Source organism: Neofelis nebulosa, chromosome 1 (genome assembly GCF_028018385.1).
Source record: "Neofelis nebulosa isolate mNeoNeb1 chromosome 1, mNeoNeb1.pri, whole genome shotgun sequence".
Taxonomy (NCBI): Eukaryota; Metazoa; Chordata; class Mammalia; order Carnivora; family Felidae; genus Neofelis; species Neofelis nebulosa.
The window spans coordinates 28,940,343-29,084,521 of NC_080782.1; the positions used below are offsets into that span (position 1 = coordinate 28,940,343).

Here is a 144,179-nt window from a genome sequence, read left to right on the forward strand (position 1 = left end):
TGTGATTACTGGCCATTTGCATATCTTCTTTTGTGAAGTGCCTGCTCAAATTTTTGTCCATGTTAGTACTGGTTATAAGATTTGTTTGGATATCCTAGATACAAGTTATGATAATGCAAAACCAAATATGAGCATATAGTCATTTGAAAGTAAAATATATTATAAAAGAACCTACCAGAGAGGGAGCCTGGTGTCTAGTAAAGGATCTAAGAGTCAAAAAGAAGGAGGGGAGTGAGAGCTACAGACAATAGGATGGAGCCACCACACCAACCCTTATCAAAGAAACAAACAGCAAACAAAACAAAACAAAAAAAACCCCCGTGTTTAAGGCACACTTTCCCCGTGTATGTTGCTAGGAATTGAATGTAATTCCTATACACTGAGGGTTACTTTCTATTTCTGCCACATTAGGATGGCAGAAAGATGTTCCTAAATCAACAAAGTCCAGGGAGCTGCCATACTCACTGGACCTGAGGCCCCAGAGCCTTGTGCAGAGGTCTGGGATCTGACATGAGGTCACCATGACTACATTTTTTTAAGAGTGGGAAACATAAGAAGGGAATTTTAAGACGTGAAAACCACAGCATCAGCTGTGGCCCAAAAACAGGCTCCAGGCCTGACCAGCAAAGAGTGCTCTTTGCAGGGGAGGAGTCAGCACAGAGACCACGGGTGGAGTACTGGGAGGGCCACCCCTGCCTAACTGCAGGACAGAGGCCAGGCTTCCTGAGCTTGAGGTGAGGTGAGAAGGAGACACAAGAGGAAGACCCAAAATGGAAACTGGCCAATATCCTTTGTCATATCATAAAAAGTGAGGATGGAGAAAGGTCAGAACGCATGAGAAGTGTCCAGACAGCAAGGATGAAGTAAGCAGGGCCCTGTGTCTAGGGACAGGAAGTGCAGAGGAAGGCAGGGCTGTGTGCTGAAGGTCTGGGTCTGAGTGAGGAGTCTATTGATGAGGGGCAAGTCAAGAAGCCAAGATAAAATTCACAGACACAAAAAGTAGAACAGGGACTGAGATTGTGGTGTGAGATGTGGGGGCAGGGATATGAGGAATCACTGATCAGCATGAAGTTTTAATTTGGGTTGATGACAGCAGTTCTGAAATGAGTGACAGTGATGTTTGCACAATGATGTCAATGTGCTTAATGCCACTGACTGTACACTTAATGGTTAGAATGGCAAATTTTATAGAATATATTTTTTACCACAACTTGAAAAAAGAATCCCAAGATTACATCATAAGAATTTCTAAACAGATGCAGTAAATGGTGAGGAAATATTTGTGTGCCACCCTCAGGTGCCAATATGGGGAAGACACCAGGGCTGCCCTGTGCTGGGGAAAGCCTTCTAGAACCAGTGGCTCCCCAAACACCCATCAAGGCTGCACCCCCATCAGGCCTTCTTCAGCTTCCTAGCCCCACACAGCCACCTGGCCACCATGCCCAGCAGCTTCCCGCAGAGCCACAGGGTGCCCAGGATGACCACCAGCAGGAACAAGAAGACGTCCAGCAGGTACTGCTCATGCCACGGCTGCTGCAGGGCATGGGGCTTGAGGTGGGCTGTACCCCCTGTCTGGAGGATGTGGTCGATCCAGCCCACCAGCCTCTGGGCAGGGGTCAGGGGGTGGGAGCGCCTGATGATGCTGGCGGCCACCGCTGCTGACTTGTACCTGTTGGCAGACCCAGAGGTGGGCGTTACTCATGTGGTCCCAGAAGTCTTAGAGACCTTGTATCACACACACTCTTCCCTCCACACACAGAAGACTCATTTTCAAGGAAAAGTTGTTGGCCTGGTCTTGCCATAGTCTAACTGGTTCCACGGAAAGGTTTAAACTGGTCCCTCCACGAAAAGTTCCTTGCCTAGTGCTAAAGGTGCTAAACTATAAAACAGTGACCAAGCTGCAAGGAAAAGTCTCTACCCAGGAGGCTTAAGGTCGCTAAAGGAAAAAATATATATGAATATATGGGATGTAACATACCCACGACTCAGGGTAGATGTCCCTGAAATCCTAATAAGTTATTCAGTTAATCCTGGTTATCAGATCATTGTGCTGGATGGGAATTTACCTAAGACATCATGGGCCCTTTTACTGACTCAACAGAAATTCATCCCAACTTACTGTGTGGCAGGCCCTGTGTTAGTCCCTGGGGATGCAGGGGAAAGCAAGAGACACACTGGGCCATCCAGGGGAGCTTCCTCTCTACTTTCTAGTGTGAGGGACGCACAACAAATTAAAACGAAAGAAATGGGGTAGTTACTGATCCTGAGAACTGTTAAGAAGGAAAAATGAATTATGATTGAAGGGGGTGAGAGAGAAGTGCATTTAGGACTGTCAGACAAAGATCACCTATCTGAGGAAAGGACATTGGACATGAGCCTGACTGCCATGAAGGAGCCAGTCCTGAGAGGAGAAGGAAGGATGTTCTAGGAAGCAGCACTGACAAAGCGCCTGAGGCAGGAAACAATTTGGCATATTAGAGGGCAGAAAGGCAACCTCTGCCTCAGTGCAATTCTACTATAAGCAGCCCCAAAATCCCCTCAGAATCTTCACAACCCTTTTGGTAGAAAATTGTTCTTGGCATATAACCTAAATGCGTAGTCTTGCTCTCAGAGGAAATAGGTTAGCTGTTAGTATCATACTAATATCATTCTGTGTCCTGGAAGTTTCACTTGTATTGCAAAAATGTGCCACACAGGGCCCTTCGTATTTCATATCTTCATTCAGCCTAAATGACGACAAGTTCAGAGACCTCCATACCACTTGTCTTCCATGACTTTCTTCATCTTCAGAGCAAATGTCTTTGCCTTTATCTGCATAATCTGGATAGAGACACCAAACTTTTAGCTTCCACTCAGACCAAGTTTTCAGGCTGATCTCCAAGGATGGGAATCCCCACCATGGGCATACCATGTTGGATGGCCTCCATTATGCTATTCATCCCACCATGGGTGACAAAAAAAAAAGGATGCGTGGGTGAGCTGTTGTAAATCAGGAACAGATCAGAATATGTCAGGCTGAAATCTTTCAGAACACCAGGGAAAGCATCTCAACAATAAACATTAAAATAATAAAATTAAATAAGGCTAAATAAAATAAGATAAAAGGACACAAATAAATGGAATAAAGCCCAGGCTTACTGGGCTCTAAGACTTAATACTTTAAAGATGTCATTACTATCCAAAATGATCTCAGATACCATGCAATCTCTATCAATAGTGAATAACATTTTGTTGCAGAAATAAATAACCTACTCTAAAATTCATATGAAACTTCAAAAGAACCTGAGTACACAAAACATCATTGACAAAAAGAAGAGTTGAAGGTCACACATTTCCAGATATCAAAATGTAATACAAAGCAACAATAATCAAAATAATGTGGTATTGGCATAAAGATAGATATATACATACGTGAATAAAAAACAAGATGTATATTTGGTCAAATAACTTATGACAGGGGCACCTGGATAACTCAGTTGGTTAAGCATCTCACTCTTGATTTCGGTGCAGGTCATGATCTCACAGTCGTGAAATTGAGCCCCATGACGGACTCCACACTGGGCATGGAGCCTGCTTAAGATTTTCTCTCTCCTTCTACCTCTCCCCCTCCCTCACTCACACTCTCTGTAGATGATAGATAGATAGATAGATAGATAGATAGATAGATAGAAAGATAGATGATAGATTGATAAATAACTTATGACAAATGTGCCAAGACCATTCATAAAATAAAAGACAGTGTTTTCAATAAATGGTGTTGGAACACTGGATATCCACATACTAAAGATTGAGTTTGAACCAGTTTTATTATACCATACTCTAAATCAACATAAAATGGACTAGAGATCTAAAGGTATGAGTTAATAGTATAAAACTCTTACCAAAAATTTTGGGAGAAATCTTCATGTCATTATATTTGGTAGTGATTTCTTCGATAAGACACCAATAGCACAGTCAACAAAATAAAAAATAGTGAAATTGTATTTCATAAAAAATAAAAACTTTATGAATCAAAGGACACTATCAACATAGTAAAAGGGCAACCAAGGAAGTGGGAGAAATATTTGCAAGTCATATATCTGATAAAGGATTGATATCCAGATTAAATTAAGAACTATAACTCTCTCCAACCTCCCCATCAAAATCCAAAAATTGGCAAAGACTTGAACAGATATTTTTTCAAAGAAGATATATAAATGTCTAATAAGTTTATGAAATGGTAAAATTCACTAATCAGGGAAATTTTAATCTAACCATAATGCGACACCAATTCCCACCCATTAGGATGGCGAATAACAAAACTAAAACGCACACATGCACACACACACACACACACACAAACAGAAAATGACAAGTGTTTGTGAAAGTATGGATAAATTGGAATCCTTGTGCGTTGTTGGTGGAAATGTAAATATGTGCAGCCACTGTGAAAGACTATATGGCAGTTCCTCAAAAAAAATTAAATATTACAATTATATGCCTCAGAAACTCCATTTCTCAGTATATTCCCAAAAGAATTAAAAGCAGGGACTCAAACAAATATTTGTACGCTACTTTTCATAGCAACGTTATTCACAATAGCCAAAATTGGAAGTAACCCAAGTGTCTATCAACAGATGAATAGATAAACAAATGTGGCATATACATACAATGAAATATTACTCAGCCTTAAAAAATAAAGAAATTTGGACATGTGCTACAATATACATGAATCTTGAAGACATTATGCAAAGTGAAACAAGCCATCACAGAAGAGCATCTATTGTATGGTTCCACCTGCATAAGACACCTAGAATTGTCAAATTCATACAGAAAAAAGGAGAATAGTAGTTGCCAAGGTCTGGATGCAGAGAGGAAACGAGGAGTCACTGTTGAGTGCGTATGAAGTTTCAGTTTGGGAAGAGAAAAATGTTCTAGAGATGGAGGCAGGTAATGGTTGTACAACAATATGAAAGTTCTTAATGCCCCTGAACTGTACCCTTCAAAATGGCTAAAGTGGTAAAATTTATACTATGTCTGTTTGGCCACAACAGAAAACTTGGGAAATAAGAGAAGAAAAACTGTACAAAGCCAAAATCTGTTATCTCAAAGTTTATACACCTTCACTTCCATTATTCTCTTCTTTAATAACTCCTGTCTCACTTCCAAGACTTGACCTACCATCATGTCAGGTAAGATCTGTGTTTTGGCCTAGTCTTATTTATGCAATTGAATCGTCCACTCTGTGGTCTGGCCAGTGTCACCAAAGGAACCCAGCCTCATGGCCATCTTCCTTATATCTCCACACATGGGGCCCCCTGTTCTCTCAACTTGGTGTGTCTTCCTTCCCAGTTCTGTTTCTTCAGATTCACAGAGTGTAAAATATACAGCCCTTAATTTATTTTTCAGGGTTTCCAATAGACATTTCTTACTGACCCAAGGGTTAAATTCTCTATAACTCCATCTTAATATAATGTTGAAGAGTTTTTGCCAATTTATTCAACATTTATCACTTACTGTTAAGGGTCTACTTTGCTGTAGGTACAGTATTAAGTAGTGAATATTCAGCAGTAAGAAAATAGATATGGATCCTTCTCACATAGAGCAATCCAGCATTTAAACCAAAGTAAACATAAATATAAAATTTTTTTTAAATGTCACCATGAACCAAAGTCCATTTTGCCCATGGACTATTCCCCCAACTTTTTCTGTTCACTCAGTGCAAGATCAGTAGGGAAAGAATAGAGACTTTAGTGCCTAGAAAGTCCAGGCCAGATATGGGCTTTTGCTGCCCTGAGATGAATGGTGTTGGAATATTATGTACATCACCTGAACATCTGTCCTCTCATTTATAAAACTGGAGATCATGACAGTTCTCCCAAGGTGGCACAATATATAATATATGAGATAATGTCCATATAATAGTAACCCAGTACCTACCTGCAGGCAACAGGCAACCACTAAACTTAGCTCTACTTCATTTTTATAACTATTAGAGCAGTGGTTATGAGTTCAGGCTCTGCATTCAGACCATGTGGGTAACATTTAAAACTTACAATACCTAGACCCACTCCCAGACCAATCAAATCAGAAAATCTAAGCTGAGTCAGGAACCAGGCCTCTATAAGAAGGAGACATTGGAGATAATGCCCACAGTTCTTGCTTTGAGTCGAAACAGTCCTAACCCGGTTATACTATGTCTTATTTTTTTAATATATCACATGGGTAACTTATCTCCACAAAAATTCATTCATGTGGTAGCCTCACACTCCATGATTATTTACTGTGATAATAAAAAATGAAAATTAAAATATTGACTTATTGATGGGGTGCCTGGGTGGCTCAGTTTGTTAAGTGTCTGACTTCAGCTCAGGTCATGATCTCATGGTTTGTGAATTCAAGCCCTGCATTGGGCTGTGCTGATAGCTTGGAGCCTGGAGCCTGCCTCGGATTCTGTGTTTCCCTCTTTCTGCCCCTCCCCTGCTTGTGCTCTCTCTCTCTCTTTCTCTCTCTCTCCCTCTCTCTTTCTCTCCTCTCTCTCCCTCTCTCTCTCTCTCAAAAATGAATAAACATTAAAAAATGATAGATGATAGATAGATAGATAGATAGATAGATAGATAGATTTATTGAAGCATTTTTACCACCAAGGCTGGGTCTATGGTAAGGCATAACAAGAGACCTGGGTATCATTATTTAAGAAGACCCTCAATCTCAGGGTCATGTGGGACCTAACAGTACTTCCATGACCATTGCAGGAAGTGTTTCCTTAAAAGTGGACCCTGGAATCAGCAAGATGGCAGAGTAGGAAGCCCTGGATGCTCCTTCCCCCTACAAACATGCCAGTTTAGCAACATTTCATGTTCAAATTTCCCTTGTAAGAAATCCAGAAACCAAATGAAAAGGTACTGCACCCAAGGAAAATGTTAACCAAACTCATGAGAGCTGGCAGATAGTTTTGAAAATACCCTATCACGAGAATCCCAGCATATGGCTATCCACATGAACAAGAATAAAATTGGACATTTACCTTACAGCATACAAAAAACTCAAAATGGATTAGAGAATTAAACATAATACCTGAACTACAAAGCTCTTAGAAGAAAACACAGGCGGGAAAACTTTATGGTATTGGTCTCCGCAATGATTTCAATGATATAGGACCACGAACAGGCATGCATAAATAAATAAATAAATAAACAAACAAATAAATCAAACCAAAAAGCTTTACACAGCTAAAGGAACAATCAACAGACTAAAACACCCTAGAGAATGGAAAATATTAAAAACCATATCCTGAAAAGAGGTTAATCTCCAAAGTATACAGCATGGTCCACAAATCAACAGCAAAAGTGTAAAAAAATCCTAATAAACCTATTAAAAAATGGGCTAAGTACTTGAATACACATTTATCCAAAGATAAAGTACAAATGACCAAAAGATATATGAAAAAATCCTCAACCTAGTCATCAGGGAAATGCAAATCAAAACCACAATGAAGTGTCACTTCACACTTGTGGGTATGACTATTATCAAAAAAGCATACAGACAAGTGTTGAGGATATGGAGAAATTGTGGACTTTATACATTGTTGTTGGAAATGTAAAATGGTGCAGCCATTATGGAAAACAGTGTGGACATTCCTCAAAAATTTAGAAATAAAACTACCTTATTTATGATTTATCAAACTGATTTCTGTGTATATATTCGTGAAAACAAAATCAGGATCTCAAAGAGATATCTGCACTCCCACATTCATTGTAGCACTATTTGTGATAGCTAAGATGAGAAAACCACCAAAATATCCATCAAAAGATGAATAAAGAAATTGTGGTGTGCGCACACACACACACAAAATGGAATACTATTTAATTTTTAAAAAGGAGGAAATTTTTCAGTATGTGAAAACATGGATGAACCTTTATCACTTTATGCTAAGTGATGTAAGCCAGAAAACAAACATTGCATGATTTCAATTATATAAGACATCTAAAAGTCAAATTCATAGAATTAAAAGTAGTCTTTCATTTCCAGGGGTTGGGGGAAGGGGTAATGACTAGTTACTACTCAAAGGAAAAAGAGTTACAGGTAAGTGAGATGAATAAGATCTAGAGATCTGAGGTAAATATGGTACCTACAGTCAATAATTCTGTGTTGTATGGGGCTCCTGGGTGGATCAGTCAGTTGAGTGTCTGACTCTTCATTTTGGCTCATGTCATGACCTCATGGTTTGTGGGATTGAGCTCTGTGCCCAGCTCTGAACTGATAGCACAGAGCCTGCTTAGGATTCTCTCTTTCCCTCTCTTTCTACCCCTCCCCCATTCGCAAGCTTGCACCCACTCTCTTTTTCTCAAAGTAAATGGATAAACCTAAAATAATAATAATTATAGTTAAATGTTGGGCTGTTAGAAATTTGTTCAGAGGGTAGATCTCATATTACCTATTTTGATCACAGTAAAATAAAAGATAATAGAATAGAAAAAATAAAAATAATAATTAAATTAAATTAAATTAGTATATCTTAGGTGTTTTGCTTGTCTCACTCTATTTCACTCTCAGTTCCCACTGGGAAGGGAACCACCAACTCTGCACTGAAGAGTTTTGCAAGAGGTCCACATTAAGAGCTAATGTTTCATTTACTTGTGGTACTTGTAACAGGTCTAGCCACTAAGCCTCCAACATACACAGTGTTGGGAAGCAGGGGCCTAGCAAATTCAAGGGCAAAGTCAGAGTTAACAAATCACAGCTCTGATTTCTTTAGAAGATGAGACAAAACCAGCCTAGAGCCTTCCAGAAATGTTCCTTGATGGTGTTGTCAAACATAGTCTGGATTCGCCATTGTCTCATGAAGAAATCAAAGAACATCAGAAAATTCCTCACTCTGCCCCAGAAGTCCATGTGATCGGTTAGCAAGGAATGGAACACTAGAACATAAGACACAAACAAGGCTTTGTAGCCCATGGTCCACACTTCCAAACGGTGTGGGAAGAATTGACACAAATGGCTTCCCAAGCATCTCAGCAACCAGGAAAGAACAGAAGTCAAATGCTTCAACAAATACCAGATCAAAGTTCTCATTTGTTTAAGGAACCCATGATATTGCCTCTCCTTAGCAATCACTGCATCGAATTTCCAGTTGTTCCATTAACTTTACAAAGCCGTCAAGTGCTTCTCTGTAAGGAAAAAAAATAATGATGACAAATATTCACTGGAGATGTTAATTTCACAATACTTAGGAGAATCTTTGACTCAAAGAAAATACTCCAGTTATGTCAGACCACATCTGGCAGCTGCCCACCTATGTTACCAGTGTCCAATGAGTACTCTACTCTGGTCACTCTGCTCCAAGTGTTTCTGCTTCCTAAAATGTTTTCCCTTTTCCTCCTCCCCCTTCTCCAGCCAATCATTCGCACCCACCATCCAGCCAATTCAAGAGCCTTCTGCTTTGGAAGTCATCTCTGACTGTAGCAGACCTCACAGTTCCATATCTACCTGACACATTCTGTGATGCTCTCTTTAATTTTCATCTGTATACTGACTGTTTATGAGTGACTGTCTTGTTTCCCAGCCTAACTGTGGAAGTAACTTGGCAGTAGAGTCTGTCAATGTTGATAATATAGCCCTTTTTTGTTCTTTAAATTTTGTACAGTCTACATTTGAAAGATTGCTTCACACAAGGAACTTTGTGATGATAATATTAGAATCACAATTCTAAGCTGAATACAAGGTTTCTATCTTTCTAGCCTATGAGGTAAACAATTTAAAACAATAAATAAATAAATACATACATACATACATACATACATACATACCTATTTGAAGCTTATCATTAACCTTTCTATTTCATGCTTGCTGGAGTAGTCAAAGTAGTTAATGCTAAAATTTTACTGATACCTAAATAAGATGCTGTCTATGGCCCTATTCTCCTTCAATGCTTTTGCAGCAGTGCCTCCAAAGAAAATGACCCTTTTCGCACAACAAATGAGCAAAGAAAATGACCCTTTTTGTACAACATTTGAACAAGTAGATGAGAATTCTCCTGACCAGAGTTTACAGGTACAGGTGATTTGGAAACCCATGGGCCTCCTACTTGAATGAAGGACTGAGAGAATCAATGGCCCAGCAAACCTGTTACCTGTACAACACTGTACCAAGTCAGCTCACTTAAGGAAGGCCCTTAGGTGAGAACTCATTAGCAATATGCAGATGTCTACCTGGGGATTCAAATCAACTTCATGTGACAACAGATGATTAGCTGAAATTATTCTCTATTATATTTTTAAAATATTTTACATAATGAATGATTGCTACATATTGAGGATAAATTCAAAATATAAAGTACAAATTCCTCAAAGTAGAGCATTAATCTCATTTGAAATTAAATTAATAAATTTAACAAAATATAGGAAAGCACTTTTCTCAGTGTATTGCACCATTTTTAACAAGAATGTACAGCCAGTCTTTGAAGTATCAAGCTGGGGAGCAGAGGCAAGACATACTTAAAAATTATGAATAACACAAGATGACAAAGACAAAGTTTCAAATGAATATTTTAGATCAGATCCCTTATAAACGAGAGAATTGGGTCTTCTAGTAAGTAATAAAAAGTAAGGAAAAAGACTTTATGGAAAATGCCGAATATTAGAACCACCTTGACAATTGAATACAATTTTAAGGAAACAGGGGAGATAGGGTTAGGCTACTATAATTAATCAAAAAAGCATACATTTGTTTGCTCTAATGTCAAAGAGGAAGAACTTTCTATAGATCCCAGGCAATGATAACAACTCTCAGGCTAACCTCTCATTGTATATCATCAAGGTATTTGGTTTTTTAAATGAGCTTAAAAGACAATGGCTCAAGGTATAAAAAATCAGTGCTTATAAGATTTTTCCATTCTTGAATTTATGTAAGAAGAAGAGAAGAAAAGTAAGTAAAAAAAATGGTGGCTCTGATTTGCCTACCAACAATGGAAAATGAAGTTGTCTACCCCAACTTCTCCATTGGGGAGATTATATACACAAAGGCTATATAGGTGAAGTGTTGCCAAGAAGATCCAGAAGGAAGAATCCCCCATGCTATACAGAAATACCTCCATGCTTTCAGTGGAAGAGGCACAGTACACAGACTGAATGAGTGGGAGTGCAAAACTCATCTACTTCATCCAATCACTGCCATCCATCATTGATCTCCCCATCTATCCACTCATACATTCATGCATCTATTTCTTCTCTTAAATTCACTCCAAGTGTCCATGCATTCAACCATTCATTTGTTTCATTAAAATGTCAAGTCCTTCTTTCAGAGAATAAAAGAAATTACCTGCTATGCAAAGCTTCTGTCATAAAAAAAGTTAAAACTTTTCTTTATTTCTTTTTCATAATCTTCAGTGGGAGGCCAACTGATAACTTGGTATGGTTTTTCATTCTTTTCTTTAAAAATGTAAAAACGATAGGGAAAGATATAATTATCTCACACACCCCAGATTAATATTAGCATGATACCACAGTATTTTTATTCTAAAAGGTTTATATATACTTGAATGTTTGCTTTTTGAAGTATTTTTGTTGCTGTTGTTCTTTTGCTTGCCTTCTCATTTCTTCAATCATAGGACCTGATAATAATTATTGAGAAATTTACAATGATTCCATCATTTTTATTCAATTTAAGGTACTGGAAGTTTCTATTTAAAACTTTCACTTAAAGGTATAACTATTCTTCATTTTACAAGTGAGAAAACAAAGATGAATGGAGTGTCAAATAATTTATCAAGATTGAACATATAGTGAATGGTATATTTTTTACTTAAATACAGATCTTTTATGGGGTGCCTGGGTGGCTAGTCGGTTAAGGATCCGACTTAGGCTCAGGTCATGATCTCATGGTTTGTGGGTTCAAGCTCTGCACCAGGTTCTGTGCTGACAGCTCAGACCCTGGAGCCTGCTTCATATTCTGTGTCCCCCTCTCTCTGCCCTTCCCCTGCTTGCACTCTCCCTCTTTCTCTCTCTCTCAAAAATAGATAAACATCAAAAAAATTAAATGCAGATCTTTTATTATCTTAGCTCCCCAGTCCTTTCTTTTTTAGAAAAAAAACAGTATTTCTTAAAGGTGTGAACATGCAAAGGTTTTTATTCTGCCAAAAAAAATGCCAAGGCTGAGTTAAAAATACTGGTCCTGTGGCTAGCTCAGAGCCTGGAGCTTGCTTCAGATTCTGTGTCTCCCTCTCTCTCTCTGCCCCTCCCTGACTTGTGCTCTATCTCTCTGTCTCTAAAAAATAAATAAAAACATTACAAAAAAAATTTTTTTAAATGTGGTCCTGTGCAGCCCTACTTAACATCCTGGAATTTCCCCTATAATTCATACATAACAGACTCTGACCATTTTTCAGGTTGGACTGCTGACAACTTTCAAATTATACCTTCTTAATCTTCTCAACTGGGCAAACTGAGAAGAAAGCCTCAATATGCCCTCCCTTGTGTTAACAAGATTTTCAAGCCAAGCAAGCCAGACCCAAGTAGGGGAATCCTCAGCTCCATCCCACTCAAAAACTTCCATAAATGACATTTAGAGAGAAAAGAATGAATTTAGCCTTTAAGTGGCCCTGGTCATGTGTGTCACATAAACCTGTTTTTTGTGTTAGATTGGATTGTATTTCTGGATTCCAGCATGAACTGTGATTGACACTAGGCTAGGTGGAACCCTGTGACCAATGGTTGTGTGTCTAAGTCAGGCACTGCCCCTATTAGAAACAGTCCCCCGGTGTAGGACTGATTCCAATTTACAAGCCTACTGAATGGTATGAAGAAGAGTAGCCACCATGTGGTATGATGAGATTCACACCCATAAAAGTAGATGGTGTACTAGAACCCTAGAAAATGCCTTTGCTACTGCTGCTGATTATATCTATGTAGCTAAAAGCAAAACTTGATTAACACAGTAATGGGGAGGGGGGGACGCCTGGGTGGCTCAGTCGGTGGAGCATCAAACTCTTGATTTTGGCTCAGGTCATGATCTCACAGTTCATGAGATCAAGCCCCACATCCAGCTCTGTGCTGGCCATAGGGAGCCTGCTTGGGATTCTCTTTTCTCTCTCTGTACCTCCCTGCTTATGCTGTCTCTCAAAATAAATAAATAAACTTAAAAAAAAAAAAAAACAGTAATAGGGCAAAACACTGATGACACCCCCATGGAGTTAATTCAAGGGGTTAATTCAAACTCATCTTAATCTCACATGTCTCAAAATCATCACTGAGGAGGCCCCTAGCCTTGATAATACTAATTGGGACATTCTGAAGAAGAAACTTACAAATATGAGCAAGTTAGAATGGACACCCTCCCCCCCCCCCCAAATACATTTAACAACAACCAAAAGAAAGAGGTAACAGAGGAGAAAGGCAGGGTGGGAGAGTGAGGAAAGAAATTAAAGCAGAGGTCTCACTTTTGACACATGTGGAATCTAACATTACTTAAAAAAAAAACAAAAAAACTATAACAGAAAAAAGGTACACATTGTCTTTTGCACCTCTACATCAGAGCTTCTGAATTACTTTTTTTTTTTTTTTTTTTTGGGGGGACAGAGAGAGACAGAGCATGAACGGGGAAGGGGCAGAGAGAGAGGGAGACACACAGAATTGGAAACAGGCTCCAGGCTCCGAGCCATCAGCCCAGAGCCCGACGCGGGGCTCGAACTCACAGACCGCGAGATCGTGACCCGGCCGAAGCCGGACGCCCAACCGACTGCGCCACCCAGGCGCCCCCTGAATTACTTTCAACATTGCATGAGATACACCAATGACAAACCTCAATGTTCGTAATCAATACTGGGGCAACAATAACACATACACCAAAATAGCCATCTGCATTCATCAAGGTAATTCCTTGGGATTACTTTTAAGAGTCTGTAACTCTTAAGAGTTACAAAATATTAGGTAGAATACAAATATCATGCCCTGTCTTAACACATGAAATTAAATATCCCATAGTTAGAAAACCCATTTGTTAAATGACCTCAATGTAGGCATGGAAGTTCTCATCTAACAAGTCATAATTTAAAATAAAATGAAGATTTTGGCATTTACAGCCAGTGTAACAAAAGGGTACACTTTGGATCTGCTCAACACATTAAAACTGTTAATAAACCCATTTCATATTAAAGAGGTTCCTTTAAGGATTAAATCCTATTTAGCGAAGGAGTGATTACTCCCAGTGGTTCTCCATTTAAATGCCTAATTTGGACTGCTCTTAAACCTGGAAAGAATGAATGGTGCCTTGCAGTGCACTACTATAAACTTTAATGCCAAGCCCCATCTATTAGGGTGCCCATCTCCAATGTTACTGAAATTGCTATTTCTAAGTATGTACTAATAAATACCATCTCACAATCACACATCTGGCACATATGTTCTGCTCAACTCCTATCTCAACAAGCTCTCAGCCGCCATTTCTCTTCATCTTTGAAGGATACAAATCACTTGTAACTGGATTCTCATGGACTACCTCAACAGCCCTCACGATAAGCTCCCTCACAATAAGCTTTGTGAACAAGATCTTAACCACATTTAACTTTCTCCGGGAGCACATGTATGACACTGCATTGAAAACAAACTTATTTTGCAGATTCACTGAGACTACTCGTTCAAGACACATTCACATAGGAGCTCACAAAAAGGTAGATGCTACAGCCTTACATAGAGCATACACCAAGGCACTTCAGTTGGATTTCTGAGGAGAAGTACTTGTTCATTTGAAGGTCTTTCCAACCCTGACTATCAAGGATGCATCACAGTATTACAAGCTTTCCAAAACACATTTTCCCACAGAAGTATATATGTATGTGAGGAAAATTCTGGGATGATGTTGGAGCACCAGGAATATGTCTCCTGACCTAGACAACAAGTCCACTGGCAAAATCTGTCTAAGATAACTATTTTTGAACTCTGCAGTCAATTGACGGCTTTTAACACCCAGGGGAAGTCTTTAACTGTAAATTGCAGATAATTTCATCTCTTATCACAAAACAGGCTACCCATTCCACCAACCCTCAGTCTCGAAGCAGGCAGCTATACATGTGTTCATAAAGCAGTTTGCACACACGTTTCAGGAGCCAGAAAGGGCAAAAAGGACCTTCTCTTCCAAATATCAAGTATCTGTGTTCTGATACTTCTGATCAAAGAGGTGCAGACAAATAAGTCAGTAACAATAATTTTCCATCAGTGCCCCATTGTTGCAAGCACCTCCTCCTGTGGTTGAATGGACATGGACCCCCGGGGATTTAAAAGGGTGATAGCCTTTTTTCCTTGTTTTTCTTATTTTTCCCTTTTGAGAGAACACATTAAAGGCTAGGAAATTGGAGGGGCGCCTGGGTGGCTCAGTCAGTTAGGCATCTGACTTCAGCTCAGGCCATGATCTCATGGTTCATGAGTTCGAACCCCCCTCGGTTCCCTGTTCTCAGCACAGAGCTGTCTTTGGTTCCTCTGTCCCTTCCCTCCTCATGCTCTCTCTGTCTCTCTGTCTCTCTGTCTCTCTCAAAAATAAATAAACATTAAAAAATTTTTAAATGTTAGGACATTGGAAAACAACTATATATACCAGGAACATTAGAAAGCGTCCATTTATGACCAGGACAAGGCTCATTAAAGACCTGAGAATAGTGAAATTTACACTTCAGGTTGATCCTCACCACAAAGGCAGGATAAAAAATTTTTTAAAAACCATCAAAAACAATAAACAAAATTAATAACAAAAATCTCACATCCTGGAGAAGGGAGGAAAGTCTCATCTCCAGATTTAACACACCATTAGATTCAATTTTTCAGTTTTCAACAAAAATCACAAGATACTCCAAGAAACTGGACGCTAAGTCTTATTGAGAGGAAAATAATAAATCAACAGAAACTGTCCCAGAGAAAGACCTGATGGCAGATATACTAGACAATGGCTTTAAAATAACTGCCTTAAAGACTCTCAGATAACTAAAGCAAGATGTGGATAAAGTCAAGGGAAAAGTGTGTGCAAAATAAAAATGTCAATAAAAGGATAGAAAATCTAAATGGAAACCAAAAACAAATTTTAGAACTGAAAAATACAATAAATGAAATGAAAATTTCACTTGAGGGATTCAAAGGCAGATTCGAGCAAGCGAAAGAAATTATCAGTGAACCTGAAAAGAAAACAATGGAAATGATACAGGCTGAAGAAGAGAAAGTTAAAAGATTTAAGAAAAGAGAACATAGCCTAAGAGTCCAACATATACATTGTGGATGTTCAGAAGGAGAAGAGAGAAAGAAAGGGATAGAGAGAACATTTTAAGTAATAATGGTTGAAAGCCTCCCATATTGGATGAAGATATGAATATAAACATCCAGGAAGCTCAACAAACTCCAAGCAAAATGAACTCAGACACTCACATCAAGACACATTATGATCAAAATTTAGAAAGATAAAGAGAGAATATTAAAAGCAGCAAGAGGAAATTGACTCATCACATACAAGTGATTATCAGTAAGATTATCAATAGATTGCTTTTTAAAAATTTTTTTTACATTTATTATTTTTGAGAGACAGAGACAGACCACTAGTCAGGGAGGGATAGAAAGAGAGGGAGACACAGAATCCGAAGCAGTCTCCAGGCTCTGAGCCATCAGCACAGAACCTGACGCGGGGCTCAAACTCACAAACCGTGAGATCATGACCTAAGCTGAAGTCAGACGCTTAACTGACTGAGCCACCCAGGTGCCCCTCAATAGATTTCTAATAAGAAATCAGAAATTAGAGGGCAGTGGGACAACATATTCAAATCACTAAAATCAAGACACATTATGGATCAAAATTTAGAAAGATAAAGAGAGAATATTAAAAGCAGCAAGAGGAAATTGACTCATCACATACAAGTGATTATCAATGAGATTATCAATAGATTTCTAATCAGAAATCAGAAGTCAGAAGGCAGTGGGCCAACATATTCAAAGCACTAAGAGAAAAGAATGCATCTGGCATGTTGAATGCAACAAAAAATTCTGCATCTGGCAACACTGTCCTTCAAAAGTGAGGGAGAAATTAAGACATTCCCAGATAAACAACACCTAAGGAAATCTTTTGCCACTAGACCTATACTGAGAGAAAAGTTCAACGGAGTCCTCCAAGGGAAAATGAAAGGACACCGGATACTAACTCAAAGGTATCTGAAGATACAAAGATTTTAGCAGAGGTAAATGCATGGATAATTATAAAAACTAGTACTATTCTAACAATGGTTTTAACTGCACTTTTTGTTTTCTACATGATTTAAGAGACTGGTACATTAGAAACTACTATTAGGGTTTTTTAAATTTTTATTCAAATTCCAGTTAGTTAACATACATATAATATTAGTTTCAAGTACACAATATAGTGACTCAACATTTCCGTACAACACCCAGGGTTCATCACAAGTGCATATTTCTGTCACATATTTAACCTACCCCCTCATCCACCTCCCCTGTGGTAACAATTAGCTTGTTCTCTATAGCTAACCATCTATTTCTTAGTTTGCCTCTTTTTTTCTCTTTTCTTATTTGTTTTGTTTCTTAAGTTCTACCTATGAGTGAAATTATATGTTATTTGTCCTTCTGTGACTGACTTATTTCATTAAGCCTAATACTCTCTAGCTCCATCCATGTCATTCCAAATGGCAAGATTTCATTTTTTTTCTATGGTTAAGTAACATTTCATGGTAGACACATACCATTTCTTCTTTATCCATTCATTTGTTGATGGATACTTGGGCTGTTTCCATAATTTGGCTATTGTTGGTAATGCTGTTATAAACATCGGGGTGCATGTATCCCTTTGAATTCATCTTTTTGTATATTTTGGGTAAATACCTAATAGTGCAATTGCTGAATATAGGGTAGTTATATTTTTAATTTTTAACTTTTTGAGGAGCCTGTATATTGTTTTCCACAGTGGCTACACCAGTTTGCATTCCCACCAATAGTGCAAGAGAGTTCTTCTTATCCAGATCCAGGAGGCACAAAGAACTCCCATCAAAATCAACAAAAGCAGGCCAACATCGAGAAATATTATAATTAAATTTGCATAATATATGGTGATATAGAAAAAATCTTAAAATCAGCCAGATAAAAGACGTCCTTAACTTACAAGGAAAGACCCATAAGCCTAGCTGGAGATTTCTCAACAGAAATTTGGAAGGCTAGAAGGGAGTGGCATGATATATTCAAAGTGCTGAATGGGAAAAATATGTAGCCAAGAATACCCTATCTATCAAGGCTATCATTCAGAGTAGAAGGAGAGATAAAGAATTTCCCAGATGAACAAAAACTAAAAGAGTTCATGACCACTAAACCAGCCCTGCAAGGAATATTAAAGGAGACCCTTTGAGTGCAAAGGAGAGACCAAAGGAGGCAAAGACAAGAAAGGATCAGAGAAAATCTCCAGAAGCAATGACAAAACAAGTAATAAAATGACAATAAATACATATCTATCAACAATTAATTTAAGTATAAATGGACTAAATGCTCCAATCAAAAGACAGGGTGTCACGCTGGATTAAAAAAAAAAAAAAAAAAGACCCACCTATATGCTGCCTACAAGAGACAATTTTAGACCTAAGATTGAAAGTGAGGGGATGGAGAAAATTTATCATGCAAATGGACGTCAAAAGAAACCCAGAGTAGTAATAATTATATAAGACAAACTAGATTTTAAAACAAAGACTATAACAAGATAAAGGAGGGCACTATATCATAATATAGGGGACAATCCAACAAGAAGATATAACAATTCTAAATTTTTATGCACACACCATGACAGCACCCAAATATATAAAACAATTAATAACAAACATAAAGGAACTATTGGATAAATAGGAGTTTTAAAACTAATATTTTTTAAACTTTGCTTGTAACTCCAAGTTTTCTACATAATTTAAGATACTAATGCTTTGAGATGAAAGATAGATTATGTCTGGAAGCACACAATTTATAAAAATATAATTTTGTGACATCAACAGCAAAAAGGTGTGGGACTAAAGCTTTACAAGAGCAGAATTTTAAATGTAATTAAATGTAAGCTGATACAATGTAAAATGTGAGTGACATAGATTTAGCAGGCTAAATGAATCCCCACGGTAACCACATACCAAAAAAAAAAAAAAAAAAAAAGCTATAGAATATACACAGAAAGAAATTTAAGCATTTCACAACAAAGATTCAACTAAACACAAAGGAAACAGTATTGCATAAAATGAGGGACAAAAAAAGCTGTAAGGCACATAGAAAACAAATAGCGAAATTACAGAAGTTAAGTCATTCCTTATGAGTAATAACTTTAACTGTAAACGGTTTAAACTCTCCATTAAAAAGACGGAAAATGGCAGAATGGACAAAAACACATGATTCCATTGTAATAGATTTGTATGGTGATAGATGGTAGCTAGGTGTGTGAGCATAGCATAACATATAGAGTTGTCTAACCACTATATCATACACTTGAAACTAATGTAACATTGTGTATCAACTATACTTCAATAAGAAATAATAAAAATAAATAAACATTAAAAAGATATTAAGAATAGGGGGAAAGGTGAGTGGTGTATGGAAACTTTCTCTACAATCTTAACAAGTTTTCTGAAAACCTAAAATTATTCCAAAATTAAGAAATGTATTAACTAACTAAATAAAGAAAGGCAAAAATCAAAAGGGCACACACACACACAAAGAAAAACATGATCCAACTATGCACTATCTACAAGAGACTCAATTTATATCCAATGACAGAGATAGACTGAAAGGGAAATGACAGAAAAAGATATCCCATGCAAATAATAACCAAAAGAAAGCAGATGAGCAAATATCAGCCAAATAGCCTTTAATAAAAAATATCCCATGAGACAAAAAGGACATTACAAACTAATAAAAGTTTCAATACATCAGGAAAATATAACAATTTTAAATACACATGTGCCTAATGAGAGAACATCAATATATCTAAAGTAAAAACTGGCAGAACTGAGGGAGAAATACACAGTTATATAATAACCATTGGAGGTTTCAAAATCCACTCTCAATACTGGATAGAATAACCAGAAAGAAGATCAGTAAGGAAATAGAAGACTTGCACACATTGATCCACTAGATGTAACAGACACATACAGAACTCTCTACCCAACAACAGCAGCATATACATTCTTCTCAAGGATACATGGGACATTCTCCAGCAGATGCCATATGTTCAGCCACAAAGAAGTCTTAATAGATTTTAAAATACAATTTTTGCAGGACATCTGAACACAACAGGATGAAGCTAGAAATCAACAACAGAAGGAAAACCAGAAAATTCACAAATTATGGGTATTTAAAAACACCCTTTTAAAGAAGCAATGTATCAAAAAGAAATCACAAGGGAAAAGAGAAAATACTTAGAGATTATATGCACCAAAAGCAGTACTAGAAAGAAATTTAAAGCTGTAAATGCCTACATAAAGAATAAAGTTCTTGGGGAGCCAAGGTGGTTCAGTTGGTTGAGCAACTGACTTCAGCTCAGGCCATGATCTCCTAGTTTGTGGGTTTGAGCCCTGCGTCAGGCTCTGTGCTGACAGCTTGGAGCCTGGAGTCTGCTTCAGATTTTGTGTCTCCCACTCTTTGCCTTGCCCCTGCTTGTTCGTTCTCTCTATCCCTCTCTCTGTCTCTCTCTCAAAAATAAATAAACATTAACAAATTTAAAAAAGAAAGAAGAAAATTCTCAAATCAATAACATATTATGCCATCTTAAAACACTGGGAGAAAAACGTATACTAAGCCTAAAACAAAAGGAGGTAGAATTAAAAGATTAGGGGAGAAATTACTAAAATGAGAAATAGAAAAACAATAGTGAATCAATGAAAACCAGTTCTTTGAAGAGATCAGGAAACTTAACAAACAAGACCGAAAGATACAAATTACTAGGACCAGAAATAAAAGAAGGAACACCACTAATGTTGACACAATAATTAAAAGGACTATTAAAAAAATCTATGAACTTTAGATGTCAATAAATTAGATAACACTGTTGAAATATCTAAATTCTTAGAAGATGTAAACTACTAAAGTTAATTTAAAGAAGAGAAAGACATTCTGAGTAGACCTATAAAGAAGAAAGCTTGTCCCATGTGGGGCAAGAATCTCTTGCCTTATAAATACCCAAAATATAGGGGAAGGAGCCAAGATGGCGGAACAGCATGGAAGCTTTTTGTGTGTCTCGCATCCATGAAATACAGCCAGATCAACACTAAACCATCCTACACACCTAGAAAACTGATTGGAAGATTAACACAACAATCTGCACAACCTGAACCACAGAATTCAGCAGGTACATGACACGAAGAGCTGAACTTGGGGAGCAAGAAGCCGCGAAAGGTAGGGAACCCCTTTTGCGGGCAGTGAGAGGACAGAGACTGGGGAGCAGGGAGCATATGGGAAAAGCACCCTTCCCCAAAAGCAGCTGCAGAGAAAGTGGAAAATTGGAAACACCCTCAGGGACTAAACTAAAAGAGGAGAAAGGAGAGGGTTTAAATTCCATTAAGACTGTAAACAAGGGGAGCGCAAAGGCTGCAACTCCGCAGCTCCATACCTGGCGGTGCTCTGGTGGGAAAGGTGAATCCCCAGGAACAGAGTGGGGTCCGGGAGGTTCTCAGGCCACACAGGGAAAAGCGGTTCCACTGCTGGAGGGACACTTGGTAGAGACTGTTGAAGCCGCCTGTTCCCAGCAGACCCCGGAAGGCAGCCACATTCGCTGGTGCTGGGGCAAGGTTGTTGAGGGTGAAGCCTGGTGCCGGATATGTGTTGCGATTTTCCATGGTCCCTGAAACGCTGAGGCTACGCTGTCTCGCAATCTTTTTTGGGGGTGGGCTGGCACCTGGCCGCAGTCTTCGGGCACCGGCAACAGCAGCATCCAGCAGGCGTTCCTGGGTGCAGCCGACATTCGGCACCGCTCATTCAGCCATTGCTCAGTGAGACTCTCCTGCAGAGGTGTGGAGCAGGTCAAAGCTGCAGTCCTTCGGAAGTAAGGGGCCGGGGAAAACAGCCGCATCTGAGACAAAACTCGGGAGAGAGGTAGTGCCTGGGGCCTGGTCACGGAGAGTGAAGAAGCAGGGAGTGGAGGAGAGCTGAAGATGGAGGACGGTGCATGATTGCTGACCCGGGAGAACAGACTGGTTGGCGCCATTTTTCACCACTCTCACGCATGCGCATGTGCACCAACGAGCACCAAAACAATCCACCCCAGTAGTCTAGCAGCTCCATCTAGTGGAGAGCGGAGCTGTTACACCAAGCCCTGCCCAACTGGGCCAACTTCTCTCTTCAAGACAAACCTCAGGGACGGTTTAATTTATGGACTATAAAGAGCTGCATGGACTGACCTCTAGGGGAAAGCAAAGCAATTTCAGTCCTACTTCAATCTGTTCGCAGGTTCATCTATTCAACTTTCTTTTTCTCTCTCTTTTTCCTTTTTCTCTTTTACAATTCTTTTCTTTTTCTTGAATACAGAAAGAGAAAAAACTCATTTTTTATTTTCAATTTTTATTAAAAATATCTCTTTAATTTTTTACTATATTTTTTACTTTTGTGTAATTTTTTTTCAAATTATGCTTTACTTCCATCATTTTATTTTAGTCTACTTCAGCATACTCACCTTTTCAAATTTTCAAACAATTTCCTTTTTTTATTTCTTTTTCTTTTTTTCTCTTTTTCATTTCTTTTCTTTTTCTAGAATGCAGAAAGAGAAAAACTTCATTTTTACTTTCAATTTCTTTTAAAAATATTTTTATTTAATTTTTATTACTATATTTTTTGCTTTTGTGTAAATTTTTTGAAATTCTATCTTACTTGCATCATTTTATTTCAGTCTACTACAGTGTATTCATGTTTTCAAACTTTCCAACGATTTCTTTTTTTTTGGTCTTTTCTTTTTTTCTTTTTTTAACCTTTTTTTCTCTTTTTTGTTTCTTTTCTTTTTTCTTAAATACAGAAAACAAAAAAATTCATATTTTTAAATTTTCATTAAAAATATTTTTCTATATTTTTTTCTACTATATTCTGTAATTTTGTGTATTTTAGTCTACTTTAGTGTATTCATTTTTTCAAATTCTCAATTTTTTTCTTTCTCTCCCCCCCTTTTTTTTGTTTCTTGTTTGTTTTTTGTTTTTTGTTTTTGTTTGTTTCTCTAATCTGTCAAACCACCTTCTACACCCAGACCAAAACACCCCTAGGATCTAGCATCATTTATTCGATTTGTGTGTGTGTGTGTGTTTAATTTTTAATTTTAATATTTTTTAATTTTAATTTTTTTTCAATTTTTCTACCTCATTAATTCCTTTTCTCCCTTCAAAATGACAAAAGGAAGGAATTCATCCCAAAAGAAAGAGCACAAAGAAACGACAGCCAGGGATTTAACCAACACAGACACAAGCAAGATGTCTGAACCAGAATTTAGAATCACAATAATAAGAATACTAGCTGGACTCAAAAATAGATTAGAATCCCTTTCTGCAGAGATAAAAGAAGTAAAAAATAGCCAGAATGAAATTAAAAATGCTATAACTGAGCTGCGATCATGGATGGATGCGGTGGCAACAAGGATGGACAAGGCAGAACAGAGAATCAGTGATATAGAGGACAAACTTATAGATAATAATGAAGCACAAAAAGAGGGAGATTAAGGCAAAAGAGCACGATTTAAGAATTAGAGAAACCAGTGACTCTTTAAAAAGGAACAACATCAGAATCATAGGGGTTCCAGAGGAGGAAGAGAGAGAAATGAGGGTAGAGGGTTATGTGAGCAACTCATAGTGGAAAACTTTCCTAACCTGGGGAAAGACACAGACATCAAAATCCAGGAAGCACAGAGGACTCCCATTAGATTCAACAAAAACCAACCATCAACAAGGCATATCGTAGTCAAATTCATAAAATACTCAGGCAAGGAGAGAATCATGAAAGCAGCAGGGAAAAAAAGTCCCTAACCTACAAGGGAAGATAGATCAGGTTTGCAGCAGGCCTATCCACAGAAACTTGACAGACGAGAAAGGAGTGGTAGGATATATTCAGTGTGCTGTATCAGAAAAATATGCAGCCAAGAATTCTTTATCCAGCAAGGCTGTCATTCAAAATAGAAGGAGAGATAAAAAGTTTTCCAGACAAACAAATATATATATTTTGGTATATATATATATATATATATATCAAAAGCAACAAAGATTAGAAAGGACCAGAGAACACCACCAGAAACTCCAACTCTACAAGCATCATAATGACAATAAATTCATATCTTTCACTACTCACTCTAAACATCAATGGACTCAATGCTCCAATCAAAAGACATAGCGTAACAGAATGGATAAGAAAACAAGATCCATCTATATGCTGTATACAAGAGACTCACTTTAGACCTAAAGACACCTACAGATTGAAAACAAGGGGATGGAGAACCATCTATCATGGTAATGGTGAACAAAAAAAAGCTGGAGTAGCCATACTTTTTTCAGACAATTTAGACTTTAAAATAAAGACTGTATCAAGAGATGGCAGAAGGGTATTATATCATAATCAAGGGGTCTATCCACCAAGAAGACCTAACAATTGTAAACATTTATGCACCAAATGTGGGAGCACCCAAATATATAAATCAATTAATCACAAACATAAAGTAACTCATCGATAGTAATACCATAATAGTAGGAGACTTCAACGCCCCACTCACAGCAATGGATAGATCAATCTAATCAAAAAACCAACAAGGAAACAATGGCTTTGAATGACACATTGGACCAGGTGGACTTCACAGATATATTCAGAACATTTCATCCTAAAGCAGCAGAATATACATTCTTCTCCAGTGCACATGGAACGTTCTCCAGAATAGACCACATACTGGGACACAAATGAGCCCTAAGTAAATACAAAAAGATTGAGATCATACCATGCATATTTTCAGACCACAATGCTATGAAACTCGAAATCAACCACAAGAAAAATTTGGAAAGGTAACAAATACTTGGAGACTGAAGAACAACCTACTAAAGAATGAATGGGCTAACCAAGAAGTTAAAGAAGAAATTAAAAAATATATGTAAGTCAATGAAAATGATAGCACCACAACCCAAAACCTCTGGGACGCAGCAAAGGCAGTCATAAGAGGAAAGTATATAGCAATCCTAAATAAGGCCTTCCTAAAGAAGGAAGAAAGATCTCAAATATACAACCTAAACTTACACCTTAAGGAGCTGGAAAAAGAACAACAAATAAAACCCAAAACCAGCAGAGGACAGGAAATAATAAAGATCAGAGCAGAAATTATTGCTATCAAAACCAAAAAAAAAACAAAAAAAAAACCAGTAGAACAGATCAATTAAACCAGAAGCTGGTTCTTTGAAAGAATTAACAAAATTGATAAACCACTAGCCAGTTTGATCAAAAAGAAAAAGGAAAGGACCCAAATAAGTAAAATCAAGAATGAAAGAGAGATCACAACCAACACAACAGAAATAAAAACCATAATAAGAGAATATTATGAGCAATTATATGCCAATAAAATGGGCCATGTGGAAGAAATGGAGAAATTCCTAGAAACATATACACTACCAAAACTGAAACAGGAAGAAATAGAAAATGTGAACAGGCCCATAACCAGTAAGGAAATCGAATTAGTAATCAAAAATCTGCCAAAAAAACAAGAGTTCAGGGCTGGATGGCTTTCCAGGGAAATTCTACCAAACATTTAAGGAAGAGTTAACACCTATTCTCTTGAAACTGTTCAAAAAAATAGAAATGGAAGGAAAACTTCCAAACTCTTTCTATGAAGCCAGCATTACCCTGATTCCAAAACCAGACAGACACCCCACTAAAAAGGAGAACTATAGATCAATTTCCCTGATGAACATGGATGGATGCAAAAATCCTCAACAAGATATTAGCCAACTGGATTCAACAATACTTTAAAAAAAGTATTCACCACAACCAAGTGGGATTTATACCTGGGATGCAGGGCTGGTTCAATACCCGCAAAACAATTAATGTGATTCATCACATCAACAAAAGAAAGGGCAAGAACCATATGATCCTCTCAATAGATGCAGACAAAGCATTTAACAAAATACAGCATCCTTTCTTGATAAAAACCCTCAAGAAAGTAGGGATAGAAGTATCATACCTCAAGATGATAAAAGCCATATATGAGGAACCCAACGCTAATATCATCCTCAATGGGCAAAAACTGAGAGCTTTCCCCCAAGGTCAGGAACAAGACAGGGATGTCCACTCTTGCCACTGTTATTCAACATACTATTGGAAGTCTGAGCCTCTGCAATCAGAGAACACAAAGAAATAAAAGGCATCCAAATCGGCCTGGAGGAGGTCAAACTTTCACTCTTCATAGACGACATGATATTCTAGATGGAAAACCCAAGAGATTCCACCAAAAAACTGCTAGAACTGATTCATGAATTCAGCAAAGTTGCAGGATTTAAAATCAATGCACAGAAATCGGTTGCATTCCTATACACCAACAATGAAGTGACAGAAAGAGAAATCAAGGAATCGATCCCATTTACAATTGCACAAAAAAACCCATAAAATACCTAGGAATAAATCTAACCAAAGAGGTGAAAAATCTATACACTGAAAACTATATAAAGCTTCTGAAAGAAATTGAAGAAGACACAAAGAAATGGAAAAAGATTCCATGCTCCTGGATAGGAAGAACATATATTGTTAAAATGTCAATACTACCCAAAGCAATCTACATATTCAATGCAATCCCTATCAAAATAACACTAGCATTTTTCACAGAGCTAGAACAAATAATCCTAAAATTTGTATGGAACAAGAAAAGATCCCAAGTAGCCAAAGCAATCTTGAAAAGAAAACCAAAGCAGGAGGCATCACAATCCCAGACTCCAAGCTATACTACAAAGCTGTAATCATCAACACAGTATGGTAATGGCACAAGAACAGACACTCAGATCAATGGAATAGAATAGAGAACCCAGAAATGGACCCACAAATGTATGGCCAACTAATCTTTGACAAAGCAGGAAAGAATATCCAATGGAATAAAGACAGTCTCTTCAGTAAGTGGTGCTGGGAAAACTGGATGGCGACATGCAGAAGAATGAACCTGGACCACTTTCTTACACCATACACAAAAATAAACTCAAAATGGATGAAAGACCTCAATGTAAGACAGGAAGCCATGAAAATCCTCGAGGAGAAAGCAGGCAAAAACCTCTTTGATCTTGCCCGCAGCAATTGCTTACTGAACACGTCTCTGGAGGAAAGGGAAACAAAAGCAAAAATGAACTACTGGGACCTCATCAAAATAAAAAGCTTCTGCACAGCGAAGGAGACAATCAGCAAAACTAAAAGGCAACCGACAGAATGGGAGAAGATATTTGCAAATGACATATCAGATAAAGGGTTAGTATCCAAAACCTATAGAGAACTTATCAAACTCAACACCCAAAAAACAAATAATCCAGTGAAGAAATGGTCAAAAGAAATGAATAGACACTTCTCCAAAGAACACATCCAGATGGCCAACAGACATATGAAAAAATGCACAACATCACTCATCATCAGGGAAATACAAATCAAAACCACAATGAGATACCACCTTACTCCAGTAAGAATGGCTAACATTAACAACTCAGACAACAACAGATGTTGGCGAGGATGCAGAGAAAGAGGATCTCTTTTGCATTGTTGGTGGCAGTGCAAGCTGGGGCAGCCACTCTGGAAAATAGTATGGAGGTTTCTCAAAAAACTAAGAATAGAACTACCCTACAACCCAGCAATTGCACTACTAGGCATTTATCCAAGGGATACAGGTGTGCTGTTTTGAAGGGTCACATGCATCCCCATGTTTATAGCAGCACTATCAACAATAACCAAAGTACAGAAAGAGCCCAAATGTCCATCGATGGACGAATGGACAAATAAGATGTGGTATATATATACAATGGAGTATTCCTTGGCAATCAAAAAGGATGAAATCTTGCCATTTGCAACTGTGTGGATGGAACTGGAGGGTATTATGCTAAGTGAAATTAATCAGTCAGAGAAAGACAAAAATCATATCACTTCACTCACATGAGGACTTTAAGAGAAAAAACGGATGAACATAAGGAAAGGGAAACAAAAATAATATAAAAACAGGGAGGGGGACAAAACAGAAGAGACTCATAAATAAGGAGAATAAACTGAGGGTTGCTGGAGGGGTTGTGGGGGGGGGGGATGGGCTAAATGGGGAAGGGGCATTAAGGAATCTACTCCTGAAATCATTGCTTCACTATATACTAACTAATTTGGATATAAATTTTAAAAAATAAAAAGTAAAGTTAAATACATACATACATAAATAAATAAATAAATACCGAAAATATAAGTGAAGGTTACACATGTGTCTCCACACACTAAAGACATAGTACACAGCTTCAACCAAGACTGTCCTTATCCTCTTCACATATTCAAACATTACTGATCATGAACAAGGCACTAATTCACTTCCCTAAATGCACAATGCTGGTTTTTTGAATAAGACATTCAGTGATACATTCAACTCCCTCACCAGCTTCAGGAAGCAGGTCTCATAAAATTCCATAATGACTTACTTACAAAGGTTCAAATCAAAATAAATGAAACATGGCACGTTCTGGTCATCAAATAAATGAAACATGAGGGTAAATGCCCATTCCAGCCGACCCGCTGGCCATCATAAAAGTCAAAAGCCACTCACCTTTTCCTGTTCTCTCAATGGACTTTTGGACCAGCTTGGGAGTTGCCTTATTCTCCCCAGGAAGCCACATTATATTATTAAGGAACCGTTTTATAGCCTCCTGGTGTATATGAAAGACCATAAGTTCCAATAGCCAAACTTAACTTTGGGGTGAGGATAGACATCCTGTCTCTCAGAGTGGCTAAAACAACTTAAGAAGAGGTAACACTAATTCTACCCTAACTCTTCCAGAAAATTGAAAAAGGAACACAACCCAATTCATTCTATGAGACAAGATATTGCACTGATAGCACTGATAGCAATGCTAGGGGAAAAAAATCCCAAGAAAAAGCAACATTCCATGTGAACACAGGTATAATTTTTTAAGCCAAAATTTAAGCAAACCCAAATATGAAAACAAAAATATCATGACCAGGTGGGGTGTGTTCCCAGATTATGAGGTTAGTTTAACATTTGAAATCAATTAGTAAATTCATCATATTAACAGAATCAATAAAAAACCATATATTCATACTAAGACATGTAGAAAAACATGAACTACATTTTACAAATTAAATATTGTGGTCTTCAAAGGACATGACTAAAAGAATAAAAAGATGAGTCATGGACTTGTAAAGAATATTTGCAGAGCTTATATTTTTGTGATAAAATATATGTGATAAAATAATTCTATCAAGAATATATATCAAGAACTCTGAAGACTCAATAATAACAAAACAAATGACCCAATGTAGGGATGGGGAAAATCTGACACCTTACCAGTGAAGATACATGGTTGACAGGTAAGCACATGAAAAAAAGGCTTAACATCACTGAAATATGACTAAACACACAAGGAAGGCTAAAAGTAAAAAGACTAACCATACCAAGTACTGACAAGGATATGGTGTACATGAAACTTGCAGTCACTTCTGGTGAGATTCAGAATGTTACAGCCATTTTGGAAAACAGTATGGCCATTTCTTTGAAAGTTAAAGTATGGTTCAGCCACTGCACTGCTACCAGTTAATCCAGAGAAAAGAAAGTACATGTTCATACAAAGGCTTGTACAAAAATATTCACAGCAAGTGTATTAGTAATAGTTTGAAACTGGAAACATACCTAATGCCCATCAACAGCCAACTAAATAAATATACTGTGGTAGTTCATACCTAGAACATTATTCAGCAACAACTATTCATACAGAAACTATGAATGAATCTAAAAATATTTATGCTGAGTACAATGAACAAAAATATGATCCCATTGATATAAAATCTGAATGACATAATCTAACACATAGGCACATATTAGGGATTGACTGGCAATGGTAATAGAAAGGTAGGAGGCCCCAGACGGGAGATTGCAAAAGGGCATTGCAAATTGTCTGGTGTGGGAACAAATATATTTGTTGTCTTGATTATGTTGATGGTTTCACAGGTATATATACATACATATGTCAGCATATGTATATGTCCAAATATGTCAAATTATATATTTTAAATATACCCAGTTAATTATATGCCAATATTACTTCAATAGAATGGTTTAAATAATGAAGACAAGCAACTTCAGGCTGTGGCCACAAGAAAGTGACAGGACCATATTGACATTCCTACTGTATTTTCTTAATATAACATTGTCAAATTGCCTAACATAAGTGTGTACAGTGTCCTCTTGGTTTTGGGGGTTGAGTCTCGTGGTTCATCACTTACATACAGCACCCAGTATACTCATCCCAACAAGTGCCATCCTCAACTTCACAGACTTAAAAAAACCTGACCAAATATATATTAAAATGTTTTCTTTTAGACATTGGACACCATGTAGCACAGGACATTCATGGCCAGCTGGAGAAAACTTCCAAGATACATCTCATGGAGGAGGTACCCACATCTGGCCTGGCCATCTCCCTGAGTGGAGCACTGCAGATTAGGGAAAGGACATGGCACCTAGAATCCACAGACCAGAGTACCAGAATACCAAAAGAGAGCTATAGGTAGAGAAAGCTTGGGGTTGGAGTCTTCCTGACAATGGTTCAGTGCAAATATGTGAGGAAACTACCCAAGGCACAATAAAGAATGAAATAGAGTAATACCCAGAGATTATACAGAGTCTTTTCGAACCACTACTCAGCCTTGATAGTTAATGAAGATCTAAAGGAGAGTTGCACAATCAGCTAGATAAAGGTGCATTTTGATCTAATTCCTGTAACTTTCTCTCAATTGATTCTAAAATTCAGAGAGAAGTGTTTGTATTTTATTAAACTTTATAAACCCCAGCAATAAGAAATTGACCTCACCTTGCTAACACCAGACTAAGATCCTGGGTTTTTAGCTCCCAGAGGTAGGGTGATCACTACTGGATAGATAAAAGGAGGAGCCCATGAGCCAAATCAAAAGCCTGAATTCCAAGAAAGGATTTCCTTAATTAGCTGCTGATCTGCTCTCCTACCTCCTTACCCAAAGAAAGAAGAACCTAACTGGCTGAAAGAGGTAGAACTGTCTGGTCACAACAATGTCCCTCCAGGCAGAACTTCATTTAAGTATGAACAAGCTCCTCAGAATTAATGATGTAACTGCACAGTCCCCCCAGAATAAAGAAGATCTGTCACTTGGGGAATATCTACCTGATAGACAGAGGTACAGCAAGTTATCTTACGAAAAGGAAAAGAGTCAGAACTTCAGACAATTAAGTCCTCTGTAGGCTAGCATCTTATACTTGTGGGTACAGTTATGTTTGGAACAGTACTACATCTAAGCATTAAAAACACTTCCTACTTCAGTTTTCTAAGGTCATTTATTTATTAAAGTTGTAAATAAAAACCCTATAGAGAAGTTATCCAAGCAGGTAGTTAACATAGGTTCAAAAGTTTTAATACTGAGTATTGAACAGGTCAACAAAAATAATCCAATCATGTGTTTCCTTCTTTGCAAATCTCTAAGTCTATTGCTAAAGAGAAATATATATATTCCATTTCAAAATCTCTGAATTTCCAGTGAATGGTAAAATATCAAGAAACTCTGGACTATTAAAACTTGAAAACAAGAATAAAACTGAGGGAATCCATGAGTCCCCTGGATGGAACTGAGTGTATTATACTTAGCAAAATAAGTCAGAAAAAGACAGTTATCATATGATTTCACTCATATGAGGAATTTGAGAAATACAGCAGATGAACATAGAAGAGGGGAAGGAAGATAAAAACAGAGAGAAAGGCAAACTATGAGACACACTTAAATACAGACAACAAACTGAGGGTTGCCAGAGGGGTGGTAGGTGGGGAGATGAGTTAAATGGATGATGGGCATTAAGGAGGGCACTTTTTGGATTGAGCACTGGCTGTCATACCTTAGAAATGAATTACTGGGTTCTATTCCTGAAGCCAAGACCACACCGTATGTTAACTAACTTGAAAGAAAGAAAGAAAGAAAGAAAGAAAGAAAGAAAGAAAGAAAGAAAGAAAGAAAGAAAGAAAGAAAGAAAGAAAGAAAAAGAAAGAAAGGAATGGATGCATGAGAAAAGGCTTCCTGCAGAGACAGCCATTCCTGAAGGTGTTGGTGAGCCCAGTGCATTCTGGGGCAGAGGAGGGGACAGGGCAGATCCCCTAGCCTGTCAGAATGGATCCAAAAAAGTCTTCAGGAAACTCCATCTTCTGAAACCTTCTTCCTAATAAATTTTCCTGTTCCCTTTCTGTTCCCTTTGGGACAAAATAAAGACATTACAACTGGGTTCACACAAAATTAACTGCTTCACAGTCCTTCAACACCTTCCAGCAGTAAGGGCAAAAGAGAGAGGGGCACCAAGAACTTGATTGTCCAGGGCCCCCTCCACTGCCCAGGCAGTTCTCCAGGTTTCCCATTAATGAAACATGCCCAGTTAGTGCTGCTGCCCCCAGGAGCCCCTGTCCTTAGCCTCCAAGAGCCTGAAACTGACTTCACTTTCCACTTTCTACTGTCCCACACTTTGAGCATGTGCCTCTGAAAGTCCCTGCCATGCCCTGTGGTGGGCAGCTCATGATTTCTAGCTCAGCACTGGATCTACATTCTGGCCCCAGGAATGCAGAATGTGAAGCAGCTCCAGAGCAAATACAAAGAGAGGAAAGGAAACTGCTGGTAGCCCAAAACTAACTTCCCCATCCCAGCAGTAGGGATCCCATTCTACCGCACAGACCTCTCACGCCTCTCCCTCCTCTGGCCTGGGACCCTAGCCCTCTCTAGAACACCACATGGAATGATCCTCTGACCTAAGGCTGTGACTGAGCCCTGGCACAGGGGCCTGGGATGGGCCCCTTTCTGATTCTCCAGCTAAGCACTCACCCAGTGCAAAAGCAGTCAGGATTTTCGCAGCCTCGGAGAGCAGGAACCCAGGCAGAAAGAAGCCAGCTAGCAGTAGCGCCTGCTGCCCCACCATGCTCGCTCCTGTCCCAGCTGCAGATTCCAGCCTGGTGCCCAGAGCCCTATGCTCTGTGCCTCTGTGTCCTGCACAGTGACCTGTGTGCGTGCCCTGGGACACACGCTGCCCTGGCTGCCAAGGAAGTGCGCTGGCAGGCAGCTTGGGAAGAGGTGAGAGGTGGATCCTGCCTGCCTTCTCTTCTGTTTGTCACTTCTGGCCCCTCTGCTCCGCCTCCTGGGTGCTTGCTCCACAGGCTATTAGGTCCTCACCCTCCCTAAGCTAAGGCAGCAGGAAAGAGGGGTTAGTGAGCTCTCCTTAACCCCTCTCTGTCCCTGGAATCACCACACTCTCCCCAGAGAAGATACTCTGAACCAGGAATGATAGAGACCTTAGGATGTCACTTCCAAGTGAGCTCCACCTTCAGGTGACTCAGACCCTTCTCCGTTTTAGTGACCTTTCCCCAAATGTTCCCACCTCCTAACTGCACTATTGACCTCATACTGTCATCCCCGTGCCCCATTTCCCCAGGTACCTGCTTAAAATCTCCGCGAGTCTTCCAATCTCAAGATCCCAGAAGCTGATTCCAAGAAGAAAATGACCTACACTTATTGCTCAGGGAGTTTCTTTGGGAAGTACCTACTGGTGAAAGTGCTAGTGTCCCCTACGTGTTAAATACCCCTGGAGGGCCAGGTCTTGACCTGAAGGACTGAACCTCTAAGGCTAAGTCTGTAATTCTGAATGGGCATGACAAAATAGGACTCGGTAGTGGGCACCAAGAAGTTCTATTCTTCTAAGTGTTTGAAATTTCTCATTAGAAACGTGTTAAAACTCTCCCAACCTATTACTCCACTTTCCCCTCATACTATATGATTACATGCATGCACATTCACAATTTTCATCTGTTCAGGTAGCATATCTTCCCACTGAAAACATTAATCTGCATTAGGGAGACACCATTTAATATTAATGTAATCACATTACTTTGTCTACAATCCTTATTTCAATCCCTCCAGTTGTGCACACAGTATCCTATGTTGTGACAGGAATTCTCTGGTGCAGGAGCCAATTCAGGATCATACATTGCATTTAGTTATCATGTGTATTTCATCTCCTTTAGTAAGGACTGGTTTCTCAACCCTTCTTTTTCTTTCATGTGATTGATATTTTAAGAGTACAAGCTGTTTATTTTCTATGATGGATCCCCAGTTGGGTTTGTTTGATGTTTTCTCAGAATACTTCAGGTTACTAGGGAGTTTGGTGGGAATACTACAAATGTGGTGTTGATTCCATCTCAGTGAATCTCAATGCGAAGCACATGATATTATTAGATGGTCCAATCATTAGAGATGATAACTCTATCCCTTATTTAAGGTGGTGTTCATCAAAATTCTTGACTGTAAAGCTGGTATTTTTTTTCCCTATAATTAGGAAATCAGATTTGGGGAGACATTTTGAAACTGTGTAAATATTCTGTTCCTATCAAATTTCACTCACTCATTTTTATCAAGTGTTCTGTTTCTTACTTAAAGCAATTGTAGCTGTCATGGTGGCCAATTAGTGACTTTTAACTGCACTTTTTTTTGTTTTGTTTTTTTTTCCATGTGGCATTGTATTGTTACAAAACCTTTTCCTTTGTCCCTATCCACCTATCATCTATCTATTTTCTATCTGTGTCAATCTATTATCATTATTTATTCATCTCTCTGTATTTATTCAGTGGGGTATTATCTCTTTCTATTATCATGTATTGGGTTGCTGCTGTTGAAACTCAACCATTTTGGAGCTTTTCCTTTCTTTCTGGCACACAATTTCCAGACTCCACTCGAACTTTTTTTGTTTCTGTCTTCAAATCTTCCATTTCTCAAAGACACCTAATGGTATTTTAAAAAGTAGGTGTGGGGGCGCCTGGGTGGCGCAGTCGGTTAAGCGTCCGACTTCAGCCAGGTCACGATCTCGCGGTCCGTGGGTTCGAGCCCCGCGTCGGGCTCTGGGCGGATGGCTCAGAGCCTGGAGCCTGTTTCCGATTCTGTGTCTCCCTCTCTCTCTGCCCCTCCCCTGTTCATGCTATGTCTCTCTCTGTCCCAAAAATAAATAAAAAAACCTTGAAAAAAAATATAAAAAAAAAAAAATAAAAAGTAGGTGTGGTTTGCAAAAGTGCTCATTGCTAATGAAGCACTGTTGTTCATAAATCCTTTTCAGTGGACAGTTATGAAATATATAGATACAGGATGGATATAAATATTACATATCTATATCACCATGTTTACATATAATTTGTGGGAAACTGTGAATCCATACTGATAATACCTTCAATTCCAGCACCACCACAGAGGTGATTTTCATCTCCTCCATTTCCACATTAGTAACTCCCCTTCTAAATTTAAGAAATCTACTTTCAAAATCCTTGGTATATTTACACATCTGCTCAATCATACTGAAAAAATGTTACCATGTACTAATCCATGAACTGTGAATATCAGTTCTACCCAATAGACTACTCAAAAAATAGATTAGTCTAAAAGTAGACTTTTGCAGTTCATTTTTTCTTTAGATTGATGAGACATATATTCAAAGTACTGTGTTCAAAATGCAATTGTGTTCCCTCATTTTTTTGGTACAGTGCAATTGTTACACATTTGAAAATATTTTGAATTAATTTGTTTCTGTTTGTATTCTATTTTAGAGTTTTCTCCTCCATTTTTTGTTATAAATAGAACTTTGTTATGAAAAATAATAACATGCCTACAAGGACCAAACTATGTAAACACAGAAATCTGCAGACATGCCATTTGTTTCCTTGACCTTCACGCTATTCAAAAACAACTTTATAGATAATCTATCACATGATTCTGATTTTTCATCCCTCTGCTTCTTTTAGCAACAGCATGTAGATATAATTATATTTTTATTCTCTCCCTTTTTCTCTTTACTTAAAAATAAAAGTGAGCTTACTATATTGTCTTTAGACTATGTTCTTTTACTTAACAGATTAGAATTCAATCCACATTAGTTTAAAATTGTCTTGTTCATTGTGGTTTATAGGTATCTATGATCCCACTGTGTCCTTGTAACAAGCTTCCTTCCTCAATTTTGACAGATTTTTAAAATGTTAGGACTAGTAGTCATCTCACTGTGATGAAAATTATGAATACACTTATCCTACTTTTTTAATGGTATTTTTCTACTTGTGGTAATTTAGCTGTGTAAAAACATTTTACTATTGTCGAATTAAACTAGTTAACTTTTCTTTGTTGCTTCAGAATATTTAAGTCATATAAAAGATCATTCCGTACACAGGGATCAAGGTCATTCCATAGTAATTCCATACACACACCTTATTTTTAGACTCAGTATGTTGTCATTTATTTATATTAAATATCTAATGTATTTAGAGTTTACTTTTAGATATGGTGTGAGATATGGATCAAATATTGTCTCTCTTCTAAAAGATTATCCTGTCGTCTCAGCATTATTTGTTTGAACCACCATGCCATGTGCTATAAGCACAAGATAAACGGAACCCAGTCCCTGATCGTTAGGGTCTTATAGTTTCTAAATTGAGAGACATACATGTTAACAAGTAATTTCAACATATTAGGAAGAATGCTTCGAAAGAGGATATACAGGGAGCTCTGTTGTGAGGGTCAAAGTCAAGTGCAGCCACACTAATGTGAACACAATAAAGTTTGGTAGGAAGAACATGTAGAAGCTTTTTGTCCCAACAAGAGCAGAATGGCATTTCTGAGAGAGGACACAGTGTGGTCACTGATACAGAAGTACAGCACAGCACAATGTGTTGGGGTGGGTGTGACAAGATTCCCTCCTTCACCAAATTTTAGTCAGGATCCTCTGAATCCTCTTCTAGACTAGGGTTCCACCCTGGCCTGCTGCCCTGCCCTTGGTCTGCTGAACCCACTTTCAGCTTAGAATCTGCATCTTCCAAAATGCCCAGCATGATGCCTTTTGACAAATATGAAAGCAGTCAGTGTTGGCTGAATCAAATTGTTGAACTGGGTAAAATGCATTCGTCCTAAGGACATTCACAATATGAAATCCGCTTTTCAGAAATAGCTAGTTCCTTGAGCTAAGTAGAAAGAAGTTTGCTTAAAACAACAAGTAATTCCATTTACCTCCTTTTGCATAGATAATTGGTTGACACTTAAACAAGTAGTCATCTCACAGTGCCTGCAAGATGTGTTTATCACAATGTGATAAACCAAACAACAGAAGATTGACATGGGGGAAAATCACATCCATAGAGTATTTAGTGTAGCTAGGCAAACAAAGAATCAATACGTGATCATGGTTAGTGGTAATGGTAGAAACATGTCAGTGAAAGAATCACTACATAGTGAAAAGAAACATAAATGACAGATTGAACTTCATTTTGACATTCTAACACATACCTCCAAATATATGCATTTTATATGTAGATCCTTCATGTGTGTCATGTTCCATGCCCATTAGATGTCAACAAATTAAATATTTTGCCTGTTTTTATCATTTCTGAATGTGTTATTTTATAATTACAGAGAGACTACAGGTCTCACACACAAAATAAATTTGGATTAGGTCTGAGTATGTGAACTTGATTCCTTCCTTAGTCTGTTTACCATTAGTCCTCTGATTCTCTAAGAAGTAACTCCATTTCTTATACACACATTTCTCCTCCTTCATCAAAGTTGTACTAGTTCTATTATTCTAGAAATTAAAATGTATTTGCATTTCCAATTATATGTAATGCAACAATAATTGGTGAACACTACATTTTAAAGTACACAAGAGGAAGACACTTAAAAACACATCTCATACAAGGGTGCCTGGGTAGCTCAGTCTGTTAAGCACTCAGGTCATGATCTCACAGTTGGTGGGATCGAGCCTCATCTCTTGTTCTGTGCTTCCAGCTTTGGATTCTCATCTCTGCCCCTCACCTGTGCTCTGTCTCTCTCTCAAAATGAATAAATAAACATCTTTAAAAAAACACATCTCACACATAGAGATTTTCAAATCAATTTTAAAGTGTAATTTGTATGCAACAAACTGCATTCATTACATGGATACAACACAATGTCATTTCATTCACCTATTGATGGGCATGTAATTTTTCTTAATCTGGGGCCATTATAAATAAAGCTGCTATGAACATTTGTGTATAGACTTTCAAGTGGACATATGTTTTCATGAACTTAAGTAAATACCTACAAGTAATGCTGGGTCATGTGGCAAGTATATGCTTAACTGAGAAACTACAGAGCGATTTTCCTATGTGGCTGCACCATTTCACGTTCTCCTCAGCAATGGAACGGGTATGAGTTCCAGTAGCTCTGTCTTATTGCTCACTATTGATATGATCAGTCCTATTAATTTTAGCCGGCCTGGTAGATGTGTTGTGATATTGAGGTTTTATTTTGCATTTCTCTAAATGACTGCTGTATCCACTTTTTCATGTGATTATTGGCCATTTGCATATTTTCTTTTGTGAAGTGTCTGGTCAAGCTTTTTTTGTCCATGTTTGTACTGGTTGTAAGATTTGTTTGAATATTCTAGATACAAGTTCTCTGAGAAATGTGTTGCAATATTTTCTCCCAGTTTATGGCTTATACTTTTGTCTTCTTACGCATGTCTCTAGAAGAGTGAAGGTCGTTCATTTTGATAAAGTCCAATTTATCAAACGTCTTACTTTGCATACTGTATGGTATGCAGTAACAGTCAATGTTTTTCTGTGTGTGCCATTAAGTAAAAATCAAAGACCATTCAGATATCAGTTATTCCAGTAAAATTTGCTGAAGAGATTTGTCATAAATCAAGTAAACATGTCTGCATGGGTCTATTTCCAAGTTTTCAAGATGCTCCTGGAATGGTAGCCAGACACAAACCACAGAGGGCTTGTATTACATGCAATGAGAGCCAGGAAAGGATCTTAACCAGGAAATGATGAGATCAGATGTCCATACTGTCAAAACCATGCTGACACAGTCCAGTGGAGAAGGTTTCAATGGATCCAGACTAGAGGCATCATCCCCACTCACAGCTTCCTTTGATCAGATGTGCTGGATGAAAGCAAAGCCCAGGAAGCAGCAGGCAGAGAGTTGGCATCACTGAATTACAAGTGTTCAAAGATGATGATGTGGTAGGAATGGAAAAGGGAATCAGCATCTGAAAGCCTGATCCTTATATCCGTTTGTTGATTATGAAGGTAAGAAATCTTGGCTTTTCTTTGTAATCACAACACAGAAAAAGCTTCAGGTCTGCCTTTCAAGGCACTATTGCCAAAGACAAATTTTAGAGATTTCATTCATAAAAATTACAGAAATAGGGGCACCTGAGTGACTCAATCAGTTGAGCATCTGACTCTTGATTTCAGCTCAGGTCATGATCTAACAATTCATGAAATCGAGCCCTAGGTTGGGCTCTGCACTGACAGCACACAGCCTGCTCAGGATTCTCTCTCTCCCTCTCTCTCTACCCCTCCCCTGCTCGCTCATATTCTCTCTCTCAAAATAAATAAATAAACACTTTTTTTAAAGAATTACAAAAATTAAACCTTGAATAACAGACACACACACACACACACACACACACACACATCGTCATGTGATGTGCTTGGGACTATAAGTGACATCGTGCAGCATGAGAACTCACAGGACTCGGTAGACACCTGGCACCACTTCACATTCTACCCAGAAAATCCTATCCTGACCTTGGTAAGGATGGGCCTCTTTCCACATCTGCAAGAAGTATTGGTAGCAGCTGCTTCATCCTCTATTTGAATTATTTCAAGATGTGGGCACAACCCTAGAATTAAGCAGTCAAACTATGCTTTCTGGGACCATCCTGCATATCTACTATTTTCTTCACTGTGTTATAACCCACAAGATAGCATACATTTGAAACTTTAAAGGAGAAATATAATTCCATCTGTAAATGCAAAAGCAAATATCAGCACATAATCACTTGAAAGTAAAATATATTATAAAGGGAACCTACCAGAGTGGGAGCCTGATGTCTAGTAAAGAACATCAAAAAGTCAAAAAAAAAAAAAAATGGAGCAAAATCTACAGACAGTAAGATGGAGCCACCACACCAGTCCTTATCAAAGAAGCAAACAAGAAAACAAAAAATAACCCTGGTGGTTAATACACTCTTTTTCTGGTGTATGTTGCTAGGAACTGAATGTAATTGCTATACATAGTGGGTTACTTCCTATTTATGCCACAGTAGGGTGGCAGAAAGATGTTTCCTAAATCAACAAAGTCCTGAGAATGGCCATGGTCACTGGACCTGGGCCCCAGGGCCTCACGCAGAGGTCTGGGATCTGACTTGAGGTCACCATGACTACATTTTTAAGAGTGAGAAATTGAGAAGGTAATTGTGACAAGTGAAAAACACAGCATCAGCTGTGGCTGAAAGGCAGGCTCCAGGTCTGAGAGCAAAGGAGGTGCTCTTCATAGGAGGGGACTCAGCACAGAGACCACAAGTGGAGTCCAGGGAGGGTCACCCCTGCCTAACTGCAGGACAGACAGAGGTGAGGCTTCCTGAGCTTGGACGTGAGGTGAGAAGGAGACGCAAGAGGAAAGAGACCCAAACTGGAACAAGTGGCCAAGATCTTATGTCATGCCATAAAAAGTGAGGATAGAGAAAGATCAGAGAGAGAAAAGTGTCCAGAGAGCAACAGTGAAGTAAGCAGGGCCCTGTGTCTAGGGACATGGAATGGGGAGGAAAGCAGGGCTGTCGGATGAAGGCCTGGATCTGAGTGAGGAGGCCATTGATGAGGGGCAAGTCAAGAAGCCAAGATAAAATTCACAGACACAGAGAGTAGAATGGGGGTTGGCAGGAGCCTGTGGGGTCATGGAGGTGGGGACAGGGTTATGAGTATTTACTGTTTGATTATCATGGAGTTTGAATTTGGGATTATGAAAACAGTTCTGGAATGAATGGTAGTGAGGTTTGCATGATAACATCAATGTGCTTAATGCCAACGACTGTACACTTAATGGTTAAAATGGTAAATTTTACATAATATAAATTTTACCACAATTTTAAAAAAGATCCCAAGATTACTTCATAAGAATTTCTAAGCAGAGGCAGATTATAATGAGGAGATATTTGTGTTCCACCCTAAAGTGCCAATATGGGAAAGACACCAGCAGTGTCCTGTGTTTGTTGGAAGCCTTGTACAACCAGTGGGTCCTGAGACAACCATCGACATTATATCCCCATCAGGCCTTCTTCAGCTTCCTGGCCCCACACAGCCACCTGGTCACCATGCCCAGCAGCTTCCCGCAGAACCACAGGGTGCCCAGGGTGACCACCAGCAGGAACAAGAAGACGTCCAGCAGGTACTGCTCATGCCACGGCTGCTGCAGGGCATGGGGCTTGAGGTGGGCCGCACCCCCTGTCTGGAGGATGTGGTCGATCCAGCCCACCAGCCTCTGGGCAGGGGTCAGGGGGTGGGAGCGCCTGATGATGCTGGCGGCCACCGCTGCTGACTTGTACCTGTTGGCAGACACAGAGGCAGGGCATTACTTCTGTGGTCTCAGAAGTCTTAGAGACCTTGTGTCACACATGCTTTCTTCTGCATGCACAGAAGACTCATTTTCAAGGAAAAGTTGTTGGCCTGGCATTACCACCGTCCAGTTGGTCCCATTGAAAAGCTCAAACTAGCGTCTCCATGCAAAGATACATGATTAGTGCTAAAAGTGCTAAACTATAAAATAGGGACTAAGTTGTAAAGTCAAATCTCTACCCAGGAAGCTTATGGTTGATAAAGGGAAGAGTAGATATGAATATATGGGATGTAACATATAACCCACTCAGTATAGATGTCCTGGAGACCCTAATAAGTTATTCAGTTCATCCTGGTTATCAGATCATTGTGCTGGATGGGAATTTACCTAGGACATCATGGGCCCTTTTACTGATTCACTTAACATAAATTCATCCTTACTTTGTAGCAGGCCCTTTACTAGGCCCTGGGAATATGGGAACACAAGAGACACACTTGGCCATCTAGGAGAGCTTACTCTCTATAGTGTGAGGGACACACAATAAATTAAAACAGAAAGAAATGGGGATGGGGTAGTTGCTGATCCTGAGAAGCGATAAGAAGGAAAAATGAAATTATGATTGAAGGGAATGGGAGAAGAGTGCAGTTAGGACTGTTAGATAAAGACTGCCTCTCTGAGGAAAGGGCATTGGAGATTAGTCCGACTGTCATGAAGGTGCCAGTCCTGAGAGGAGAAGGAAGGATGTTTTAGAGAGCAACACTGACAAAGGGCCTGAGGCAGGAAACAGTGTGGCATATTGGGGGACTGAAAGGCAACCTTCTGCCTTAAGTAATTAAATTATAAGCACCCTTAAAATATAACACCTCTCAGAAACCCTATATAAGTAGGTCACAGTCCTACTTATAGTTGAGTAGAACTCGTTCTCAATATCTAACCTAAATGCCTAGTCTTGCTCTCAAAGGTAACAGGTCAGATGTTAGCGTCACATACATATTCCGTGTCCTGGAAGTTCCAGCTGTTATTGCAAAAGTGTGCCACACAGCACCCTTCGTATTTGATGCCTTCATTCAGCCTAAGTGACCACAAGCCCAAAGAGCTCCATACCTCTTGTCTTCTATGACTTCCTTCATCTTCAGAGCCAATGTCTCTGCCTTGATCTGCTTTAGCTGGATAGAGACACCAAACTTTTTGGCTTCTACTCGGACCATGTTTTCAGCCTGTTCTTTAAGGACAGGAATCGCTACCATGGGTACACCATGTTGGATGGCCTCCATTATGCTATTCATCCCACCATGAGTGACAAAAAGACGGATGCGTGGGTGAGCTGTTGTAAATCAGGAACAGAGCAGAATATTTCAGGGTGAAAATTTTCAGAACATCTGATAAAGTAGCAAGGGCAGAAAAAAAATACAAAGAGATCTCAAATTTTGTTGGAGAAACTGATATACTGATTTAGCTTAGGACACACTCAAGGGTGCATATTCCAAGATACAAGATTCTGGCCTTGTCTCTGTACAGAGATTCCTTAAAACAATCCATGTGGGAATAAGAACCCAAAGAAATCTGCAGAGAACAGTGCTTAGCAAGAAATAATCCTCCTCCCATATCCATCCTTTCATCCATCCATTCTTTTCTCTCAATGCTACATCTGTCTTGCGTCTCCCATCCCTGTTGTCTCTCTTGGTATCTCACTCTATCTCTGTTTCCATCTCTCACTCTCCAGGTTTCACCCTCTCTCTTTCACTGTCCATTCACTTCCCTGTTATCTGAAGTCTTAACACTTTCATTGACGACACATAATCATGTGACATTCATCAAACTTACACCTCAAATGCTTTCTATTCAATTCCATAGGAAATCCTCTAAAGCAGAGAATGAGGGACCACCCATCTCAGTATTTCCAGTTCCTGTGTGCTTACTCCACCCTTCTTTAGAGAAAACTAAAACAAGTGTTGATAACAAAGAGTTCATCTCCAACACTGCCTCTCAACAGGGATGTCCATCAGAATTTATTTGTGTTTCTTTGAAAATCAGAATCTTTTTACATACCCCATGCCTTCTGAAAAAAATGTGCAGAACCATCTAGCTCTCTGTTACCAGAGAATTTGTTGAACCAGGTAAAAAGCTGAGAGGTTATTCAGCTTGACATTCAGATATTTTAGTACACTCTTCAGACAGTTAACAGAAACCTTGTGAAAGTATGAGTACATCTTTTGCAGCAAAGGAGGATGAACCAGTAAGTGTGGGAGTGTGTTTCTACAATGGCATAAAGCCTAACAGGTGCTCAAGATGCCTGGAAAACACTGGTAGTATGGCCCTTGATATGTGTTCTCAGAGTCCATAAACTGTCTTTGTATTTAGGCAATGTTGTTCAGTGCCAAATATGATAGGGTCAAAATAATGGCATGATAATATCACTTCTGACTGAAGGTATCAGGAATAGAAAGGAAGAAGAAAACATGGAAATTTTAGCCATTTGGGAAGTATACCTAATATCCCAAGAACTCCAGCTGGCTGCTCCATTCCTACCCTCTAGACATTACCTTTAGCTACCATCTGCTCCTTCACAGGCTGCTGGGGTGCCTAGTAGAGCCCTAAAGTTACATAAATGGAAAGAGAGAAATAGATCTGGGTAGTCCTTACCCAAGAGGTCATTCTGAGGAAGCCAGTCCACAATTTTCACATTTGCTGCCAATTTGACGTCTTTGGGCCACTTAGATGGCTTACATTTCCATATCACACCTTGAGACAGATGAGCAAAGGCACTGTTCATCTCCATGAGAACTTCCTGGGACTGATAGGTGCTCACTATGGAGCCCAGGGCCACAAGGACAAAACCAGAGTCTCCAAACTTGCTGATGAAATTCTCAAATTCCTGGAGAGAAGTGAGAAAGGACAGGATGTGAACAAAGTTGTTTATGAAAGCCTAGACATTCATGAAATGAAAGTCAACTATTAACTGAATATGCCCTCCTGTCAGTACCTAGAGCTCACTGTCTTGAAATTGTTCTCATAGCCCTGGGAACAGCTCAGTGCACTCTTCACTGTGCTCGTATCCATTGTGTCTGGTGGCTTTGAAGTCATTTTTCTGAGATCTCAGGACACGCCATACCATATGAATACCTTCAATAATCACAAATGTATGTGTAGAGAGCCTTAGGTGTCCAGCCACTATCACAATAGCCCACATTGCACATAAGGCACTTAACACATACTGTAGCACCAACACCTAGATTCAGAATGTCGATTTAACAATGTTTTAAGAAGAGGAAAGTACAGGTGGTGGAAACTTCTTTCTTCATTAACAACATGGCCCCAGAACAAGGGTGATCCTCATCCCTCATCCTAGTTCTGGGGATATGTGGTCACTTAGGAGTGTTCCAATGTCAGACCAGGGTGCTAGTGCCTGGGAGAGTGCCACTTGATGTCCTAGACCAGTAGGGGCAGTAGGCCTTCTGGAAACTGAGGTAATGCTGGGAAAATATCTGTCATGTGTCTCCTTCATATGCTTATGAGCCATCTGTGTTTTCTTTGTTGACAGTTCTGGTAAGGTGTTCCGTGCATTTTTTTTTATCGTTTATTTATTTTTGAGACAGGGAGAAACAGAGCATGAACGGGGGAGGGGCAGAGAGAGAGGGAGACACAGAACCGGAAGCAGGCTCCAGGCTCTGAGCCATCAGCCCAGAGCCCGACGCGGGGCTCGAACTCACGGAATGTGAGATCGTGACCTGAGCTGAAGTCGGACGCTTAACCGACTGAGCCACCCAGGCGCCCCAGTCCAGTTTTAAAATACTGGTTTTAATTGTTAAATTTTAATAGTTCTTTGTATATTGTGTATATTTGTGTCTGTGTTTATTTGAATATTTTGAATAATAGTTTTTAACAGATCTGTTCCAAACATTTGGTTGTGTTCTGTTCCACCTCCTTTCATTCTCTTGATAATTCCTGCCCAGAAGAGAAATTTTAATTTCAACTTAGCACACTTATCAACTCTTTCTTTCATAGATCATGACTTAGGTTTTTCATTTAAAAAGTTTTCACCAAACCCTAGGTCCTCTAGATTCTTTTCTGATATCATATTCTAAAAGTTTCATACTTTGCACTTGCTTTTTATATTAAGGTTTACGGTCTGTTTTAAGTTAATTTTCTTGAATGTGTAGGATCTGAGGCTAATTAATTTTCTATGTAGTCAGATCATTTTTCCAGCACTGTTGGTTTTTGAAAGTCTGCTTTCTCTATACTATTGTCTTTACTCCTTTATGACACATCAGCCCACTAAATTTATGTGGGTCTATTTTGGCTTCTCTATTCTGTTACATTGACTTCTAATCTTTTGCCAATATCATACCATTTTGATTACTGTAGCTTTATAGTAAGTCATGAAGTTGACAATATCACTCCTCAAACTTTGTTCTTCATCTTCAATATTGTGTTGGCTTTTTAGGGTTTTTGCCTCTCCGTGCAAATTTAAAAATTTTTTAAATTAATATCCACAAAATAGTTGCAGAGGTTTTGATTGGGATTGCATTGAATGTATAGATCAATTTTCAAAGAACTAATATCTTGGCAATATTGAGTCTTCTTACCCATGAACATGGACTTACTCTCCATTTATTTAGTTCTTTAATTTCTTTCTTTCTTCAGAGTTTTGTAGTTTTCCTCATTTAATCTTGTATATATACATATTTTTTATTTATTCCTAAGATCTCATTTTTGGTAGTGCTAATGTAAATAGTATATTGTTTTTAATTTCATATTCCTCCATTCATTGCTGATATATAAGAAAAGGATGATTTTATACATTAAACTAGTATCCTGTGGCATTGCTCCAATTGCTTACTAATTCTAGGATTTTTTATGACTTTTCAGATTTTCTAAATGGACCATCATGCCATCTGTGAACAAAACCACGTTATTTCCTCCTGTCTAATCTATATGCCTTTTATCTCCTTTTTTGTCTTAATGCTTTACTTAGGACTTCCAGTATGAGGCTAAAATGTGGCAGTGAGAAGACAAACTTGCATTCTACCTTGATACAGAGAAGTTTTTTATTCTGATGAAGTCCAATTTATGTATTTTTTCCTTTGTTACTCATCCTTTGGTGTCACATCTACAAATTCATTGCCAAATCCAAGTCTGTGTAGATTTATCCCTTTCTTGTCTTCTAAGAATTTTATGGCTTTTAGCTCTTTATTTAGGCCATTGATCCATTTGGAGTTCATATTGGTATGTGGTGTGAGGAAGGCTCAAAATACATTCCCTTCAATGTGAACAAATATCCAATGGTCTCAGCACCATTTTCTGAAGAGAGTCTGAAGAGACTGCATTGGTTGTTTTTGGCATCCTTGTAAAAATCAATTAGTCACAGATGTATGAGTCATTCTTCTTTTTGTTATTGCTTTGGTTATTCAGGGTCTCTTCATTTCCATATGCATTTGAAAACTGCCTTTTTCATCTATAAAAAAGGCTATTAAACTATTGATAAGGATTAGATCAAATCTGTAGATAATTTTCAGTAGTATTGCTCTTTTAACAATATTAAGTATCATAACCCATGATCTAGAGATATCTTTTTATTTATTTAGGTCTTTCTTAATTTCTCTCAGGAAATTTGTAGTGTACAGTGAACATACATGTCTTTCACCTCCTCAGTTTAATTGGATGCTGTTGTAAGCAGAATACTTTACTTGATTTCATTTTCAGGTTGTTCCTAGCCAGTGTATGGAAACACAAGTCCTATTTCCATGTTGATATTTTCCCTGCAACTTTGCTAGATTTGTTTAACATCTAGTAGTTTCTTTTTGGTGTGTGAAGTCTTTGGGATGTTCTATAGACAGAATTATGTCATATAAAAAAAGTAAGCTATTTTGACATTGTCCATTCCAATTTGGAATTTCTTTTTCTTGCCTACTTGCTCTGTCTATGGCATATTTAAGTAGCAGTGGGCATCTTAGACTACTGACCTGAGGCAGCACAATTTCTGTCTATCATAAAGAATATGATGTTAGCTGTGAGTGTTCCAGTAAATACTCTTTGTCATGTGAAGAAGTACCTTTTTTACCCTTAGTTTTGTTTTTATCATGAAAGGGTATTCATTTAGTCAAATATCTTTTCTGCATATATTGACATGATGTGTTTTTTTATTCCTTCCACTCTAATGTATTACATTGATTGATTTGTTATATTAAACTATTTATAAAATATTTTTACCTCCTGTGAACTTTTTGACTGAAGTCTATTTTGTGTGATATTAATTAGCATATATTATGCTATATAATATATAGCATATAATAATTCCTAGATTATTCTTAGGAAATTTTTTTACATTTATTTATTTTTGAAACAGAGAGACAGAGACAGAGTGCGAGCATAAGAGGGGCAGAAACAGAGAGACACAGAACCTGAAGCAGGCCCCAGGCTCTGAGCTGTCAGCACAGGGCCCAATGCGGGGCTCCAACTCACGAATGGTAAGATCATGACCTGAGCCGCAGTCACATGCTTAACCAAATGAGCCACCAGGCCCCCTAGGAAGTTTCTGATTTAATCACCTAAAAATGAGCATTAATACAGTTTTGTCAATTCTTTATAACGGTTTCTCCATCCTCTTCATGGTTTGGTTGTTCCCAATTCCCAACCTATACCCCATTGTTCCATTGGGCTGTAATTGACTCCATCCAGCACTACACTGTTAGAACTACCATTCTGGGGGACCACTTAAAATCACCTTTACTATCTTTTGATAATTATAAGATTAATTTAAATCTATTATTTAAAACTGAAAAGAGCACAACATGACATTAGAATAGGAAGTTCCATGCTTTCATTCTGTACAGAAATATTTTAAAAATATTTTATTTGAAGTACTTAAAAGATAAAAATAAAAATAACTAAAAACTAACTGTACCCCAGGCAATTGTGTAACCAGTCTCACCAAAGTTGGCAGATAGTTATGAAAACAACCTCTCACCGAGGTTGACTGGACCCTCACCTTACTCCATACAAAAAACTCAACTCAAAATTGATTAAAGACTTAATCCTAAAACGGAAACGACGAAGCTCTTAGAAAAAAAACACAGGGTGAAACTTCATGGTATTGGTCTTGCTATTGATTTCAAAAATATAGCACAATAAACTAGAAAATGAAATATCAAAATCAAAAGAAACAAACACCAAAACAAACAACAAAACAAATGAGACTACATTAAACTACAAAGCTTCTGCACAGCAAAGAAACAATCAACAGAGTAACAGAAGACCTACAGAATAGAAAACATTTATAAACCATAATCCTAAGAGATTAATCTCCAAAATGTATAAGAAAGGCTTACAATTCAATGGAGAGGAAAAAAATCTTATAACTCTATTAAAAATAGATGGAGGACTTGAATAGACATTTATCCAAAGAAAACATGCCAAATGGCAAACAGATATATGAAAAAAGTGCTCAACAACACTAGCCATCAGGGAAATACACATCAAAACCACAGTGAGCTATTAATTCACAAATATTGGTAGTTATTTTTAAAAATCAGAAGACAACTAGTGTTAAAGATATGGAGAAATAACAACCCTTACATACTGTGGTTGGGAGTGAAAAATGTCAAAGGCACTAAGGACAATAGTATGGAAATTTCCCCACAAATTAAAAACAGAAAATGGAAATCAAGATCTCAAAGAGATGTCTGTATTCCCATATTCACTGAAGCACTATTCACAATAAGCAAGATATGGAAACAAACAAAATATCCATCAAAGATGAATGGTTGAAGAAATTGTGAGATATATATATAGATATAGATATAGATATAGATATAGATATAGATATATATTCCATTATATATATAATATATATATTCTTTAAAAAATACTACATATTTTTTAAAAGTTCTCTATATTCTTTAAGAAACAATACTTATATTCTTTAAAAAAGAATACTATATGTTCTTTTAAAAAGAATATTATGTATTCTTTAAAAAAGAAGAAAATTTTGCAATATGGGAAAACATGGATGAAACTTAAAGATATTATGATAAGTGACATAAGCCAGGTAAGCAAATACTGCATGAGTTAACTTATCTGAAGCATTTAAAATATTCAAATTCATAACATGAAAAGTGGCAGCTGGTTTCCAAGGTTTAGGGTTTAAGAGAAAAGGGTAGCTATTATTCAATGGAGAAAGAATTACAGATAAGTGAGATAAATAAGGTCTAGAGATCTGAGATCCAATATGGTACCTACAGTAAATAATTATGTATTGTATCGTTAAAATTTTGATAAGGGGCTAGATCTCATATTAAGTGTTTTTACCAAAATAATATAAAATTTAAAATAGAATAGAATAAATAGAATAGAAAAATAAAAATTAAAAAATTAAAAAATAAAAATTTACATTTAGGTGTTTTGTTTGTCTCATCCTACTTCACTCCCAGTTCCCACTGGCAGGGAAGCCACCAACTCTGCACTGAAGAGCTCTGCATGAAGTCCCTATTGAGCACTAAGGTTTTACTTACTTGTGGTACTGGTTTAACAGGTCTGGCCAATAAGCCTCCAACATACACAGTGTTGGGAAGCAGGGGCCTAGCAAATTCAAGGGCAAAGTCAGAGTTAACAAACCACAGCTCTGCTTTCTTTAAAAGATGAGACAAAACTGGCCTGGAGCCTTCCGGGAAATGTTCCTTGATGGTGTTCTCAATGGTAGAATGGATTTGCCTTTGCTTTATGGAGAAATCAATGAACATCAGAAAATTCCTCACTCTGCCCCAGAAGTCCATGTGGTCGGTGAGCAAGGAACGGAATAATGGAACATAAGACAAAGGACTTGGTAGCCCATGGTCCACACTTCCAAATTGGGTAGGAAGAATTGACACAAATGGCTTCCCAAGCTTCTCAGCAATGAGGAAAGAACAGAAGTCAAGTGCTTCAACAAATACCAAGTCAAAGTTCTCATTTTTTAAGAAATCCATGATATCACCTCTCCTTAGCAAATCACTGCATCGAATTCCCAGTTGTTTCATTAATGATACAAAGTTGTCAAATGCTTCCCTGTAAAAACAAAAACAAACAAACAAACAAACAAAAAAACTAAAGACAAATATTCATTGGAGGTGTTAATTTCACAATACTTAGGAGAATCTTTGGCTCAAAGAAAATACCCCAGGTAAGTAAGACCATATCTGGCAGCAGCCCCCACCCATTTTACCAGTGTCCAGTGAATACTCTGCTCTGATCACTCTGCTCCAGGTGTTTCTGCCTCCTGAAAGGTTCTCACCTCCTCCCCTCCCCTTTCTCTGGCCAATCCATATGCACCCACTATCAGAGCTAATTCAAGATCCTTCTGCTTTGAAAGCATTCCCTACACTAGCAGATTTTAGAGTTTCATTTCTAGTTGATACATTCTTTTTTTTTTTTACTATGAAATTTATTGTCAAATTGGTTTCCATACAACACCCAGTGCTCATCCCATCAGGTGCCCTCCTCAATGCCCATCACCCACTTTCCCCTCCCCTCCACCCCCCATCAACCCTCAGTTTATTCTCAATATTTAAGAGTCTCTTATGGTTTTCCTCCTTCCCTCTCTGTAACTCTTTTTTTTTTCCCCTTCTCCTCCCTCCTGGTCTTCTGTTGAGTTTCTCAGGATCCACATATGAGTGAAAACATATGGTATCTGTCTTTCTCTGCCTGACTTATTCCACTTAGCATAACACTCTCCAATTCCATCCACGTTGCTACAAATGACCAGATTTCATTCTTTCTCATTGCCAATTCATATTCCATTGTATACATAAACCACATCTTCTTTATCCATTTGTCAGTTGATGGACATTTAGGCTCCTTCCATAATCTGGCTATTGTTGAAAGTGCTGCTATAAACAATGGGTACAAGTACCCCTATGCATCAGCACTCCTGTATCCCTTGGGTAAATTCCCAGCAGTGCTTTCGCTGGGTCATAGGGTAGATCTATTTTTAATTTTTTGAGGAACCTCCACACTGTTTTCCAGATCAGCTGCACCAGTTTGCATTCCCACCAACAGTACAAGAGGGTTCCCATTGCTCCACATCTTCTCCAGCATCTATAGTCTCCTGATTTATTCATTTTAGCCACTCTGACTGGTGTGAGGTGATATCTCAATGTGGTTTTGATTTGTCTTTCCCTGATGAAGAGTGACATTGAGCATCTTTTCATGTGCCTGTTGGCCATCTGGATGTCTTTTATTTCTGATTTTATTTTTTATTTTTATTTATTTTTTTAATTTTTTTACATACCATTTCTTCCATTTAATATTATATATTAAACATTTTCTATAATTGTTTTAATTTTCTTCTTTATTTTTTAAAATTTACATCCAAATTAGTTAGCATATAGTGAAACAATGATTTCAGGAAGAGATTCCTTAGTGCCCCTTACCCATTTAGCCCATCCCCCCTCCCTCAACCCCTCCAGCAACCCTCAGTTTGTTCTCCATATTTATGAGTCTCTTCTGTTTAGATACTAGCCCTTTATCCAATACGTCATTTGCAAATATCTTTTACCATTCCATCGGTTGCCTTTTAGTTTTGTTGATTGTTTCCTTTGCAGTGCAGAAGCTTTTTATCTTGAGTGAGGTCCCAATAGTTCATTTTTTCTTTTAATTCCCTTGCCTTTGGAGATGTGTCAAGTAAGAAATTGCTGCGGCTGAGGTCAGAGAGCTTTTTCTTGCTTTCATCTCTAGGGTTTTGATGGTTTCCTGTCTCACATTCAGGTCCTTCATCCATTTTGAGTTTATTTTTCTGAATGATGTAAGAAAGTGGTCTAGTTTCATTCTTCTGCATGTTGCTGTCCAGATCTCCCAGCACCATTTGTTAAAGAGACTGTCTTTTATCCATTGGATATTCTTTCCTGTTTTGTCAAAGATTAGTTGGCCATACATTTGTGGGTCCAATTCTGGAGTCTCTATTCTATTCCATTGGTCTATGTGTTTGTTTTTGTGCCAATACCATGCTGTCTTAATGATGACAGCTTTGTAGTAGAGACTAAGGTCTGGGATTGTGATGCCTCCTGCTTTGGTTTTCTTTTTCAATATTATTTTGGCTATTTGGGGTCTTTTGTGGTTCCATACAAACTTTAGGATTGCTTGTTCTAGCTTCGAGAAGAACACTGGTGCAATTTTGTTTTGGATTGCATTAGATGTGTAGATTGCTTTGGGTAGTGTTGACATTTTAACAATATTTACTCTCCAATCCATGAGAAAGGAATGTTTTTCCATTTCTTTATATCTTCTTCAATTTCCTTCATAAGCTTTCTATAGTTTTCAGCATACAGATCTTTTACAACTTTGGTTAGATTTATCCCTAGGTATTTTATGCTTCTTGGTGCAATTGTGAATGGGATCAGTTTCTTTATTTGTCTTTCTGTTGCTTCATTGTTAGTGTATAAGAATGCAACTGATTTCTGTACATTAATTTTGTATCCTGCGACTTTTCTGAATTCATGTATCACTTCTAGCAGCTTTTTGGTGGAATCTTTCGTGTTTTCCATGTAGAGTAGCATGTCATCTGTGAAAAATGAAAGTTTGATTTCTTTACCGATTTGGATACTTATTTATTTCGTTTTTTGTCTGATTGCTGATGCCAGCACTTCCAACACTATGTTAAACAACAGTGGTGAAAGTAGACATCTCTGTCGTGTCATTTTTTCCCCATTGAGGATGATATTGGCTATGGGCTTTTCATAAATGGCTTTTATGATGCTTAAGTATGTTCCTTCTATCCCGACTTTCTCAAGGGTTTTTGTTAAGAAAGGATGCTAAATTTTGTCAAATGCTTCTTCTGCACTGATTGACAGGATCATATGTTTCTTTTCTTTTCTTTTATTAATGTGATGTATCACACTGATTTATTTGTGAATGTTGAACCCCCCCTGCAGCCCAGGAATGAATCCCACTTGATCATGGTGAATAATTCTTTTTATATGCTGTTGAATTCGATTTGCTACTATCTTATTGAGAATTTTTGCATCCATATTCATCAGGGATATTGGCCTGTAGTTCTCTTTTTTTGCTGGGTCTCTGTCTGATTTAGGAATCAAAGTAATGCTGGCATCAAAGAATGAGTCTGGAAGCTTTTCTTCCCTTTCTATTTTTTGGAACAGCTTGAGAAGAATAGGTATTATCTCTGCTTTAAATGTCTGGTAGAATTCCCCAGGGAAGCCATCTGGTCCTGGACTCTTATTTGTTGGGAGATTTTTGATAACTGATTCAATTTCTTCACTGGTTATGGGTCTGTTCAAATTTTCTAGTTCTTCCTGTTTGAGTTTTGGAAGTGTGTGGGTGTTTAGGAATTTGTCCATTTCTTCCAGGTTGTCCAGTTTGTTGGCATATAGTTTTTCATAGTATTCCCTGATAATCTCTTGTATATCTGAGGGATTGGTTGTAATAATTCCATTTTCATTCATGATTTTATCTATTTGGGTCCTCTCCCTTTTCTTTTTGAGAAGCCTGGCAAAAGATTTATCAATTTTGTTTATTTTTTCAAACAACCAACTCTTGGTTTCATTGATCTGCTCTACAGTTTTTTTAGATTCTATATTGTTTCTTTCTGCTCTGATCTTTATTATTTCTCTTCTTCTGCTGGGTTTGGGGTGTCTTTGCTGTTCTGCTTCTGTTTCCTTTAGGTGTGATGCTCTCTTTAACTTTCATTTGTATACTAACTTTTTATCAGTGACTGTCCTGTTTCCTAAGTGAACTGTGGAAATAACCTCATGACATCAATATTCATGATATAGCCCTTTTAGTTGAAATTGAGAATAGCCTGAATTTGATAGATTGCCTCACACAAGGAACTTTCTGATGGCAATATTTGAATTCTAATTCTAAGCTGAACATGAGATTTACGTCTTCCTACCAGAAAAGATTAACATTTAAAACAAACAAAAATAAAAGCCTTTGTGAAGCTAACTACTATCCTTTCCACTTCATACCCAGCTGGAGTATTCACAAAAGTTCATGCTAAAATTTTACCAATATCTATTAAGACTCTGGTCTATGGCACTGTTCCAGGAACCATTCTGCTTCAATGTTTTTGCATCAGTGCCTGCAAGGAAAATGATCCTTTTTATGCAGCATAGGGACAAATAGATGAGAATGTTCCTGACCAGAGGTTACAGGTACAAGTATTTTGGTGACCCATGGGCCTACCATTTGAATGAAGAACTAAGAGAATCAATGGCCTGGCCAACCTGTAACCTGTACAACACTACACTATGTCAGCCCACTGAAAGAAAGCCCACAGGTGAGAACTCATTGGCAATATGCAGATCTACACCTGGGGGTTAAAATCAACTTCATGTGATAACAGGTGATTAGCTGAAATTATTCTCTATTGTATTTTAAGTGATTTTACCCAAACAGTGCTGCTAAATATTGGTGACAAATTTAAAATATGAAGTACAAATTCCTCAAAAGTAGAACATTAATCATGTCAGAAATTAAGTTAATTAAAAAAATATAGGAAAGCACTGTGCTTGGTGTATTATACCATATGTGACATGTATATAAAACCAGCCTTCAGGGCGGCAGGGTGGCTCAGTCGGTTAAGCGTCCGACCTCAGCACAGGTCATGATCTCACGTTCTGTGAGTTCCAGCCCCGCGTCAGGCTCTGTGCTGACAGCTCAGAGCGTGGAGCCTGCTTCGGATTCTGTGTCTCCCTCTCTCTCTGCTTCTCCCCTGCTCTCACTGTCTCTCTCTCAAAAATAAAATAAACATTAAAAAAAAAACGGCCTTCAAGGTAATCAGTTTAAAGAAGAAGAGATGAGATATAGAATTTAAAAATGTATCAATAACAAGATGATATAGACAAAATTTCAAATCAGTACTTTAGATCAGATCTCTTATATATGAGAAAATTTGGAGTCTAGTTTGACTAAGGAAAATGACTTTATAAAAAAAGCCATATTTTATGACCACCTACTAGCAAACAAAATTTCTAAGGAAGAAGGGGGATGGACATTAAGCCACTGTATTAAGCAAGTAAGGAATGAATTTGTGTCTTCCCCTCTGATGTCAAACATGAAGAACTTTCTATACATTCTAGGTAATGGCAAAGCTCTCAGGTTACTCACTCATTGTGTATCACCAAGATATTTGATTTCTTAAACGAGTTTAAAAGACACTGGTTTGAGGTATAAGAAATCAATATTCATAAGCATTTTTCTATTCTTGAATTTATGTGAGGAAGCGGGAGGAAAAATAAGTATAATATGGCGACTCCCATTTGCATACCAACAATGAGAAATTAAATTGTCTATCCACCATCTGTGTGGTGGAGAATATGCAAACACTGTAGGTGAAGTGTTGCCAGGAAGATCCAAAAGGAACAATCCCCCTCGTATACAGAAATGCATTCCTACTTTCAGTGGAAGAGGCACACTACACAGACTGAATAATTGAGAGTAAAAATTCATCTACTCCATTTATCCTCTGCCCCCTGTCATTTATCTCCCCATCTATCCATTCATCCATTCATCTATCCATTGCTCTTAAACTCACTCCAAGTATCTATGTATCCAACCATTCATTTAAATCACTAAAACGTAAGTCTTTCAAGCAGAGAATATAAGAAATTACCTGCCATGCAAAGCTTCTGTCACAAGGAAATCAAAACATTTCTTGAATTCTTTTTTATGATCTTCAGGTGGAAGCCAACTGATAACTTCATATGATGTTTCACCCTTTTCTTAAAAAAGAGGATAAAAAATAAAACACCAATAGGAAAAATTTTAATTATGCCATATAACCCAAATTAACATTCGCATGAGGATATCATGGTTTATTTATTCCAATTATTGTAAATATTTTCAAATGTTCCCTTACTGAACTTCTATTTTGTATGTTTTTTTCTGCTTTCTCATTTCTTCAATCACACAACCTGCCAATATTTATTGATAACAGGTTTAGACACTTTTATTCATTTTAAAGTACTTCAAGATTCTATTTAAAGTTTTCACATAAAGGTATAACTATTCATCATTTTATAGGTGAGAAAACAGAGATGAAAGGAGTGCCAGATAATTTGTCAGGATTGCATGTATAGTGAATGGCATACCTTATATTTAAATATAGACCTTATTTTATACCCGTTCCCCTGTCATTTATCACTTAGAAAAAGAAATCATTTTCATTAAAATTAAAAGTGAAACATGAAGAGATTTTTCATTCTACCAAAAAATACCAATGCCTAAATTAAAAATTTAGTCGCCTAAATTAAAAATTTAGTCTTCTAAATTAAAAATTGCAGTTAAAAATTGCAGTCTTGTGCAGCCCTACTTACCATCCTGGCATTTTCCCCATAACTCCTGTGTAATAAAAAGTCTAACACCATTTTTGAAGTTAGACTGCTGGCAGCTTTCAAGCTTCATCTCTGCCTTAACCTTCCATGACATATCCTGAAAAACTTAGAGGAAAGGCTCAACATGCCCTCCCTTGTGTGACCAAGAATTTCAAGCCAAGCAAGCCAGACCCATGTTAGGGGGATCCTCACCTCCATCCCACTCAGAAGCTTCCACAATTGGCATTTAGAGACAAAAGTATGGGTTTAACCTTTACATGGTCTTGATTATGTGTCTCACACAAACCTATTTTCTGTATCAGATTGGATTGTGTTTCTGGATTCCAGCATGAGCTGTGATTGACACTAGGCTAGGTAGAATTCTGTGACTGTGTGTCGCAGTCAGGTATTGCCCCCTTAAGAATGGTCCTCCAGAGTAAAACTGATAGCAATTTACAAGTGCACTGAATGATGTAAAGAAGGGTAGTTACCAAGTGGTATGATGAAATCGATGCCTGCAAAAGTAGATGGTGTGCTAGAACCTTAGAAAATGACTTTTCTGCTGCTGCTGATTATCTTGTAGCTAGAGGAAAATCTTGATTAACACAGTAATAGAGAAAAAGACTGATGACAGGCCCATGGAGTTATTTCAAGGAGTTAGTTCGAATTAATTTCACATGTCTCAAAATTATCCATGGGGAGACCCCTAACTTTGATGATACTAATGGGGATATTCTGAAGAAGAAGCATATATATATATATATAAATATATATATATATATATATGGGCAGGTTATAACAGATACTTCCCCAAAATACATCTAATAACAACCAAAAGAAAGAGGAAAGAGAGGAGATGGGCAGGGTGGGAGAGTCAGGAAAGAAAACAGAGTTCTGTTTTGATACGTGTGGGAATCTAACATTACTTTTAAAAATTTACAACTGATAAAGGGCACAAGTTGCTTTTGTACCTCTCTGTCAGAACTTCCAAATGAATTTTAACATTGGATGAGATGAAACAATGACAAAGATTAGTGAGATTAGTGTTCTTAATCAATACTGGGGCAAAAATAACAGATATAATGATTATATTTTCTATATTTATGTAGATATTCCTGTATTACTAGGAGTCAAAAGTATTAGATACAGGACAAATTTCCATGCCCTGTCTTAACTACTGGGATAAAATATCCCATAGTCATAGCAACCATCTTTTACATCATCTACTAATAGTTATTGTTGTCTTATGTAATATGTCATAAATTAAAATAATATTAGAGTTCTGGCACTTATAGTCAGCTTGACAAAAAAAGACGTGTTTGGATCTGTCCAACATATTAACCTTTAAATACAACCCAATACATATTGAAACAGTGGCTTTAAGGATGAAATCCCATTATAAAAGATCTATTAAGCAAAGGAGTGATTATCTACACTGCTTTTCCATTTAATAGCTTAATTTAGATTAATTCATAAACCTGAAAAGAATTTATGATACCTTGCAGAACATACTATAACATTATTGCAATGATGCATCATATTAAGCCTGCTCCCCATCTCCAATATTACTGAAATTGCTGACTCTGTCTAAGTAGTAATAGATACTTTGCAAGCATAGATTTGTTAGTATGTTCTGATCCTATTTCAACAAGATCTCAGCTGCAGTTTCTCTTCTCCTTCATCTTTGAAGGATACAAATCACTTGTAATGACTTCTCATGCACTACCTCAACAGCCTTGCTCATAAGCTTTGCTGGCAAGATCTTAACCACATTTACCTTTCTCCAGGAGCACGTGTATGACACTATATTGTGGACAACTTTTGTAGAGATTCATTGAACACACTCATTCAAGACACAAAAATTCACATAGAGGCTCACAAAGAGTGATGTGCCGCTGCCTTACACAAAGCAGAAGCTACAGCACCTCAGGTGATTCCTAAGGAGAATTATTTGTTCAGTGGAGGACTTTCCATCCCTGACACTGTCAAGAAATTACTCCTGTGGTCCACTTTGAGCACATATGTACAAAAAGCTTTCCTGGACACACATTCAAACAGAAACTGGTGAAAATTCTCTTTTATATACACACACACACATATTCAACATCATATGTATATATATAATTTTGTAAAAAAAAAAAAGTCAAAAGATAGTAGGAAAATTTCTGGGAAGATGGTAGAGCAACAGGAATCTGCCTCCCCTAATTAAATAAAAATTGAACTAGAAGACTCGGTCTAGAGTATCTATTTTGAAGAGTTGCAGTAACTTCTAGGGCAGGTTTTCAATGTAAATTGCAGATAATCTTACGTTATTTCAGCTTTTATCACAATAGCAACTATCCATCCCCTCTCCCCATCACATGGTAAGCACCTATACATGTGTTCACAAAGCAGCATGCACAGAGGTTTCAAGAACCAGAGTGGACCAAAAAAAACAAAAACAAAAAAAAAAACCAAAAACAAACAAAATCCAAATATCACATATCTGGGTTCTGATTGCTGCTTGCTGCTCTAATCACAGAAGTGCAGACAAAGAAGTAGGTAGCAAAGTCTTTGCTATCCCTACACCTATTGTTGCAACCATCTCCCCGCTCTGGCTGAATGGACTTCAAGGGATCTTAAAAGGCTGATGATCTTTTTTTCTCCCTCATTTTTCTGTTTTTCCCTTATGCAAGACAGATATTAAAGGCTAGAACATTGGAAAACAACTACATAAACCGGGAACACTAGAAGAAAGTGTCCACTTATGACCAGGAAAAGGTCCAGAAAATACCTGAGGACATTGAAATCTACATCTTATATTGATCTTTTCCACAACAGCAGGATAAAACAATCAAAAAAATTAATAAACAAAATGAATAACAAAAATCTGCAGACCCTGGGGAAGGGAGGAAAGTCTCATCTCCAGATTTAACACATGGTTAGATTCAAATATTCAGTCTTCTACAAAAATCACAAGACACACCAAGAAGCTGAAAACGAAAGCCTATTCAGAGGAAAATAATAAATCAACAGAAACTGTTCTTGAGAAAAACCTGATGGTAGATATACCAGACAATGACTTTAAAATCACTGCCTTAAAGATTCTCAGAGAACTAAAGCAAGATGTGGGGGAGGTAGAGGAAAAAAAAATGTGTGCAAAATAAAAATGTCAATAAACGGATAGAAAATCAGAAAAGAAGCTAGAAACGAATTCTAGAAATGAAAAATACAACTAATGTGATGAAAATTTCACTAGAGGGATTCAAAGGCAGATTTGAGTCAAAAGAAATTAACAGTGAACCTAAAGAGAAGATAATGGAAATGATAGAGGCTGGAGAGCAGTAAAGTTAAGACTGAAAAAAAGACAACATAGCCTAAGGATCCAGCATATGCACTGTGGATGCTCAGAAGGAGAAGAAAGAAAGAAAGGGATAGAGAGAATACTTCAGCTATGATCTCCCAAATCTCCCAAATTGGATGAAAGATGTGAATATAAACATCCAAGCTCATCAACTCCAAGAAAAATGAGCTCAGACACATAGTCGAGACTCATTATAATCAAATTTAGAAAGATAAAGAGAATATTAAAAGCAGCAAGAGAAAAGTGACTCATCACATACAAGTGATTGTCAATGAGATTATCAATAGATTTCTAATCAGAAACTTTAGAGACCAGATGTCAGCAGGCCAATACATTCAAAGTGGTAAAATAAAAGAATGGCCAAAAAAAAATTCTGTATCTGGCAACACTGTCCCTCAAAGGTGAGGGGAAAATCAAAACATTCCCAAATAAACAAAACCTAAGGAAACTTGCTACCACTAGGCCCACACTGAGAGAAATGCTCAAGGGAGTCCTCCAGGGAAAAAACAAAAGGACACCAGATACTAACTCAAAGGTGAATGAAAAAATAAATATTTTAATAAAGGTAACTGCATAGAAAAATATAAACTTAGTATTATAGCAACAGTTTCTAACTACTTTTGGTTTCTACATGATTAAAGAAACAAGTCCGTTTTTTAAAACAAATCATTGGTTTAAAAACAAGTATTACTTAAACTTTGTAATGCCAATCAAGTTTTCTATATAATTTAATGTACTAATTCATTTAAATTAATGAAAGTTTATGTCTGGGGGCACACGATGTACAAAAAGATATTTTTGTGATGTCAACAACCCAAGAGGGTGACCATGAACAACACATTACAGGAGCAGAATTTTTGAATGTTATTAAACTTGAACTTCTATAAATTATAATGAATGACACAGATTTAGCAGGTTAAATGAAATCCCCAAGATAACACACGCAAAAAATAGCTATAGAATATACACAAAAGGAAATGACAAAGGGATTTAAAATTTTCACAACAAAGAATCAACTAAACACAAAAGAAACAGTAATACAGAAAGTGAGGAACAAAAAAGCTGCAAGGCATATAGAAAACAAATAGAAAAATGACAGAAGTCTCTCCTCATCAGTAAGTACTTCAAATGGACATGCATGAAACTCCCATATCAAAAGACAGACTTTGGGTAAAAACACATGATCCAATTGTAATAGCATTGTTTGGTGACAGATGGTAGCTACACGTGCGGTGAGCATAGCATAACATATACATATGCAGTTGGCAAATCACTATGTCAGACATCTGAAACTAGTGTCACATTGTGTATCAACTATACTTCAATAAAAAATAATAGAGGACCCAAGATGATGGAACAACATGGAAGATTTTTGTGGGTCTCCTGTCTATGAAATACAGCCAGACCAACACTAAACCATCTTACACACCTAGAGAATTGATTGGAAGATTAACACAACAATCTGCACAACCTGAACCACAGAATTCAGCAGGTACATGACACAAAGAGCTGAACTTGGAGAGCAAGAAGCCCCAAAAGGTAGGGAACCCCTTTTGCAGGCAGAGAGAGGATGGAGACTGGGAAGGAGGGGAGAATACAGGAAAAACACCCCTCTCCAAAAGCAGCTGGAGAGAAAGTGGAAAATTGGAAACAACCCCAGGGACTAAACTAAAAAGGGAGAAAAGAGAAAGGAAAGGGTTTAAATTCCATTAAGACTGTAAACAAGGGGAGCACAAAGTCTGCAACTCCACCGCTTGATATCTGGCGGTGCTCTGGTGGGAAGGGCGAATCCCCAGGAACAGAGTGGGGTCCAGGAGGTTCTTGGGCCACACGAGGAAAAGCAGTTCCACTGCTAAAAGGACATTTGGTAGAAACTGTTGAGGCCACCTGGTCCCAGCAGACCCCAGAAAACGGCCACATTGGCTGGTGCTGGAACAAGGTTGTTAAGGGTGAAGCCTGGTGCCTGATGTGCGTTGTGATTTTCCATAATCCCTGAAATGCTGCTGCTACGTTATCTCAAGAACTTTTTCTGAGGCAGGATGGCACCTGGCCGCAGTCTTGGGGCACAGGCAGCAGCAGGGTCCAGCAAGTATTCCTGGGTGCAGCTGACATTCGGCCATTGTGAGGTGAGACCCTCCTGTAGAGGGGTGGAATGGGTCAAAGCCAAGGCCCTTCACAAGTAAGGGGCCAGGGAAAACAGCTGCATCTGAGATAAAACTCTGGAGAGAGATACTGCCTGGGGCTTGGTCATGGACAGTAAAGAAGCAGGCAGTGGACCAAAGCTGAAGACAGAGGATGGGTGCACGATTGCTGACTGGGGAGAACAGAATTCCGATACTAGAGACTGGGGAATGGGGTGACACCATTTTCACTGCTCCCACGCATGTGCATATGCACCTACGAGCGCCACAACACTCCACCCCAGTAGGCAAGCAGCGCCATTTAGTGGAAAATGAGGCCATTACACTAAGCCCCGCCCAACTGGGCCAACCTTGCTCTTGAAGAACACAAGTCTCACTGCCTGCTTAGTGTGTGGACTATAAAGTGCTTCATAGTCTGACTTCTAGCAGAAAACAAAGTAATTTCAGTCCTATTTCAGTCTGTTAGCACGTCCATCTATTCAATTTTCTTTCCTTTTTTTTCTCTTTTTCACTTCTTTTCTTTTTCTTGAATACAGAAAGAGAAAAAATTCATTTTTAATTTTTATTAAAAACATTTTCGTTTAACCTTTTTACTATATTTTTTACTTTTGTGTAAATTTTTTCAAATTCTATTTTACTTCCATCACTTTATTTTACTCTACTTCAGTGTATTCACTTTATCAAATTTTCAAGCAATTTCCTTTTTTCTTATTCTTTTTTCTCTTAATTCATTTCTTTTCTTTCTCTTGAATACAGAAAGAGAAAAAATTCATTTTATTTTCAATCTCTATTAAAATATTTTTCTTTAATTTTTTCACTATATTTTTTACTTTTATGTAAATTTTTTCAATTTTACTCCCAATATTTCATTTTAGTCTACTTCAGTGTATTCAATTTTTCAATTTCTGAAACGATTTCCTTTTTTTCTCCCCCACCTTTTTTCTCTAATCTATCAAATCATTTTCAACACCCAGACCAAACACACCTAGGATCTAATATCATTTATTCGATTTTTGTGTGTGTGTTTTCAATTTTTTAATTTTAATATTTCTTTAATACTAAATTTTTTAATTTCAATTTTTCTGCCTCATTACTTCCTTTTCTCCCTTCAAAATGACACAATGAAGGAATTCACCCCAAAAGAAAGAGCACAAAGAAACGACAGCCAGGGATTTAACCAACACAGACACAAGCAAGATGTCTGAACCAGAATTTAGAATCACAATAATAAGAATACTAGCTGGAGTCAAAAATAGATTAGAATCCCTTTCTGCAGAGATAAAAGAAGTAAAAAATAGCCAGAATGAAATTAAAAATGCTATAAATGAGCCGCAAACACGGATGGATGCAGCAGCACCAAGGATGGATGAGGCAGAACAGAGAATCAGTGATACAGAGAACAAACTTATAGAGAATAATGAAGCAGAAAAAAAGAGGGAAATTAAGACAAAAGAGCACGATTTAAGAATTAGAGAAATCAGTGACTCATTAAAAAGGAACAACATCAGAATCATAGGGGTACCAGAGGAGGAAGAGAGAGAAAAAGGGGTAGAAGGGTTATGTGAGCAAATAATAGCAGAAAACTTTCCTAACTTGGAGAAAGACACAGACATCAAAATCCAGGAAGCACAGAGGACTCCCATTAGATTCAACAAAAACCGACCATCAGTAAGGCATATCGTAGTCAAATTCACAAAATCTCAAGCAAGGAGAGAATCATGAAAGCAGCAAGGGAAAAAAAGTCCCTAACCTACAAGGGAAGACAGATCAGGTTTGCAGCAGACCTATCCACAGAAACTTGGCAGGCCAGAAAGGAGTGGCGGGGTATATTCAGTGTGCTGAATCAGAAACATGCAGCCAAGAATTCTTTATCCAGCAAGGCTGTCATTCAAAATAGAAGGAGAGATAAAAACTTTCCCAGACAAACAAAAATTAAAGGAGTTTGTGACCACTAAACCACCCTGCAAGAAATTTTAAGGGGGACACACTGAGGGGGAGAAAAGATGAAAATACATATATATATATATATATATATATATATATATATACACACACACACACACACACACACACACACACACAGAGCAGCAAAAGATTAGAAAGGACTAGAGAACACCACCAGAAACTCCAACTCTACAAGCATCATAATGACAATAAATTCATATCTTTCAGTACTCACTCTAAACGTCAATGGACTCAATGCTCCAATCAAAAGACATAGTGTAACAGAATGGATAAGAAAACAAGACCCATCTATATGCTGTATACTAGAGACCCACTTTAGACCTAAAGACACCTACAGATTGAAAATAAGGGGATGGAGAAGCAGCTATCATGCTAATGGTCAACAAAAGAAAGCTGGAGTAGCCATACTTTTATTAGACAATCTAGACTTTAAAATAAAGACTGTATCAAGAGATGGCAGAAGGGCATTATATCATAATCAAGAGGTCTATCCACCAAGAAGACCTAACAGTTGTAAACATTTATGTGCCAAATGTGGCAGCACCCAAATATATAAATCAATTAATCACAAACATAAAGTAACTCATTGATAGTAATACCATAATAGTAGGAGACTTCAACGCCCCACTCACAGCAATGGGCAAATCATCTAATCAAAAAATCAACAAGGAAACAATGCCTTTGAATGACACACTGGACTAGATGGACTTCACAGATATATTCAGAACATTTCATCCTAAAGCAGCAGAATATACATTCTTCTCCAGTGCACATGGAACATTCTCCAGAATAGACCACATACTGGGACACAAATCAGCCCTAAGTAAATACAAAAAGATCGACATCATACCATGCATATTTTCAGACCACAATGCTATGAAACTTGAAATCAACCACAACAAAAATTTGGAAAAGTAACAAATACTTGGAAACTGAAGAACATGCTACTGAAGAATGAATGGGCTAACCACGAAGTTAAAGAGGAAATTGAAAAGTATATGGAAGCCAATTAAAATGATAACACCACAACCCCAAACCTCTGGGATGCAGCAAAGGCGGTCATAAGAGGAAAGTATATAGCAATCCAGGCCTTCCTAAAGAAGGAAGAAAGATCTCAAATACACAAACTAACTTTACACCTTAAAGAGCTGGAAAAAGAACAACAAATAAAACCCCAAACCAGAAGAAGACAGGAAATAATAAAGATTAGAGCAGAAATTAATGCTATCCAAACCAAAAAAACAGTAGGACAGATCAGTGAAACCAGAAGCTGGTTCTTTGAAAGAATTAACAAACTTGATAAACCACCAGCCAGTTTGATCAAAAAGAAAAAGGAAAGGACTCAAATAAATAAAATCAAGAATGAAAGAGGAGAGATCACAACCAACACAACAGAAATAAAAACAACAATAAGAGAATATTATGAGCAATTATATGCCAATAAAATGGGCAATGTGGAACAAATGGACAAATTCTTAGAAACATATACACTACCAAAACTGAAACAGAAAGAAATAGAAAATTTGAACAGACACATAACCAGTAAGGAAATCGAATTAGTAATCAACAATCTGCCAAAAAACAAGAGTCCAGGGCTGGGTGGCTTTCCAGGGGAATTCTACCAAACATTTAAGGAAGAGTTAGCACTTATTCTCTTGAAGCTGCTCCAAAATATAAAAAAGGAAGGAAAACTTCCAAACTCTTTTTATGAAGCCAGTATTACCTTGATTCCAAAACCAGAGACCCCACTAAAAAGGAGAAATATAAACCAATTTCCCTGATGAACATGGATGCAAAAATCCTTAACAAGATATTAGCCAACCGGATCCAACAATACATTAAAAAAAATTTCACCACAAGCAAGTGGGATTTATACCTGGGATGCAGGGCTGTTTCAATATCCACAAAACAACTAACGTGATTCATCACATCAATAAAAGAAAGGACAAGAACCATATGATCCTCTCAATAGATGCAGAGAATATTTGACAAAATACAGCATCCTTTCTTGATAAAAACCCTCAAGACATTAGGGATAGAAGGAGCATACCTCAAGATCATAAAAGCCATATATGAACGACCCAATGCTAATGTCATCCTCAATGGGGAAAAGCTGAGACCTTTCCCCCTAAGGTCAGGAGCTCACAACTGTTATTCAACATACTATTGGAAGTCTGAGCCTCTGCAATCAGACAACACAAAGAAATAAAAGGCATCCAAATTGGCCGGGAGGAGGTCAAACTTTCACTCTTCACAAATGACATGATACTCTATCTGGAAAACCTAAAAGATTTCACTAAAAAACTGCTAGAATTGACTCATGAATTCAGCAAAGTTGCAGGATATAAAACCAACACACAGAAATCGGTTGCATTCCTGTACACCAACAATGAAGTGACAGAAAGAGAAATCAAGGAATCGATCCCATTTACAATTGCACAAAAAACCATAAAATACCTAGGAATAAATCTAACCAAAGAGGTGAAAAATCTATACACTGAAAACTATACAAAGCTTCTGAAAGAAATTGAGGAAGACACACACACACACACACACACACACACACAAAACAGAAAAGATTCCATGCTCCTGGATAGGAAGAACAAATATTGTTAAAATGTTGACACTACCCCAAACAATCTACATATTCAATGCAATCCCTATCAAAATAACACCAGCATTCTTCACAGAGCTAGAACAAATAATCCTAAAATTTGTATGGAACCAGAAAAGACCCTGAGTAGCCAAAGCAATCTTGAAAAAGAAAACCAAAGCAGGAGGCATCACAATCCAAGACTCCAAGCTATACTACAAAGCTGTAATCATCAAGACTGTATGGTACTGGCACAAAAACAGACACTCCTATCAATGGAACAGAATAGAGAACCCAGAAATGGACCCACAAATGTATGGCCAACTAATCTCTGACAAAGCAGAAAAGAATATCTAATGGAATAAAGACAGTCTCTTCAGTAAGTGGTGCTGGGAAAACTGGATGGCGACATGCAGAAGAATAAACCTGGACCACTTTCTTACACCATACACAAAAATAAACTCAAAATGGATGAAAGACCTCAATGTAAGACAGGAAGCCATCAAAACCCTCGAGAAAAAAGCAGACAAAAACCTCCTTGATCTTGCCCGCAGCAACTTCTTACTCAATACATCTCCAGAGGAAAGGGAAACAAAAGCAAAAATGAACTACTGGGACCTCATCAAAATAAAAAGTTTCTGCACAGCAAAGGAAACAATCAGCAAAACTAAAAGGCAACCGACAGAATGGGAGAAGATATTTGCAAATGACATATCAGATAAAGGGTTAGTATCCAAAACCTATAAAGAACTTATCAAACTCCACACCCAGAAAACAAATAATCCAGTGAAGAAATGGGCAAAAGAACATGAATAGACACTTCTTCAAAGAAGACATCCAGATGGCCATCCAACACATAAAAAATGCTCAACTTCACTCATCATCAGGGAAATACAAATCAAAACCACAATGAGATACCACCTTACACCTGTCAAAATGGCTAACATTAACAACTCAGACAACAACAGATGTTGGCAAAGATGCGGAGAAAGAGGATCTCTTTTGCATTGTTGGTGGGAATACAAACTGGTGCAGCCACTCTGGAAAACAGTATGAAGGGTCCTAAAAAAATTAAAAATAGAACTACCCTACGACCTGCAATTGCACTACTAGGTATTTATCCAAGGGATACAGGTGTGCTGTTTTGAAGGGACACATGCATCCCCATGTTTATAGCAGCACTATCAACAATAGTCAAAGTATGGAAAGAGCCCAAATATCCATCAATGGATGAATGGATAAAGAAAATGTGGCATATATATATATATATATATATACCCCCAAATATCCATTGATGGATATTTGGGCTCTTTTTATACACACACACACACACACACACACACACACACAATGGAGTATTTCTCAGCAATCAAAAAGAATGAAATCTTGCCATTTGCAACTATGTGGATGGAACTAGAGGGTATTATGCTAAGTGAAATTAGTCAGTCAGAGAAAGACAAAATCATATGACTTCACTCATATGAGGACTTTAAGAGACAAAACAGATGAACATAAAGGAAGGGAAACAAAAATAATATAAAAACAAGGAGGGGGCAAAACACAAGAGACTCATAAATATGGAGAATAAACTGAGAGTTACTGGAGGGCTTGTGGGAGGGGGGATGGGCTAAATGGGTAAGGGGCACTAAGGAATCTACTCCTGAAATCACTGTTGCACTATATGCTAACTAATTTGGATGTAAATTTTAAAAAATTAAAAATAAAATAAAAATAATAATAACAATAATTAAAAAATTAAAAATTAAATGGGATTAACAATGGGGAGATGAAGATGTGAGTTGTATGGGAACTTTCTGTACCATCTTTGCAATTTTTATTTAAATACAAAATCATTCCAAAATGAAGAAATTATTTTTAAAAATAAATACAAAAATTAAAAGGCTACAAACACACACACAAAGAAAAACATGATCCAACTATAAACTGTCTACAAGAGACTTTAGGTCCAATGATACAGGTACACAGAAAAAGATATTCCATACAAATAATAATCAAAGAAAGCAGATGAGCAAATATCAATCACAATAGACCATAAATCAAAAAATATTACAAGACAAAGAAAGATATTATATATCAATAAAAGATTCACTACAGCAAGAAGATAAAACTATCATAAACACATATCATCTAATGAGAAACCACAAAATATCTAAAGCAAAAGCTGGCAGAATGGAGGGAGAAACAGATAATTCCATAATAATCATTGGAGATTTCATACTCCACTCTCAATAATGGACAGAAAAACCAGAAAGAAGATCAGTAAGGAAATAGAAGACTTGCACACAAGACTTGCACACATTGATCCACTAGATGTAACAGACATATACAGAACATTCTACCTAACAGTAACAGCATACTCATTCCTCTTAAAGGTACCTGAGACATTTTCCAGCAGAGACCATATGTTCAGTCACAAATAAGTCTCAACAGATTTTAAAACATAATTACCCCAGGACATCTGACCACAACAGGATGGAGGTAGAAATCAACAACAGAAGGAAAACTGGAAAATTTATCAATTATGGTAATTAAACAACATATTTTATATAAGCAATGTGTCAAATAGAAATCACAACAGAAATCAGAAAATACTTAGACAAAAACAAATTTGAAAATACAGCATACCAAAACTTATGGGTTGTACCAAAATTAGTACTCAGAAGAAAATTTACAGCTATGTTAACAAAGAAAGTTATCACATCAATAACCTATTCTGCCACCATAAGATATTGGGAAAGAAAGTGTATTAAATATAAAACAGAAGGTAGAATTAATAAAGATTAGGGGAGAAACTATTAATTTTGGAAATAAGAAAAAACAAGAAGGAATCAATGGAACCAGAGCCAATTCGTTGAAATAATGAATAAAATTTACAGACAAGGAAGACACAAATTACTACAATCAGAATGAAATCTTGCCACTTGCAAGGACATGGATGAAGCTAGAGTGTATTACACTAAGTGAAATAAGACAGAGAAAGACAAATACTGTATGATTTCACTCATATGTGGTATTTAAGAAGCAAAACAGATGAACATAAGGGAAGGAAAGAAAATGAAAATAAGATAAAAACAAAGAGGCAAACCATAAGAGACCCATAACTATGGAGAACAAACTGAGGGTTCCAGGAGGGGAGGTGGGAGGAGAGCTAAATGGGCAAAGGGCATTAAGGAGGCACTTGTGATAAGCACTGGGTGTTATATGTAACTGATGAATCACAAAATTCTGCTCTTAAAACCAATACTACACTATATGTTAACTAACCTGAATTTAAATAAAGTATTAGAAGAAGAAAAAAATAAATGAAAGAAGTAACACCACTAATGACCACACAGAAATAAAAAGGACTATAAATGGATTCTATGAACTGCAGATGCTAAAAATTTAGACAACATTATATGGACAACTTCCTGGAAAGATATAAACTACCAAAGTTAAGTCAAAGAAGAAAAAGACATTCTAAATAAACCTATAAAGAGGAACGGTTGTTTTATTTGGGTTAAGTACTCAGAATCTCCTGCGAAATGGATATCCAAAATATAAAAGAAGATTGCACATGTGTCTCTACACACTAAAGACACAATACACAGCCTTAAAGAAGACTGTCCTTATCCTCTAGATTTTCAGACATTACTGATCATGACCAAAGCACTAATTCACTTTTCTAAATGCACAAAGCTGGTCTTTTTTTTTTTAAGTTTATTTATTTTGAGAGAGAGAGAAAAAAAAAACAAGTGGAGAAGGGGCAGAGAGAGAGGGTGACAGAGGATACTTACCTACAGGAAATATCCCAATGAGGGGCTCAAACTCACAAACCATGAGATCATGACCTGAGCCGAAGTCAGATGCTTAACCAACTGAACCATATAGTTAGTCTTTTAAACAAGACATTCAGTGATATTTTCAACTCTCTCATCAGTCTTAGGCAGCAAGGCTCATAAAATACCATAATGACTTACTTAAACATGTTCAAATTGAAATACATGAGACATGGCATGTTCTGGCCATCAGTCAAACAAGAAGGGAAATGCCCATTCCAGTCCCACTGCTGACCGCCATAAAAGCCCAAAGCCACCCTCTTTTTCCTGCTCTCTCAATGTACTTTTGGACCACCTTGGGAGTTGCTTTACTCTCCCCTAAAAGTGTCATCATACTAATAATAAACCATTTTATAGCCTCTTGGTATATATGTAAGGCCATATGTCTTAACACCCAAACCTAACTTTGGGGTGGGGAGAGACATGCTGACTCTCAGATTGGCTGAAACAATTTAGGAAGAAACAATACTAATTTTACCCAAACTCTTCCAGAAAACTGAAAAAGGAACACAACCCAATTCATTCTGAGATAAGAATTTCACTGATAGCAATTGAAGAAAGAAAAAAAAAAAAAACTCAAGAAAATCACAGAACAATGATCCTCATGGACAGAGATATAAAATATTAAACCAAAATTCAAACAAACAAAATATAAAATATATAAAAGAAAAATACAGGGGTGCCTGGGTGGCTCATTCAGTTATGTGTCTGACTTCGGCTCAGGTCATGATCTCACAGCTTGTGAGTTCCAGCTGTGTGTCAGGCTCTGAGCTGTCAGCACTGGAGCCTGCTTCAGATTCTGTGTCTCCCTCTCTCTGTGTCCCTCCCCTGCTTGACTCTCTCTCTCTCTCTCTCTGTGTATTTATATATAAAATATATTTTGACCAAATGGAATTCAATCCCAGACTACAAGCTGAACTTAACATTTGAAAATCTATTACTGACATTCATCATTTTAACAGAATAAATAAAAAAATCATATTCATACTAATACATGTAGCAAAAGTATAAAATTACACTTCATCAAAGTAAAAATTGTGCTCTACAAAAAGCACTCCTGAGAAAATGAAAAGTCGTGAACTGGGAAAAAATATTTGCAGGGCTTATATCTGGTATTTTACCATATATATATATATATATATATATATATATATATATCCCAAATATATATCCAAGATATATATATATATCCCAAATATATATCAAGAGCACTGAAGACTCAATAATAACAAAACAAAGAACCAATGTAAAAATGGGCGAAATTTGACAAACACTTCACCAGTGAAGATATATAGTAGACAAGTAAACACATGAAGAAAGGCTTAGCATCATTACTAACAAAGGAAATGCATGTAAACACCGCAATGATATACAACTAAATACCTACACAAGGAAGGATAAAAGTAAAAAGGCTAACCAAGTACTGACAAGGGTGTGGTGTACATGAAGCTTGCAGTCACTTCTGGTGAGATGCAGAATGTTACAGCAATTTTGGAAACCAGTTTGGCCATTTCTTAAAAACTTAAACAGCACCTAACCTATGGTTCAGTCACTGCTCTCCTACCAGTTAATTCAGAGAAAAGACAGTACCTGTTCATACATAGGCATGCACACAAATCTACACAGCAGGTGTATTAACAATAGCTCAGAACTGGAGACAACACTAATGCCCAGCAACAGCAACTAAATAAATGCATTGTGTTAGTACACACATAGAACATTATTCAGCAAGAAAATGGAATGAACTACTCATACACACACTATGAATGCATCCAAAAATATTTATGCTGAGTACAATAAACTAAAATATAACACTAGATAATTATGATTCCACTGATATAAAATCTACATGATGTAATCTAACACATAGGGACATATTAGGGATTGACTGGCAATGGGAATAGAAAGGTGGGAGGCCCCAGAGGGGAGATTGCAAAAGGGCATTAGAAATCTTCTGGTGGGGGAACAAATATATTTGTCATCTTGATTATGTTGATGATTTCATAGGTACATGTACAAATATATCAAATAATATATTTTAAATATATCCAGTTTATTATATGCCAATATTACTTCAATAGAATGGTTTAAATAATGAATATAAGCAACTTCAGTCTGTGGCCACAAGAAAGTGATAGGGCCATATAGAAATTCTTCCTTTAAACAACTAAAGAAAACCAGACCAAATATATGCTAAAATGGTTTTTTAGATGTTAGACACCAGGTAGCACAGGACATTCATGGATGGCTGGAGGAAGCTTCCAAGATACATCTCATGGAGGAGGCACCCACACCTGGCCTGGCCATCTCCCTGAGTGCAGCACAGCAGATTAGGGGAAGGACATGGCAGCTGGAATTCACAGGCCAGAATACCAGAAAACCAAAAGAGAGCTGTAGGGAAAGTTTGGGGTTGGAGTGTTCCTAAGAACAGTTCAGTTCAAACGTGAGGAAACTACCCAAGTCACAATAAAGAATGAAATAGAACAATACTCAGAGGTTTACAGAGCCTATTTTCAAGCCACTACTCAGGGCCTTGAGAGTTAATGAAGATCTAAAGGAAGTTCCCCAATCAACTAGATGAAGGTGCATTTTTACCTAACTCCTATAACTTTCTCTCTGTTGGTTCTGAAATTCAGAGGGAAAGGTGGTTGTGTTTTGTTAAACTCTATAAACCCTTGAAATAAGAAACTGACCCCACCTTGATAACAGCAGACTAAGATCCTGGGTTTTTTAGCTCCCAGGGGTAAGGTGAGCACTACTAGATAGATAAAGGGAGAAGACCTTCAGTCCATTCAAAAGTCTGAATTCCAAGACAGAGCTTCCTTGCATTAGCTATTGACCTGTTCTTCTACCTCCTTACCCAAAGAAAGCAGAACCTAACTGGTTGAAAGGGACGGAATTATCTGGTCATGGCAATGTCCCTCCAGGCAGAACTTCTCATGAGTGCAAGCAAGTCCCTCAGAATCAATGATGTAACTGCACAGTCTCCCCAGAAAAAAGAAGAACTGTCATGTGGAGAATGTCTATCTGGTGGATAGAAAGGTATAGCAAGCTCACTTAGGAAAAGGAAAATCCTGTGTAGGCTGGCATCTTACACTTGTGACTTCAGTTATTGATCAGAACAACCCTCATGTAAGCATTAGAAATGGTTTCTACTTCAGTATTTCTGAAGTCATTTATTTAGTAAAGTTGTAAATAAAAACTCTATAAGGAAGTTATCCAAACAAGTAGTTAATACACATTCAAAAGTTTCAATACTGAGTATTGAATCAGGTCAACAAAAATAATCCAATCACGTGTTTCCTTATTTGCAGACCTCTGCAAAGGTACTCCTGTAGTGAAAAATAAATAATCCATTTCAAAACCTCCAGAATTTCCAGTAAATGGTAAATATTGCAAGAAACTCTGGACTCTTAAAACTTGGAACCAAGAATAAAACTAAGGGAATCCATGAGTCCCCTGAATTGTTGGTAGTTCTGAGTGTGGGTCTGTTTGTTAAAGAGGTAGAGGGTCTAAAGCTTTTAGCAGTTCCTCATTCCCAGAAACCACCAAAATGAAATGATCATGTGTTACAACTACCATTTGCAGTCAAGGCAAATACACAATCAGACTGACAATTAAGGCAGATACAAAGGGACATATATGGAAAAGATATTCAGTGAACAATATAGAACCCAATCTAAAAGGTGATTACACAATAACAATCTTAAGTTCATCTTCAGAATTCCATACTTGCTCAGACTTGATTTTCATAAAAAAATGCTTAATTTTGGATTTTTTTAAGCTAAAGCTGTAGCAATTCCAAATGAGAAAATCAGAGCTTTAAGTTCCAGATCCACCCAACTCTATTATTAAATTGCTGTGTGAACTTGAACAAATCTTTGCAGTTCTCTGGGCCTCTGTGTCCTTGTCTGTCAACAGAATTGTTGACAAGATTGATGAGCTTCATCTTAGCTAAAATTCTTTGCATTCAGTGACTCATGAACTTGTGACATCACTATGCACAACTCATAGGCAGCCAGTAACTTCTCATGAATACAGGATCATCTCACTGATAGATTTTGATCCTAAGACATGAATAAAAGACATCCTTTTAAAAGCTTTCTTAAATTTCGGGCCTCAGAACAGGATTAGAAAGTAACCTATGAAACAGAAAAAGCAGCTGTCCTTACATAATAGAAGCTATAAATTTGGCTGAAGACATCTGTTCAAACAAATTAAAACCATACCACAGAGTAGTAGTTATCAAACTGATCAATAAATAATAATGTACAGAGGCCTGCCTGAGTTGAAGTGACACCTAGCTAAAGGGGTAAAACATGGAGATACAGCATGTGGAGGCCAGACCTACAGAACTTAATATGATAGTCAGCAGGTATCATAAACATACACACACACACACGTTTTTCCCATTCTGTCAATATAACTAGATCCAGAAAGATTATGTGCTTCACAGTACTATACAAAACACATTGTCTCCCTGGGATAAAAGAATTCAATGATTACTAAAAAACATACCTGGGATTAAAAACTCTTCTCCGTAAAAAAGCATAGTGACATTATGACCATGATCTTGAAGAATCTCAGATACACGGTCCAGTAGTAGATAATGGCTTCCACCTAGAAACAACACAAAATTTCATTTTTGTAAAGATGTGAACAGAGGCTCTGAAATTGATGTGGCAGTTGGGAAATCCATGGTAAGGGGACAGAAAGTTGATGGTGAGCACAGGAAGATGAGTTTCTTCAGCCCCACTGTCTCACTTAAGGTAAGCCCCAGCTGAGGGCTTCTCAAATTTTGACCTGTGGTAATCCTCCATCAAAAATTTCCTTGTGACTCATGGCCTCCATGTCAGTGTGATGAACTTCTCTGCTTAGGCCTCAAGTAGTTCCTGATCCTAGCGACATGCTCATTTTAGCCAGGCCTTGTGGAGATACCATGTCCTGAAGAAATAACTGTACTGGTGGAAATTAGGCACACTGCTGTAAATGAAGTGGGAAGGGTTCCTATTGGATAATCAGTCAGCACTCTTTATGGAATCATTCTCCATGTAAATTCATGTTAGAGGGGGAATTAGAAACATGGGATATTGAATATTAGTCCAAGAAATAGTCATTAAAGCAGAAGGAGGTAGATCCACCACTTAGAAACAAAATCCTTAAGGGGCATCTGGGTGGCTCAATAGGTTAAACGTCTGACGTCAGCTCAGGTCATGATCTCACAGCTTGTGAGTTCGAGCCCTGCGTCGGGCTCTGTGCTGACAGCTCAAAGCCTGGAGCCTGGAGCCTGCATCTGATTCTGTGTCTCCCTATCTCTCTGCTCCTCCCCTGTTCTCTCTCTCTCTCTCTCAAAAATAAATAAACATTAAAAAAATTTTTTTAATGAAACAAAATCCTTGAGATTCAAATATATTTAGCAGGATTCCAAGTTTCCAGTTAGGCCTGAAAATTTCTGAACATGAAATTAAGGCATTCAGGATAACTGTGGTCATTAGGGCATAACTGTAAGATCCTGCACGTGACAGAGTTAGGCACCACCTATCCTAAGAAAATCGTGAGATTCTAAGGAAAGAGAAGCTTACTCCTAGGGGAAGTACTGGTTCTATCTTGCAATGATTGTCTAAAACTATGCATCATCAAGGAACATTTCTCTTGAATCTATGGGTCTCAGAACAGAGAATGTCCAATCAGGAAGAAAAGAATAGAATTGGCCCACGTTGGAAAGAGGGGTACTTTGGAAGATAACGACTTTGTAGTGATTAGGTCAGCAGAGTGGGATGTATGTATGACAGTAATGGTGTGTCTGTGGGAATTACTCTAATTTTTAATTTGTGTTTGTGTTTCCTGAGGTAACACAGATTACATAAAATAAAAACCCCTACCTCCTCAGATTGCTTGCTCTAGCTTACCTTTAACCTATGCAAGAAATGGATGCAGGGAGAGGAGAGTTAAGATGGCAGAGAAGTAGGAGGGCCTTGCCACTCAAACACAGCTGTATTGATGTCAGATCACTTAGAACACCCAGGAAATTGAACTGCAGAGCAGCCAAATGATCTCCACATTTGGAGGGATACAGCTTGGCAGGATTGAGGTGGATATGTGTGAATTTAGGGATATACAGTGGCAGAGCATAGAGGAGAGAGAACCCCTTCTGTGGAGAGACAAAAGGGAGAGAAAGAGAAAGGGATTATGAAAGTGCAGCATGGAGTTAGGACAAGAACAAGCTTCTCTGGACTATGGACTTGGGAGCAAGAAGTACTGAGTGTCCCAACTCTTTGTTTGCAACAGCCTTGGAATTGAAACTCAGAGTTTTCAGAAGTGTGCAACTTTATCCAGGCTGGATCCCTGGCTCATGCTCCTGGGGAGGAAGCAGCCACCCCAGAGTGCATAGTGTGGTGTAGCAATCTCTGGGGTGCCCTGGGAGAGAATAATTCTCTTCTCAGAGTACTTTGAGATGAAGGGTTTTTGTCTCCCCAAGGACAAAAGACCCTACAGGTGCCAGCCAAAGGCCTTTCATCAGCAGTGGGAGAGGCTTTACTCTGGAGGTGGGGAGCATTGCTGCACAGTGCTGGGTCCTTTAAGACTTCAGATTTTGAATCCAGCTGAGCACCAAGAAGGTGCAGGAGAACTGTGGAGCAGGGCAAGCTGACTGCATTCTCTATTCTGTGAGGGCTGCCTGATAAGATAGGGTTGAGATCCCTGGTGCAGGGTTGAGAGATTGGAGTGATGTCATTTTCTCCCCAACACCAACACAGTGGGACATTGGAGAGCAACACAGTGGCTCCCAGTGGAGGCAGGACTGATTACACCTAAACCCTCCCCTCCATGCCTGGAAACTGCTTATTTACTGGAGCAAGACTGGCTGACCCATCGCAGCCAGTCTCTCCTCCAGAACAGCACAGCCACCAGCCCCAGGTGCCAACAGACAACTTTTTTTTCCCTCTCTTTCTTTCCCCCTTCTTTTTTTTCTCTTGGAATCAGGCTCATGGTTTCTGATTTTCTTTTTGTCATTTCTTACCATATATATATATATATATATATATATATATACACACACACACACATATATATACACATACATATGTATATGTATATGTATATCAATATATCTATATCTATAGATAGATAGATATACATATATAGAGAGATATATTGATGTACATATACATTTGTATATGTATATGTATATGTATATCAGACTTTATTTATTCTCTTTTTGTTTCATCTTTTCTCTTTTATTCTACTTTTTTCTTTATTTTTTTCCTACTCTTTCTTTGGAATCAGGCTTATAGTTTTCTGGGGTTTTTTTTATTATTTTTGGTTTTCTGTTCTCCACTTTCCTTTTTCTCTTTTTATGGGATCATGTTTCCCCCATCCTTTTTTTCCTAGGGTTACTTCAACAAACAAATCAAAGCACACCTAGTTGAAGCAAGGAGGAGCTCTGCAAAGGATTAACCAGTGGGATAGAGCAGCCAAAACGCAACAGCAGAGTGCCTTCAACATACACCAGAAACACTTCCTGGAGTGCCAGGCCCTGGATAGTGTATGACTCCTTTTTAATATAGTAGTACTCTCAGATGCAGGACACATGACAGCCTTTTAAAAAATGCAAATGAGAGAAACTTAAGCAAAGTGACAAGCCAGAGGAATTCTCCCCATAAGAAAGGTTGAGAAGAAATCACAGCCAGAGACTTGGTCAAAAGAAATATAAAAAATATATCTGAACAAAATTTAGAAAAATAGTCATAAGACTGATAGCTAGGCTTGAAGAAAAGCATAGAAGACACCAGAGAAATGCTTGACACAGAGATCAAAGATCAAAGAACTAGTCAGGATGAATTTTAAAAATGCAATATGGAGATGCAAAATAACTAGATATAGTGACAGTGAGGATTGAAGAAGCAGAGTAGAGAATAGGTGAAATAAAATATAAAACTATGGAAAATAATAAACCTGAAAAAAAGAGGGAAAGTACTAAACCACAGGGGAGAATTAGAGATCTAAGTGATTCCATGAAACAAAACAATATCCATATCAGAGGAGTCCCAGAAAAAGAAGAGCAAAAAGGGGCAGAAGGTTTATTTGAACAAATTATAGCTGAGCACTTCCCTAATCTGGGGGAAAAAAACAGGCATCCAAGTCCAAGAGGCACAGAGAACTCCCTTCAAAATCAACAAAAAAAAGGTCAACCCCACGACATATCATAGTGAAACTTGCAAAATACAAAGATAAAGAGAGAATTCTGAAAGCATCTAGGGACAAAATGTCCTTCACCTACAAAGGTAGACACATAAGGTTCCACTGAAACTTGGCAGGCCAGAAGGGAATGGCAGGAAACATTTAATATGATGAATAAGAAAAATATGTAGCCAAGAATCCTTTATTCGGCAAAGCTGTCATTCAGAAAAGGAGAAATAAAGAGCTTCCAAGCAAACATAAACTAAAGGAGTTTGTGACCACTAAACCAGTCCTGCAAGAAATTCTAAGAGGGACTCTGTGAGTGGAAAGCAGCAAAGACTACAAATGACCAGACAACATCACCACAAACACAAAACCACACTGTGTTATCTACAGATAACACAATGGCACTAAATTCATATCTTTCAATAATCACTCTGAATGTAAATGGACTAAATTCCCCAATCAAATGACATAGGGTATCAGAATAGATTAAAAAAACAAGACCCATCTATATGCTGCCTACAAGAGACCCATTTTAGACCTGAGGACACCTGCAGATTGAAAGTTAGGGATGGAGAACCATCTATCATGCTACTGGAATGTCAAAAGAAAGCTGGAGTAGCCATACTTAGACAAACTAGACTTTAAAACAAAGACTGTAACAAGAGATGAAGGAGGGCATTATATGATAATTAAGGGGTCTGTCCATCAAGAAAAGCTAACAATTGTAAACATTTATGCCCCCAACTTGAAACTCCCAAATATATAAATCAATTAATCACAAACATGAGTAAACTTATTGACAATAATGCCATAATTGTAAGAGACTTTAATACTCCATTTACAACAATGGATAGATTAGCTAAGCAGAAAATCTACACAGGAACAATGGTCTTGAATGACACACTGGATCAAATGGACTTAACAGATATATTCAGAACACTTCATCCTAAAGCAACAGAATACACATTCTTCTTGGGTGCATATGGAACATTCTCCAGAATAGATCACATATTGGGTGACAAATCAGCCTTCAACATGTACAAAAAGATTGAGATCTTACCATGCATATTTTCAGATCATAACACTATGAAACTTGAAATCAAACACAAGAAAAAATGTGGAAAGCTCTCAAATACATTGAGGATAAAGAACATCCTGCTAAAGAATGAGTGGGTCAACCAGGAAGTTAAAGAAGAAATTTAAAAATACGTGGAAACAAATGAAAATGAAAACATGACTGTCCAGACCCTTTGAGATGCATAAAAGGCAGTCCTAAGAGGAAAATACATTGCAATTCAGGTCTATCTCAAGCAGCAAGAAAGGTCCCAAATACACAACCAAACCTTACAACTAAAGGAGTTAGAAAAGGAGCAGCAAATTAAGTCGAAATCCAGCAGAAGAAGGGAAATAATAAAGACTAGAGCAGAATAAATGACTTAGGATCCAAAAAAGAAAAAACAAAACAAAACAGTACACCAGATCAATGAAACTAAGAGCTGTTTTTTTTAAGAGAATAAGGAAAATTGAAAACTACCTAGACAGACTTCTCAAAAATAAAAGAGTAAGGACCCAAACAGATAAAATCACAAATGAAAGTGGAGTGATCACAACCAACACCACAGAATTACAATTATAAGAGAATACTATGGAAAATTATATGCCAACAAAATGGACAATCTGGAAGAAATGAACAAAATTCCAGACACACACTACCAAAACACAAACAGGAAGAAACAGAAAATTTAACAAGCTCATAACCAGCAAAGAAATTGAATCGATTATCAAAAATCTCCCAACAAATAAGAGTCCTAGGCCAGATGACCCCCCAGGAGAATTCTACCAGGTATTTAAATAAGAATTAATACCTATTCTCCTAAAACTGTTCCAAAAAAATAGAAATGTAAGGAAAACTTCCAAACTCATTCTATGAATCTAGCTTCACCTTGATTGCAAACCCAGACAAAGACCCCACTAAAAACAAGAATTACAGGCCAATATCCCTGATGAACATGGATGCAAAAATCTCAACAAGATATTAATTGAATTCAACAGTACATCAAAAGAATTATTCACCATGATCAGTTGTGATTCATTCCTGGGCTGCAGGGCTAGTTCAATATTCACAAATCAATCAACATGATATACCACATTAATAAAAGAAAGGATAAGGGGCTCCTTGGTGGCTTAGTCAGTTGAGCATCCAACTTCGGCTCAGGTCATGATCTCGCGGTTTGTGGGTTTGAGCCCCACGTTGGGCTCTGTGCTGACAGCTTGGAGCCTGGAGCCTGCTTTGGATTCTGTGTCTCCCTCTCTCTCTGCCCCTCCCCCGCTTGTGCTCTGTCTCTCAAAAATGAATAAATGTAAAAAAAAATTGTTTTAATAAAAGAAAGAATAAGAACCATATGATATTTTCAATAGATGCAGAAAAAAAAATTTGACAAAATACATCATCATTTCTTGATAAAATCCTCAAGAAAGAAGGGATAGAAGGAACATACCTTAACATGATAAAAGCCATATATGAAAGACCCACCACTAATATCATCCTCAGTGGGGAAAAACAGAGCTTTCCCTCTAAATCAGGAACAAGACAGGGATGTCCACTCTCACCACTATTGTTCAACACAGTACTGGAAGTCCTAGCCTTGGCAATCAGAAAACAAAAAGAAATAAAAGAAATCCAAATCAGTAAGGAAGAAGTCAATCTTTCACTCTTCAAAGATGACATGATACTCTACATGGAAAACCTGAAGACTCCACCAAAAAACTGCTAGAGCTAATACATGAATTCAGGCAAGATGCAGGATATAAAATCAATGTACAGAAATTGGTTGCATTTTTATATACTAATAATGAAGCAGCAGAAAGAGATTTCAAGGAATTGATCACATTTACAATTGCACGAAAACCCATAAGATACCTAGGAATGAACCTAACCAAAGAGGTGAAATATCTGTGTGCTGAAAACGATATAAACCTTATGAAAGACATTGAAGAAGACACAAAGAAATGAAAAAAACATATCATATTCATGGATTGGAAGAACAAATATTGTTAAAATGTCTATGCTATCTAAATCTACACATTCAATGCAATCCTTATAAAAATAATACCGGCATTCTTCACAGAACTAAAACAAACAATTCTACAATTTGTATGGAACCACTAAAGACCCTGAATAGAGAAAGTAATGTTGAAAAAGAAAACCAAAGCTGGAGGCATCACAATCCTGGACTTTAACCTGTGTTACAAAGCTGTAAACATCAAGACAGTATGGTATTGGCACAAAAACAGACACATAGATCAATGGAGTAGGATAGAGAATCCAAAAAAGGATCCTCAAATATATGGCCAACTAATCTTTGACAAAGCAGGAAAGCATATCCAATGGAAAAAAGACAGTCTCTTTAACAAATGGTGCTGGGAAAACTGGCCAGCGACATGCAGAAGAATGAAATTAGACCACTTTCTTACACCACACACAAAAGTAAATTCAAAATGGATGAATGACCTAAATGTGGGACAGGAAACCATCAAACTCCTAGAGAAGAAAACAGGCAGCAAACTCTTTGACCTAGGGCACAGCAACTTCTTACTTGACATGTCTTCAGAGGCAAAGGAAATAAAAGCAAAAATGAACTTTTGGACCTCATCAAGATAAAAATCTTTTGAACAGCAAAGGAAACAGCCAACAAAACTAAAAGGCAACCAATGGAATTAGAGAAGATATTTGCAAATGAGATATCAGATAAAGGTTTAGTATCCAGAATTTATAAAGAACTTAACAAACTTAACACCCAAAAAAACAAATACTCCAGGGAAGAAATGGGAAGAAGACATGAAAAGACACTTTTCCAAAGAAGATATCCAGATGGCTAACAGACACATTAAAAAAAATGCTCAACATCATACATCATCAGAAATACAAATCAAACCACAATGGGATACCACTCCACACCTATCAGAATGGCTAAAATTAACAACTCAGAAAACAACAGATGTTGGTGAGGATTTAGAAAAAGGGGAAGCGTTTTGCACTGTTGGTTTGAATGCAAACTGGTGCAGCCACACTGGATAATAGTATGGAGTTTCCTCAAAAAATTAAAGATAGAACTACCCTATGATCTCATAGTTTATGGGTTCAAGCCCTGCATGGGGCTCTGTTCTGACAATTCACAGCCTGGAGCTTGCTTCTGATTCTGTGTCTCCTTCACTCTCTGACCCTCCCCTGCTCATGCTCTGTCTCTCTCTCTCTTTCTCAAAAATAAATGAACAAAATAATTTTTTAAGGATATAGTAAAGCATCATTGTAAATATACTCTGTTTAAAAAATAAAAATAAAATACAAATGAATAAAAATAGAACAAACCCATGACCCAGCAATTGCACTACTAGGAATTTATCCAAAGGATACAAAAATTCTGATTCAAAGGGGCACATGCACCCCAATGTTTATAGGAGCGCTATAAATAATTTCCATAGCAAAATTATGGATAGAGCGCAAATGTCCATCAACTCATACATACATACATACATACATACATACAGGAATACTACTCAGCAATGAAAAAGAATGAAATCTTGCCATTTGCAACAATGTAGATGGGACTAGAGTGTATTATGCTAAGCAAAATAAGTCAGAAAAAGACAGTTATCATATGATTTCACTCATATGAGGAACTTGAGAAACACAACAGATGAACAAAGAGGAAAGGAAGGACAAATAAGATAAAAACAGAGAGGAAGGCAAACTATGAGAGACCATTAAATACAGAGAACAAATTGAGGGTTGTCGGAGGGGAGGTAGGTGGGGAGATGGGTTAGATGGGTGATAGGTATTAAGGAGGGAACTTGTTGGATTGAGCACTGGGTGTCATATGTTACAAATGAATCACTGGGTTCTACTACTGAAGCCAAGACCACACCGTATGTTAACTAACTGAAAGAAAGAAAGAAAGAAAGAAAGAAAGAAAGAAAGAAAGAAAGAAAGAAAGAAAGAAAGAAAGGAAGAAGGAAGGAAGGAGGGAAGGAAGAAAGAAACAGAAGAAAGAAAGAAAGAAAGAAAGAAAGAAAGAAAGAAAGAAAGAAAGAAAGAAAGAAAGAAAGAAAGAAAGAAAGAAGAAAGAAAGAAACAGAGGAAGGAAGGAAGGAAGGAAGGAAGGAAGGAAGGAAGGAAGGAAGGAAGGAAGGAAGGAAGGAAGGAAGGAAGAAATGGATGCATGAGAAAAGGCTTCCTGCAGAGACAGCCATTCCTGAAGGTGTTGGTGAGCCCAGTGCATTCTGGGGCAGAGGAGGGGACAGGGCAGATCCCCTAGCCTGTCAGAATGGATCCAAAAAAGTCTTCAGGAAACTCCATCTTCTGAAACCTTCTTCCTAATAAATTTTCCTGTTCCCTTTCTGTTCCCTTTGGGACAAAATAAAGACATTACAACTGGGTTCACACAAAATTAACTGCTTCACAGTCCTTCAACACCTTCCAGCAGTAAGGGCAAAAGAGAGAGGGGCACCAAGAACTTGATTGTCCAGGGCCCCCTCCACTGCCCAGGCAGTTCTCCAGGTTTCCCATTAATGAAACATGCCCAGTTAGTGCTGCTGCCCCCAGGAGCCCCTGTCCTTAGCCTCCAAGAGCCTGAAACTGACTTCACTTTCCACTTTCTACTGTCCCACACTTTGAGCATGTGCCTCTGAAAGTCCCTGCCATGCCCTGTGGTGGGCAGCTCATGATTTCTAGCTCAGCACTGGATCTACATTCTGGCCCCAGGAATGCAGAATGTGAAGCAGCTCCAGAGCAAATACAAAGAGAGGAAAGGAAACTGCTGGTAGCCCAAAACTAACTTCCCCATCCCAGCAGTAGGGATCCCATTCTACCGCACAGACCTCTCACGCCTCTCCCTCCTCTGGCCTGGGACCCTAGCCCTCTCTAGAACACCACATGGAATGATCCTCTGACCTAAGGCTGTGACTGAGCCCTGGCACAGGGGCCTGGGATGGGCCCCTTTCTGATTCTCCAGCTAAGCACTCACCCAGTGCAAAAGCAGTCAGGATTTTCGCAGCCTCAGAGAGCAGGAACCCAGGCAGAAAGAAGCCAGCTAGCAGTAGCGCCTGCTGCCCCACCATGCTCGCTCCTGTCCCAGCTGCAGATTCCAGCCTGGTGCCCAGAGCCCTATGCTCTGTGCCTCTGTGTCCTGCACAGTGACCTGTGTGCGTGCCCTGGGACACACGCTGCCCTGGCTGCCAAGGAAGTGCGCTGGCAGGCAGCTTGGGAAGAGGTGAGAGGTGGATCCTGCCTGCCTTCTCTTCTGTTTGTCACTTCTGGCCCCTCTGCTCCGCCTCCTGGGTGCTTGCTCCACAGGCTATTAGGTCCTCACCCTCCCTAAGCTAAGGCAGCAGGAAAGAGGGGTTAGTGAGCTCTCCTTAACCCCTCTCTGTCCCTGGAATCACCACACTCTCCCCAGAGAAGATACTCTGAACCAGGAATGATAGAGACCTTAGGATGTCACTTCCAAGTGAGCTCCACCTTCAGGTGACTCAGACCCTTCTCCGTTTTAGTGACCTTTCCCCAAATGTTCCCACCTCCTAACTGCACTATTGACCTCATACTGTCATCCCCGTGCCCCATTTCCCCAGGTACCTGCTTAAAATCTCCGCGAGTCTTCCAATCTCAAGATCCCAGAAGCTGATTCCAAGAAGAAAATGACCTACACTTATTGCTCAGGGAGTTTCTTTGGGAAGTACCTACTGGTGAAAGTGCTAGTGTCCCCTACGTGTTAAATACCCCTGGAGGGCCAGGTCTTGACCTGAAGGACTGAACCTCTAAGGCTAAGTCTGTAATTCTGAATGGGCATGACAAAATAGGACTCGGTAGTGGGCACCAAGAAGTTCTATTCTTCTAAGTGTTTGAAATTTCTCATTAGAAACGTGTTAAAACTCTCCCAACCTATTACTCCACTTTCCCCTCATACTATATGATTACATGCATGCACATTCACAATTTTCATCTGTTCAGGTAGCATATCTTCCCACTGAAAACATTAATCTGCATTAGGGAGACACCATTTAATATTAATGTAATCACATTACTTTGTCTACAATCCTTATTTCAATCCCTCCAGTTGTGCACACAGTATCCTATGTTGTGACAGGAATTCTCTGGTGCAGGAGCCAATTCAGGATCATACATTGCATTTAGTTATCATGTGTATTTCATCTCCTTTAGTAAGGACTGGTTTCTCAACCCTTCTTTTTCTTTCATGTGATTGATATTTTAAGAGTACAAGCTGTTTATTTTCTATGATGGATCCCCAGTTGGGTTTGTTTGATGTTTTCTCAGAATACTTCAGGTTACTAGGGAGTTTGGTGGGAATACTACAAATGTGGTGTTGATTCCATCTCAGTGAATCTCAATGCGAAGCACATGATATTATTAGATGGTCCAATCATTAGAGATGATAACTCTATCCCTTATTTAAGGTGGTGTTCATCAAAATTCTTGACTGTAAAGCTGGTATTTTTTTTTCCCTATAATTAGGAAATCAGATTTGGGGAGACATTTTGAAACTGTGTAAATATTCTGTTCCTATCAAATTTCACTCACTCATTTTTATCAAGTGTTCTGTTTCTTACTTAAAGCAATTGTAGCTGTCATGGTGGCCAATTAGTGACTTTTAACTGCACTTTTTTTTGTTTTGTTTTGTTTTCCATGTGGCATTGTATTGTTACAAAACCTTTTCCTTTGTCCCTATCCACCTATCATCTATCTATTTTCTATCTGTGTCAATCTATTATCATTATTTATTCATCTCTCTGTATTTATTCAGTGGGGTATTATCTCTTTCTATTATCATGTATTGGGTTGCTGCTGTTGAAACTCAACCATTTTGGAGCTTTTCCTTTCTTTCTGGCACACAATTTCCAGACTCCACTCGAACTTTTTTTGTTTCTGTCTTCAAATCTTCCATTTCTCAAAGACACCTAATGGTATTTTAAAAAGTAGGTGTGGTTTGCAAAAGTGCTCATTGCTAATGAAGCACTGTTGTTCATAAATCCTTTTCAGTGGACAGTTATGAAATATATAGATACAGGATGGATATAAATATTACATATCTATATCACCATGTTTACATATAATTTGTGGGAAACTGTGAATCCATACTGATAATACCTTCAATTCCAGCACCACCACAGAGGTGATTTTCATCTCCTCCATTTCCACATTAGTAACTCCCCTTCTAAATTTAAGAAATCTACTTTCAAAATCCTTGGTATATTTACACATCTGCTCAATCATACTGAAAAAATGTTACCATGTACTAATCCATGAACTGTGAATATCAGTTCTACCCAATAGACTAATCAAAAAATAGGTTAGTCTAAAAGTAGACTTTTGCAGTTCATTTTTTCTTTAGATTGATGAGACATATATTCAAAGTACTGTGTTCAAAATGCAGTTGTGTTCCCTCATTTTTTTTTTTTGGTACAGTGCAATTATGTTACACGTTTGAAAATATTTTGAATTCATTTGTTTCTTTTTGTATTCTATTTTAGAGTTTTCTCCTCCATTTTTTTGTTATAAATAGAATTTTGTTATGAAAAATAATAACATGCCTACAAAGACCAAACTATGTAGACACAGAAATCTACAGACATGCCATTTGTTTCCTTGACCTTCACGCTATTCAAAAACAGCTTTATAGATAATCTATCACATGATTCTGATTTTTCATCCCTCTGCTTCTTTTTGCAACAGTATGCATATATAATTATATTTTCATTCTCTCCCTTTTTCTCTTTACTTAAAAATAAAAGTGAGCTTACTATATTTGTCTTTAGACTATTTTCTTTCTTACTTATCAGATTAGAATTCAGCCAACATTTGTCTAAAATTGTCTTGTTCATTGTAGTTTATAGGTATCTATGATCCCAATGTGTCCATGTACCAAGCTTCCTTCCTCAATTTTGACAGATTTTTTAAATGTTAAGAATAGGATTCGTCTCTCTGTGATGAAAATTATGAATACATTTAACCTACTTTTTCAATGGTATTTTTCTACTTGTGGTAATTTAGCTGTGTAAAAACATTTTACTATTGGCAAATTAGTTAGATTAGTTAACTTTTCTTTGTTACTTCAGCATATTTAAGTATATTTAAAAAGTCATTCCAAATACACAGGTCAAGATCATTCCATAGTAAGTACATATACATACCTCATTTTTCAACTCAGTATGCTGTCATTTTTTTATATTAAATATCTAATGTATTTAGAGTTTACTTTTAGATATGGTGTGAGATATGGATCAAATATTGTCTCTCTTCTAAAAGATTATCCTGTCATCTCAGCATTATTTGTTTGAACCACCATGCCATGTGCTATAAGCACAAGATAAACGGAACCCAGTCCCTGATCGTTAGGGTCTTATAGTTTCTAAATTGAGAGACATACATGTTAACAAGTAATTTCAACATATTAGGAAGAATGCTTTGAAAGAGAATATACAGGGAGCTCTGTTGTGAGGGCCAAAGTCAAGTGCAGCCACACTAATGTGAACACAATAAAGTTTGGTAGGAAGAACATGTAGAAGCTTTTTGTCCCAACAAGAGCAGAATGGCATTTCTGAGAGAGGACACAGTGTGGTCACTGATACAGAAGTACAGCACAGCACAATGTGTTGGGGTGGGTGTGACAAAGATTCCCTCCTTCACCAAATTTAGTCAGGATCCTCTGAATCCTCTTCTAGACTAGGGTTCCACCCTGGCCTGCTGCCCTGCCCTTGGTCTGCTGAACCCACTTTCAGCTTAGAATCTGCATCTTCCAAAATGCCCAGCATGATGCCTTTTGACAAATATGAAAGCAGTCAGTGTTGGCTGAATCAAATTGTTGAACTGGGTAAAATGCATTCATCTTAAGGACATTCACAATATGAAATCCGCTTTTCAGAAATAGCTAGTTCCTTGAGCTAAGTAGAAAGAAGTTTGCTTAAGACAACAAGTAATTCCATTTACCTCCTTTTGCACAGATAATTGGTTGACACTTAAACAAATAACCATCTCACAGCGCCTGCAATTAGGATATGATAAACCAAACAACAGAAGATTGACATGGGGGAAATCACATCCATGGAGCATTTAGTGTACCTAGTCACACAAAGAATCAATATGTGATCGTGGTTGGTGGTAAGGGTAGAAACACGTAAATGGAAGAATCACCACATAATGAAAAGAAACATAAACGACAGACTGAACTATATTTTGACATTCTAACACATACCTCCAAATATATGCATTTTAGATGTAGATCCTGAATATGTGTCATGTTCCATGCCCATGAAAGACCAACAAATTAAATATTTTGCCCATGTTTATTATTTTTTATGTTTTATATTGTAATTATGTAAAGCCCAGGTCCCACTCACAAAATAAATTGGATTAGGTCTGAATATGTGAAATTGATCCCTTGTCCTCTTCTTCAGGAAGTAAACCAAATTATCATGCATGCATATCTCCTCCTTCATCAAAACTGTATTAGCTCTACTATTTTGGAAATTACCAAAATGTGTTTGCATTTACAATTATATTTAAATGTAATAATACATTTTAAGGTAAACAATACAAAAGCACTTAAAAAACATCTCACATGTATACATTTTCAAATCAATTTTAAAGTATAATTTGTAGATACCTGGGGAAGATGGCGGCGTAGGAGGACGCTGGGCTCACCGCGCATCCTGCTGATCACTTAGATTCCACCTACACCTGCCTAAATAACTCCGAATATCACCAGAACACTAGCAGAATGGAGTCTCTGGAGTCAAGTGCAGACAAGAGGCACACAGAAGAGGGTAGGAAGGGTGGAGAGGCAGTGTGTGCTACACTGACTGGCAGGAGGGAGCCAGGGCAGAGGAGCAGTCTGCCAGTAAGTAGAGCCCCTGAGTCAGGCTGGCAAAAGTGGAGGGGATTGACGGAGTGTGTTCTGACAGCAATTGGGACTTAACATCTGGAAGGTTATAAGCTAACAGCTCTGCTCAGAGAACAGGAGGGCTGGAGGACAATGGGAGGGAGAGTTGTTGAGCCCCCGACGACAGAGCTCAGCTTGGTGGGGAACAAAGGCTCTCGCCAGCGCCATCTCCCTCAACCATTCCCCAGCCAAAATCCTAAAGGGAACCAGTTCCTGCCAAGGAACATGCTGGCACCACGCAAACCCAAAAACTGTGCTTCTGCGGATCCATGCCTCCAGTGGGTCTGACTCCCTCCCGGTGCTGCAGGGCCCCTCCCGAAGCGGATATCCGAAGGAAAAGCGAGCTGAGCCTCCCCCTCCCACCCCTGTGCACCTTGCTGATCCATCCCAGCTACTATGCCAGATCCCCAGCACCACAAGCCTGGCAGTGTGCAAGTAGCCCAGATGGGCCATGACACCCCACAGTGAATCCCGCCCCTAGAGAGGGGAAGAGAAGGCACACACCAGTCTGACTGTGGCCCCAGCGGTGGGCTGGGGGCAGACATCAGGTCTGACTGTGGCTCCGCCTACCAATGCAAATTATTCAAGACAGCACAGGGGAAGTGTCCTGCAGTTCCGCATCACTCCAGGGACTATCCAAAATGATGAAACGGAAGAATTCCCCTCAAAAAAACGTCCAGGAAATAACGACAGCTAATGAACTGATCAAAAACCATTTAAACAATATAAAGTGAATTTAGAATAGTAGTCATAAAATTAATCTCTGGGCTTGAAAACAGTATAGAGGACAGCAGAGAATCTATTGCTACAGAGATCAAGAGACTAAGGAACAGCCAGGAGGAGCTAAAAAATGCTATTAATGAGCTGCAAAATAAAATGGAGATGACCACGGCTCGGATTGAAGAGGCAGAGGAGAGAATAGGTGAACTAGAAGATAAAATTGTGGGAAAAGAAGAAGCTGAGAAAAAGAGAGATAAAAAAAAATCCAGGAATATGAGGGGAAAATTAGAGAACTAAGTGATGCACTAAAGAGAAATAATCTACGCATAATTGGTATTCCAGAGGAGGAAGAGAGAGGGAGAGGTGCTGAAGGTGTAATTGAAGAAATCATAGCTGAGAACTTCCCGGATCTGGGGAAGGAAAGAGGCATTGAAATCCAAGAGGCACAGAGAACTCCCTTCAGACGTAACTTGAATCGATCTTCTGCACGATGTATCATAGTGAAACCGGCAAATTACAAGGATAAAGAGAAAATTCTGAAAGCAGCTAGGGATAAACGTGCTCTAACATATAAAGGGAGACCTACAAGACTCGTGACTGATCTCTCTCCTGAAACTTGGCAGGCCAGAGGGGAATGGCAGGAGATCTTCAATGTGATGAACAGAAAAACTATGCAGCTGAGAATCCTTTATCCAGCAAGTCTGTCATTTAGAATAGAAGGAGAGATAAAGGTCTTCCCAAACAAACAAAAACTGAAGGAATTTGTCACCACTAAACCAGCCCTACAAGAGATCCTAAGGGGGATCCTGTGAGACAAAGTATCAGAGACATCACTACAAGCATGAAACCTACAGACATCACAATGACTCTAAACCCATATCTTCCTATAATAACACTGAATGTAAACGGACTAAATGCGCCAACCAAAAGACATAGGGTATCAGAATGGATACAAAAACAAGACCCATCTATTTGCTGTCTACAAGAGACTCATTTTAGACCTGAGGACACCTTCAGATTGAGAGTGAGGGGATGGAGAGCTATGTATCATGTCACTGGAAGTCAAAAGAGGACTGGAGTAGTCATACTTCTATCAGACAAACTAGACTTTAAATTAAAGGCTGTAACAAGAGATGAAGAAGGGCATTATATAATAATCACAGGGTCTGTCCATCAGGAAGAGCTAACAATTATAAATGTCTATGTGCTGAATACGGGAGCCCCCAAATATATAAAACAGTTACTCACAAACATAAGCAACCTTATTGATAAGAATGTGGTAATTGCAGGGGACTTTAACACTCCACTTACAGAAATGGATACATCATCTAGACACACGGTCAATAAAGAAACAAGGGCCCTGAATGATGCATTGGATCAGATGGACTTGACAGATATATTTAGAACTCTGCATCCCAAAGCAACAGAATATACTTTCTTCTCAAGTGCACATGGAATATTCTCCAAGATAGATCACACACTGGGTCACAAAACAGCCCTTCATAAGTATACAAGAATTGAAATCATACCATGCATACTTTCAGACCACAATGCTATGAAGCTTGAAATCAACCACAGGAAAAAGTCTGGAAAACCTCCAAAAGCATGGAGGTTAAAGAACACCCTACTAACGAATGAGTGGGTCAACCAGGCAATTAGAGAAGAAATTAAAAAATATATGGAAACAAACGAAAATGAAAATACAACAATCCAAACGCTTTGGGATGCAGCGAAGGCAGTCCTGAGAGGAAAATACATTGCAATCCAGGCCTATCTCAAGAAACAAGAAAAATCCCAAATACAAAATCTAACAGCACACCTAAAGGAAATAGAAGCAGAACAGCAAGGACAGCCTAAACCCAGCAGAAGAAGAGAAATCATAAAGATCAGAGCAGAAATAAACAATATAGAATCTAAAAAAACTGTAGAGCAGATCAACGAAACCAAGAGTTGGGTTTTTGAAAAAATAAACAAAATTGATAAACCTCTAGCCAGGCTTCTCAAAAAGAAAAGGGAGATGACCCAAATAGATAAAATCATGAATGAAAATGGAATTATTACAACCAATCCTTCAGAGATACAAGCAATTATCAGGGAATACTATGAAAAACTATATGCCAACAAACTGGACAACCTGGAAGAAATGGACAAATTCCTAAACACCCACACCCTTCCAAAACTCAATCAGGAGGAATTAGAAAGCTTTAACAGACCCATAACCAGAGAAGAAATTGAATCAGCCATCAAAAACTCCCAACAAATAAGAGTCCAGGACCAGATGGCTTCCCAGGGGAGTTCTACCAGACGTTTAAAGCAGAGATAATACCTATCCTTCTCAAGCTATTCCAAGAAATAGAAAGGGAAGGAAAACTTCCAGAGTCATTCTATGAAGCCAGTATTACTTTGATTCCTAAACCAGACAGAGACCCAGTAAAAAAAGAGAACTACAGGCCAAAATCCCTGATGAATATGGATGCAAAAATTCTCAATGAGATACTAACAAATAGAATCCAACAGCTTATAAAAAGAATTATTCACCATGATCAAGTGGGATTCATTCCTGGGATGCAGGGCTGGTTCAACATTCGCAAATCAATCAACATGATACGTCACATTAATAAAAGTAAAGATAAGAACCATTTGATCCTGTCAATCGATGCAGAAAAGGCATTTGACAAAATTCAGCAAAGTTTCTTAATAAAAACCCTCGAGAAAGTCGGGATAGAAGGAACATACTTAAAGATCATAAAAGCCATTTATGAAAAGCCCACAGCTAACATCATCCTCAATGGGGAAAAACAGAGCTTTTTCCCTGAGATCAGGAACACGACAGGGATGTCCACTCTCACCGCTGTTGTTTAACATAGTGTTGGAAGTGCTAGCATCAGCAATCAGACAACAAAAGGAAATCAAAGGCATCAAAATTGGCAAAGATGAAGTCAAGCTTTCACTTTTTGCAGATGACGTGATATTATACATGGAAAATACGACAGACTCCACCAAAAGTCTGCTAGAACTGATACATGAATTCAGCAAAGTTGCAGGATATAAAATCAATGTACAGAAATCAGTTGCATTCTTATACACTAACAATGAAGCAACAGAAAGACAAATAAAGAAACTGATCCCATTCACAATTGCACCAAGAAGCATAAAATACCTAGGAATAAATCTAACCAAAGATGTACAAGATCTGTATGTGAAAACTACAGAAAGCTAATGAAGGAAATTGAAGAAGATATAAAGAAATGGAAAAACATTCCGTGCTCATGGGTTGGAAGAATAAATATTGTCAAAATGTCAATACTACCCAAAGCTATGTACACATTCAATGCAATCCCAATCAAAATTGCACCAGCATTCTTCTCAAAACTAGAACAAGCAACCCTAAAATTCATATGGAACCACAAAAGGCCCCGAATAGCCAAAGTAATTTTGAAGAAGAAGACCAAAGCAGGAGGCATCACAATCCCAGACTTTAGCCTCTACTACAAAGCTGTAATAATCAAGACAGTATGGTATTGGCACAAAAACAGACACATAGACCAATGGAATAGAATAGAAACCCCAGAACTAGACCCACAAACGTATGGCCAACTCATCTTTGACAAAACAGGAAAGAACATCCAATGGAAAAAAGACAGTCTCTTTAACAAATGGTGCTGGGAGAACTGAACAACAACATGCAGAAGATTGAAACTAGGCCACTTTCTCACACCATTCACAAAAATAAATCAAAATGGATAAAGGACCTGAATGTGAGACAGGAAACCATCAAAACCCTAGAGGAGAAAGCAGGAAAAGACCTCTCTGACCTCAGCCGTAGCAATTTCTTACTTGACACATCCCCAAAGGCAAGGGAATTAAAAGAAAAAATGAACTGCTGGGACCTTATGAAGATAAAAAGCTTCTGCACAGCCAGGGAAACATCCAACAAAACTAAAAGGCAACCAACGGAATGGGAAAAGATATTTGCAAATGACATATCGGACAAAGGGCTAGTATCCAAAATCTATAAAGAGCTCACCAAACTCCACACCCGAAAAACAAATAACCCAGTGAAGAAATGGACAGAAAACATGAATAGACACTTCTCTAAAGAAGACATCCGGATGGCCAACAGGCACATGAAAAGATGTTCAACGTCGCCTCTTATCAGGGAAATACAAATCAAAACCACACTCAGATATCACCTCACGCCTGTCAGAGTGGCCAAAATGAACAAATCAGGAGACTATAGATGCTGGTGAGGATGTGGAGAAATGGGAACCCTCTTGCACTGTTGGTGGGAATGCAAACTGGTGCAGCCACTCTGGAAAACAGTGTGGAGGTTCCTCAAAAAATTAAAAATAGACCTACCCTCTGACCCAGCAATAGCACTGCTAGGAATTTACCCAAGGGATACAGGAGTACTGATGCATAGGGGCACTTGTACCCCAATGTTTATAGCAGCACTCTCCACAATAGCCAAATTATGGAAAGAGCCTAAATGTCCATTAACTGATGAATGGATAAAGAAATTGTGGTTTATATACACAATGGAGTAATACATGGCAATGAGAAAGAACGAAATATGGCCCTTTGTAGCAACGTGAATGGAACTGGAGAGTGTGATGCTAAGTGAAATAAACCATACAGAGAAAGACAGATACCATATGTTTTCACTCTTATGTGGATCCTGAGAAACTTAACAGAAACCCATGGGGGAGGGGAAGAAAAAAAAAAAAAGAGGTTAGAGTGGAAGAGAGCCAAAGCATAAGAGACTCTTAAAAACTGAGAACAAACTGAGGGTTGATAGGGGATAGGAGGGATAGGAGGGTGGGTGATGGGTATTGAGGAGGGCACCTTTTGGGATGAGCACTGGGTGTTGTATGGAAACCAATTTGACAATGAATTTCATATATTGGAAAAAAAAAAAACGTTGGTGGTTAAGGCACAGTTTTTCTGGTATATGTTTCTAGGAACTGTATGTAATTCCCAAGGGATTTCCACATAGAGGGATATTCTCTGCCACATTATGGTGGCAGATGGATGCTCTCTAAATCAACAAAGTCTTGGGAATGTCTATAGTCACTGGACCCGAGGCCAAGAGCCTCACGTGAAGGTCCAGCTTCCCTTCTAGAGGTCTCCATGACTACATATTCAGAGGTGGGAAACCTGAGAAGAGAATTGTGGGAAGTGAAAAACACAGCATCATCTGTGGCCAAAGACAGCTTCCTGGTCTGAGCAGCAAAGGAGGTGCTCTCCCAGGACAGACTCAGGACAGAGACCACGAGTGGAGTCCTGGGAGAGCCACCCCTGCCTAACTGCTGGACAGAGGCCAGGCTTCCTGAACTGAGAAGTGAGGTGAGAAGGAGATACAAGAGGAAGACTCATAATGGAAGAACTGGCCACTATGTTATGTCATATCATGAAATTTAAATTAAGAAAAGGTAGAGAGACTGACAAGTGTCCAAACAGCAATGATGAAGTAAACATGGCCCTGTGCGAAGGACAGGGAGTGGGGAGGAAGGTGGGCTGCCTGCTAAAGCTTTGGGTCTGAGTGAGGAGTCCATTGATGAGGGGCAAGTCAAGAAGCCAAGATCAAATTCACAGGCATAGAAAGTAGAACAGGGATTGATGGAGATTCGGGTGGAGGGGAGCATATATATGAGGAATCACTGATCAGCGTGGAGTTAGTTTACTCTGGAATGATGAAAACTGTTCTGGAATGAGTGGTAGAGATGTTTGCAGTGTAATGACAATGGCTAAATGCCACTGACTGCATACTTAATGGTAAAAATGGCAAATTTTATATAATGTATATTTTACCACAATTTAAAGGAGAATCCCAAGAATCCTTCACAAGACTCTTTTTAAATTTTTTTAATTTACATTTATTTATTTTTGATAGAGGCAGAGCACAAGTGGGGGAGGGGCAGAGATAGAAGGAGACATAGAATCCGAAGCAGTCTCCAGGCTCTAAGCTGTCAGCACAGAGCCCAAAGTGAGGCTCGAACTCACAAACTGCAAGATCATGACCTGAGCTGAAGTCAGACGCTTAACCGGCTGAGCCACCCAGATGTCCCAACAATTTTTAAACACAGACAGAAGTGAAGAGCAATTTATGTGCCACCATCAGGTGGAATACAGGGAGACACTAGGGGTTTCCTGTATGGTTGGAGACTTTGTAGAACCAGTGGCTTCTCAAATACCCATCAAGGATGCACCCCTATCAGGCCTTCTTCAGCTTCCTGGCCCCACACAACCACCTGGCCACCATGCCCAGCAGCTTCCCGCAGAGCCACAGGGTGCCCAGGGTGACCACCAGCAGGAACAAGAAGACGTCCAGCAGGTACTGCTCATGCCATGGCTGCTGCAGGACATGGGGCTTAAGGTGGGCCGCACCCCCTGTCTGGAGGATGTGGTCGGTCCAGCCCACCAGCCTCTGGGCAGGGGTCAAGGGGTGGGAGCGCCTGATGATGCTGGCAGCCACCGCTGCTGACTTGTACCTGTTGGCAGACACAGAGGCGGGGCATTACTCCTTTGGCCTCAAAAGACTTAGAGACAACGTGTCACACACACATTCTTTCCTCCATGTGCACAGAAGACTCCGTTTCAAGGAAAAGTGCTGGCCTGGTCTGTAGGGGATAAGCTTAGGAATCCCCTGGGCTTACACCAATGCATTAACACGACATAAAGAAATACAAAGTCCTAAAATGCTCACACCTGAGTTTCAGTAAACCAGATTGGCACTCCAAAAATAGGGGGTGCAAAGACACCCCAAGAATTGGGAAGCAGAAAGGTGCCAGAAATAGGGAGGTGCAAAGGCAAAATAGAGAGGGGGTGCAGAGCCTCCAAAATAGAAAGGGAGAGGCAAAGGCCTGAAATAGAAACAGCACACAGGTGCCCAATACATAAGTATATGAAATAACCAAGATTAGATGTTCAGGGTGGAAGCACCCCCAGTTTAGTACTATAGCAGAAAAGCTGCTTTCACAGGAGAATGGGGCCAGGTTAGGTAAATTGGTGAATTGGACTATAGACCACTGTGCTGCAGGTGAAGCAGCCCAGAGTGAAGATAGTTAACAAAAGAAAAGATGCCTTATTAACCATGAGGTTATTTCCCCTATCTGTCTCATCCTCTAGGCTAGCTAAGATAAACAGGCATGGTGCCTCCTGTCTGCTGTTAACAACCATCTACCCATCTGCCCAGCACCCAGATTTTGTTTTATATTGACCCAAACCCCAAACACTGTATATCTTCAAAACTACCTTTTTCCCCTACGTCCAAAAGTTAATGTTCACAGTTTCTTTGTCTCTCTGTGTACACCCATCACATTTGCAAGCCTTCTGATCTGAATAAATATGGGGCAAGGACCCTTATTTGGGGCTCTTGTCTTTTTCCCGGACATTAGCCATCTCTCGCTTTAATCCTGCATCTGCTCTTTTGCTGGAAAAAAAAAGAACTTTAGACTTAGAGTCTACACCACTGGTCTTGCCACAGTCTAGCTGGGTCACATTGAAAAGTTCAAACTGGTGCCTTCATGCAAAGATCCATGCCTAGGGCCAAAAAGTGCTAAACTATAAAACAGTGATTAAGCTGTAAGGAAAAGTCTCTTCCCAGGAGGCTTATGGTACACTAAAGGAAAAAGCACGTATGAATATATGTGATGTAACATACTCCTGACTCAGGGTAGATGTCCTGAAGATGCTAATAAGATATTCCACCCATTCTCATTATCAGATCATTGTTCTGGATGGGAATTTACATAAGATATCATGGGTCCTTCTACCAACTCACTTAACAGAAATTCATCTCAACCTACTTTGTGGCAGGCCCTGTGCTAGGCCCGGTGAGCTCAGGGGAAAAAACAGACACACTTGGCCATCCAAGGGGGCTTACTCTCCACTTTCTAATATGAGGGACCCACAATAAAGCAAAAACAGAAAGAAATGGGGTAGTTACCTATCCTGAGAAGTGTTAAGAAGAAAAAACAAATTACAATTGAAGGGGGTGAGAGAGGAGTGCATTTAGAACTGTCAGACAAAGACCACTTCTCTGAGGAGAGGACACTGAAGATGAGCCCAATGGTCATGAAGGAACCAGTCGTGAGAGGAGAAGGAAGGATGTTCTAGGGAGCAGCACTGACAAAGAGCCTGAGGCTGGAGAAACAGTGTGGCTTATTGGGGGACAAAAAGGAGACCTCCTGCCTCAGTGAAATTCTACTATAAGCAGCATCAAAATATAACACCTCTCTGAGACCCAGTGTAAATAGGTCAGAGTCTTTGCAATACTTATGGTAGAAAATTGTTCTCAGCATCTAACCTAAACGCCTAGTCTTACTCTCAGAGGAAACAGAACAGGTATTAGTATCATATGCATATCATTGTCTGTCCCTAAAGTTTTGCCTTTTTGCAAAAGAGTGCCACACAGTACCCATTGTATTTCATATCTTCTTTTAGTCTCAACGACAAGTTCAGAGAGCTGCATACCTCTTGTCTTCTATGACTTCCTTCATCTTCAGAGCCAATGTCTCTGCCTTGATCTGCTTTAACTGGATAGAGACACCAAACTTCTTGGCTTCTACTCGGACCATGTTTTCAGGCTGGTCTCCAAGGACTGGAATCCCCACGATGGGCACACCATGTTGGATGGCCTCCATTATGCTATTCAACCCACCATGGGTGACAAAAAGACGGATGCGTGGGTGAGCTGTTGTAAATCAGGAATATTTCAGCATGAAAACTTTCAGAACACCAGGGAAAGCATCAGGGCAGAGGAAAATACCAAGGGATTTCAAGGTATGGTGGAGAAAATGGATTTACTGGTCCAGCTTTGAACACACTCAACGGTGCATATTCCAAGATAGAAGATTCTGGCCTTGTCTGTGTACAGAGATTCCTCTAAGTCAATCCATCTAAGACTCAGAGCCAAGGGAAAGCTGCAGAGAACAGTGTTAAGCAAGGCATATTCCTCCTCCCAACTATCCATCCACCGATCCGTCCATCCATTCTTCTCTCTACCCTGTTTCTCTCTTTGCTTTTCTTATGTCTGCTCTCTTTGTGTCTCCTTCTGTCTCTTTTCTGTCTCTCACTCTCCACGTCTCACCCTCTCTCCTTCACTGCCCATTATTTTCCTCTTATTGAAGTCTTAATACTTTTATTGTCATCGCATCTCACCTGGCATTCCTCAAACATACACTCTGTGTGCTTTCTCCTCAATTTAATAAGAAATCCTCTAAAGTAGGGTGTGATGGACCACCCATCTCAGTATTTCCAGTTCCCGTGTGCTACTCTACTCTTTTTTAGAGAAAACCAAAACAAGTGTTGATAATGAAGAGTTCATCTCAAACAGTGCCTCTCAACACGGATGTGCATCAGAATCTATTGGTGTTTCCTTGAAAATCAGAATCCTTTTTACTCCATGCCTTGTGAAAAAAAAATATGCATAACACTCTATCTTAAGTTCCCAATATGTTTGTGAGCCTTGGGGTGAATAATCTTGGGGTGAACCTCTGAGGTATTCAGTTGTGGTGGCAGCTAAGGTGCTCAAAAAACTGGCACAAGGACAAAGAAAACCTTGGGGTGTAAGGAACTGTTACCAGACAATTTTATGGACCAAATGACTGGCTGACAAGTTACTCACCTTGACAGTCAGATATTTTGGCACACCCTTCAGACACCATCAACATCAATTTTTTGAAAGTATGACTATACCTTTTGTAACATAGGAGAATGTGCTAATATGTGTGTATGTGGAAGGGGAGGGTGTCTGTAATGGCACGTGGCCTAACAGGTTCTCAAGGGCCCAGGAAAAGCAATGGCAAGAAGACCCCTGCTGTGTGTTCTCAAAGTCCACAAACTGTCTCTTGTTGGACTTGGACAACTTTCTTCAGTGCAAATATGTTAGGGTTAAAATAACCTGACAAAAATATCACTTCTGACTGAAAACAGCAGGACTAGAATAGAAAGGAAGAAGCAAACATGGCACTTTTAACCATTTTGGCTGTATATCCTGATTTCCCAGGGACTCCAGTTGACTGCTCCATTCCTGTCCTCTAAACATTTCTTTAGCAACCAACTGTCCCTTCTCATGGTGATGGAGTTGCCCCATGGAGCCCTAAAGAGACATAAATAGAAAAAGAGAAATAGATCTGGTCAGTCCTTACCCAAGAGGTCATTCTGAGGAAGCCAGTCCACGATTTTCACATTTGCTGCCAATTTGATGTCTTTGGGCCACTTGGAAGGCTTACAGTTCCATATCACCCCTTGGGAGAGATGAGCAAAGGCACTGTTCATCTCCATGAGAACTTCCTGGGACTGATAGGTGCTCACCATGGAGCCCATGGCCACAAGGACAAAACCAGAGTCTCCAAACTTGCTGATAAAATTCTCAAATTCCTGGAGTGGTAAGAAAGGAAAGTATGTGAACAGAGTTGTTCATGGAAACCTAGACACCTGTGAATTGAAAGACATCTATTAACCGAATACAGCCTCCTGTCAGTGCCTAGAGCTCACTGTCTTGATACTGTTCTCATAGCTCTGAGGATAGCTAGGGAGGTTTTGCACTCTGCTCATATCTGTTGTTTCTGGTGGCCTTGAAGTCATTTTTCTGAGACCTCAGGACACACCATACCATACAAATACTTTCAATAATCACAAATAAATGTCAAGAGAGCCTTAGGTGTCCAGCCACTACCACAATCGCCCACGTTGCACATGAAGCACTTAATGCATACTATAGCAGCGACATCTAGATACAGGACTTCCATGTTTAACAATGTTTTAAGAAGAGGAAAGTTGAGGTGATGGGAACCTCTTTCTTCATTGTGAGCATGGCCCAGTACCAGGGTCATCCTCATCCCTCATCCTTGTCTGTGGAGATATGGCCATTTAGGAGTGTTCCAATGACAGACCAGAGGTGCTAGTGTCTGGGTGAGTGCCAGTTGCTCTCCTGGCCCAGTAGGGGGCAGTAGGCACTCTGGAGGCTGAGGTAGATGCTGGAGAAATATCTGTCATTTGTCTCCTTCATATGCTTATGAGCCATCTGTCCGTCTTCTTTGATAAGAGTTCTGGTAAGGTGGTTGGCCCATTTAAAAATTTTTAATTGGGCTTTTTTTGTTATTACTGAGTTTTAAGAGTTATTTGTGTATTTTATATATATGGTTGTGTATTTGTGTGTATTACATTTTGAATAATAGTCTTTATCAGGTTTATCTATGCAAATACTTACTCTTGGTCTGTGTCTCCACCTCTTATTCCCTTGACAGGTAATTCCAAGAACAGAAATTTTTATTTTTTTAACATAATTTATTATAAAATTGGGTAACATAAAGTGTGTAAAATGTGCTCTTGGTTTTTGGGGGTAGATTCCTATGGTTCATCGCTTACATACAACACCCAGTGCTCATCCGAACAAGTGACCTCCTCAATGCCCACCACCCATTTTCCCCTCTCCTCCACCCTCCCCCATCAACCCTCAGATTGTTCTCTATATTTGACAGTCTCTTATGGTTTGCCTCCTTCTCTCTTTCTTTGTAATTACTTTTTTACTCTTCCCTTCCCCCCTGGTCTTCTGTTAGGTTTTTCAAGATCTATATATAAGTGAAAACATATGATATATGTCTTTCTCTGATTGACTTATTTCACTTAGCATAATACCTCCCAGTTCCATCCACGTTGCTGCAAATGCAAATTGCCAAGAAGTATTACATTGTATACAGAAATCACACCTTCTTCATTTTTAAAATAAATTTACCAACTTATCAACCCTATAATAGAACATTCCTTAAATTTTATATCTAAAAACAATCACCAAGCACTTCGCAATCTATTTTCTCCTATGTCACCTCATAGGAATTTCATACTTTTGCATTTTATGTTCAGGTCTGTGACCCACTTTGTGTTAATTTGTTTGAAGATGTAAGAACTGTGTCCATTTGTTGGAAAGACTGTCTTCTTTTCATGGTACTTCTTTTAAAGCTTTGTCAAAGATCATTTGACTAAATTTGTGTGGATCTATGTATACACTCTATTCTTAGTACATTGATCTATTTGTCTGTTCTTTTGCTTATAGCACACTGTCTTGATTACTTTAGCCATTTCATAAGTCATGGAGTTGATTAATGTCAGTTTTCCAACTTAGCTCTTCATCTTCAATATTGTGTTGGCCCTTCAGGGTTTTTGCCTCTCCATGGAAATCTGAACATCCATTTATCAATATCCACAAATAATTTGCTATGATTTTCGGTGGGATTGCACTGAATCTATTGATCCAATTGGAGATAACTAACATCTAGCAATAGTGAGTCTTCCTACCCATAAATATGGAGTATCTCTCCATTTATTTAGCTCTTTGATTTCTTCCATCAGCATTTTGTAGTTTTCTCCATATAAATCTTATACATGTTTTGTTAGTATTTATTCCCAAGATTTCATATTTAGTGGTGAAATATAAATAGTAGAGTGGCTTTAATTTCACATCCTCCTGTTCATTGCTGATATACAAGAAAAATATGGATTTTTTTATATTAAACTTGTATGCTTTAATGTTACTATAATTGCTTGCTAGTTCCAGAAATATTTTTCTTGACTTTTCAGATTTTTTAGATGGACCATCATGTCATCTGTGAGAAAGAACAGTTTTAACTCTTCCTGCCTAATCTACATGATTGTTATTGCTTTTTCTTTCTCCTACTACTTCCTTAGGACCTCCAAGATGAGGATGAAAAGCAGCAAGAGAGTACATACTCGCCTGGTACCTGAGAGGTTGTCCTTTCATTTTCTATAAAATGTCCCCTTTAATTAAAAGCTTCCGGAGAAGCTTCTCCGGAAGCTTTTAATTCTGATGAAGTCAACTTTATCTATTTTTTCTTTTGTTATTCATTCTTTCAATGTCACATCTACAAATTCATTGCCAAGTCCGAGTCCATGCATTTTAGCCCTTTCTTTTCTTCTAAGAACTTTTCGGCTTTTAGCTCTTTATTTAGGCCATTGATCCATTTTGAGTTGATTTTCATATATGGTGTGAGGAAGGCTTGGAATATATTCTCTTTCATGGGAATGAATATCCAGTGGTTTCAGCACCATTTGCTGAAGAGACTGTTCTCTCCATTGATTGCTCTTGCTGCCCTTGTCACAAATGAATTGGTCACAGATGTGTGTCATTGAACACTGTTCTTTTCATGTTGATTTGGCTACTTGCATTCCATTACATTTCAATGTAAGATGAAGACTGGCTTTTCCATTTCTGCAAAAAAGAAAAAAGAGTAATAATAAAGCCACTCAAGTGTTGATAAGGCTTAGGTAAAACTTGTAGATCACTTTGAGTAGTATTGTTCTCTTAACAATATTAAGTATCACAATTCATGGTCTTGAGATGTCTTTCCATTTATTTAGGTCTTCCTTAATTTCTTTCAGCAAATTTGTAGTGTCCAGTGTATGTGTCTCTCGCCTCCTCAGTTTAATTAGGTGTTGTTGTAAATAGAATAATTTGCTTGGTTTCATTTTCAGATTGTTCATTGCCAGTGTATGAAAACACAAGTTGTATGAATTCATTGGGATTTTCTATATACAAGATTATGTCATATGAATATCAAACCATTTCTACATTGTCCATTCCAATTCAGATGCTTTTTATTTCGTTTTCTTGCCTACTTGCTTTGTGTAGGGTATATTTGAATAGCGGTGATATAAGCGGGCATCTTAGACTACCGATCTGAAGCAGCAGGATTTCAGTCTATCCCATAGAATATGATGTTAAAGCTGTCAATGTTCCATAAATACTCTTTATCGTGTTCAAAAAATACCTGTTTACTCCTAGCTTTGTGACTGTTATCATGAAAGGACGTTAGTTTGTCAAATATTTTTTCTGCATCTCTTGAAATGATTAGCTTTTTTAAAATTCTCTTCATTCTATAGATGTGTTGCATTATGCTGCTTGATTTTGTTACATTAGACGAGTTATAAAATACCTTTTATATCCTGTAAAAGGTTTGACATTGGTCTATTTTGTCTGATTTTAATTAGCACATAGCCACCCTAGATGATTCTTAAAGAAGTTCATGATCTAACACCCTAAAAATTAGTTTCATATCCTTTGTCAATCTTCCTTCCTCTGCATTTGTTGACTGTCTCCAGCTTACCTCGTTGTACCATTCTGGCCCTTCTTAACTCCATCCAGCACAACACTATAAAAACTATCATCCCAAAGGACCAGTAAAAACCAGCTTTGTTGTCACTTGACATTTATAAGATCAGTGTAAATCTATAATTTAAAATTGGCAAAGGCAGAGCACGATGTCATAATAAGAAGCTGAGTACTCCCAGCTCCCCACAGAAAAAACAAAAGGACAAAAAAGGCTAAAGACTCACTCAGATAATTTTATACGACTTGGGAAAATAGTCAGTGATATACAGAAACCAAACAGATGCCCATTCAGGAAGAAAAAAAAAAACCACACTCAGAATGGTGAGAATTTCCATGGCAATTTTACTCTTCTGGCCCCACACTCTTCCTGAAGTGGCATGCCATGGTCCAGAGGCAGCAGTGGTAGCCCTGCCTTCTGTAAGAGGAGAAGAAATGAAATAATTTGCAACATTGTAGCCACTCTCTAGGCTCCCAGGTGACAAGCTAAGATCTCACCAGGCTCAGAGCTCTGACTGGAAATGGCAATATAGCTCAGATATCAGGTTGGTGGGAGTCTTGCAAGGCAATAGAGGGCACAATGCCATGTAAAACCTGTGGTGATACTGCAGAATTTAGAATCTTGGGGCAAGACAAACAAAACACCTATGTCCCTGAGCAGAATCTGGGTAAGACTCTTTGGGAACTTAAGACATTAAAATTGGCCAGGTATACAGGAAGAATCAGATGAATGAACGCATACACAAAGGTCCAGACAGGAAAAATGCTCAGAAAATACCTAAGGAGACTTTAAGTTGTCTGCCCTGGCTTATCCAAAGTATTAAAACATTCCCCACTAATTAATGAAGGTGTTCCATGGCAGCCTGCAAACACAACTAGAGGTGACTGGTTTTACAAATGCCCACAACTTTCTACAAAAGATCACAAGACATATTAAAAAAAGAGAGAGACTAAAAGCCAAAATGTGTCATTTAAAGGAATGAAATAAATCTCCAGAAACCCTCTTTGAAGAAACAGACATTGGATTTACTAAACAAAGACTTTTAAGTTGACCAAATATGCACAAAGAGCTAAAAAAAAAAGTGGACAAAGGTCTAAAGGAAATCGGGAAGACAATATATGAACAAATAGAGAATAGCAAGAAGAGACAGAAATTATTTTTCAAAAAAGCAAAAAAAAATCAAAACAAAAAATACAATCACTGAATTGAAAAACCCACTAGGGTAGTTCAATACAGACCAAAACAGACAGAAAAAAGACTTAGTACACTTGAAGACAGGACATCTAAAATTTCAAGTCTAAAGAGAAAAAAGTAGAAAGAGCGAGTGTAAGGGACTCACAGGACCCCTTTGTGTAGATTAATATATGCATTATGGAGTTCTCAAGGGAACAAGAGAGGAAAGAATAGAAAGATTGCACCAAGAAATAATGGCACATAACAAGATATAATATGCAGACAATCCTAAGTTTCCTCTCTCACACACACAAAAAAATTTGTCATGACTAATATAGAAATTTAGGAAAGTAGCAAGAAATAAAATCAGCTCAGAATATCAATTGCATTACATTAATAATGACCATTTCAGGAAGGAGATTGGAAAAACAATTTCATTCACAATACAATCCAAAGAATAAAAAAATAGTTAGGAATAAACTTAACCAAGGAGGTAACTATATTGAACTATGTTGAAAACTGTAAGCCACTGCTGAAGGAAATTAAGAAGACACAAATAAGTGGAAACAAAATTCAGGTTTCATGGATTAGAAGACTTAATACTTTAAAGATGTCAGTACTTTCCAAGGTGATCCACAGGTACCATGCATCTCTATCAATAGTGAACAACATTTGCTTCTGGCAGAAATAGTAACCTATCATAAGCTGATGTGGAATTTCAAAAACAATGAGTACCCAAAACAATGTGGAAAAAAGAACAGGGTTGGAGGTCCCACATTCCCTGATACCAGAGTTACTACAAAGCTACAGTAATCAAAATAGTGTAGTATGACAAAAAAGATATGTAGATCAATAAGATAAAATAGAAAGTCCAGAAATACCCCAGGTATATTTGGTCAAATAACTTTTGACAAAGGTTCTAGACCATTCATTAGGTAAAAGACAGTCTTTTCAGCAAGTGATATTGGAAAACTGGATATCCACATGCAAAAAAACTGAAAGTCAACCATTACATTATACCATATGGTAAATCAACTTAAAGTGGATGACAGACCTAAAAATCTGATCTATACACATACAACTCTTAAAAGAAAATAGAGAAATCTTCATGTAAGTGTATTGGGTAGTGATTTCTCATATAAGACACCAACAGCACAGGCAACATAATAAAAAATTACATCAAAAAGAAAAATTTTGTGTATCAAAGGTCACTATCAACACAGTGAAAGGGCAACCCAGGGAATGGGTGAAATATTTGCAAGTCATATCTGATAAGAGATTATAGAAAGAACTACTCTATACAAAAAACAAACATGATTCATAAATGGGCAAAGACTTGAACAGATATTGAACAGATATTGAACAAAGAAGAGATACAAACTGCCAATAAGGTTAGGAAATGGTAAACCTCACTAATCAGGAAAATTCTTATCTAACCACAGTGAGACACCATTTCCCATCCATTAGGATGGTAAGTAATAAAATTAAAAAAATAAAATAAAATAAAATAAAATTACAAGTGTTTGTGAAGATGTGGAGAAATTAGAGTCCTAATGCATTGTTGGTGGAAAGGTAATCTGGTGCAGCCATTGTGAATGACTGCATGGCAGTTTCTCAAAAACATAAATATACAATTATCATATGCCCCAGAAACTCCATTTCTTGGCATATTCCCAAAAGAATCAAAAGCAAGGACTCAAACAAATATTTGTGAACACTACTGTTCATAGCATTATTCACAATAGCCAAAATTGGGAGTAACCAGGGTGTCTATGGACAGAAGAATACATTAAAAATATGGTATATACATACAGTGAAATACTACTCAGCCTTAAAATTCAGGGGCACCTGGGTGGCTCAGTCAGTTAAGCGTTGGACTTTTGATTTCGGCTCAGGTAATGATCTCACAGTTCATGAGATTGGGCCCCACGTGGGCCTTACACTGACAGTGAAGAGACAGCTTGGGATTCTCTCTCTCTGCCCTCCATCTCTACCCTCCCCCCAAATAAATAAACATTTTAAAAAGAAAAGAAATTTGGACACATGCTACAATATGCATGAATCTTGAAAACATTATGCAAAGTGAAACAAGCCATCACAGAAGAACAAATATTGTATGATTCTACCCGTATAATGCACCTAGAGTAGTGAAATTCATAAAGACAACATGAGAATAGTGGTTGCCAAGGTCTGGATGCAGAGAGGAAATAATGAGTCACTATCGAGTGGGTATGAAGTTTCCATTTGGGAAGAGGAAGATGTTCTAAAGATGGATGCAGGTGATGGTTGCACAACAATGTGAATGTTCTTAATGCCCCTGACTATACCCTTCAAGATGGCTAAAGTGGTAAAATTTATTATATGTTTATTTGATCTCAATAGAAAAAAGTAGGAAAGGAGAGAAGAAAAATCATTCAAAGCAAGCATCTGTTATCTCATGGATTACACACTTTAACTTCCATTATTCTCTTCCTTAATAACTCATGTCTCACTTCCAAGACCTGACCCACCATTATGTCAGGTAAGGCCTGTGTTTTGGCCTAGTTTTATTTGTATAATTGAATCTTCAGCTACACTGGTCTGGCCAGGGTCACCAAGAGAACCCAGCCTCATGGCCATCTTACTTATACCTCCACACATGGGGCCACCTGTTCTTTCAACCTGGTGTATCTTCCTTCCCAGTTCGGTTTCTTAAGAAATGCCACCATGAACCAAAGTCCATTTTGCCCATGAATCATTCCCCAAATTTTTCTGTTCATTCAATGCAAGATCAGTAGGGGAAGGTTAGAGATTTTGGTGCCTAGGTCAGATCTGGGCTTTTACTGCTCTGAGCTAAATGGTACTGGGAATAATATGCACATCACATGAATGTCTGCCTCTCATTTATAAAATTGGAGATCATCACAGTTCTCTCAAGGTGGCATGACATACAATATATGAGATAATGTCCATACAATAGCACCCAAGTACCTACCTACAGGCAACAGGCAGCCACTAATCTTAGCTCTCCACCTTTTTCAAAACTTCGAGAGCAGTAGTTCTGAGTTCAGGCTCTCCCTTCAGACCACCTGGGTACCATGTAAATATTACATTACCTAGACCCATTCCAAGATCAATCAAATCAGAAAATCTAGGCTGAGTCAGCAACCAGGCCTTTATAGGAAGGAGACATTAGAGATTATGCCTGCAGGTATTGTCAGTCACACCCAATCCTGCCTCATTACATTATGTCTCAGTTTTTTTACATTTCATCATGGATAACTAATCTCCTTTAAAATCCTTAATTGCGGTGTCCTCTCACTACATAATTATTCTATATATGATCATAAAAAGTAGAAATTAAAATATCAACTTATTGAAGCATTTTTACCAGCAAGGCTAGGACGAGGGTAAGACATAGGAAGAGCTTAGGGCCATTATTTAAGGAGGTTCGCAATATCAAAGCCATGTACCTAACAGTACTTCCGTGACCTTCATAGCAAGGGCTTCCTTGAAAGTGGACCCTGGGATCAACAAGATGACAGAGTAAGAAGCTCTGGATGCTCCTTCCCCTGAAAAACATGCTAATTCAGCAATATTTCATGGTCAAATTCCCTTGTAAGGAATCCAGAAACTAAATGAAAGAGTAGTGCACCCAAGGCAAATGTGTAACCAGTCTCATCAAAGCCGGTGAATCGTTATGAAAACACCCTCTCACCAGAATCCCTAACCAGGTCAGGTGGATAGCTACATGAACAAGAATAAAATTGGACCCCTATCTTACACCACACAAAAACTCAAATGGATTAAAAATTGAAACATTAGACCGGGGGGCATGGCTCAGTTGGTCGAGCATCTGACTTCTGCTCAGGTCATGATTTCACAGTTAGTGTGTTTGAACCCCATATCAGGCTCACTGCTGTCAGCATAGAGCCCGCTTGAGATACTTCGTCCCCCTGTCTCTGCCCCTTCCCCACCAGACCTGAAACTGTGAAGCTCATAGAAGAAAACAGGGCAAAAACTTCATGGTATTGGTCTTGGCAATGAGTTCAATGATAAAGCACAAGCAACAGAAACAAAATTAACTCAATAAACAAAAATAAGTGAGACTATATTAAACTAAAAAGTTTCTGCACAGCAGAAGAAACAATCAACAGAGTAAAGAGACATTTACAAATGGAAGATATTTGCAAACCATATTCCTAATAAGAGATTAATCTCTGGGGGCGCCTGGGTCACTCAGTTGGTTAAACGTCTGACTCTTGATCTTGGCTCCGGTCATGATCTCACAGTTCATGAGTTAAGCCCCACATCAGGCCCTGTATCTATCAGCATGAAGCCTGCCTGGGATTCTCTCCCTCTCTCTCTTTAGCCCCTCCCCAGCTTGGCTGTCTCTTTAAAATAAATAAATAAACTTTTAAAAAAGAGAGAGAAAGAGAGAGATTAATCTCTAAAATGTATAGGAAAGGACTAAAACTCAATAGCAAAAAAAAAAAAAAAAAACAAAAACTTATAACCTCAGTAAAAAATAGGCTAAGGACTTGAATAGACATTTATCCAAACACAACATACAAATCACCAGCAGATATATGAAAAAATTCTCAACAACACTAGTAATCAGGGACGTGCAAATCAAAGCCACAGTAATGTATCACTTTATACCTGTCAGTATGGTTATTATAAAAGAAATAAAAGACAACAAATGTTGAGCATATAGAGACATTGCAACCCTTGCATACTGCTTTTGGGAATGCAAAATGGTACAGACACTATAGAAAACAGTATGCACATTCTTCAAAAAAAAAAAAAAAATAGAACCAGCACATGAACCAACAATTCCATTTCTGTGTATATACACATGAGAATGCAAATCAGAATCTCAGAGAGATAGCTGTATTCCCATAATCACTGAAGCGTTATTCACAAGAGCCACAATGCTGAAACAATCTAAATGTCCATCAAAAGATGAATGGTTAGAGAAATTATACATACACACACACACACACACACACATATACATGTGGAATTCTATTTAGTCTTTAAAGAAGGAAATTTGGGAGCACCTGGGTGGCTCAGTCAGTTAAGCATCAGACTTTTGATACTGGCTCAGATCATGATCTCATGGTTGGTGAGATGGAGCCCTGCATCAGACTCTGCACTGACAGCGGGGAACATCCTTGGATCCTCTCTCTTGCTCTCTCTGCCCCTCTCCACCTCCCACTCTCTGTCTCTCAAAATAAATAAACTTTAAAAAAGAAATAGAGAAGGAAATTTTGCAATATATAAAAACATGAATGCATTTTGAGGTCATTATGCTAAGTGACATAAGCCAGTCACAGAAAAGCAAACATTGCAGGATTTCACTTATATGAACCATCTACAATAGTCAAGTTCATAGAATAAAAAGTGGAAATTGGATTTGCATTCTCATGTGTATATCAGGGGTTGGGATAAAGAGAAAAAAGGTAGTTAATATTTAATGGAGGAAGAGTTATAAAGTTAAATGAGATCAATAAGATCTACAGATCTGAGGCACAATATGGTATCTACTGTCAATAATTCATATTGTACTTTCAAAAATTTCTTAAATTTAAAATACAATACAATACAGTACAATACAATACAATAAACTAGAAAAATTTGTTTGTCTCATCCTACTTCACTCCCAATTTCCACTGGCAAGGGAGCCACCAACTCTACACTGAAGAGCTCTACATGAAGTCCCTATTGAGTGCTGAGGTTTCACTTACTTGTGGTACTGGTTTAACAGGTCTGGCCATTAAGCCTCCAACATACACAGTGTTGGGAAGCAGGGGCCTAGCAAATTCAAGGGCAAAGTCAGAGTTAACAAACCATAGCTCTGCTTTCTTTAGAAGATGAGACATAACCGGCCTAGAGCCTTCCGGGAAATGTTCCTTGATGGTGTTGTCAAATGTAGACTGGATTCGCCATTGCCTTAAGAAGAAATCCAAGAACATCAGAAAATTCCTCACTCTGCCCCAGAAGTCCATGTGGTCGGTTAGCAAGGAATGGAATACCGGAACATAAGACACCGGGTTTGGTAGCCCAAGGTCCACACTGCCAAATGGGGTGGGAAGAATTGACACAAATGGCTTCCCAAGCTTCTCAGCAACCAGGAAAGAACAGAAGTCAAATGCTTCAACAAATACCAGGTCAAAGTTCTCATTTTTTAAAGAATCCATGATATCACTTCTCCTTAGCAAATCACTGCATTGAATCCCCAATTGTTCCATTAACTTTACAAAGGTGTCAAGTGCTTCTCTGTTAAAAACAAAACAAAAAACAACAACAAAACAGTAATGACAAATATTCATTGAAGGTGGCAATTTCACAATATATAGGAGAATATTTGGTTCAAAGAAAATATCCCAAGTAAGTAAGACCATATTGGCAGCTGCCCACCTATTTTACCAGTCTCCAATGAACACTCTGCTCTAGGCACTTGGTTCTGGGGTTTCTGCTTCCTAAAATGTTCTCACTTCATTCCCTCCCTTTTCTTCCGTGATCACATCCACCCCATCCAGGCAAATTCAAGAGCCATACAGTTTGGGAGCCATCTCTGACTGTAGCAGACGTCACAGTTCGATGTCTACTTGACACATCCTGTGATGCTCTCTTTAACTTTCACCTGTACACTCCAGTTCGTGAGTGACTGTCTTGTTTCTCAGCCTACCTGTGGAAGTAACTTGGTAGCAGAGCCCATCAGTATTGATAATATAGCCCATTTTTTTCTTTAAATTTTATATAGTTGGCATTTGAGAAATTGCCTGACACAAGGAACTTTGTGATGGTAATAATAGAATCCCGAGATCGATATTTTTCTAACCTATGAGATAAACAAGTTAAAACAAAGAAGCTTATTATTACCCTTTCCATTTCATCTTTCCTGGAGTAGTGAAAGAACTTAATACTACACCATGTCAGCCCACTGAAAGCCCACAAGTGAGAGCTCATTAGTAATATGCAGTTGTCCACGTGCACTGTAGAGTAAACTTCAAGTGACAACAGATGATTAACTGAAATTATTCTCTATTTTTAAATGATTTTACATAATGAATGACTGCTGCTTGTGTGGATAAATTCAAGAAATGAACTACAAATTCCTCAAAAGAACAGCATTCATTATATTTGAAATTAAGTTAATCTATTAAAATACAGGAAGGTACTGTGCTCAGCATGCTGCACCATATTTAATAAGTGGGTGCAACATGTCTTCAAAGAAATGAAGTGGGGAAGAAGAGACAAGACATAATAAAAAAAATCATGAATAACAACACAAGATGATATATACAATGCTTCAAGAGAGTATTTTAGAACACATCTCTTCTGGATGAAGAATTTGGTCTTCTAGTTTAGGTAAGCAGAAAGGCTTTATGGCAAAAGCCAGATTTTAGGACCACCTTGATGACTGAATAAAATTCTTAAGGAAAAAGGGGAAGGTGGAGTTAGGCCACTATAATTCACCAAGGAAGGCATGAATATGTGTCTTTTCCCTCTTCTGTCAAAGGTAAAGAACTTTCTATACATCCCAGATAATGATGAAAACTTTCAAGCTAATATCACAATGTGTGTCATCAAGGCATTTGGGTTTTTAAATGAGTTAAAAGACAATGGCTCAGGGTATGAAAAATCAATGCTCATCAGCATGTTTCCATTCTTGAGTTTATATGATGAGAGGAAAAGTAAGTATAAAATGGTGGCTTTGATACGCCTACCAACAATCAGAAATTATGTTGTTTATCCTGCCTTCTGTGTTGTGGAGAGTATATATACAAACATTGTAGGTGAAGGGCTGCCAGGAAGGTCCAGAAGGAACAATCCCCTGACTATATAGAAATACATTCATGATTTCAGTGGAAAAGGCACACTACACAGACCGAATAATTGGAAGTGAAAAACTCATCTATTCCATCGATCCCTACCCCTTATCATTGATCTCCCCATCCATCCACTCATCCATCCACCCATCCTTTTCTCTTAAACTTACTCTAAGTAGCTATGCATCCAACCATTTATTTACATCACTTTATAAATGGTAAGTCTTTCAATCAGAGAATAAAAGAAATTACCTGCCATGTAAAGCTTCTTCAATATAGAAATCAAACTGTTTCTTTAATTCTTTTTCATGATTCTCAGGTAGAAGCCAACTGATAACTTGGTATGCATTTTCCTTCTTTTCTAAATAAAAAATTTTTAAAAACACCAATAAAATATATCATTAAGCCCAACAATGCAGATAATTTTGGCATGATACCATAGTTGTTTTTTTTATCCTAATAATTTTATATATACCTGCATGTTTGCTTTTAGAGGGTTTTTCGGTTTTCTGCCTGCTTTTTCATTTCTTCAGTCATGGGATCTGATACTATTTATTGAGAACATTATAATAATTCAATTACTTCTATTCAATTGAATGAATGATATAGAACTTAAATAAAAGTAAAGTTCTATTTGAAGCTTTCATGTAAAGGTATAGATATGCTTCATTTTACAGATGAGAAGACAAACATAAATGGAGTGTCAGATAATTCACCACGGTTGCACATACAGTAAGTGCTACACTTTGTATTTAAATACAGATTTAATTTTATCCCAGCTCCCCAGTCCGTTGTTTTTTAGGAAAAAAGAGATTTTTTTATTGCTTACAGGTGACACATGCAAAGGTTTTTCATTCAGCCAAAAATATGGCAAAGGCTAAGTTAACAAGAGTAGTCCTCTGCAGTCCTACTTACCATTCCGACATTTCCCCCATAACTCATGTGTACTAGAGAGTCTGGCACCATTTTTGAAGTTGGATTGTTGACAGCTTTCAAACTCCATTTCCTCCTTAACTTTCTGGGACATATCTTGGAAAAATGAGGAGAAAGCCTCAACATGACCTCCCTCGTGTGACCAAGATTTTCAGCCAAGCAAGCCAGACCCCATGAGGGGAACCTGCACCTCCATCCCACTCAGAGGCTTCCATAATTGGCATTTAGAAACAAAAGGATGGGTTTAGGCTTTGAGTGGCCCTGGTCATGTGTCTCACACAAACCTATCTTCTGTGTCAGAATCCACTTTGTTTCTGGATTCCAGCATGAAGCGTGTGATTGACACTAGGCTAGGTAGAACCGCATGACCAATGGTTGTACATCTCAAGGACTGCCCCCATTATAAACAGTGCTCTGAGTTAAGACTGATTCCAGTTTACAAGCCCACTGAATGGTGCGAGGAGGATAGCACCATGCCATCTGATGAACTCCACACCTGTAAAAGGAGAAGGTGCACTAGAACCCGAGAAAATGCCTTTGCTACTGTTGCTCATGATATCTCTGTAGCTCAAAGAAAACCTTGATTAACACAGTAATAGGGAAACACTGATGACACCCTCATGGGGTTAATTCAAACTCAGCTTAATCTCAGTTCTCTAAAATCACCAGCAGGAAGGCCCTTAGCTTTGGTGATGCTAATTAGGACATTTGGAGGAAGAACTTATAAATATGAGCAGGTTAAAAGGGATACCCTCCCCCGAAGTATAAATAATGACAATGAAAGGAATGGCAAAAAATGGGAAATGTCAGCGTGGGAGAGTCAGGAAAGAAATTAAAACAGAGGTCTCAGTTTTGACATATGTGGCAACTGACATTACTTTAAAAAAAAAATTATAACAGAGCAAGGACACAGATTGGCTTTTGTGACTTTACATCAGAGGTTCTACATTACTTTTAACATTGGATGAGATCCCCCCAATGACCAACTTTAATCGTCTTAGTCAATACTGGGGGAAATAACAGATATATCATGAGAGCTCACCAAAATTTATCAAAGTACCTCTATACTGCTAGGAGTTAGAAAATATTAGATAGAGCACAGTGGTGCATGCCCTGTCTTAACTACTGGGATTAAATATCCCATAGCCACAACAGCCATTGGTTGTTATCTCACAGTAGCTATGGTTGCTCCTATACAAGAAGTCATAAAATTAATGTTTTAGCACTAACACCATGACGAAAGGGAACTCATTGGATCTGCCCAACATATTAAAAGTTTTAATACAACAAAATAGAGTTTTAATAGAGTGCCTTCAAGGATTAAGTCCCTTTTTGTAAAGGATCCATTAACGAAGAAGTGAGTATCCCCACTAGTTCTCCATTTAATAGCCTAACTTGACTATTCTTAACCCTGAATGAATGGAGCCTCTCAGTGGATTACTGTCATCATATTATGGCCTCCATTTCCAATCTTACTGAAATTACTGACTATATCTAAAACTAATAAATTCTTTACAGTCATAGCTTTGGTGATATATTCTGTTTAATTCCTATTTCAACAAGCTCTCAGCTCTAGTGTCTCTTCACCTTCACCTTTGAAGGGTACAAGTAACTTGTAACTTGGCTTCTCATGGACTACCTCAACAGCCCTACTTGCTAGTTTTGCTGGCAAGATCTTTAACCACATTTAACTTTCTCCAGAAGCACATGTATGACAGTACTTTGAGGACAACCTCCTTTTGCAGAGATTTCTGAAGCCCATTCATTCAAGACACAAACGCGCACACAGCAACTCGCATAGAGGGAGGTGCTGCTGCCCTACACAAAGCACAAGCCGTGGCACCTCAGTTAAATTCCTGGGACAAATTGCTTGTTGAGTGGAAGGTCTTTCCATCCCTGACACTGTCAAGACACACCTATTATGGCTCCATTTCCAGCATGAGAGTATAAGGAGCTTTCCTGGACATACTTTGAAAACAGCAAATGGTGAAAAATTCATACACACACACACACACACACACACCTCCTGATGTAGACAACAATTCCACTGACAGAATTTGTCTGAAATAACTATTTGGGAAATCTGCAGCCAATTGATGGTTTCCACCAACCAGAGGAAGTCTTTAACTGTAAATTGCAGATAATTTTAGTCAATTTCAGCTTTTTCCACAGTAGCAGCTACCCATCCCCCATCCCTCAGTCTCCAGCAGGAAGCTGTATGCATTGTTTATAGAGCAGCTTGTACACAGGTTTCAAGAGCCTGAGTGGGCAAAAAAATCACCTTGTCCAAATATCAAGTATCTGTGCTCTGATTGCTGATTGCTGCTCTGGTCACAGAGACGCAGACAAAGAAGTAGGCAACAAGGTTTCTGCATCATGCTCTATTATTGCAGCCACTTCCCTCTCTGGCTCAATTGACTTCCAGGGGTCTTAAAAGATTGATGCCCTCCTTTCCCCCTCATTTTCTCAATTTACCCATTTGAAAGGGAACCATTAAAAGCTGGGACATTGTAAAACAGCTACACATATCAGGAAAACTTGAAAGTGTCCATTCATGCCCAGGAAAAGGCTCAGAAAAGACAGTGAACAGTGAAATTTACACCTCGGTTTGATCCTCAACACAAAAGCAGCATAAAACAATTTTTAAAAATAAATAAATAAACAAAATTAATAACAAAAGTCTGCAAACCCTGGAGAATGGAGGAGAGGTTCATCTCCAGATTTAACACTTTGTTATATTCAAATGTTCAGTTTTCAACAAAAATCACAAGACACACCAAGAAACAGGAAATTAAGGCCTATTCTGAAGAAAATAAGAAATCAATAGAAACTGTCCCTAAGAGTGACCTGATGGCAGATATACTAGATAATAACTTTAAAATAACTGCCTTACAATAGGAAAGAATGAAATCCTGCCATTTGTAACAATGTGGATATAACTGGAGGGCATTATGCTAAGTTGAAATAAGTCAGTCAGAGAAAGACAGATTTCATATGTTTTCACTCATATGTGAAACTTGAGAAACTTAACAGAAGACCATGGGGGAAGGGAAAGGGAAAAAATAGTTTCAAACAGAGAGGGAGGGAAACCCATAAGAGACTCTTAAATACAGAGAACAAACTGAGGGTTGATGGGAGGTGTGGTGGAGGGGGGAAATGGGTGATGGGCATTGAGGAGGGCACTTGTTGGGATGAGCACTGGGTGTTATATGTAACTGATGAATCACGGGACTCTACTCCCAAAGCCAGGACTACACTGTATACACTGTGTGTTAACTAACTTGACATTAAATTATATTAAAAAAATAAAAAATAAATAAAATAGAATACTACATTAAAAATTCTCAGAGAACTAAAGGGATATGTGGAGAAAGTCAAGGAAAAAGTGTATGCAAAATAGAAATAAAGGGATAAACGAGGCAAGTCCAGCTCTTGATTTCAGTTCAGGTCATGATCTCATGGTTTGTGAGATTGAGTCCTGCATCAGGCTCTGAGCAGACAGCATGGAACCTGTTTGGGATTCTCTCTTTCCCTCTCTCTGTCCCTCCCTGGCTTGTTCTCTCTCTCTTGCTTTCTCAAAATAAGTGAATAAACATTTTTAAAAAAATTTTAAATAAAGGGGTAGAAAATCTAAAAAGAAACAAAAGTGAGCATGAAGAAGAAATTATCAGTGAACCTGAAGACAACAGAAATGATTGAGTCTGAGGAACAGAAAATTAAAGAATTGAAGAAAAGGGAACACAGCCTAAGGGTCCATCATATGCTTTGTGGATCCTCAGAGGGAGAAGAGAGAAAGAAAGGGATAGAGAGAATATTTGAAGTAACAATGGCTGAAAACCTCCCAAATTAAATGAAAGACATGAATATAAACATCCACAAAGCTCAACAGACTCCAAGTAAAATGAACTCAGACATCCACATTAGGATATAGTATAATCAAAATATAGAAAGATAAAGAGAGAATATTAAAAGCAGCAAGAAAGAAGTGACTCATCACATACAAGTGGCTGTCAATGAGATTACCAATACATATCCAATCAAAAATTTTGAAGGAAAAAAAAAAGATTGGAGGCCAGAAGGCAATGTCCCAATATATTCAAAATTCTAGAATAAAAGGAAAGAAGAAAGAAAGAAAGAAAGAAAGAAAGAAAGAAAGAAAGAAAGAAAAGACAAGAAAAGACAAAAAGAATTGTCAACAAAAATTCTATATCCAGCAAAACTGTGCATCAAATGTCAAGGAAAATTAAGACAATCCCAAATAAACAAAACTAAGGGTGTTTGTTACCACTAGACCTCCCCTGGGAGAAATGTGCAAGGCAGTTCTCCAAGGAAGAATGAAAGGACACCAGAGAGTAACTTAAAGGTGTATGAAAAAATAAAGACCTCAAAAAAGTAAATGGATGGGCAATTATAAAAGCTACTGTTATTGTAACAATGGCTTCTAACTACATTGTTGTTTTCTACATGATTTAAGAGACTAGTACATTAAAAAATTATTCATTTAAAAACTATCATTATCTGAAATTGTGTGTAACTCGATTCAAGTTTTCTACATAATTTAAGATACTAATGCATTTAAGTTAATGATAATTTATGTTTGGGGCACATAATGTATAAACATGTAATTTTGTGACATTAACTAACTGAACAGGTTGAGGATGAAGCCAGCTAGGAACAGAATATTTGAGTGTTAATATAGGCTGGTATAAATTAAAAATCTGAGTGTCATAGAGTTAGCAGGTTAAATAAAATCCCCAAAGTAACCATACACACAAAAAAGTGGTAGAATACATACAAAAGAAAATGAGAAAAGAATTTAACATTTTACAAGGAATCAACTAACCACAGAAGAAACAGTAATACAGAAAGTGGGGTACAAAAAAGTTATAAGGCATATAGAAAACAAATAGCAAAATGACAGAAGTAAATTTCTCCTTATCAGTAATTACTTTAAATATACATGGATTAAATTCTCCAATCAAAGGATAGAAATTGGCAGAAGGGACAAAATCACATGATCCAGTTGTAATAGCTTCGTATGGTGATAGATGGTAGCTACACTTGTGGTGAGCACAGCACAATATACATAGTTGTCAAGTTGCTTGCACACCTGAAACTAATGTAACATTGTGTGTCAATAATACTTCAATAAAACATATTAATAAAAGAATTAAACATAAAAATATATTAACAATGGGGGGAAAGGGTGAGGGATGTGTGGGAACTTCTATACTATATTTGCAACTTTTCCATAAATCTGAATTTTTCCAAAATAATGATATGTATTAAAAAGTAAAAAAAATTAAAAAGCCATAAACACACACACAAAACATAATCCAACTATATTCTGCCTATAAAAGACTCACTTTAAATCAAAGATAGACTGAAAGGGAAATGATGGAAAAAATATTCCATGCAAGTACCAAATATCAAACACAATGGATTTTAAATTAAAAAAATTACAAGAGATGAATAAAAACATTACATATTAATAAAAGGTTTAATACAGCAAGAAGATATGACAATTATAAACATATATGCAGCTAATTAGAGACCATCAAATATCTAAAGCAAAAACTGAAAGATTGAAGGTGCGATACACAGTGTTATAATAATCACTGAAGATTTCAATATTCCATGCTAAATAATGGATAAAATAACCAGAGTGGAAGGTAAAATATGCAGATATGGCATTGTGTGGGCCAGGTCTACACAGTCTAGTAAGATATCCAGCACTTAACATGAAATGCACACAGACACACACACATTTTTCCATCTTAAAATACAACTAGATTAAAAAAGACTTTGTGCTAAGCAGTGCTATACAAAAGACGTATATCCTTTCCTGGGGTAGATAAATTTAATAATTACCAAAAAAAAAAAAAGAACATACTTGGGATTAAATAATCTCCTCCATAAAGAAGCATGGTGACATTATGACCATGATCTTGAAGAATCTGAGATACCCGGTCCAGCAGTAGATAATGGCTTCCACCTAGGAATAATACAAAATTTTTATTTTTGTAAAGGTGAGAACAAAGGGTCTGAAATTGATGTGGGGGATCTGGAAATCCAGGGTAAGGTAGCAGAGAGTTGGTGGTCAGTAGAAGATGAGTTATTTTAGTCCTTTGGTTTCATTTTGGGTAAACCCCAGGCCAGATACCCACATTCTTTCTGACCAAATTGTAATATGTAGCAATCTTACATGAAAAATTCCCTTTTGCAATTCAAGGTCTCCATGCCAGTGAGATGCCTTCTCTAATGCTTAGGCCTGAGGGAGTTCCTGATCCTAGTTACATGCTGAAGTTTAGGCTGCCTTTATGGAGATACTGTGTCTAAAGAAGTAACTGTTTTGCTGGAAATTTTGACACACAAGGCTATGTATGTGAGAATAATGGGTTTCTAAAGGACAATCACTCAAAGCTATTTCTGGGATCTCTCTCCCAGGAAATTTATGTCAACGTGGAAGCCAGAAACATGGGAACGTGAATATCAAGCCAAGCCACAGAAGCAAAAGAGGGTAGAGTCACTACTCACAGCAAAATTCTTCAGATTCAAATTTATATGACAATGTTCCTCACTTGGAGTCTGCATTTTGCTAAAAATCAATTAAAGCATTTAGGATAACTGTGGTCCGTTTGGGTGGAACTGTAGGATCCTGTATGTATGCAAAACTGGGACATCACCCAACATAGGAAAATCCTGGAATCCTAAGGAAACAGAAGCTTGATTCTCTGGGATGGTACAGGTTCTATTACATCAATGTCTAAAACCATGTGATATCATGGAGCATTTTTCTTGAATCTATGGGTAAAGGAATAGAATTTGCCTATGTTGGGAAGTGGAGGTTGCTTGGAAGATACAGATCTCATGATGATTGGGTCAGTAGAGAAAGATATAGGACTAAAGTAATAATGTGTATCTGTGGAAATTACTCTAGTTTTTTACATCTGTACTTGTGTTGTCTGATGTAACACAGACCCAAGTGCCTGCTCTGGATCACTTTTAACCACTGCAAGAAATGGATGCAGGGGAGAAGGCTTCCTGCAGAGGCATTTATTCCTGAGGGTCTTGGTGAGCCCAGTGCATTCTGGGGCAGAGGCAAGGGGAGAAAGCACCTCCAAACCACACCTGCCCCCTCTCAGAGTCCAGGGAACATGCAATTTCAAAAGGTGAGGCAGCTCTTTTTTTCTGTTGCCTCTATCATTAAAAAATAAATTTAAAATGGAAAATAGGGTTTGTTTGTTTTTTTCAATACTGATTTTTAGGATTCCCCACCATAAAGAGTAGAGTCTAGGGAAGAAAACAGGTTTGAGGTAAGAAACAGTGGGTTAAGTCCGGGTGTGTGACATCAGGGAGGTCTGGTGTGCTCTTGCAAAAGGCCCCTCATTTCCCTGGCCCTTAGGATCCCTGTCAGGAAATAAAAAGGGAGATGCCCAATTAGATGAACTTTGTGGTTTCTTCTAGCCCACGATCCCCAGATTCTAGGGGATCTAAAAGTGATTCTGGGAGCCCCCTATCCTGTCAGGATGGATCCAAAAAAAAAAAAAAAAAAAAAAAAAAAAAAAAAAAAAAAAAAATATATATATATATATATATATATATATATATATATATATATATATATATATATATATATATCTTAGGGAAACTCCATGTTATGATGCCTCCTCAACCTGATAAATGTTCCTGTTCCCCTTCTGTTCCCTTTGGTGCAAAAGTAAAGGAAACAAAACTGGGTTTATGCAGAATTAACTGCTTCACTGTCCTTCAAAACCTTCTAGCAGCAAGGGCAAAAACAGAGCTGTTCCCAACTGATTGTCTGGGGTTCCCTCCTCTGCCCAGTCAGTTTTCAGGTTTCCTATTAATGAAACATGCCCCATTTGTGCTGCTGCCCCCAGGAGCCCCTGTCCTTGGCTTCCAAGAGCCTGAAACTGACCGTCTTCCACTTTCTATTGGCAACTACTGCACACTCCCAGACTTTTAGGGTGTGCCTCTGAAAGTTCCTGCCCCACCCTGGAGTACGGGGTTCAGGATCTCCAGCTCAGCACTGGATCTAAATTCTGGCCTCAGCAATGCACAGTGGGAAGCACTTACAGAGCAGATTAAAAGAGAAGAAAGGAAACTGCTGTTTTCCCCAAAACTAACTTCCCCAACCCAGCAGTGGGGACCCCTCTGTGACCCCCATCTCCCTCTCTCCCCTCCCTCCTCTATCCTGGGACCCAAACAAGCTCTGGAAAACTACAAAGAATGACCTATGAAGCAGGGATGCTTGCCTGAGCATCTGGGATGCGCCTGTGTCTGATTCTGTTGCCAGCACTCACCCAGTGAGGATACAGTCAGAATTTCGGCGGCCTCTGGGAGCAGGAACCCAGACAGAAGAAAGCCAGCTAGCAGCAGTGCCCGCTGGCCCGCCATGTTCCCTCCTGTACCAGCTGCGGAGCCGGGTCCAGTGCCCAGAGCCCTGTGCTCTTCTCTGAGTCGTGCACAGCGACCTGTGAGCCCTGAAGACGCGCTGCCCTGGCTGCCAAGGAAATGCGCTGGCAGGCAGCTTGGGAAGAGGTGAGAAGTGGATCCTGTCTTCTCTTCTGTTTGTAGCTTCTGGCCCTTCTGCTCCTCCTTCTGGGTGCTTGCTCCACTGGCTATTCTGTCTTCACCCTCCCTAACCAGGAGCAGCAGGAAGGAGGGGTTAGTGAGATCCCCTTAACCCTTCTCTGTCCGAGTAATCACCACACTCTCCGCAGAGAAGCTACTCTGAACCAGGATGGGAGGGGCCTTAGGAAGTCACTTCCAAGTGAGTTCCGCCTCCAGATGATTGAGACCCATCAGGGACTTTTCCAGGAATTTTCCCACCTCCTAACTGCACTAGTGACCTCATATTGTCATCCCCATGCCCCGTTTTCCCAGGTACCTGCTTAAAATCTCTGCCAGTGTTCTATCTCAAGATCCCAGAAACTGATTCCCAGAGGAAAATGACCTACAATTATTGCTCAGGGAGTCTCTTTGGAAAGTAACTTACTGGTAAAAATTCTAGTGTCCCCTAAATGTTCAGCACCCCTGGAGGGCCCGGTCTTGACCTAAAGGATTGAACCTCTAAAGGTAGGTCTAAAATTCTGAATGGGCATGATAAATAGGACTGGGCAGTGGGCACCAAGAAGTGCTACTCTTATAAACATTTGAAATTACTTACTAGAAAGATTTTTGAACTCTGTCAGGATTATTCCATTTCTTTCCCTTCATGTTTTCTCCTCAATTGTGCTGTAGTCTTTGAGGCTATGTTATTATGTGCATACACTTTCAAAGTTACCCTCTGTTCAGATATTATACCTCCCCAGTGAAAAAATTAATCTGCATTAGGAAGGCACAATTTTTTAATTAAGACAATCACATTTCTTTATCTACAACTCTATTTCATTCCCTCCAATTGTTCCGATAATATCGCATGTTGGTGATAGGAATTTGCTAGTGCAGGAACCAACCCTGGATCACACATTGCATTTGATTATCATATCTATTTAATCTCCTTTAGTAAAGATTGGTTTCTCAGCCCTTGTTTGTCCTTTTTGTCATTGACATTTTAAAGAGTACAAGCAGCTTATTTTTCATGGTGGATCTCAAGTTGGGTTTGTCCGATGTTCTTTCATTACACTTCAGATTACTAGAGAGTTTTTGGTGGGCATACTACAAAGGTGATGTTGATCCCATCATAGTGAATGACAATGGGAAGCACATGATGTCAGATGGTTCAATAATTAAAGATTATAACTATATCTCTTGTTTAAAGTTGTGTCTGCCAAGATTCACCAACTGTAAAGTTATTTTTTTTTTAGCTTATAATTAGGAAAAAAGATAATGGGCAGACATTTTGAAACTGTGTAAATATTCTGTTCCTCATCCAATTTTACCCATTTTATCATACTTTATGTTTCTTACCTGATTCAAGTGTTACTGTCATAGTGGCAAATTAATGATTTTTTAACTTCACTTTTTAAAATTTGTCATGTGACATTGTATACTTATAATAAACTGGGTCTTCTGCCACATGTATCTAATTATCTATCTACCTATGTCTATTTTCAGTATCTACACTTGGATACATATTTATTCAATAGGCTATCATTTCTATCATTATTTTTTGGTTTGCTCCTGTGTAACCTTTATCATTTGGGACCTTTCTCTTTACTTTTGGCACATAATTTCCAGGCTGACTCATCTTGTACTTTCTTATCTTCCTCCTAAGTCCTAAAAATCATCCATTTCTCAAGGAAGTCTTTCAGTAGGGAATGGTATTTAGAGACCGGGAATGGTTGCAAGAAATGTTCATCTCTTGTGACGTACCACTGTATATTCCATTTTAAGTTGACAGTGTTATTAAATATATAGACATAGATATGGATATAAATGTTATATATCTATATCTCTCTCTATAATCATGTGTATAGTTTGTAAAAAATTAGTTTATAAAAATTAGTTCGTTTGTAAAAAATTATGAATTCATAGTGATACCGTCCATTCCAATACAACACCAGCGTTGATTTTAATCTTCTCCATTTCCACATTAGTAATACCCCCTTAATAAAGTTAAGAAATCTGACTCTCAACCTCCTTGCTATATTAACTTATTTGCTCAACCATCCTATGCACTGAAGGAAGGTCACCATGTACTACTTCACCAAATGGGAATAACAGACCTACTCAATGGACTACTCAAAAAACAGAGTATGCAAAAAATAGATCTTTTGCAGTTCTTTTTTTCTTTAGAATGACAAGACAGATATTCAAAGTACTGTGTTCAAAATGCAATTATGTTCATTTTTTGCCACTACCAGAGGGTTATATCACACATTTGAAAAATTTTGAGTTCATTTGTTTCTGTTTGTTTCTATTTTAGGGTTTTGACCTCCATTGATTTAGATATAAATTTGTTGTGTAAAATACTAACATGCCTCCCAAAACCAAACTATATAAACAGAACTATGTAAACAGAAATCCATTGACCTGCCACCTGCTTCCTTGCCCTTCTACTGTTATGCCCAGAATTCCTGATCCCCAAAGACCTCCAGGGAGCCGAGTCCAATGCAAAAGCAAAGAGCCCTCAATCCCCTACCTGCACCGACCCAGCGGTGTGAGAGAGAGAGAGAGAGAGAGAGGGAGGGAGGGAGGGGAGAGGGAGAGGGAGAGAGGGAGAGAGGGAGAGAGAGAGGGAGAGAGAGGGAGGGAGAGAGGGAGGGAGAGAGGGAGAGAGAGAGAGAGAGAGAGAGAGAGAGAGAGAGAGAGAGAGAGTTTCAAAAGCACAAAGGTTTTATAGGGATCATGGCCGATTGGCTGGGGAAGGATAGAACAATGGCTGCCAAGGTGTGGTCCCAGATCAGCAATTATCAGCGTCACCTGGAACTTGTTAAAAATGCAAATGTTGGGCCTGGTGGTCATAGACCCACTGAATCAGAAACTCTGGGGGTGGGGCTCAGCAATCTGTGTTTGAACAAGTCTTCCAGGAGATTCTGGTGCACCTGAAGTTTAAGAACCACTGTGTCTGAGGATCTCTAACATGTTTGGCCTCAGTGTATACAGAACGTTTCTCACTGGTCACCTATTAACCATTGGCTGTCAGCCTTGCTGTGCTATATAAATACCTAGCACCAAACACCATCCCCAGAGACTCTGATTTAATTGGTTTGGGGAGGGGTAAAATGCTCCCGGGTCATTCTAAGCCTGGACAGGGTTGAGGGCTCCTGCCTCTGGCCCCTACCTGAGAGAAGCCCTCCCTCTTCTACTCACACTTTCCACGCCTCTCACACTCCCCTTCCTCCCACTTTAGACTTCAGAAGAATGCATCAATTGGTAGCCTGCTTTCTTAGAAAACATAAGTTACTCAAGGGGAGGAGGCGTGGTCTGAGGTTTGAGCGGGAACTTCTTTCTGCGGCCATGTAGGGGACATAGTCACTAGTCTGCAGGCCTAGGTCTGCTCTTTCACTACCATATTTAACAATAGCCTCCTAGATAATCTATCACATTATTCTCTGGTTTATTCTCCTTCTGCTTCATTTTGCAAATGGATGCAGATAAGTTTATATTTTTATTCTCTTCCTCCCTTTTTAAAAAAATAAAAATGAGCTTATTATATTTATTCTTATACTTTGCTCTTTTTTAGTTAACAGATTAGAATTGTTAATAATTGCCTTGCTCATTGTAGTTTATAGCTGCCTATTATTCCAGTGTGTACATGTATTATAGCTTCATTCCTCAATTTTAATTTTTTCCATATTTAAGTATTAGAACTAGTAGTCCTCTGTATGTGACGAACATTATAAATATTTTTTCTCACATTTTTCATTTGTATTTTGACTGTACTCATGGTGATGTAGCATGAAAAAAGGTTTAATATTCTCCAATTACTTGAATTAGTTAATTTTTCTTTGTCATATCAGAATTTTTCAGTCATATTTACAGTCTTTCCATACACACAATTTATGGAGGAATTCACCTTTTTTTAGACCCAGTGTGTTACCGTTTTTTATATTAAATCTCTGATGTATTTAGAGTGTACTTTTTGATATGTTGTGAGATATGAATCAAATATTGTCATTTTCCTAAATGACTGTCCAATCATCCCAACAATCTTTGTATGAGCCACCATGCTAGGTGCTATGACAAGAAGATAAATAGGACCAAAATCCTGACATTTAGGGTCGTATGGTTTCTAAATAGACATATATGTTAGCAAATAGTTTCAATATAGTAAGAACAATGCTTCAAAGAGGATGCAATGAGTTGTTGCGGGTATGATGGCCAAGTCCAGCCACACTAATGTGTTCACGGTAACATTGCGTATTGAAGAACATGTAAACGTTTTTTGTTCCAACAAGAGCAGATTGCATTTCTGAGAGAGGACACAGTATGGTCCAACACACAGAGGAACAAAACAGCAAAATGTATTCGGATGAGTGACAAAGATTCCATCCTAGGCTCAAATTTTAGTCAGGATTCTCTGAAACCTCTTCCAGACTAGGGATCAATCATAGCCTGCTGCCCTGCCGCTGGCTAGCTGAACCCACTTCCAGCAAAGAATCCTGCTAAGCAAGTTTATGGAGAATCTCTCCACCCTTGATATCTGATCACTTTGGTCTTCCTGTAACAAGAATTCCTTATCCTTGATCTAACTAAGTTACTCTAGTAAATTTCTATCCACTGAATCTTTGAGAGGCCTGAGAAAATTAAAACTTAAAAGCTTAAGTTACGGGAAACTGAAACCTAACCAAGCTTAACCAGCTTGTTCCGCTTCTGTACAATTGCTTGGCGCGCCCATGTATTCCTGATCAATCATTGTTGCCTGGCACATCCGTATATTCCTGATCAACCATTGTTACTTGGCACATCCGTGTACTCCTGATCAATCATTGTTGCCTGGCACATCCATGTATTCCTGATCAATCATTGTGATACCCGTACCCCCGGTTGTGGTCTGACCTAAAGGCAGGAACCAATCGAATACTGTTAAGTGTCCAACTTTAAACACCAACCAATCGCAGCTCTGTAACTGTGGAAAATTCCTGATTTCCCCATGACCTGTTTGTACCTGTCTATAAAAGGGGTGTAAAAACCTCTCTCAGGGCCTCTTGGCGTCACCGGCAACGGGGGCGCAGAGGTCCAGGTTCGAACCTGCAATAAACGACCCTTGCCACTTGGCTTTGACTTACGACTCTGGTGGTCTTTTGTGGGAGGTTTCAGAACTTCGGGCATAACATCTTGACAATGATTCTCTCCTTGATCAAACTCTAATGAGCATTAGGTAAGTGTCTTCTTAACTAGACTCTGACTTTTACAATTGCGTGTTCATCTCTACATGGTCTGATTTAGCAAGAACCCTGTCAGTTTAGGCAGACCCCCATTCTCAAAATCTGATCACCCTCTGTAGCTAATTGGTTTCCTCACCTCTACTATCCCCACCCAGGGTGAGGTCTGATCATGCTGACATGCCTCTCAGCAAGAATCCTGTTAGGTAGGTTCAGCCCCTTATTGCTGATGTTTCTTTGTAGTGATTTTCCATCCACCTTTCCCCACTCAGCAACATGGTTAAAATTGCCACTTTTCATTGTATTCAGAGTTGAACCCAATCTCTCTACCCTGTTGCAATAATCCCTAAACCTATCATGATAGTCCTCCATTGAGTAGTCTTTCTTACCATCTAAACAAGAGCCATTAAATAATTTATCTTTAACATCCCTTGACTCTGCTTATTGGCTATGAATCTTCACCTGTCCTTGCTGAACTTAGAGATGAGTGCAGTTTCTCTTCCCTGTTGCAACATACTCTTCCCTGTGGCAACGTCTTAAACAAAGTCTTCCTTGCAAGGGTTCGTACCTGTCCACATGATTTCTCATTAATGGGTGTAGCATACATGGGAAATGGGCAAGAGGTGGGTAGCTGAAGGTGTGCCTACAGTGATAACCAGAGAGAAATCATAGAGGCTTTGTATTCCATGTAGTGGGAGCCACAAAGAATTTTAAATAGGGAGTGATGAGATCATTTTTCCATGTCATCAAGACCATGATTGCATGCCTATGGAAGATGTCTGGCAGAAACAAATTAGAGGCATCATTCTCCATGGCTCACTGGCTGTTGTTGATCCAATTTCAGGGGAATGAGTGGGCCTGAGGAAGCAACTTACACAGAAGTGGCCTCAGAAATTACCCAAATGTTAGGGGAGAACAGCATGCTGGGGATGGGAGGGAGGAAGTTACCAGCCAGGGAGCCCAATCCTTCAGCCCTAGTGTTGGTCTTTGGGGAAAATATGGGGACTACTGACCCAACAACAATGCAAGAAACTGTCACATCATTCTTCAAGGACTATTGCCACAGACCATTTCAAGTGGTTTCAAGAAAATTCAAAAATAAAATCATATTTCACACACATGCAGAGCCACACACCCAAGGACACATTTTCTACACGTGATATTTCCTAGATGTTTGTGGCATTCTTACACTATCAGAATTCACAAACTGGGTAGATATTGAACATCCAGCCTTAGAGACTTCCAAGTGTATGTTTTGTTAGATACGGCAAGTGAGAGGGCCTTTACTGTATAAATAAAGGAATTATTTATGGCAGCTCTTTCTTTTTATTTTTCTTACTTTATTTAGAGAGAGAGAGAGAACAGGGAGAAGGGAGGGGGAGAGAGAGAGAGAGAGAGAGAGAGAGAGAGAGAGAGAACCTCAAGCAGGCTCCAGGCTCAGGGTGGAGCCCAACATGTAGCTCCATCCCACAGTTCTGGGAGCATGACTCAAACCAAAATCCACAGTCAGATGCTCAACCTACTTACACCAAAGTACCCCATAATATTTATATTTAGTTTTTACAAGATCTGTTTCACACACCAGAATTAAGCAATCAAAAACGATGGTCCTCCCAGAGACACTACATATGTCTAATGCTCTTTTTCTATATTTTTAACCCATGAGGTAACATACATTTGAAAAATTTAAGGAGGAACTTAATTCCATTTAGGAATGAAAATCAATTATGAGAAAATAATCATTTGATGATGAAATATTTCATGAAAACCATACACCAAAAAAAATACAGTCTTTTGTATGAATTTAGAAAGAGAACAAATCTTTTTAAAAAATTATATGTATAATATGGGTGTGTGTGTGTACACAGACACAGAGAGAGAAAAGAGAAAGAAACTTCTGTGGACATGACAGATCCACTGAACCCACACTCCATTGCCTGACTTCAGGCTTTGTCAATGAAAAGAAAAACCAAACAAACAAAAACTCTGGTGGTTAAAGCACACTTTTTCTGATTTATGTTGCCATGAACTGAATGTAATTCCCAAGGGATTTACACATAAAGGGATATCCCTTGCCACAACAGTTACAGATGGATGCTCTCTAAATCAACAAAGTCTTGGAAACAACTATACTCACAGGACCTGAAGCCCAAGAGGCTCTTGCAGATGTCCGAGTTCCCTACTGGAGGTCTCCATGACTACATTTTTAAGAGTGGGAAACTTGAAGGGAATTGTGGGAAGTGAAACACATAGCATCAGATGTGCCCAAAGACAGACTCCAGGTCTGACACCAAAGTAGGTGCTCTTCCAAGATGGACTCAGGACAGAGACCATAGGTAGAGTCCTAGAAAGGCCATCCAGGCCTCACTGCAGGACAGAGGCCAGGCTTCCTGAACTGAGTGGTGAGGTGAGAAGAAGATGCAAGAAGAAGACCCATAAAGGAAGAACTTGTCAATATATTACGTCATAGCATGAAATGAAAACTAAGTAATGGCAGAGAGACTACAAGTGTCCAAACAGCAATGATGAAGTAAACATGGCCCTGTGCTAATGACAGGGAGTAAGGAGGAATGTGGGCTGCCTGCTAAAGTTTGGATCTGAGCGAGGAGTCCATTGAAGAGGGGCAAGTCAAGAAGCCAGAATCAAATTCATAGACACAGAAAGTAGGACAGGAATTGATGGAGATTCGGGTGGAGGGGAGCATGTATATGAGGAATCACTGTTTGATCAGCGAGGAGTTAGTTTATTCTGGAATGATGAAAACAGTTCTGGAATGATTTATAGTGATGTATGCAGGATAATGTCAATGGTAAATGCCTCTGACTGTACACTTAATGGTAAAAAGGTCAAATTTTATATAATATATATTTTACTACAATTTAAAGAAGAATCCCAAGAATGCTTCACAAGAATTTTTAAACACAGACAGAAGTGAAGAGCAATTTATGTGCCACCATCAGGTGGAATACGAGGAACAGTAGGGGTGTCCTGTGTGGTTGGAGACTTTGTAGAACCAGTGGCTTCTCAAATAGCCATCAAGGATGCACCCCCATCAGGCCTTCTTCAGCTTCCTGGCCCCACACAACCACCTGGCCACCATGCCCAGCAGCTTCCCGCAGAGCCACAGGGTGCCCAGGGTGACCACCAGCAGGAACAAGAAGACATCCAGCAGGTACTGCTCATGCCATGGCTGCCGCAGGACATGGGGCTTGAGGTGGGCCGCACCCCCTGTCTGGAGGATGTGGTCGGTCCAGCCCACCAGCCTCTGGGCAGGGGTCAGGGGGTGGGAGCGCCTGATGATGCTGGCGGCCACCGCTGCTGACTTGTACCTGTTGGCAGACACAGAGGTAGGCATTACCTCTGTGGTCATAGAAGTCTTAGAAACCTTGAATCTCACACACACTCGTTCCTCCACATGCACAGAAAACTCAGTTTCAAGGAAAAATGTTGGCCTGGTCTTGCCACACTAGCAGGGTCACATTGAAAAGTTCAAACTGGTGCCTTCATGCAAAGATCCATGTCTAGTGCCCAAAGTGCTAAACTATAAAACAGTGATTAAGCTGTAAGGAAAAGTCTCTTCCCAGGAGGCTTATGGTACACTAAAGGAAAAAGCACGTATGAATATATGTGATGTAACATACCCCTGACTCAGGGTAGATGTCCTGAAGATGCTAATAAGATATTCCACCCATCCTCATTATCAGATCATTGTGCTGGATGGGGATTTACCTAAGACATCATGGGTCCTTCTACCAAATCACTTAACAGAAATTCATCTCAACCTACTTTGTGGCAGGCCCTGTGCTAGGCCCTGGGAACACAGGGGAAAACAAGAGACACACTTGGCCATCCAGGGAGGCTTAATCTCTACTTTCCAGTGTGAGGGATGCACAATAAATAAAAACAGAAAGAAACGGGGTAGTTACCTATCCTGAGAAGTGTTAAAAATAAAAACAAATTATGACTAAAGTCGGTGAGAGAGGAGTGCATTTAGGACTATCAAAGACCACCTCTCTGAGGGTAGGACATTGAAGATGAGCCCAATGGTCATGAAGGAACCAGTCGTGAGAGGAGAAGGAAGGATGTTCTAGGGAGCAGCACTGACAAAGGGCCTGAGGCTGGAGAAACAGTGTGGCTTATTGGGGGACAAAAAGGAGACCTCCTGCCTCAGTGAAATTCTACTATAAGCAGCATCAAAATATAACACCTCTCTGAGACCCAGTGTAAATAGGTCAGAGTCTTTGCAATACTTATGGTAGAAAATTGTTCTCAGCATCTAACCTAAACGCCTAGTCTTACTCTCAGAGGAAACAGATCAGGTATTAGTATCATATGCATATCATTGTCTGTCCCTAAAGTTTTGCCTTTTTGCAAAAAAGTGCCACACAGGGGCGCCTGGATGGCTCAGTCGGTTAAGCATCCGACTTCGGCTCAGGTCACGATCTCACTGTTCGTTAGTTTAAGCCCCGTGTCAGGCTCTGTGCTTACTGCTCAGAGCCCGGAGCCTGTTTCAGATTCTGTGTCTCCCTCTCTCTCTGACCCTCCCCCGTTCATGCTCTGTCTCTCCCTGTCTCATAAATAAAACGTTAAAAAAAATTAAAAAAAAAAAGAGTGCCACACAGTACTCATCGTATTTCATATCTTCTTTTAGTCTCAATGACAAGTTCAGAGAGCTGCATACCTCTTGTCTTCTATGACTTCCTTCATCTTCAGAGCCAATGTCTCTGCCTTGATCTGCTTTAACTGGATAGAGACACCAAACTTCTTGGCTTCTACTCGGACCATGTTTTCAGGATGGTCTCCAAGGACTGGAATCCCCACTATGGGTACACCATGTTGGATGGCCTCCATTATGCTATTCAACCCACCATGGGTGACAAAAAGACGGATGCGTGGGTGAGCTGTTGTAAATCAGGAACAGAGCAGAATATTTCAGCATGAAAACTCTCAGAACACCAGGGAAAGCATCAGGGCAGAGGAAAATACCAAGGGATTTCAAGGTATGGTGGAGAAAATGGATTTACTGGTCCAGCTTTGAACACACTCAACGGTGCATATTCCAAGATAGAAGATTCTGGCCTTGTCTGTGTACAGAGATTCCTCTAAGTCAATCCATCTAAGACTCAGAGCCAAGGGAAAGCTGCAGAGAACAGTGTTAAGCAAGGCATATTCCTCCTCCCAACTATCCATCCACCGATCCGTCCATCCATTCTTCTCTCTACCCTGTTTCTCTCTTTGCTTTTCTTATGTCTGCTCTCTTTGTGTCTCCTTCTGTCTCTTTTCTGTCTCTCACTCTCCACGTCTCACCCTCTCTCCTTCACTGCCCATTATTTTCCTCTTATTGAAGTCTTAATACTTTTATTGTCATCACATCTCACCTGGCATTCCTCAAACATACACTCTGTGTGCTTTCTCCTCAATTTAATAAGAAATCCTCTAAAGTAGGGTGTGATGGACCACCCATCTCAGTATTTCCAGTTCCCGTGTGCTACTCTACTCTTTTTTAGAGAAAACCAAAACAAGTGTTGATAATGAAGAGTTCATCTCAAACAGTGCCTCTCAACACGGATGTGCATCAGAATCTATTGGTGTTTCCTTGAAAATCAGAATCCTTTTTACTCCATGCCTTGTGAAAAAAAAATATGCATAACACTCTATCTTAAGTTCCCAATATGTTTGTGAGCCTTGGGGTGAATAATCTTAGGGTGAACCTCTGAGGTATTCAGTTGTTGTGGTAGCTAGGATGCTGAAAAAACTGGCACAAGGACAAAGAAAACCTTGGGGTGTAAGGAACTGTTACCAGACAATTTTATGGACCAAATGACTGGCTGACAAGTTACTCACCTTGACAGTCAGATATTTTGGCACACCCTTCAGACACCATCAACATCAATTTTTTGAAAGTATGACTATACCTTTTGTAACATAGGAGAATGTGCTAATATGTGTGTACGTGGAAGGGGAGGGTGTCTGTAATGGCACGTGGCCTAACAGGTTCTCAAGGGCCCAGGAAAAGCAATGGCAAGAAGACCCCTGCTGTGTGTTCTCAAAGTCCACAAACTGTCTCTTGTTGGACTTGGACAACTTTCTTCAGTGCAAATATGTTAGGGTTAAAATAACCTGACAAAAATATCACTTCTGACTGAAAATAGCAGGACTAGAATAGAAAGGAAGAAGCAAACATGGCACTTTTAACCATTTTGGCTGTATATCCTGATTTCCCAGGGACTCCAGTTGACTGCTCCATTCCTGTCCTCTAAACATTTCTTTAGCAACCAACCGTCCCTTCTCATGGTGATGGAGTTGCCCCATGGAGCCCTAAAGAGACATAAATAGAAAAAGAGAAATAGATCTGGTCAGTCCTTACCCAAGAGGTCATTCTGAGGAAGCCAGTCCACGATTTTCACATTTGCTGCCAATTTGATGTCTTTGGGCCACTTGGAAGGCTTACAGTTCCATATCACCCCTTGGGAGAGACGAGCAAAGGCACTGTTCATCTCCATGAGAACTTCCTGGGACTGATAGGTGCCCACCATGGAGCCCATGGCCACAAGGACAAAACCAGAGTCTCCAAACTTGCTGATGAAATTCTCAAATTCCTGGAGTGGTAAGAAAGGAAAGGATGTGAACAAAGTTGTTCATGAAAACCTAGATGTGAAATGTTTATAAAATCATTTCATAAAATGAAAGTCAACTGTTAACAGAATGCCCCATCCTGTCAGTACCTAGAGCTCACTGTCTTGAAACTGTACTCATAGGCCTGAGCACAGCTCAGTGCACTCTACAGTGTGCTTATATCCATTGTGTCCAGTGGCCTTGAGGTCATTTTTCTGAGACCTCAGGACACTCCATACCATACAAATACTTTCAATAATCACAAAAGGATATGAAGAGAGTCTTAGGAGTCTAGCCAGTATCACAATAGTCCACATTGCACTTAGGACACTTAACACATACTTCAGTACCAATATGTAGATTCAGAATATCCATATTACAATGTTTTAAGAAGAGGAAGGCAGAGGTCGTTGAAACTTCTCTTTTTTTTGTTAAGAACATGGCCCCAGAAACAGGGTCATCCTCATCCCTCATCCTTGTCTGTGCAGATACAGCGTTTAGGAGTGTTCCAATGACAGATCAGAGGTGCTATTGCCTAGGTGAGTGCCAGTTGCTGTCCTGGACAAGTAGGGGGCAGTAGGCATTCTGGAGGCTGAGGTAGATGCTGGGGAAATATCTGTCATTTGCCTCCTTCATATGCTTATGAGCCATCTGTTGTCTTCATTGTTGAGAGTTCTGGTAAGGTGTTTGGCCCATTTAAAATTTTTTAATTGATTTTTTTTATTGTTATTATGAGTTTTAAGAGTTCTTTGTATATTTGTATATATGGTTGTATATTTGCGTGTATTACATTTTGAATAATAGTCTTTATCAGGTATACCTATGCAAATATTTACTCTTGGTCGGAGTCTCCTTCTTTTATTCCTCAACAGGTATGTTGCAGAACAGAAATTTTTAAAATCAACTTGGCCCCCTTCTCAACTCTATCAGAGAACATGACTTGGGTTTTATATGTAAAAAGTAATCACCAAACAAAAGGTCATCTGTTTTTTCCTATGTCACCTCATATGAATTTCATACTTTTGCATTTTATATTCAGGTCTGTGATCTACTTTGTGTTAATTTTTTTGAAGACATACGATCTGGGTCCATTCATTGAAAGACTATCTTCTTTTCATGGTATTTCTTAAAGCTTTGTCAAAGATCATTTGACTACATTTGTGTGGGTCTGTGTGTACTCTCTTCTATTACATTGATCTATTTATCTGTTCTTTTGCTTATAGCACACTTTCTTGATTACTTTAGCCATTTCATAAGTCATGGAGATGACTAATGTCAGTTTTCCAACTTAGTTCTTCATCTTCAACATTGTGTTGGCCCTTCAGGGTTTTTGCCTCTCCATGCAAATCTGAGCATCAGCTTATCAATATCCATAATTGATAATTTGCTGTGATTTTCAGTAGGATTGCACGGAATCTATAGATCTAATTGGAGATAACTAACACCTAGCAATAGTGTGTCTTCCTACCCATAAATATGGAGTATCTCTCCATTTATGTAGCTCTTTGATTTCTTCCATCAGCATTTTGTAGTTTTCTCCATATAAATCTTATACATGTTTTGTTAGTATTTATTCCCAAGATTTCATATTTAGTAGTGAAATATAAATAGTAGAGTGATTTTAATTTCACATCCTCCTGTTCATTGCTGATATATAAGAAAAATATGGATTTTTTATATTAAACTAGTATGCTTTGATGTTACTATAATTGCTTGCTAGTTCCAGAAATATTTTTCTTGACTTTTCAGATTTTTTAGATGGACCATCATGTCATCTGTGAGAAAGAACAGTTTTAACTCTTCCTGACTAATCTACATGATTGTTATTGCTTTTTCTTTCTCCTACTACTTCCTTAGGACCTCCAAGATGAGGATGAAAAGCAGCAAGAGAGTACATACTCGCCTGGTACCTGAGAGGTTGTCCTTTCATTTTCTATAAAATGTCCCCTTTAATTAAAAGCTTCCGGAGAAGCTTCTCCGGAAGCTTTTAATTCTGATGAAGTCAACTTTATCTATTTTTTCTTTTGTTATTCATTCTTTCAATGTCACATCTACAAATTCATTGCCAAGTCCGAGTCCACGCATTTTAGCCCTTTCTTTTCTTCTAAGAACTTTTCGGCTTTTAGCTCTTTATTTAGGCCATTGATCCATTTTGAGTTGATTTTCGTATATGGTGTGAGGAAGGCTTGGAATATATTCTCTTTCATGGGAATGAATATCCAGTGGTTTCAGCACCATTTGCTGAAGAGACTGTTCTCTCCATTGATTGCTCTTGGCGCCCTTGTCACAAACGAATTGGTCACAGATGTGTGTCATTGAACACTGTTCTTTTCATGTTGATTTGGCTATTTGCATTCCATTACATTTCAATGTGAGATGAAGACTGGCTTTTCCATTTCTGCAAAAAAGAAAAAAAAGTAATAATAAGGCCACTCAAATGTAGATAAGGCTTAGATAAAACTTGTAGATCACTTTGAGTAGTATTGTTCTCTTAACAATATTAAGTATCACAATTCATGGTCTTGAGATGTCTTTCCATTTATTTAGGTCTTCCTTAATTTCTTTCAGCAAATTTGTAGTGTCCAGTGTATGTGTCTCTCGCCTCCTCAGTTTAATTAGGTGTTGTTGTAAATAGAATAATTTGCTTGGTTTCATTTTCAGATTGTTCATAGCCAGTGTATGAAAACACAAGTTGTATGAATTCATTGGGATTTTCTATATACAAGATTATGTCATATGAATATCAAACCATTTCTACATTGTCCATTCCAATTCGGATGCCTTTTATTTCTTTTTCTTGCCTACTTGCTTTGTGTAGGGTATATTTGAATAGCGGTGATGTAAGCGGGCATCTTAGACTACCGATCTGAGGCAGGAGGATTTCAGTCTATCCCATAGAGTATGATGTTAAAGCTGTCATGGGGCGCCTGGGTGGCGCAGTCGGTTAAGCGGCCGACTTCAGCCAGGTCACGATCTCGCTGTCCGTGAGTTCGAGCCCCGCGTCAGGCTCTGGGCTGATGGCTCGGAGCCTGGAGCCTGTTTCCGATTCTGTGTCTCCCTCTCTCTCTGCCCCTCCCCCGTTCATGCTCTGTCTCTCTCTGTCCCAAAAATAAATTAAAAAAAAAACGTTGAGGAAAAAAAAATAAAAATAAAAAAAAATAAAGCTGTCAGTGTTCCATAAATACTCTTTATTGTGTTCAAAAAATACCTCTTTACTCCTAGCTTTGTGACTGTTGTTATCATGAAAAGACATTAGTTTTGTCAAATATTTTTTCTGCATCTCTTGAAATGATGAGCTTTCTTAAAATTCTCTTCATTCTATTAATGTGTTGCATTATGCTGATTGATTTTGTTACATTAGACGAGTTATAAAATACCTTTTATATCCTGTAAAAGGTTTGACATCGGTCTATTTTGTCTGATTTTAATTAGCACATAGCCACCTTGGATGATTCTTAAAGAAGTTCATGGTCTTGGGGCGCCCAGGTGGCTCAGTTGATTGGGCACCCAACTTTGGCTTAGGTCATCTTCTCATGGCTTGTGGGTTTGAGCCCCGCATTGGGCTCTGTGCTGACAGCTCATAGTCTGGAGTCTGCTTCTGATTCTGTGTCTCCATCTCTCTCTGCTCCTCCCCTACTCATGTTCTTCTGTCTCTCTCTGTCTTTCAAAAATGAACATTAAAAAAAATTTTAACAAGAAGTTTCTGACTTAATAAATACCCTAAATATTAGTTTCATATCTTTTGTCAACTCTTCAAAACATTTGTTTCTTCCTTCCTGTGCGTTTGTTGACTGTCTCCAGCTTACCTCATTGTACCATTCTGGCCCTTCTTAACTCCATCCAGCACAACACTATAAAAACTATCATCCCAAAGGACCAGTAAAAACCAGCTTTGTTGTCACTTGACATTTATAAGATCAGTGTAAATCTATAATTTAAAATTGGCAAAGGCAGAGCACGACGTCATAATAAGAAGCTGAGTACTCCCAGCTCCCCACAGAAAAAACAAAAGGACAAAAAAGGCTAAAGACTCACGCAGATAATTTTATACGACTTGGGAAAATAGTCAGTGATATACAGAAACCAAACAGATGCCCATTCAGGAAGAAAAAAAAAAACCACACTCAGAATGGTGAGAATTTCCATGGCAATTTTACTCTTCTGGCCCCACACTCTTCCTGAAGTGGCATGCCATGGTCCAGAGGCAGCAGTGGTAGCCCTGCCTTCTGTAAGAGGAGAAGAAATGAAATAATTTGCAACATTGTAGCCACTCTCTAGGCTCCCAGGTGACAAGCTAAGATCTCACCAGGCTCAGAGCTCTGACTGGAAATGGCAATATAGCTCAGATATCAGGTTGGTGGGAGTCTTGCAAGGCAATAGAGGGCACAATGCCATGTAAAACCTGTGGTGATACTGCAGAATTTAGAATCTTGGGGCAAGACAAACAAAACACCTATGTCCCTGAGCAGAATCTGGGTAAGACTCTTTGGGAACTTAAGACATTAAAATTGGCCAGGTATACAGGAAGAATCAGATGAATGAACGCATACACAAAGGTCCAGACAGGAAAAATGCTCAGAAAATACCTAAGGAGACTTTAAGTTGTCTGCCCTGGCTTATCCAAAGTATTAAAACATTCCCCACTAATTAATGAAGGTGTTCCATGGCAGCCTGCAAACACAACTAGAGGTGACTGGTTTTACAAATGCCCACAACTTTCTACAAAAGATCACAAGACATATTAAAAAAAGAGAGAGACTAAAAGCCAAAATGTGTCATTTAAAGGAATGAAATAAATCTCCAGGAACCCTCTTTGAAGAAACAGACATTGGATTTACTAAACAAAGACTTTTAAGTTGACCAAATATGCACAAAGAGCTAAAAAAAAAAAAAAGTGGACAAAGGTCTAAAGGAAATCGGGAAGACAATATATGAACAAGTAGAGAATAATAGCAAGAAGAGACAGAAATTATTTTTCAAAAAAAGCAAAAAAAATCAAAACAAAAAATACAATCACTGAATTGAAAAACTCCCTAGGGTAGTTCAATACAGACCAAAACAGACAGAAAAAAGACTTAGTACACTTGAAGACAGGACATCTAAAATGTCAAGTCTAAAGAGAAAAAAGTAGAATGACATATGACTCTTAAAAGAAAATAGAGAGAGAAATCTTCATATAATTGTATTGGGTAGTGATTTCTCATAAAAGACACCAACAGCACAGGCAACAAAATAAAAAATAACTGCATTGGATTGCACCAAAAGAAAAACTTCGTGTATCAAAGGACACCATCAACATAGTGAAAGGGCTCATGCCCTCTCTCTCAATAAGTATATAAACTTAAAATTAAAAGAAAAGAATGAAATTTTGCAATATATGAAAACATGAACGTACCTTGAGGCTATTATGCTAAGTGACATAAGCCAGGCACAGAAAAGCATATATTGTAAGATTTCACTTATAGGAAGCATCTACAATAGTCAAATTTCTAGAGTAAAAAGTGGAAATTGGTTTTCAAGGGTTGGAGGAAAAGTAGAACAGATAGTTCCTATTCAATGGAGGAAGGGTTATAATGTTAAATAAGATCAATAAGATGTGCAAATCTGAGGCACATGGTACCTACACTTAATAATTCATAATGTATTTTCAAAAATTTGATGAGGATAGGTCTCATATTAAGTGTTTTTACCAATATAAAATAAAATTTAAAATAGAATAGAATACAATAAAATACACTAGAGACATAAAAGTATGTAAAAAAAAGTAAAAATAAAAGTAAACGTGTGTATTCTAGTTGTTTTGCTTGTCCCATCCTACTTCAGTCCCAGTTCCCACTGGCAAGGGAGCCACCAACTCTATGTTTACTGAAGAGCTTTGCATGAAGTCCCTATTGAGTGCTAAGGTTTTACTTACTTGTGGTACTGGTTTAACAGGTCTGACCATTAAGCCTCCAATATACACAGTGTTGGGAAGCAGGGGCCTAGCAAATTCAAGGGCAAAGTCAGAGTTAACAAACCATAGCTCTGCTTTCTTTAGAAGATGAGACAAAACTGGTCTAGAGTCTTCTGAGAAATGTTCCTTGATGGTGTTATCAAATGTAGACTGGATCCGCCATTGCCTTAAGAAGAAATCCAAGAACATGAGAAAATTCTTCACTCTGCCCCAGAAGTCCATGTGGTCGGTTAGCAAGGAATGGAATACCGGAACATAAGACACCGGGTTTGGTAGCCCAAGGTCCACACTGCCAAATGGGGAGGGAAGAATTGACACAAATGGCTTCCCAAGCTTCTCAGCAATGAGGAAAGAACAGAAGTCAAATGCTTCAACAAATACCAGGTCAAAGTTCTCATTTTTTAAAGAATCCATGATGTCACTTCTCCTTAGCAAATCACTGCATTGAATCCCCAATTGTTCCATTAACTTTACAAAGGTGCCAAAAGCTTCCCTGTTAAAAAAAAAAAAAAAGAAGACAAATATTCACTGAAGAGTTAATTTCACAACACTTAGGAGAAACTTTAGCTCACAGAAAATATCCCAGGTAAGTAAGACCCTACCTGGCAGCAGCCCATCTATTTTACCGGTGTCCAGTGAATAATCTGGTCTGGTCACTCTGCTCCATGTGTTTCTGCTTCCTGAAATGTTCTTACTTTTTTCCCTCAACTTTCTCTAGCCAATCACATCCACATCAATTCAAGATCCTTCCAATTTTGGGGCGCCTGGGTGGCGCAGTCGGTTAAGCGTCCGGCTTCAGCCAGGTCACGATCTCACGGTCCGTGAGTTCGAGCCCCGCGTCAGGCTCTGGGCTGATGACTCAGAGCCTGGAGCCTGTTTCCGATTCTGTGTCTCCCTCTCTCTGTCCCTCCCCCGTTCATGCTCTGTCTCTCTCTGTCCCAAAAATAAATAAACGTTGAAAAAAAAAAAAAAAAAAAAAAAAAAAGATCCTTCCAATTTGGCAGCCATCTCTGACTGTAGCAGACATCACAGTTCCATGTCTACTTGACACATTCTGTGATGCTCTCTTTAACTTTCATCTGTATACTGACAGTTCATGAGTGACTGTCTTGTTTCCCAGCCTAACTGTGGAAGTAACTTGGTAGCAGAGTCCGTCAATGTTGATAATATAGCCCTTTTTTGTTCTTTAAATTTTGTAGAGTCTGCATTTGAGAGATTGCCTCACACTAGGAACTTTGTGATGGTAATATTAGAAACCCAATTCTAAACTGAACATGAGATTTATATTTTTCTAGCCTATGAAATAAACAAGTTAAAACAAAGAAGCTTATTATTACCCTTTCCATTTCATCTTTCCTGGAGTAGTGAAAGAACTTAATACTATACCATGTCAGCCCACTGAAAGCCCACAAGTGAGAGCTCATTAGTAATATGCAGTTGTCCACATGCACTGTAAACTTCAAGTGACAACAGATGATTAACTGAAATTATTCTCTATTTTTAAATGATTTTACATAATGAATGACTGCTGCTTGTGTGGATAAATTCAAGAAATGAACTACAAATTCCTCAAAAGAACAGCATTCATCATATTTGAAATTAAGTTAATCTATTAAAATACAGGAAGGTACTGTGCTCAGCATGCTGCACCATATTTAATAAGTGGGTGCAACATGTCTTCAAAGAAATGAAGTGGGGAAGAAGAGACAAGACATAATAAAAAAAATCATGAATAACAACACAAGATGATATATACAATGCTTCAAGAGAGTATTTTAGAACACATCTCTTCTGGATGAAGAATTTGGTCTTCTAGTTTAGGTAAGCAGAAAGGCTTTATGGCAAAAGCCAGATTTTAGGACCACCTTGATGACTGAATAAAATTCTTAAGGAAAAAGGGGAAGGTGGAGTTAGGCCACTATAATTCACCAAGGAAGGCATGAATATGTGTCTTTTCCCTCTTCTGTCAAAGGTAAAGAACTTTCTATACATCCCAGATAATGATGAAAACTTTCAAGCTAATATCACAATGTGTGTCATCAAGGCATTTGGGTTTTTAAATGAGTTAAAAGACAATGGCTCAGGGTATGAAAAATCAATGCTCATCAGCATGTTTCCATTCTTGAGTTTATATGATGAGAGGAAAAGTAAGTATAAAATGGTGGCTTTGATACGCCTACCAACAATCAGAAATTATGTTGTTTATCCTGCCTTCTGTGTTGTGGAGAGTATATATACAAACATTGTAGGTGAAGGGCTGCCAGGAAGGTCCAGAAGGAACAATCCCCTGACTATATAGAAATACATTCATGATTTCAGTGGAAAAGGCACACTACACAGACCGAATAATTGGAAGTGAAAAACCCATCTATTCCATCGATCCCTACCCCCTATCATTGATCTCCCCATCCATCCACTCATCCATCCACCCATCCTTTTCTCTTAAACTTACTCTAAGTAGCTATGCATCCAACCATTTATTTACATCACTTTATAAATGGTAAGTCTTTCAATCAGAGAATAAAAGAAATTACCTGCCATGTAAAGCTTCTTCAATATAGAAATCAAACTGTTTCTTTAATTCTTTTTCATGATTCTCAGGTAGAAGCCAACTGATAACTTGGTATGCATTTTCCTTCTTTTCTAAATAAAAAATTTTTAAAAACACCAATAAAATATATCATTAAGCCCAACAATGCAGATAATTTTGGCATGATACCATAGTTGTTTTTTTTATCCTAATAATTTTATATATACCTGCATGTTTGCTTTTAGAGGGTTTTTCGGTTTTCTGCCTGCTTTTTCATTTCTTCAGTCATGGGATCTGATACTATTTATTGAGAACATTATAATAATTCAATTACTTCTATTCAATTGAATGAATGATATAGAACTTAAATAAAAGTAAAGTTCTATTTGAAGCTTTCATGTAAAGGTATAGATATGCTTCATTTTACAGATGAGAAGACAAACATAAATGGAGTGTCAGATAATTCACCACGGTTGCACATACAGTAAGTGCTACACTTTGTATTTAAATACAGATTTAATTTTATCCCAGCTCCCCAGTCCGTTGTTTTTTAGGAAAAAAGAGATTTTTTTATTG

The 144,179-nt window shown here is 38.4% G+C and overlaps 3 protein-coding genes and 1 pseudogene across 9 annotated transcripts in view; all 4 read right to left on the reverse strand.

The window, feature by feature from the left end:
- Positions 1-1,242: 1,242 nt before the first annotated feature.
- On the reverse strand, positions 1,243-33,132 carry LOC131514713 (UDP-glucuronosyltransferase 3A1-like; annotated as a pseudogene).
- A 4,978-nt stretch (positions 33,133-38,110) lies between these two features.
- Positions 38,111-85,252, reverse strand: LOC131504748 (UDP-glucuronosyltransferase 3A2-like). Of its 4 annotated transcripts, none has more exons than XM_058717457.1 (8): positions 85,012-85,252; positions 75,323-75,424; positions 56,927-57,049; positions 56,224-56,332; positions 50,132-50,663; positions 44,265-44,496; positions 42,726-42,945; positions 38,111-41,610 (listed from the first exon to the last, which is right to left on the reverse strand). In XM_058717457.1, the coding sequence occupies exons 1-8, from the start codon at positions 85,103-85,105 to the stop codon at positions 41,334-41,336; spliced, it is 1,689 nt and encodes a 562-aa protein (XP_058573440.1). In that variant the 5' UTR covers positions 85,106-85,252; the 3' UTR covers positions 38,111-41,333. The 4 variants fall into 4 exon arrangements, with proteins under 4 accessions (XP_058573440.1, XP_058573433.1, XP_058573427.1 ...); XM_058717450.1 differs by lacking the exon at positions 56,927-57,049 and adding an exon at positions 81,522-81,632 and having other exon boundaries at positions 85,012-85,116; XM_058717444.1 differs by lacking the exon at positions 56,927-57,049 and having other exon boundaries at positions 44,349-44,496; positions 85,012-85,247.
- An 11,258-nt stretch (positions 85,253-96,510) lies between these two features.
- LOC131504729 (UDP-glucuronosyltransferase 3A2-like) lies at positions 96,511-123,391 on the reverse strand. Of its 2 annotated transcripts, XM_058717393.1 has the most exons (8): positions 123,037-123,391; positions 120,606-120,707; positions 114,695-114,808; positions 114,032-114,140; positions 111,692-112,223; positions 100,812-101,043; positions 99,136-99,355; positions 96,511-97,151 (listed from the first exon to the last, which is right to left on the reverse strand). In XM_058717393.1, exons 1-8 carry the CDS (start codon positions 123,128-123,130, stop codon positions 96,875-96,877), a joined length of 1,680 nt encoding a protein of 559 aa, XP_058573376.1. In that variant the 5' UTR covers positions 123,131-123,391; the 3' UTR covers positions 96,511-96,874. The 2 variants fall into 2 exon arrangements, with proteins under 2 accessions (XP_058573376.1, XP_058573366.1); XM_058717383.1 differs by lacking the exon at positions 114,695-114,808 and having other exon boundaries at positions 123,037-123,374.
- An 8,042-nt stretch (positions 123,392-131,433) lies between these two features.
- LOC131504735 (UDP-glucuronosyltransferase 3A1-like) overlaps positions 131,434-144,179 on the reverse strand; it is a 26,491-nt gene continuing 13,745 nt past the window's right edge. For 2 of the 3 annotated variants that reach the window (XM_058717424.1, XM_058717405.1), the window contains 5 exons: positions 143,608-143,716; positions 141,035-141,566; positions 134,873-135,104; positions 133,187-133,406; positions 131,434-131,834 (listed from right to left, as the gene is read on the reverse strand). In XM_058717424.1, coding sequence (XP_058573407.1) covers positions 131,558-131,834; positions 133,187-133,406; positions 134,873-135,104; positions 141,035-141,566; positions 143,608-143,716 — 1,370 coding nt within the window. In that variant the 3' untranslated portion in view covers positions 131,434-131,557. The remainder of the gene's footprint in view (positions 131,835-133,186; positions 133,407-134,872; positions 135,105-141,034; positions 141,567-143,607; positions 143,717-144,179) is intronic. The other variant, XM_058717415.1, reaches the window with a different exon arrangement.

Excerpts from the sequence above, each read along its gene's own strand:
- LOC131504729 (XM_058717393.1), bottom strand. The coding sequence starts at position 123,130 with ATGGCGGGCCAGCGGGCACTGCTGCTAGCTGGCTTTCTTCTGTCTGGG. Across the intron at positions 120,708-123,036 it reads TCTGACTGTATCCTCACTGG|GTGGAAGCCATTATCTACTG; the intron begins GTGAGTGCTGGC and ends TATTATTCCTAG. Across the intron at positions 97,152-99,135 it reads GAAGTCATAGAAGACAAGAG|GTACAAGTCAGCAGCGGTGG; the intron begins GTATGCAGCTCT and ends GTCTGCCAACAG.
- LOC131504748 (XM_058717457.1), bottom strand. The coding sequence starts at position 85,105 with ATGGTGGGGCAGCAGGCGCTACTGCTAGCTGGCTTCTTTCTGCCTGGG. Across the intron at positions 56,333-56,926 it reads ATGGGGAAAATGCCAGGATG|AAAAGGGTGAAACATCATAT; the intron begins GTAAGTAGGGCT and ends CTCTTTTTTAAG. Across the intron at positions 42,946-44,264 it reads TCCTCAGAATGACCTCTTGG|CTCACCCACGCATCCGTCTT; the intron begins GTAAGGACTACC and ends GATTTACAACAG.